The sequence below is a fragment of the Parasteatoda tepidariorum genome, chromosome 9, assembly GCF_982258835.1.
Source record: "Parasteatoda tepidariorum strain Cologne lab strain chromosome 9, Ptep-v5.0, whole genome shotgun sequence".
Classification (NCBI taxonomy): Eukaryota; Metazoa; Arthropoda; class Arachnida; order Araneae; family Theridiidae; genus Parasteatoda; species Parasteatoda tepidariorum.
In genome coordinates, this window is record NC_141763.1 from 7,186,461 (window position 1) to 7,292,846 (window position 106,386).

Consider the following 106,386-nt stretch of genomic DNA (forward strand, 5'->3'; position numbering starts at 1 on the left):
AGTATAAAATATATATATTTTTTAAAATATTAGATTCGAAAACTTTCTGTAATTCTTACTAGAGTGTCGTTAAATTTCAGTGATTGCAGCATTTTCGATTGTAGAATATAAATTCAAGCTTATTCATTAATGCACACTGCGCGGTAATTTAGTATAACAAAAATAAAATTATTGCAACAAACAATGTAAATAAAATTTGTATGAAATATAAGTTTTTTTAAATCTGGTAATTTTTTTTGTTTAAAGTTACATTGTGCTGAATGCAGTTAAAAAAAAATTTTTTTTTTAAATTAAAACCTTGATTTTGCATCTAAGATTTATTTTGAGGACATTTTTTTTTAATGCTTAATTCAGTACTATTATTCATATAGTTTAATTTTTCTGTTAAAGTAAATTTGCTGCCATTGTTTTTATATTTTACCCATATCTGTATTAGAACAAAACTGTTAGTAATCCATAATGTAACAAAATCTGTTAACTGCTATTAGGCTAAAAGTAACAATTCGAACAAAAATTTCATACTAGTTTCTTATCGAAAATTGCAGTTGACAAATTTTGCATCCAGTTCTTTATTGTAAGACCAAAAAGATGTTGCATATTGTTGTATTTTGAAATTACAGCATTAAATGTAATTGTATATTTGGCTTAAACCCAAAAATTAATGTATATTTTATGAATTTAGAATTGAATAAAATTGATTATTAAAGCGTGATGCTGTTTTTAGTGTTTATCACTAAGAAATTTATCCTTCTTTAAATATATTGTTCAGACTCGTCTTCTGCGTACATAGTGATTGCTAGATGGTACCGTGTTACTTTAATGTTTTCAGAGTGAACCTGAAATTTTAGCACTTAACTTTACTTGAGGGAATTTAAGTGCATCTCTCTTAAGCTACATCGATATTTTGACATAAGAGGAGAAATAAATGTTGTAGTCTAATAATTATAGGGTTAAGATAGTGGCATGACTTCTTCAATTCCCAAAGCATAGCATATAAATGAATTTAGAGAAAATTAATTTTAAAAAGAAATTCAATGAACAGTTATTCCGTTAATTAACTTTAAAAAATTGATTCAAAACTGAAATACAATGATATTTAAAACGCAAGTGAGATAAAATTTTTGATTTAAGAAATAATCAAAGAAAATTTATTCATTTGAAAGAAAGTGTGTTAATTCATAGTTAAACAAAGTTACATGAATTACTAACTAAAGAAAAATTAAAATTTGATATCAGATTATAAACTATATTATTGGGAATCATTTGGGTAACATTCTGGAACTTTAAAATTTCAGAACGTAAAGAATTAGAGTAAATTAGGGTACTTGTTAGTCAAAAAATCTTTCATTTATAGGTTTATTACTCCGGTGGTATTCGCTGAACTGAAAGAGATCAATCACGAGACTAAGACTCATCGGAAAATATATTTTGCCTGATAAAGATAGTTTCTTGACAACAATATAAAGTATCAGTATGCGTCGGAAGTAGTACTTGAATACACAAAACTCCTGTACTTTTTGAACTACATTCGCACTTCTATTCCATTTTCCGATTTTTTTTTCCATTCTTCCATTTTGCAATTTTTTTTTTCGAGGAACTAAGAACATATTGGAAATTTTTACGCGAAGTAACTTCCACTTTCCCTATTTCCCAAAATATTTCTGAACATTTCAAACTTGTTAACGCATTTTATGGGGGATATTAATAATTCAAATCCACTTAACTTTTAGAGAACGCACTAAAATCCCTTTTCCTTTTTGTTTGAATTTCAAAAGAAAAACTCAGACAAAATTAGCGGATTCATGAGTAGCAATTAAATTTATGAACGCATGTGGTAATGTATGTTTAAAATTAATTTTAAATTAAATACAGCTATAATTTTACACATAAATTTAGCTTTTTTTTAGTCGAAAATGTATGTCTCTTGATAGTGTAACATTGTATAATGTTTTGCTCTATTCTTGCTTTCCATGCAGATTTCTTTTATGCTTAAGATTTATAAAACAAATAGTAGATACTAGTTTACAAGATAGAGTTGTATCAATTACTATTTTAATTATGTCTAGTGTTGATGAATTTAAAACCAGTTTTGTGTTTAAGTATTTTAAAAGTTGATTTTCTATTTAACGAATTTTCCATACAACGAACTTGTTATCGGATTTAGCGACTTCGTTAAATAGAGGTGAGACAGTGTTTTGTCCATTGACGTGTGTAGTCTCCTTCAATCCATCATAAGAAATTGTACAGAAAAATTGCGTCACTTGTTTAGGCAGGGACCGATCAAGATAAATTCAGGCCCAAGGCCCTCCAGATTTTTTGGGCCCTTTACAGAATGTTTGAAATTAAATTGCTGAAGAGTAGTCCTAGCAATAAAAAAGAATCTATTAAACTGCATGATTCAAGAGAAACATTTTAAAAAATTTTAAAAGTAGACAATTGAAGATTGTTTTTCGAAGAGTAAGTTAACGCATCTATATATTAATACAAAATATGTTATGTCAAAATAAAAATAGTTTGTTGACCACAAGCAATTGATGTTAGTAATTTTTGCTAAAAGTCACTGATTCGCTGAATTATTTTTATTGTAAGCTGTATTTATTTTTTATTTAGTATTTAAACCAACGCAAAGCTAGCCCACCTTTCATTAGATATAAGTACAAGTTCAGCACGCATTCTAAGATATTAAGGCTGTTAATTATAATTTTTATTAAAAAGTACCTTTCAACACATAAAAAATATCCAAAAGAGCCAAAATATAGATAATGCTCATAGATAATTAAAAACTCATTTAAATAATAGTTTATTCAGATGTAACACATTTTAAAAAATTAAAATTCATACTTAATGAAAAAGTTATACTCAAAATATTCATACATTTAAAAGTATTCAATACAATGAATTTCTTTAAAAAAAACTTTTTTTTAAAAAAAAAAACATTTTTTTCAGCAATTAATTTCGAGAATTTCAAAATTCTATTCTATAGTAATATCTGATTCAACTTATAAGATAAAATTTTAAATAAAAATATTTAAAAACATTTAGTGGCCACTAACAAGAACTTTTACTGCGTCATTAAGCTGCAATTATTCATTAGTTAAGCGAACACAAAACTAGCCCATCTTACTTTCGAATCTGATTAATGCAATTTTTACGTGAGTTTCGTCATATCACGATATAAAGAAAATTTGAAATAAAGAAAATCTATTTTTTTTTTTTTTAGAAAAAATGTTTCTTATAGTATTTAAAAGAAATAGTAATGTTGATTACATTTTACTAATTTTCGTGACCCCTTAGAAATTTTGGGACCTAGGCCCATGCCCACTAGGCGATAATAAGGCAATGTGTTTAGGTCAGATTCGTAAATACTTGTATTTAAAACGCTTATAACTTCTGAACTATTAGTATGATAGTTTCGACATTGATTTCATTCTTTTCAGGGAGAAAAATACAATGTGTCACTTGCCGTAGTTTTGTATTTCAGGTCTCGGCTATTCACTGACTATATATAGGAGGTCTGTTACATTGGTCATTTGGGGATGGGATACTGTCAATACAGAACTTTATTTTTCGTGTCCGCGTGATTGAAATAATTATAACGCAATTATCAAATTAGTTAAAACCGTGTAAGAACTTAAAAATCGAATTAAAATGTGTAAAAAAATATTCCTAGTAGAAAGATATTTTTTTCATGTTTACCTCTAGTGCCCTACGCACGTGCTTAGTATGCTTTAATGGTTAATCCGGCCTTGTAGATTCTCGCATTTTGTCGGGAGAAAACACACTAATTGCTTCCTTTTTCTTTCTTTGTAAGTCATCATCAAAAATTAAAAACAAATTAAAAAATAGTGAAATCCATAGCAGTAACTAAATGAAAAAAAAAAAAGAAGATCGCCGGCGAAATCACGCCAAATCGAACTCTTTAAAAGGGGGTTACAAATCCGTGCTTTCATTTCAAGATTCAGTTGTTGTATTAAATAATATCAGATTAAAAATATCGGTCTTTAAAAACTATGTGGAAATCAGTAACAATAATTGCCAAAAAAAAAATAAAAATAGAACGAATATTTCTGCAGAAAAGAAAACCAAACTTTTTACTTCATTATTCTCAATTGAAAATAGAAAAATTACAAGTCTTTTTTTCCACTCCGATGCACTGTGGGTCAGAAGACCATGATCTTTGGCCAAAAGTCAAAAATTAAATTTTCAACTAAAATATGCTTAGGCAGTTTTAATATAGCCCAAATTAAGTATTCATAATCATTCCAAACATTATAATTTACTTTTCGGACTGACAAGAGTAAAAAAATATGTTAATTTTTTTTTTTTTAAATTTAACTTTTAAATTTTTATTTCAGAAATATTTATAAAAAATTTCACCTCTCTGTTACATTTTTATCAGAAAATTAGTCTGAAATTATAGTACAATTTTTCAATGTGTTGGATTAGTTAAAACTCTTGACAAACTTATAGTTTATATCTTATCATTTGACATTTTACAATGTTTGAATGACTTTCGAAACTTGGTTCCAAAAAGTTCCACGAGGTAATTAGCTAAACTTTTTTGATGTTGTCTTCTTTGATGTTTCGTCTTCCGAAAAAACCTGCCCCATTTTGCCCGTATTGCAAAGGTGGACTAATTATACCAGAAAATAAAAATTATGTTTTTTTTCTTCATGTTTTGTTATTTTGTAATATTACTTCGGAAATCTAATTTGCTTTTCATTTTTAATGTGAAATTACGAAAATTATTATATTTTCATTGCTATATTTAATTATTTAAACGTACTATATTATTTTTTTTTTATTTTTGCTCGCCATATTTCAGTAACCATTTTGTTGTTTTGGGTACTTTTAGTGTATTTCAAAATTTCAACTATGAATTCAATTTACTTGCACATAAAAAAACCCAAATTTTGAAACTAATTTTTATCGAAATTGTACTAATTTTGGCCACGAAACTTTGGATGCTGGCCCATGGTGCGATGCTCAAGAATGGCATATAATTTTGAATATAATTCTGAAGAGAAGATAGAAGCTTTCGAAAATTTCTGCAGAAAAGAAAACCAAACTTTTTTTACTATGCAAATTAAAAATCTTTCAGCAAGAACTCAGTAACATTCTGCCACGATGCCTAACATTACGCCGGCAGCCGGGTGATATACTTGTACCCTCCTGGATTTTTTTTTTAAACAATTAAAGAGATACAGAAAAACAATTTTGTTATAAAAATACTTTTAGTCAAAAGCAAATAATGAAGTAATTATTGATACATAACAATTAAAGAATTGTTTAATCAAACAAGAATTGTAATCGTCTTGTTTGCTGTCCAAATCTGCTTATAACTTTTCAATGAATTCTGAGTCATCTTTGATTCTTTTCTTATGCCACAAACTTGGCAGATACATAAAGCTATATTTTTAAATTTCATTCAATAAAATATAAATAATATTATATTTTCTATTAGTTATTTAGTTTAACAAAGATGTGTAACACAAACTGACTTCTCACAACTGTAAAACTTCATCAACACAATAAATACCAATGTTAAGCGTGCACAAACACGTTAGTATACGAAAATACTGTTTCTGGTTATTTGTGTTTCAAAGGGGTCCCCAACACCCCTTTTATATTATTCTGCGGGAGCCCTTGTATATGTATACAGACACAAAAATTGACTCGAAGCAAAAATAGCTATAAAGCCCCTTAAATATCTTAGCAAAATCAACACCTTCCCGAAGAGAATTAAAAAAAAAAAAAAAAAAAAAAAACGAGGTGTGTAAATTTATATTAAACCGGTCCCTTTCGCAAAGAAATACATTCAAAACATGTGCATGCATATTACTTTATCCCAGTGTTCCCCAAAGTGTGGTACGCATACCCCCAGGGGTACGGGAACAGTTTAAGGGGGGTACGCGTTTTATGCGAAATATCTTGCAACAAACGAAAATTTCAAAAATATTTATTTAAAAACAAAGCTAGCCACTAAAATTTACGATTACGTATTGGGTTTTTTTTTTTTTTTTTTGCAGAGTTAACAGTTAATAATGAGCGGTGTCAACAGCCAGTTGTGATTTTTAACTTCTGTGCAATTTTTTTATAGTAAAAAATACATTCGTTTTTTTTTATGAGTGGTACACAGCGTTACGAAAAATTTAGAAAGGGTACACAAAAGTCGTAAGTAAGGGAAACACTGCTTTAGTCCCATGAACATGACAACTGGAACATCATCATTATTCTGCCAATAAAGATGTTTGTGTTTTAAAATACTTAATTATTGTTACCAGTATCATTACAGTTAACAAATAATATTATGATAAAATAAATGTCACAAACAAAATATTCAAGAAAGAAAGAAAAAATGAAGTAGACAACAAATTGATCTTTCTCTTTTTTTTTTCTTTTCCCCTTTGATTTTAAGAGCTGCCAGTACAGATATTCAGATGATAGCCATTTTATTTACGTCGCACTAGAGCTGCACAACGGGCTATTGGCGACAATCTGGGAAATATCCCTGAGGATGATCCGAACACATATGCCATCGCAATTTTGATCCTCCGCAGAGGGGGATGGCTCCCCTGCTTCGGCAGCCCGACAACCTTTGAGCGAAGTCAAGCACTTTACGGTAGAACAGTTTAACGAGGATCGATACCGCACACCCTCGGTCCGTACGTAGGCTGATCAAGGTGGTCACCCATCCACGCTTTGCAGTCAGTGATGCGTGACTTCGGTGATCTGCTGGGACCCGTGTCTTAACAGTCAGTCCACTGCGGGACTTTGGTGAATTATAATTATGTTCTTTAACATTTTAGAATATATTTTCCTCTAAGATAAGATAAAATCCTTTTTAAATAATCAAAAATAATTTGACAGTAATATTTAATATACATTTTAAAATCTCATATAATATTATTATTTTTTTTTTCAATGGCAGGCACTGAATTTGAATCTTTGTCTATACTATGCCAGAATTGTTGCTCATTTCGCGGTACCCAGTGGACACATGTGAACCAAAGTCACGGAGGCGAGCAACATTGCCCACGCCACACTGCCACAAACCCGTTCACACATCATACACACACAACAGAGGACAGCACAAAGAGAGAGAGAGAGAAACATCCATGCCCAAAGCGGGATTCGAACCCGCAGCCTATGGCTTCGCAGTCAGGCACGCTAACCGCTCGGCCACCATCTTATATAATATATTCAAACTGAACTGCAATCATGCTTAATAAATTTATGAAAGAGATTTTAATTTCTAATTGCACACGAAGATTCATAATACGTAATATTCGATTTAAATATTAATCAATTCTTATATTTACTATATAAAAGCTAGCTAATATTTTTATGTTTAATAATTATTATTGTACTAATTTGATGTTTCACCAAGCACATGGTTGTTTACCTTGCATTTAGCTGAAATTCATAACATTAATATTACACTAAAAAGTACAAAAAAAAATCATTTAAACAAATAAAGTGAAATATAAGAATAAATAAAGTGAAATATAAGAATAAAAAAAGGAAAATTAGATTTAAATAAATGCGTTATTATTGTACGACAATTGCTGTTTTATTTTTTGTACAAAACTTTAACATTTGTCTTAAAATTAGTATGAGAAATATACTGGAACTGATTTATGATTGATTTATATTTTATGAACAAACTACGGAGAAATGATATTGGGGAGGAGATACAAAAAGATGTAACAGAAGGCAATGCCGCGAAATCCAATCAGCGCTCTCAAAATATTTCTTTAGTTTCTGTAAATGTAAAGATAGTTTAGATGCTGCCGGGTAAACACTCCTTTATGTTCTCCACCACCATATTTCGATTTCTATAGTGACTTTAAAACTATTGAAAAAGTAATTGCTGTCTCGGAGGTCTTATCGGTTTCTAAATTTAATAATCAAATAATATTACTGGCTTAAGAAGGACATATTTTAATCTTAAGTCAGAAAAAACTTCAGAGAGTAGTGAACACCTTTAGAGAAAATGAAATATGTTCTCAAAGGTTGGATGTCCAATTTGGAGGAGAACATGCTAATTCAGAAATCTAATGCTGAAAACTATTTTAACTAAATTAATATGAAAACTAAGGTAAAAAAATTAGAAATTGCAAATCACAATGATATTTATTTAAAATCATAATTGCAAGATAATTGTAAAAAATAAATAAATAATAAAATAAAAGATTTGTATTACTCACTAAATTTGCTTACAGCAAATGAGCAACGATATTTGTTTTATTACTTTGACTTGAAGACTGAGCATTTTATAGAAGTATAATCAAAATAATATTTTCCTACAAATGACACATTAATTTTCTTAATGTTATAATTAATCTTATTGAAAATTAATTTCTTAAATAAAAACTCATGTGAAAATCCGAGTTGATTATTTAAACAAATATTGTTAAATTTTCTAAAAGTATCTTCTATTAAAAAAACTTATTATTTTTGTATAAAATTTTTTTTTAATTCCTTCACTCAACAAAAAAAAATTTCATTCAGATACATTTTTTAGCATAAATTGATTTACGTTGTTATTGAAACGAAACATATTTGAATATCGGTAACTTAAAACTTAATTTTTATCAGAAATTGAAGCATTAAGGGAAAAAAAACAATGAAAATAAAAATATGGCCACTGAAGCCGACGTCTTCAGAGGGTACCAGCTCCGGAAGCCATAGAACAAAACCTTTTCTATTGAGAGAGTGGACAAATGTCAAAATTAGCTCTCTCAGTACCCCGAAGGTTCTGTAAAAGTCCAGGAAGAAATACATAAAATCAAATCAGAAAAGAAATTTCAAACAAAATCTCGAGAATGTAATACTAAAGTGAAAAAATAAAAACACACAGTAAGCTGGTCAAACAGCAATTTCACAAACTAACTAAATGCATATATTTATATTTCCATTGTTTCTTTCTTTATTGCTTCAATTATTCTTTTTTTTTTTGTTGAAAATTCTGCTGCTTTTAAGCGCGTTTTTCTTGTCAAAAAAAATTTCCATTATTATAGAATTTAATATTTTGTATTTTTTTTTTACTAGAAAGTAACTTTATTTTAAACTAAATCTCTACTTTATTAAAAAAAAAATTCAATTCCAACAAGTCTGGTGAATATGCAGAGCATTGGGCTAACTACGGTTGGTTTTATTCTCCCGTGTAACGCACGTACGCGTTAACTTCACAGAATAAGGGTTTCATAATAGAAAATTTGCTGCTTTATCTAGAAGTTTATTTTCTTTTTTTTATCTTTTGGAGGTTTAAAATTAAAAGGACATTTGTAACATTTAGGACAGCAAAACCGCTTTATGTTCAATATTGGTAATCAGATTAAACCCAGTATCGTTAAGTTTCACAGATAAAGATATTAGTACTACTAACAATTACGCTTATAGCTATATTGCGATTAAACCACAATATTTAAAAGATTTTCCATTTAACTATAGGGGTATTGGGTATTATACCGTCATTTTATTAACTACAGTCGGACCTCTATTCAACGAAGTCGCTTAATCCCGATAATAAGTTCGTCATATGGAAAATTCGCTAAAGAGAAAACCACCTTTTGAAATACTTAAACAATAGAAAACAGATTTTAAATTTATAAGCACTAGACATAAAGAAAATAGCAATGGATACACTTTTATCTTGTAAACTAATATCTACTATTTATTCTATAAATCTTAGCCACAAAAGAAATCTACATGGAAAACAAGAATAGAGCAAAACATTATCCAGTGTTACACTATCATGCTACATACATTTTTAACTAAAAACAGCTAAATTTATGCATAAAATTTTGACTGTATTTATTTGCTGTATAAAATTATTACTGCAAAGTAATTTTAAATAAGGAAAGTGGATCTCAAAGCAAAATTCGTTGAATAGAAAACCGCCTTTTAAAATGCCACAAAACAGGTTTTGAATTCATAAACACTAGATAAAATTCAAATAGCAATTGATATACACCTTTATCTTGTAAACTAGTATCTAATATTTATTCTATAAATCTTAACCATAAAAGAAATCTGCATGGAAAAAAAGAACGGAGTGAAACATTATCCAGTATTACGCTATCATGCTGCACACATTTTCAGCTAAAAAAAAAAAGCTAAATTTATGTATAAAATTATAACTGCAATTATTATAAACGTAACTCTAAGCATACGTTTCCACTTGCGTTCTTAATTGTTAAGTTTAATTGCTACTGATAAAATTCGTTAATTTTGTCTGAGTTCTTCGTTTGAAATGCAAGCAAAAAGGGATTTTATTGCTTTCTTTAAAAGTTAAGTGGCTTCGAAAATCGATTCAAGGTATTTACCCCATAAAATGCGTTAACAAGTTTGAAATGTTCTGAAATTTTTTGGTAAATAGGAATAGTGGATCTGAAAGAAAAGTTTGTTAAATAAAAAATTCACTTCGTTATTTGGAAGTTATTGTATGTAGAAATTAACAAAATGTTCTTGGTTCCTCGAAAAAAATCTCCAGAGTTCGTTAAATAAAAGTTCTACTGTATATCTAAAATATCACACATGTAACAAAAAGGAACAATAACAAATGCTCTTGAAAATTTAAGTGAATTATATTAATTATAAAGTTGATTATTAGCAGAGGTCTCCTTTCAGAGAATAATTATCCTAAATTTCTTTTAGAAATTTAGTTTAAAAAGAATCAACAAATAAGTACAGTGTGCCAAAAAACTCGACCACTCTGAATAACTTTTGATCGAATCATCGGATTTTTACGTTTTAAGACTCAATCTTAATGACTCGAGGGGTGACCTCAAGTAAAAAATTGCTGATTAATAAGTGGACTATATTTTACGTTACGAAATCAGACACAAAAACGTACTTTCTCTGAATAAACATACCATTTTTTTGACGGAATCGGATTATTGCTCCCCAAATATAGGGGGTTACCGCAAGCTGGGAAATAAGGTCCTAATAGTTTGGTCTGGTAAGAGCTCCAAAGTTTGAACCCCGTTATGATAATTTTACATTTTGGGTATTTCACTACATCTCGAGAAGTTTTGAAGCAAATTAAAAAAATTTTGCACACAGTTATAAAATTCGTTAATCCAAAGATAATTCCATGCAAAATATTACTTTTAATAAACATTTATTATTTTATTAAATAACAGTCCAAAAAATTTTGAAATGTAAGGTATGCAATTTTTGCATCATTTTAAAGAAAGAAATTTTACATGGCAAAATACAGAAGTTGAGCAAAATCGATCGAATAGTTCCTGAGAAATAGAATTTCAAAAAAGTCAGATACTTAAAACTCGATTTCTCAGGAACTATTCGATCGATTTTGCTCAACTTCTGTATTTTGCCATGTAAAATTTCTTTCTTTAAAATGATGCAAAAAATGTATACCTCATAATATAAAATTTTTTCAACCACTGTTAAATAAAATAATAAATATTTACTAAAAGCTTTTTTTTTTTTTTTTTTGCATGGAATTATCTTGGGATAAACGGATTTTGTAATTGTTGTTCAGAGTATTTTTTTTGCCACACTGTACATATTTGTATTTATTAATGTAATAGCGCTATTCTTTTCCAAAGAATTATTTATTTTAAAATATTTGTTATGTAGAAAATTATACGATTTAAATATATTTTTTGCACAAATGTTACATTTCCTGGTCAGGTACCCGGAACTAACAAAATTTCTAATAATTTGTTCGCTGTTGATTTTAAAGTTTAATTTTAAATAATATATTTATTCTTAATTTTATTATTAATAATACAATTCATATTACAGGGATGAGAGTAGTCAGAAAGTAAAAAAGAGGAAATCCAAGAATGAGTATCTATATATATAAACAGAAATTAGACAAAAAAAGTGCGATTTTTTTAAACTTGTAAACCATGTGATTATAAATCCCGATATCAGGGTTTTAAAAGCTCGTAAATACAAATCGCGATATTGTTTTCTTAAATCTCGTAAATAAGAATCGCAATGTACAATATTTAAATCGCCTGAATAAGAATAGCAACGTTCAACTTTTAAATCAGGTAAATACGAAAATCGATGTTTGATAAAATCACGATTTTGAAAATGCATAAATACGAAACACAATATTGGATTTTTAAATCTTGTAAATACGAGTCATAATGTACGATATTTAAAAAGCGTAAATAAGAATTGCAATGCGCAACTTTTAAATCAGGTAAATACGAAAAATCGATGATTGATATTAAAATCGCGTGAATAAAAATCGAGATATTTTCAGAGTCTGGACTTGGGATTTTTAAAAGGCTTGTTTGTATTGTTTTTTGTTTAGACATAATAAATAAAAATTTACAAGATCAATTGAATGAGTAAATAAATATTTTCACCACAAATCCACCTCTATTTTTTTCCTATTTTTTTGTTTGCTTTCACTCCAGAATACAAGAAGCAGCGACGTCTCAATTACGAAAATACGAGCTATCCCGCCGACAGATAAAAAATACGGAAAATCTTATTTTCTGTGCGTGAAATCGGAGAAAATAGCTAATATTAGTAAAAATGCGAAAGGGTTAGCAGCTAGGACGTAGTTTGAATTTTCTGTTTTTCTTTGAAAATCGTAAATAAATATAATTATTTTACTTCAATGACTGGATTTTCACTAAAAAGCGGAATATTTATTTAAAAAAAAAACTTTTAGAGAATCGAAGTTTTTGATAAAAAGGCTGAAATTCGAGAGACAAAAGCGAAAAAAATCTCATCCCTGTATGAAGGTCAACCAGTTTTATCCCAAGGAAATGATTTTTAGAGAAACTTCAGAGGGAGGAATGAGGACCTCAATAATCTCGCTCCGCGGAAAATTAAATTCCTCATAAAATATTTTAACTTGTGCAAAAAAATTTTTTTAGCGGAAATTAGCGGGAAAAATGGAAAAATCTGAAAAAAAGCGGAAATCCGCGGAAGAATCTCATCCCTGATAGAATTACTAATAATGATAGGAGTTATAATAATGAATTATACTTATAGTTATTATTAAATTATATACTTTTGTTTCAGATTTTCTTTCCCCCTATTTTCGGTAGATTACACTTTGAAAATTTGTAGGGATAGTTTGAAATTTTTTGTGTATATTTGATATCATAACTTGCTATGTGCTACAATTTAGTATGTAGTTGATTTAAGTTAGGCATCTCAAAGCTACCCCGCTCCAGAAGTAACCAAAGTGCTCAAGGTAATGACTTTTTGGCACAGAAACATTTTTATTTTAAATTTCTCTAAAATTTAAAATAAAGTTTTACTTACCTTAAAAAAATTGTGCATATATATATATATTGTATAAATTTTAAAATATTCAGAGCTCTAAATAGCAGTTTAAAGAAGATATCATTAAAAAAAAAGTGTCCCTAAATAGCTCCACTTGCTGATTATAAAGATGTAATTTCGCAATCGAAATTAACTTTTTTATAACAGCTGAATAATGACTTTATAATTTTCAATTTACTTAAACTCTTATCAGTAAACGTTACGCAGATCTTAAAAAAAAGTGAAAGAAAGTAAAATATTATTCAGTCCTTTCAGTAAATAATGATTGATGACTTCCCATGTGTGATCTTTTTTTTTACCCATTGGCAAAATGGGTCTTAGTTTGGATTTGATGGCGTTCACTCACTTTCTAACTGCGTTCAAGAGTATTAGTAAACAGTGCGTTGCTATGGCAACCGCTGCTTTTATTTTTACTAGCAGACATTAATGTATTTACATAATAATAATTTAAAGTATTTTTATATTATTAACGTACAATTACTAGCTTGACGGTGATTTTATGAATGCTGAAGAAGTATTTTGTGAAACACGTACATAAGCAGGATTTGAAAACCAATCCGACGACAAAGATCGATTCACACAGTTTTTGCAACCCATGATTTGAAGTGTTGTGGCGTTTAAAAGGCGATTTTCTATTCAACGGATTCCACTTAAAATTACTTTGCTGTTGTAATTTTATACAGCAAATAAACACAATCAAAATTTTATGCATAAATTTAGCTGTTTTTAGTTGAAAATGTATGTAGCGTGATAGTGTAACACTGGATGTTTTGCTCTATTCTTGCTTTCCATGCTAATTTCTTTTAGGGTTAAGAATTATAAAATAAACAGTAGATACTAGTTTACAAGATAAAGGTGTATGAATTGCTTTTTTAATTATGTCCAGTGTTTATGAATTTAAAACCTGTATTGTGTTGTTTAAGCATTTCAAAAGGCGATTTTCTATTTAACGAATTTATTATCGGGATTTAGCAACTTCGTTAAATAGAGGTTCGACTGTAAATATAAGTTTCAAAGAGCCTACCAGGATGCAAAAACAAAGGCTTTGCACGTGGAAGAAGCTACGAATTGCTTACAGCTTGAGTCTTTCCAAAGCGCTAAACACGAGATTCTTCTTCAAATGGATGGAATTCACTGGATTTGCGATTTGGACTGTATAGTATTCTCAACCAAGATTTGCAATAGTGTGTGTTTCTCACTGTAAACCAGCTGAGAGAAAGCCTCAAATATCTTTCTTCTATTTCCACAAGGTGTAATAGTACTCTGAGTGCCGCGATGGCTCAGGGGAAAGAGCTTTCCCCTTCCAATGAGGTGAACCGGGGTTCGATCCCGGTGATGGCTGGTCGATACGAATTCAGTACACGGCTTGCACCGACCACAGTGGTAGACGGATCGTGGGTTTAGTCCCTTTGCCGTCAGACTAACCGTAGGGGGCTCTCGTGGTCTTCCTCTCCATGTAACGCAAATGCGGGTTAGTTTCATCAAAAAAGTCCTCCACAAAGGCAAATTTATCCCAATACTGGGTCCAGGAGTTCTCTCGTCTTCTGGATTGGGTTCAAAATGACAAGGCTACGGAGTTGAACATTAGTAGTTATAAGCCCAAAAAATTGGGTCGGCTGTTTAACGACGGTCATAAATTATAAAATAAAATAGTACTCCAAGCATTGATGGTTTTAACCTACAAAAAGTCCAGCGACAAAAATGTGGTACCAGAAAGGGCCTTCAGCACGATCACGCTCGAACTATACTGTCTTTCCCCATTCAACAGGGCTGTTCCATTTCCTGGGAAAGGGGGAATTTATTTTCAGTCTCTCCTCGTACTAAAGTCAAACAATCCAATTTGGCATGAACTGGAAGTTCTGACAGTACAAATAATGACATGACTATAATGTCTTATTAAACAAGAATAATGAACATGTTTTTTTATTCATTCAGTCGATTACATTTATAACACATATTATAAATACAGTGATGTGTACATTTTATGAATATGCATGCATATTTTGTACAGGATGCAATGAACATCTGAGGTGTAACAAACATAAGTTATCATCCATCACTGATTAAATCAGTGGCTTAAAGTTGCCACCAACTGACCCAAAGCAATATTTTGAGTGATGCCATCTCCGATTGCTCGTGAAAGCATAACAACATGCTGGTTAACAACTTTGTAATTATAAGACAAGTTTATACTTTGTTCAGGTCAAATTGTATTATCATGGCTGCTAGCCGCAAAGAAAAAACTGCAATTCAGTAACAATGTTAAAAGTCAGTGTATAATATATATAACAAATCATAGTTGGACTCTTAAAACAGATGCTTAACAAGTTATTATCAACACAATAAGCACCGGCCATTTCTTAAAATACTTTTTCACGTATGCCAACTTTAGAAGCAGCAAAATATATTCTTTTTCCACCATTCATTTTATATGCTAATAAGAGAACTCCTTAAATTGGAGCAAATTTCAACCAGCAAATATATATATATAAAAAAAAAAAGATGAAGCGGATCTGAGTAAAAACAAAGCCAATACAAACAGATTGGCATGAATCTAACAAGGGAACTTCATGAAATCACCAAATTTGATAATTCTTTGCATATCCCTGCCTTTCAATAAAAAACATTTCACATTACACTTTTATATTTTTAATTTTCTTAACAAAAACATGTTAAAAACAAATGTAGTTCAAAAATTTAAGAAGCGAAACCGCTCCACTTGAAATATTGCTTTATATGAAACACATGTTTGTTCCTGTGAGTCAGCAATCAATTAACCCATTCCTTCTCGCTCCCGTGAAAATGACGAGGTGAGGTTTCGCCCTCTATTTCTCACTCCCAAGAAATTTCCGGGCCGGAATGTTCAGTAGTAAAGTGATAATAAAAATAACATTAATTCACTTCTTTTGCCCGGAAAACATTTTATTTCTCATTTTACACACCAGATGGCAGTACCAGGATATTTTTAAGGTAATTGTAGATAGTTTATTTTAAACTAGATGTCAGCACTAATCAAATACGTGTATTTGGTAAAATAGGCACTTTTATGACCATTTTCTTGATAATTCATCGATCGTTAAAGGGTTAATGTAGTACATAACATAAATTAATAGATAAATTGTTTTCATGATGTATAGGAAAAGACGCAATTCGGTTTACATGAAATAATTATGACAGTCCAGCTTTCGTGTTAACGAAGTTCGACTGTATCATTAAAATACAGTAAAAAATTATAAAATTAGTTTTCCCAAGGAAAATCTGAAATCCTGCTATAATTTAATTTTATTAAAGATGACAAAGTTTACAAAACTTCGAATGCTTTTTTTAATTCAAAAATATTATACACTTTATCATAATTTTTTTAAAGACAAATTGATATTGTTTTTATTGCACTACAAAATAATCGAATTTATGTGAAGATTGAAACTCATTGTGTATCATAGTAATTTTTTTTTGTTTTGAGGTTCTCTCAAATTAATAAAATGCATAATTATATAACTAAAAAAGTTAAACATTAGACTACAACTCACTGTGAGGTCTTAAATATGTCGTGCCTCACATAAATCGGAACTAAGAACCTGCTGACACGCTGTTGGCAATTTGCACGAGTAGCAAAAGCATTTTCACACACGTGGCACGTCTCTTTCAGTGTGCAAATGCTGATACTTTATTAAATATCTAATAATAATTTTTTTTACACAATAAAAATTTTACAATGAACCAAAAATTATAAAATTTGGTGAAAACAGTTGGTGAGGTTCCCCTAGTGGGTCAGTTATGGTAATTTATAATTTATCAATTAAATTATCATAAAATCTTGAAGAAAAAAAATCAAACGTAGTACAGCTTTGTTATTTTCTCACACTATCAGAATAGGCAATTTTTAAATGAATGATAAATAAAAACGACAAAATTAATAAATAAATCATTTTTATCTACCGAAATGATCGAATTATTTCAATTTTTGTAACAAACAACATGATATGTAATTACTCCACATAAAATTACTTTTCTAAGGTTTTTCACATTAGAAATTTAAAAAGAAAATTGTCAAAATAAAATAAATGTTTACTATGAAACCTCCTACATAACTTAAATAAGTCACTTGTCTTTCTTGTATTTCAATTTTTTTTAAAAATAAACTAATATTTTTTTGTAATCTTATGTTTCTGTTACTTTTTTAATTTTGAAAATAAACTAACACTGTTTTACATAAATTTTGAAAATTTTCCAATATCGTTATGAATCCTGCATTTTACACAAAAGAATTTTTAGACATAAATATAGATAAAGCTTGGTTGTAAAAAATTCACTTTCTTACAATGAACTATTATTAAATTATTTAAAGATGTACATAAACTATGTGAATTCAAGAACTAAGAATAATTTAGAGATTTAATCATACATACACATGCAACCTGAAAAAATAAATGCTCACTATAACTAGTGCTGTCATTGATTATTAAAATTACAGATTGAAATTACTCCAATTATTTAAGAAATTATCTAATATAGTGTATAAAATTATATTGAATACAATAAACAGTGTGTTTTTTCTTATTCCTTCCCCAAATCAAATTATTCCAATTTCACACAATTACCCCTGTGGCAGAATTTTTTCGAGCTGTCTGCAACAAACCCTCTAGCAACAATATCTTTCTGCAAGATATTTTTAATAATAACAAACATATATGTTATCAATTTAAAAAAAAAGCGCTGAGATTACAGAGAAAAAAAACTTTATAAATTTTTTTTAATTGAACATGGTAATAATTTTGCATTTTGTTGGGGGGAACGCACAAATCACTTCCTTCTTCGCATTTTATAAATAATCATTGCAATGAAAAAAACAAAACATGAAATACGTAGAAATAATTGCCGGAAAAAAGATCGACTACGAACTCACGCGAATTGGGCTCCTCAAATGCATGTTTAGTTTCGAGATTAGGTTGTTGTGATAAATAATGTCGGATTTAAAAACTATAGAGAAATCAATAACAATAACTGCCAAAAATTTGATAGAATTATTGCCTTAAAAAGTAAATATTCAAATTCCCCATATTGTATGAAATATATTGGGATATTTAAAATCCACTTGAAAATCAATATCAATAACTGCCGAAAATAGAATCGAAAGACGACACTATCGGCGTAAATCTAGTCGGTCAAAAAGTGATTTTCTAAATGCATCATTCAAATATTATGTGTAAATTTCTATAGAAAACAGGGGTGATCTCACGTCGAAATTCCAGGAAAATTTCCAGGAAAAAAAGTTTAAATTGAAGAAAATTTAAACAAGGTTTTTTTTCTTTTTTCTCAATATTTCTTAGTTTACTTAAAATATATTTAAAATTTTACACATACTTATGATGACCTAGAGAAGTAATTAAAATTTACAAATATGTCTTTCTGTCTTGAGTTTATGTTTATAACAGCTATTTACTGATAAAAAATGAATATTAATCATGAATATATGCTTATAAAGTATCTCTCTGGCTCTTCCTTACAAACAAATAAAATAAACTGTGTTTTTAAGTTCTACCTTTGAAAATTTGATTTCCGGAAACTTCTGTGATCAATGATTTTTTTTAAACGCCTGGACCTTTGATCTCTGGAAACTTCCAGATTACTGTTAGCAAAAAATCTGGATTTTTTTTCGGAGCACTATCAGCCCTAAGAAAAGAAAAGTACTGTTTCTACAAGAAATGAAGAGTTTTTTGCTTTTCAAAAGAATGCTATGTAACGTTCTGCGACAATGTCGCCGTGATTCTGCCATGGGGACAATTACTACTTCAAGCAATTTAATTTCAGAATAAGATATTTAGAGAGGTTACAATTAAAACTGAATTCTTTATTTTAATTATGGGTGCAGAGAACATGCAGCCTACAATGACAAATGAGCACCCCTATCGAGCAAGCAGAATATCAGGAATATAAATTATCACCATGGCAAAAATGTATATTTCCGATATTCAATAAAAATCATGTGAAGAAGCAAGCACACGTCATTATTAAATAATTTTAAATTAAAGTAATTTGTTATCAGAAAATTCTAATAAGGATGTTATGCTATGTTTCATAACACACAAGAATAACATTCCTTATTTTCTCTATAAATGTTAAACCAGGGTGCATAGCCAGATTTTTTTTATCAAAAAATAAGTACATTTTAAGTACTTTTTAAGCACTCAAAAAATATTTTTAATCACTTTCCAATAAAAAAAAAATTCATAACTAGGACATGTGAAGTAACAAAAATTATTTTTTCTATCCTATTAAAATTCTTAATTTATAAACATAAAATCGATAAAATTCAAAAACATTTTAGATAATCATGATAAAATAACTAGTTTCTGATATATATTGCAGAGAAAATGATAAAAATCATGCATTTTTTTGTAATTTAGAATGACAATCGATACGACAAAGAAAAAAATCTCTTCTTAAAAGATAAAAAATTAAGCACTTTTTACAAAAACCAAATAAAAAAACACCTTTAAGGGCTTTTAAAAAACATTAATCAAAAGTAAGCACCTTTAAGCACTTTTCAAAAATGCTATGCACCCTGTACACACATTTTATAAATATAATTCATAATTTTGTTAATGGCCCTGAGAGATTTAAAAAAGATAAATAATGCATTACAACAATAGGTTTATTTGTTAAGGTAAAAACCCAAAGTCTAGTAAATCCTAATTTTAAGATCCCATTTCGATTTTTTACCGAGTCTTTGAGGTAAAATCTGGGAATTGCCGAAACTCTTTGGTGAATCCTAGGATTTGCCAGATTTTGGGCATTTACAAGTATATATTCAGTCAGTATACTGTAAGATCAAATAAAGAGGTCAAGAGTTACAACAGATCTGGAATTGCTGAGTCACTTTGGTGAATCTTAGGATTTGCCAGATTTTGGGCATATACAAGTATATATTCAGTCAGTATAAGAAAGATCAAATAAAGAGGTCAAGAGTTACAACAGAAATCTGTAAAACAATACAGCAAATAAATTCTAAAACACCTTACAGATGAATTCAGTGTAGGTTGCACAGAGTGAACAATTTTGTGCAGTCACAAAATCATACTTACTCATCTAGAGAATTGTCTAAAGCAGAACGTCTAAGTAAAGACAGCTATATCAGTCATTTACAGCTTAATAAACGCAACGAATGTGTATATTCATACCAATCTTTAATTTCAGGGTAAAACTTCACTTTCTGTCAATGCAAAGTTTATAGTTAGTATACACTATCCGGACACTCGGTTGTAATGGTAAAACTTTACTTTCTGTCAATGTAAAGTTTACGGCAAGTATACACAATCTGGCCAAATGTATCCGGACACCCGGTTGTTATGCTAAAATTTTACTTTCTGTCAATGCAAAGTTTATGGCAAGTATACATTATCTGGCCAAATGTATCCGGACACCCGGTTGTTATGCTAAAATTTTACTTTCTGTCAATGCAAAGTTTATGGCAAGTATACACTATCCGGCCATAAGTATCCGGGCACCCGGTTGTTATGGTAAAACTTTACTTTCTGTCAATGCAAAGTTTATGGCAAGTATACACTATCCGGCCAAAAGTATCCTGAGATACAGTTGTTAGGGTGGAAGAAGCATAATGGTGTGGGGGTGCTTCTCGTGGTTTAGCCCGTGTCCGTTAGTTCCTGTGGTTGAAAATATGAACTCGGAGATGTATGTGGACATTCTGGACAATGCTGCACTCCCAACTCTATAGCAATATTTCGAACAGGAATAGCTTTAGATAATACGTGGGAAGAAAGTAAGTAGTACAACCTTCTATCATGAACAACTGAATAATAGAGCATCCTGGAATTAAAATGAAGTGGAACAGATGTCTGCAACCCTTCAATGTATGGACAGTCCTTAAAAGTGGCTTTCATTTTCTGATGAGGTCAATTTAATAGCACATGTTAAGATGCCTATAATGGTCAAATCAAAGCTTTCCATAACGTGGCAACTATATTAAGGAATAAAGCTTGTTTCCATGAGATTAAAATGAAGTGGAACAGATGTCTGCAACCCTTCAATGCATGGACAGTCCTTAAAAGTGGCTTTCATTTTCTGATGAGCTCAATTTAATAGCACATGTTAAGATGCCTATAATGGTCAAATCAAAGCTTTCCATAACGTGGCAACTATATTAAGGAATAAAGCTTGTTTCCATGAGATTAAAATGAAGTGGAACAGATGTCTGCAACCCTTCAATGCATGGACAGTCCTTAAAAGTGGCTTTCATTTTCTGATGAGGTCAATTTAATAGCACATATTAAGATGCGTATAATGGTCAAAACAAAGCTTTCCATCACGTGGCAACTATATTAAGGAATAAAGCTTGTTTCCACGAGATTAAAATGAAGTGGAACAGATGTCTGCAACCCTTCAATGCATGGACAGTCCTTAAAAGTGGCTTTCATTTTCTGATGAGCTCAATTTAATAGCACATGTTAAGATGCGTATAAGGGTCAAAACAAAGCTTTCCACAACGTGGCAACTATATTAAGGAATAAAGCTTGTTTCCATGAGAATAAAATGAAGTGGAACAGATGTCTGCAACCCTTCAATGCATGGACAGTCCTTAAAAGTGGCTTTCATTTTCTGATGAGCTCAATTTAATAGCACATGTTAAGATGCCTATAATGGTCAAATCAAAGCTTTCCATAACGTGGCAACTATATTAAGGAATAAAGCTTGTTTCCATGAGATTAAAATGAAGTGGAACAGATGTCTGCAACCCTTCAATGCATGGACAGTCCTTAAAAGTGGCTTTCATTTTCTGATGAGGTCAATTTAATAGCACATGTTAAGATGCGTATAATGGTCAAAACAAAGCTTTCCATCACGTGGCAACTATATTAAGGAATAAAGCTTGTTTCCACGAGATTAAAATGAAGTGAAACAGATGTCTGCAACCCTTCAATGCATGGACAGTCCTTAAAAGTGGCTTTCATTTTCTGATGAGCTCAATTTAATAGCACATGTTAAGATGCGTATAAGGGTCAAAACAAAGCTTTCCACAACGTGGCAACTATATTAAGGAATAAAGCTTGTTTCCATGAGAATAAAATGAAGTGGAACAGATGTCTGCAACCCTTCAATGCATGGACAGTCCTTAAAAGTGGCTTTCATTTTCTGATGAGCTCAATTTAATAGCACATGTTAAGATGCCTATAATGGTCAAATCAAAGCTTTCCATAACGTGGCAACTATATTAAGGAATAAAGCTTGTTTCCATGAGATTAAAATGAAGTGGAACAGATTTCTGCAACCCTTCAATGCATGGACAGTCCTTAAAAGTGGCTTTCATTTTCTGATGAGGTCAATTTAATAGCACATGTTAAGATGCGTATAATGGTCAAAACAAAGCTTTCCATGAGATTAAAATGAAGTGGAACAGATGTCTGGAACCTTTTCGCGCATGAAAAATGAAGTCAACTTTACAGATGCATAGTGGTCAAACCAAAGCTTTCCTTATCAGAGTTCTGAGCAAACTTTTACAAAAGTATCATTCATAAATGAAGATTTTGTCTTGAAAGTGTGTGATAGGACCTTCTACGTGAAACAACAAAATAATGAAATTCCTCTGTAACTGCTCTCTGGAAAGCGCATCATGAAGTTAAATTGCAATATAAAATTTTTCTTTAAAGCACACAAGCATTAACAGCAACATGAGATGAAACTGAATTAAGATACCAGCATTTTGGATTCCACATTTGCCAGATAAGAATTACTATTTTTTTAATCTCTTTCTTCGGGCATTGTTCCATACTATATGTGTGAGATGAGTATAAAAGAGAGAAGTGGTTGACATCTTCTGAAAGGATGATTTTTATCTCTCCTTTAATGACTAGTTTGATCACTTGTAATGTGCATTATTCTGAATATTCAAAATATCTTTGAGGAAACTAAATTTATTTATTTAAAAAAAAAAAAATGTTTTAGCTATTACTAATGGACACTAAAAAAAAAAATAATAATATCATAACCCTTATTTTAAACATCCATATACAAAAAAAAAAAAAAAAAAATGCAACACTTCAAAAATTAAAATACACCATCATGTTACTCACTCTGTAAGAACAGCATATCTTGTTGGCACAAGGAAATTTTTTGTATCAAAATTTTTAACCTCCTAAATTATAAAATTAGCTTTTATTTTTAAAAAATAAAATCTCAAAATTTAGTTCAATACAATATTAAAACAATCTATAATCTTTTTTTAATACACATCTTTCTTGATCCAGATATACTAATTTGAATATTTAGAACAAGAATAAACAGAAATTCAAGCTACCTTAAAATTAAAAGTGCATAGGTATGGTAAATGCTTAATTTTCGGCAAGTCAAGGGTGATTGTGAGCCCAGCTTAAAAAACCTGGAAATTTCTTGAGTAAAATCATTAATGTTGCATTTCAAAAAAATAATGTCTTTATAATTTTAATACAAAACAAATGAAATAAAACAAAAATACGACCACCGAAGCCGACGTCTTCAGGGGGTATTTATTTCATTTATTTTGTATTGATACTTTTTTCTGAAATTTCTGCTGCTTTTTAGCGCGTTTTTTTCAAAGAAGTTTTTTCAAAGAAGTTTTTTCCTTTTGATCTTAATTATTTGTGTTTTCTTTCAGTATTTATAATTTTAAATCATTTATATTTTCAAAACATGAAATTCTAAATAAATTATATGCAGTATAATTTAAATGAATAATTATTTATAAGTTTACTTTTACCTCTAATCACATTTATTATTCTACCAGAAAAAAATGTTTACAAATGAAAGAAATGCCAAGTATAAATTCTATTTCCAATGTTTTTAAATAAAATATGCGAGAATTTTAATACATAAATGTGAACGATGATTTCTAGGAACTTCAGGACCTAGATTTTCTGAATAGCAATTAGCTAAATGTCTGGAAATCCGGATTTTTTCTGAGCATGATCATCTCTGGCAAATTCAAAATAGCACATACATAGCTGCCAACTCTACTGGATTTTTCCAGTTTCTCCTGGTTTAATAAAAATTTGCCTGGTTTTTGTACATTTTAGAAAATTCCCTAAAATTGAGTACGTTTTATAAAAATTGCTATTGAAATATAATTTTTATACAGATTATTGCTTGAATATTTAAATAAGTATTGCTAATATATAATGAAGCAATCCTCATTTATAAAAATCAGTTCGAAACGTTTTTTGTTCTAAAATGTTCGGTTTATTTTTATTCAGAACTCCCTTTTTACACATATTAAAAAATCTTAATTATTTCATATGAATTATATGCCTATTCAAAATTACGAGCAAACATAATTCACAACATTTCAAGCATATTTAGTGCCAATTATGACTGGGAAATAGTGCACTTTTTCTATTTTGATGTCGATAAAAATCCCTAAAATTCGCCGTGTCTAAAATATTTAGCACATTTTGCTACAGTTATCATGAAATTTATATTATTTTGTAAAATCTACTTGATTTTTGCCTATGTATGTTGGCAGCTATGCACATAGTTAAAATACAACTCTTAATTTCATAAATAAAAAAAAAGGGCAAATTTGTCTCTACATATTATCTAAATGATTTTATTATTTCTTTACTTTGCCAAGTTTGAACTGATAATAATCCATTAAAATTTTCTTTATTTGTCCCAAGTATTCATTCCAAAATCTAATAATAAGCAGGACACTTACTGTAAAAGTCTTGGGCAAAATTGAAGGATTATGGGATATAAAAGGTGCAAAGAAATTTATAGGTACAGAAAAATGAAGTAAACTGCATATATTATAAGAACTGAAGGAAGTTTATACAGTCAAACCCCGCTATAGTGAACCTTCAAGGGACCGAAATTTTGGTTCACTATAACCGGGAGTTCACTATATCCGTTTCTCAAAAAATTTAACTAGTGGTTTCCAAACTCCTCCCTTTTATTACGCATTATTCATATAAATGACTGAAAAATATTATGTAGCAGCAAAAAATGTGTTATTTTTCATTACTCTTCTACTGAGAACAAAAAGGAGTTGAAATGAGAGCCTTATCAACACATATTAGTGTCCAACCCTTTGACCAATAATGAATAATTTCTCATTCCCTTTGACAGAAAATGCATATTGATCCGACTGACACCTTACAGGTGCATCGTCTGCCTGGGTTGGAAACATCTGCTTGGTTTGTTTAAGGATGGGAAAGTGAGATAAAAGAAGCAAACAAGAAAAAATGCATATCGCTACATTCCCCTCTACAGATGGTTTTGAAAATCGGTATATGCATTTAATTTGAAGTAGAAATTATAAAATTATTACAACAAATTTTTTAAAAAAATCAGTTGAAAACAGAAAAAAGTTCATTATATCCAACTTCCTCACTTTTTTGGTTCACTATATAAACAAAAAATAACATTACACATGTATAGCAAGGCACGGGACCGAACATTTCGTTCACTATATCGGGGTTTGACTGTATTTACATTTTAGCAATAGAATAGATAAAATATTTAATTGAAAACAAGGTTACAGTCCATTTTTGGATAACAAGTTTGTGCTGTCAATTATTTTTGTTTAAACAATTTGATAATAAGCAACACAACCGCCTACAACAGTGATTCTCAACCACTGTGCTGCCAAATATTGGAAATGATACATTAAGTTTGTAATCCTTTTTTTATTACGAGTAAAGTTTAAATTTAAAAAAAAGTGTATATATAAATATCTATACTTTTTATAATTTTTCCACGCTTTTCCTTGTTATTTTAGGTGATTTTTAAATTTCCCGGATTTTTCAGGTTTTCCCTGTTCTCACTGTGGAGTGGCAAACCTGATAAACTACCAGCGATAGTTTATTTAAGAATTGTCTAAAATCAAATAATCAACAAATCACTAAAAAAAAAAAAAAAAAAAAAAAAAAAAAAAAAAAAAAGAGAGAGAGAGAAAAACACTAACATTTTTGGCAAAATTTCAAACTTAAAAAACTGTGCTCGGGGGGGGGGGATATTATGATCAGAGAATTTTTAGCATGAGTGTTGTTTTCATCTGGTTTTAATTTTCAGGACTAAACATTCTAAAAGAGATGCTGTTCCAATAGATGTAACATGGTAATGTACAAAGGATACTCAAAATCAAAAAGAAATCCATAAATATTTAAAATCAAAACAGAACCTATAACAATTTATATTTCTTTTCTACTGGTTGTTAAAAAAATATCATAGTATCCCCCACTTAATAATATCAAATTCATTGTCATACTAAAGGCACAAGAAAATTTCACAGAGCATCTTCATTTTAACGCAATGAACATCAACTATCTTAAAAAAATCTATTTTTTATGACATTGTAGATGGTGCAATGATGATGCCTGACACTGTTAATTAAATTAACAGCTGCAAAAATTTATTCTGATGTCTATAGCACTATACTCAGAACATATCACTGAAAAATGTCTTGAAGCTATTATTAATCCTAAGTAGCAAGTACAGTTTTGTGTGGAACAGGAAAGTGAAATCCTAAGTTCCATTGCTGGTTTTGTTCTCCTTGAGGTCTTTTGTCAAATCAATTGAACACCTTGCTTCCTTTTCAAATTTCTAAGAAGAGTTTTTCTGACTGATTCTGAGAATTTTAAAGGGATCTTAACTTGTTCCTTCTATTTTTATATCAGGTGGATGATAACAAGGCATTGTTAAATTTTTTTTTAATGAAATTCTAATACTTGTGTGGTCTAACAGAATGGACATCAACAATCTTTAAAAAAATCTATTTTTTACGTCATTATAGATGGTGCAATGATGATGTCTGACACTGTAAATTAAATTAACAGCTGTAAAAATTTACTCTGATGTCTATAGAAAACTATTAAACTATTATTAATCCTAAGTAGCAAAGTACAGTTTTGTGTGGAATAGGAAAGTGAAATCCTAAGTTCCATTGCTGGTTTTGTTCTTCTTGAGGTTTTTTTTTCTTGTCAAATCAATTGAACATCTTGCATCCATTTCAAATTTCTAAGAAGAGTTTTTCAGACTGATTCTGAGAATTTTAAAAGGATTTTAACTTGTTCCTTTCATTTTTATATCAGGTGGACGATACAAGGCATTGTTAAAATTTTTTTAAATCAAATTCTAACACTTGCGTGTGGTTCTGAAAACTACTACTTATAAGCCCACATTTTTTTTTTTTACAAAAAAGTTGATCTTTGTACTTTGAAAAATAGATTATCATGTTTCATACAGAATAAAATACACACACTAAAATGTACACTGTAACTACTTATCCAAAATATCTTTCAAGTTTCTGAATTGTTCAACAATACTTCTGTTTAACTATAAACAAGCTCACGGGAATCCCGTTCAAATACTGACCACTGAGATACTTGACCGCTTTCTCAGCTTCCCGCAAACTTAAAAACGTCACTCGAATGTCACCGAGGGGCTCTCCCATGTCACTGTACCTGCGAATCATCCTGTCTTCTGTCACATCAAAGCTGTGAAAAAAATCTAAAAGATCCGGACTTCGAACGAGAGGATGAACGTTACTCATTTCCACAATCACTTCACCAAATATGTCATCATTGATGTACTTGTCTTTGTAGCTTTTCCTGTGCTTTCGAGAAGGCGAACGAGATTGATGACGATACCTTTCAGGTGGATCAGAGTAATCCACATCTACCTCATCCGAAGAATATTTTTCTAGCCTTTTTCGTTCTTCACCTCTTTTAAAACTGTTCTTCTTACCGAAATCCCCCATTTTTTCATATGCAGCAGGGGACTCGCACCTTTCCTCTGAATCTTTCCTCCGAGCTTCTTTGACGGTTTTGTGGGAAATTACTTTCACAATTTCAATTTCTTTTTCTGGAGTCAACTTGGAGAGTTTAAGGGTGGGATTGTTTTTGACAGATCTATCAAAAGCTTCATCCGCCTTTGTGTTTTTTGCTACAGATTGCTTGATTTTTACTTCAAACTTTACTGGCATCCTCAGATCCTCCTTGGATCTTGAATCGAAATATTCCTCGTTTGCTTTACCTCTGAGGTAATCTTCATCGATGTCAGATTGAAATCTCTTCTCTTCGTTGTGGCCTCTATTTGAAGGAGAACTCTGAAATCTCTCCTCTTCATTGTGGCCTCTATTTAAAGGAGACTGAAATCTCTTCTCTTCATTGTGGCCTCTATTTGAAGGAGACTGAAATCTCTCCTCTTCACCATAGCCTCTATTTGAAGGAGGCTGAAATCTCTCCTCTTCATTGCGACCTCTATTTGAAGAAGAATTCTGAAATCTCCTCTCTTCACTGTGTTCTCTATTTGACGAAGATCTCACCTCTTCACCGTGGTCTCTATTTGCAGAATAATCCATGTTACGATCATTTTTTTTAAATGAATGTTGAAAACCAGTGGGACTTCCTGCACCTTTATGAAAGGAATTGTTCTGTACGGAGATCAAATTCGAATTATCACGAAAAGATCGATTGGGAGGGTCCCATACATGAGGAGATTTTGCCGGTAAATTTCCCACCGGGACTAAATTAGAGGATGATTTATCTGCATAATCATGCTTGGCTTTGTGAGTGCTCAGTATTTTGGTCATTTCATCGTACAAAACCTGCTTCACGCAAATCATGTTCTGGCCAATTTTCTGACCATGGCATTTAAGGGCGGCATCAAAGTCTCTGATATTCGTAAATTCCGCAAACCCCCTGCCGGTGGGTTTTCGCTTGTAACTGACCAAAAGGTGTAAGGCATCGGGTTTCACCCCTCCGTGTTCTTCGAAGAATGCAGACATCAAGGAGATTTTTATGAAAAACGGCAATCCAGTGAGCAGAGCGCACAGAGGCCGCTTCGGTCCAGGCGGCTTCTCGAACGCCGCGGGAGTGTGCAGGGGGAGATATAAACTAGGATTAAAAAATCCATTATTTCTTCCCTTGGTGTCCATCATTTCCTGTCTGGTGCAAGGTATCATTTCGATGAATGCGAGGCCGAGTTTCTTTCCGTGCATCAAACGAGCCCTCTCGTAGTCGGCCATGTTGGTGAAACATATGTAACCCTCGCCTGTCATTTTTCCGGACGGCAAACACTCCAAATAGACATCCGCGATTTGAAATCCGTAAAAGAAATGCATTATCTCCTCGTGAGTGATGGTGAAGGGCAAGCCTTTAATTTTGTAGTAGAGCTCAGCGTCTTGAATGATGGCTTGTCCAGGAAGGGGTGGAACGGAAGGAGGCGGGAAATATTTCTCATAGACACTGTTCGGACACTCGCTCACTGTGATGATTTTGTTATTGAAAATATATGTTGCTTGAGCTAAGATCTGATTGAAATCTTCTTTATTCATCAACTTCAGGAACGCTGTCCCAGTCTTGAAGCCGGAATCGTCCACCTCCCACCTGATGTTATCCTGCGGGGCAAATATTCCTTTCAGCATGGCTTGCAAATCACTGTTTGTCCAGAGGGGATCTAAACCCGAGATCGTAATATAATATCCAGTGAAGGGGATGAAAGATTGCTGCACGGAGGAAACAGCAACGAAAGGAGGGGGAGGAAAAGCTTGAAATTCTGGAACACCAGCCAAAGGATTCACACCAGGAATAAAGTTAGACATAGCCGCAACTGACGGCTGATTTCCCATCAAGTCTGGGATGGCGCCGAAAAACCCTTCTCCAAAAGTCTGCACGGGTTTAGGGTATGGTTCCACAGTGAGGGGAGGAATTTGTTTGCTCATCCCGGATTTATCGTCTCCACACGAGCTCATGCCGAAGGCGCTTTCGACGAATCCGGTGTTCAATGCTTTTGCAATCCTTTCTTCTAACTGACGCTGTTCCTCGCTGGTTGCCAGACTGTTCGGTGAATCAGGACCAGTTTTGATATTTCGAGTACGTTCGTCGTATTTGGAATCATGGTAACTTCTTTTATTATCAGATCTAAAGGAATCTGCATAACTGTCACAAGTGCTGCCGAAAGGTGAAATGCCTCTCGAGTTAGGACTACTTTGACGAGGCGGCGAAGATCTTCGATAATTGGAAGAACGTGATCGTTCGTAAGGGGATCTCGACCTCCTAGGTGAATGGCTTCTTCTACTGTAGCGATCTTCACGAGGTGAGTGAGATCCGTAATTTTCACGGTGATTTCTTTGCGAGCTTCGATCACGACCACGAAGAGGACTTTGCCTGGAGTGTCCATAGCTTTTATACTTACTAGAAGGAATCAAAGACTCGTACTTCGTGATTCGTTCAATGGCATGCTGCATTTCCATGTAGCTGCTTAATAAGAGTTTGATTTTGGAGTCTTTAATTTTACCACGATCTTTCCTCATAGCAATGCGAGCATCCTCATCCGAATTGAAAGCAATGAAAGCATCCCCCTTGTCACCACCGACAATGTGCACACCGCCATCTGGAATATGCAAACCCCGAAAGAAGTGACGTATATCAGACGATTTAGCCGAAAGAGGCAGATTTTGAAGTCGGATTATTACAGACATAGCCTTCAAAGAAAATAACAACCTAATGGAAAATAAAAAGGAAAATAATACATTAAATGCCAATAAATTTATGAAAACACATTTGAATATCAAGTCCTTTTATATACAAAAACATAGAAAAGTATTGTTATTGAAAACAAAAATCATTATATTTTCTTATTATTTTTGTTAAATATAAGGCATTGATACAAAACATAATATTCAAGTTTTAGGTTTCGGCAGGGTCTGTTTATTTGTCATCCGAAACATTCATCTTTTATAAAGCTACTTACAGAATTTCACTCTTTTTCAAGGTAACTTATTTCTTGAAACTCTTTTTCAAGGTAACTTATTCTTATTTACCCAGCTACGTCACAGTACATACAATTGAACAAAACACGCCCAGTTTTTGCAATTCACAATGAAAACTTTCAAATAAAATATTGAAAACTGTCAATCAAAACAGAATATTTTCATTTATCAAGTTAAAACAAATCACACAAAATCTTTCTGCTACACCCCAAGTTTTCTCAGGATTGTAACCTGATGTTCAAAATTAAGGTGGCAAAATTTTTTTTTCAAAATAATTCTAAATTGCTACCAATAAAATTGAAAGAATTTGCTTATTATATATTTTGTAGAATGGGTACAGCAACAACAACAGTGAAAAAGTAGTTGTTTATTGGTAGTTTTTGCTGCACAACTGTAATAAAGTAAGTTATAGCATCTGGAATTTCTGCCTACAGTTTAGTGATTATTGTATTAAAAAAAATAATAAAACCAGATTATCCTGTTTGCAGTAAGAAAGAGTCCCATAATTGCATAAGACATGTTAAGATACGGTTCCCAGTAGATCACCGAAGTCAAGCATAACTGGCTGCGGTCAGTGCGCAGGTGGGTGACCACTTTGATCAGTCTGTGTAGGGACAGTGTGGTATGGGCCCTTGTTAAACTGTTCAACCGTAAAGTGCTCGACTTCACACGCAGGTCATTGGGCTACCAAACCCCTCTGCAGAGGATCAAAATCATGATGGCATGTCTTCAGATCATCCTCAGGGATGTATCCCAGAGTGACACCAATAGCCCATTGAGCAGCTTTAGTGCGACGTAAATGAACTACAACAACAACAAGATGATTCCTTGAGATGGAGAGCTATTTGAACCTGATCAGCCTGAAGCGGAGTTGGTTTCATTGCTACGAGTGGCATTGAAACTGGTATCCAGCTAGTGGAACCAATTTCAAACAAATGGTAGATCCTCTTCAGAAGATCAAAATCGCAATGGCATGTCTTCAGATCATCTTCAGGGATTTTTCCCAAACCAACACCAATAGCCCATTGTGCAGCTCTAGTGCGACATAAAAGTGATGGCATGATTCAGGTCAAACTACAACAACAGCAAGATGATTCCTTGACCTATTTGAACCTGATCAGACTGAAGCGGAGTTGGTTTGATGGCTACAAGTGGCACTGAAAGTGGTATCCAGGTAGTGGAACCAATTTTAAACAAATGGTATTGTCATCACTACTAGGCAATTTGGGTGTAGTGTGGCAGGCATCCTCGTGGTGCACCCTGGGTAACACTAAATCTGCTACAGCCTTCGTCTATGACTGGGGAGCATCTATCTGATTGCCCCTCTCTTCTTGACATTCGTCCCTGTGACGACTTTTGTGCCCTCTCACTTTCTTGACGCCTTATATCTGAGAAGACAATGGTGGTCGTAATTTCATATTAAAAAAAAAACTACTAGGCAATTAAGCTCACATTGACATAAGCTTAAAAGGGCTTCTAAGCTTATTTGTGGCCTTGCCTCTGTGTCTGAAATAAGAATTTGTAGGCAAACAGATATAGACCTCTAGCAAAAGGGGGCTTTTTTGATCAGCCATCGGCCGCGTCTTTTTGACTGAATCTAAGGATAGCCTGGATGTTGCTGACACGCATCAGAACAAGACACAAGAATGCGGGTGCGTTCTTTTCAGTGACAAAATCTGCCAATTCGCAAAAGTCCTTCATGTTCCCATAACAAATCAAAACGTCTAGGGCTACTGGATTGGAGATCGGGTTTTCTCTGATTCAGGTCAGAATTACGATCTGTGGATGATTGAATGGGTTCGCCGTATAAATGGGTGTGACATATGAGTGTGGCAGAAGTCAAATACTTGGCCATAGATGGCACCACTGAAAAACAAGAAACGCACACTCTGCCTTAAATTTGCTCGGTTTCACCAAACAGGCTTGCCGTGTGGCAAGTGGTATTAGAAACAACAATATAAAATAAATTCACAGATTTGATGGTAAAGGAATCCTTGTCAACATAATGTTGGGCTTTTGTGCCACCACACATCGCTAGAGTGATGAGTTCCTTGAAGCCTATGTTCAGGGGTGGTACTACTGGCCCAGACATCTTTTACAAAGGTGAAAATGAGCGGACATATAGAACTCAAATTGTGTATGATTTTCTTTAAGAGGACTTTTGATGTATGAGTTAGCCCTTCTTAAAAGTCTCCTGATCTCGATCCTACTGAACATGTTTGGGATGGTCCTGGAATAGCCGCTGAACAACGGAACTCCCTCCTAAGGCAGTTCAGGAGTTAAAAGCTAATGATGTGAGTTAACGTACTTTGTTGCCACAAGAACTTCTGGACACCCCCATGAACAGTATGAGGCTTGTATAGCAGTGCTACACTCCATACCAAACAGATTTTTCCGGAGACAAAGTAGGGTACGTAGTTAAATGTTTCAACAAAATAAGCACCTTTTAAGTACTTCTTAAGCACTCAAAAAATATTTTTAAGCACTATGTACACTAACAAAATGCAAAATAATTTTCAAAAACTTTACATGATAAAATAACTAGTTTCTGACAAAGAACTCCTTTCTTGATTATATTAGCCATTATAAAATGATCAAGAGATTTTTCGGTTCAATATCAGAAAGTGGAAAATGAAGCCTGACATTGAGAATATCTTGCAAAATGCAACAGAGTTGCACATGAGAGTGCAAGAATCTCACGAAACCCAGCTCAGCATATGCACAAGCGGACTCCCACGTATTACATTAAACATGCAAAATAAGTGACATGGTAGCAAACAGTTTTCTACCGCGGGCCGAGCATTAAGGGTTGGCGGGCCGCAGGTTGTGTACCCCTAATGTAAACTAAAAATAATAAGTACATACTTATATTTATGAAAACAAGGGACAATCCATTTAAAAATAAAACATTACAATAGGTTTCGATATTTCGTATAAAAGTAAAATCAGGAAGCAATATTTTTTTAAAAGAGTAAATATAAAGGGAAAGTAAATATAAAGGGAATTTTTTTGTACTACATTAAATTTTATATATTTAAATTTAAACTAATATTTACTGCTAAAAAATAGTACTGATCATTTTTTGAGTTAATCATTAAATGTTCAACAATAAAATAATTAACTATTCAGAAATTTGAGGTGCATCCAGAAAGTAAGTTTCCCTAATTTATTAAAAAAAAGAACTCACACTTTCAGGAAAATACTTATTGGCAACTAGTACAGCAATGTTTCAGCTATTTTTCAACATAGCCACACCAGAATTGAGACACTTGTTACATCGTGGGATCAACTTTTGTATCCCTCTGTCGTAGAACTCTGCCGCCTGTGAACGGAACCAGCACATGTGGCAGACGTCTACCGTTACTGTGAAAACACTGTGGAAATTGTGACGTGCCATTCAAAACAAGAGTCGTGGAATGCTTACTGCAAGTGTTGAGCTCCTCCATGACAATACTTCTCCACATACGACATGACGCCCAGCAGCTGTTTTGACGGAATTTGGCTTGGAGTTGTTTGATCATCCACCCTACAGCCCTCCTAGCCAACTTTCCAGTTTTCTTGCACCTCAAAGAAATTCCTGTCCTCCTCTGAGCGTTTTGGCAACGACGAAAATCTGAAGACGTCTGTCACATGCTGGTTCCGTTCACAGGCACTTACTTCAAATAGAAAAAAAAATACCTCAAGTTTTTTTTAAAATGGATATCAATCATTGATTGTTTTTAAAGTTATCTCATTTTTAAGTAGATTATTTTAGGAATCTAAATTAAGAATTGGGCATGAGAAATATCCTTTTAAAGTATTTTAATAATTTCTAGTAACAAGTTAGTTGGAACAGACACTACAGTAAAGAAATCAATGATCATTATGTAGTTGAATTGAATTGATCTAAGAAGTCCTGAAGCAGAACTTTTTCCTGCTTTTTGTGAAACTTCCCAAGCACTAATATTTTGGTTTAAGATACTTTCAATTATAATAATTACTAATTTAAAGTAACAGAAACATTGTGTTTACAGAAGAAAGCATAGAACAAAAATGTATAAAAAATTGTAATTGAGAAAACAAATTTTTTTTAAAATTTTAATATTATAGGCGATATTCTCGCATTTTGTAGGTGGAAAAATGCACTAATTATTTCCTTTTTTGAATTCTGCAAATTATTAAAAAAATTAAAATTCGTAAAAAAATTAAACGATAATAAATTCAAATTCGTACATTAACTCCCAAAATTAATATCACGAATCACGCGAATAAGACTCCTTAAAAAAAGAGATACTCAAATAAGTATTTATAAAATATGGTGTTCATTAAAGAAAGAAAGAGCATCATTTCTAGAGTGAACTATCTTTTAAACTTTCGCAATTATTTTATTCTATATTATTAATTTGAAATTCTAGCTGAAGCCAGTCATTGCCGATTTTTTAAAAAAATCTCAAATGAGAATAGAAAAAATGATTATTATTTCTTTCTTCTCTGACACTCAAGAAGACATATAGGGTGACCCGGGGAAATTCACGATCACTCTGTTTCTGGGGTAAATAATGATCACCTAAGTTTTATTTTAAAAGAATTATTATTTTTTAAATTTGAGACATGGACAAGAATGCTTGTACCCTTTACTAAAGTATAACTACATTTACTTAATAATAGTTTTTGTTTAATCTAACAAAATAAGTATCCTTTAAACTGCTTTCTGTATTTTCCATATCAAAGATGGGTTTCAAATAATGCACATTTCTGCAAAGATCCCTCTCCTTCTCTTAATAATAAATATTTTGAGTTACTTTATTTTTCTTTGATAAAAAAAATAGTGTAAGCTTTTGTTTAATTGTTTCACATCTACTGTAAACATTATTATTGATTGTAGGAAAATATATCAAATGTTGCCCCCTACAGATGGGGTAATTATTGATCACTGGGGTAATTCCTGATCATTGTCATTTCTTCTTATAAACAGTATGAAAAAATAGCTAATTGTCTTTTCTTAAGTAACAATTCATATTTATTAAGTGGAACAACTATAAAACATATTTTAACTGTAATCACAAAATTTGTTTTTAACTCTATACAAGACAAATGTGTTCTGATTTGCACCATTTCTGGTTTGTCTTACCTTCCTTCTTTCTTAATTTTATGTGTGTACATTGTTAGAATAATTTTTAAGTTTATAAATTAACCTAATATAAATATGGTGAGAAATTATAAGCCTGAAAAGGATACTAAGTTTCTAGAAAGCAAAATCAGTGAATTTCTTTTAATGATTGAAAATGAAAATTTCAGTGCGAAAGCTGCTGCCAGAGCTGTTGAGTTGACATACCTTACCTAACTTTACACTCTCACTTAATGAAGTTAAAAAGTCCAGCAAAAGTAATCTCTCTTATATTCCAGCAGAACTTGAGAATGAGTTGGCTGCTTGCCTAAAATGCATGGCACAATGCTAAGATTTTTTGAAAATTTAAAGCGTTAATCTTTATTCTTGCTTTTACATAAATCGTTTCATTAGCTGCTTAAACATGTATTTTTGGTTTCTTTGTTTGATCTTGATGTCTTATTTGTAAATTATCAATGTATAATTATTTTTAAACAGCCCCTTTACTATAAAAACTGGTGATCAGTAATTACCCCAGAAGTGATCAGGAATTACCTCAGAAATGATCAAGAGAAGGGGTAATTCCTGATCACTTAAAATCTTTAAATTCTAAATAGATTTTCAAACAAAAGAAGGTAGCATAGGACTCATCTCATAAACCCTCAAACTTCCAGTAAATATTAAAATTCTATCTAGAATATTTTTTTCACAAAATACATGTTTGCATTTTTTGATCAGAAATTACCCCAGATCACCCTACTAAAAAAAATTCTTCAGAAAAAAAAAACATTTTTCGAAAAATTATGCAGAAAGGAAAACCAAAAATTTTCCCTCCTAAACAAAAATCTTTCTACAAAAATTCTGTAACGTTCTGCGACAATGTCACAGTAATTCTACCTAAGAAGCAAAAATACCATTAATATGTTCTCCACTTTTAACTTGATGACCAGATTTTACTTTATAAAAAAATCAAGGTGAACAAGATTTTGGAATATATAACATTTGGAAGTTTGGTGGAAATGAACTACACACGAATTAATTATGTTCAATCATTTTAATTCGGACATTGAATAAAACTGTAAATTCAAGCTATGATCAAACTACAACAAGCAATAGTAATAGCACGAGTAAACAATATTTTCAATAAGTATTACATTTAAAAATGATTAAGTAAAAAACTGAGTATGAAATATTAATAAGATAATATCTTTTTAATCTGAGGCACAGGAAAAAAACAGATAAAAAAATAAACACTGGATATGCATGTTTGAGAAATAGATATTAACTAGAATATGAATTATAATAAAAACCACAATCTTTTGAATAAAATCATACAGGAATCGTTGGAGTTTACTATTTTTATAACATCATCAGCGAAAATAAAATCTTTTCACGTCTTCTTAACTGATCCGGAATAATAGATAAACCATGGACGTCTTTGGCTGCCTGTCTTTGATCATGATCAAGCAATTGTACGTCACTAACAATCCAATTTGATTGCCAACAAAGCAAGAAGCTTATTCTGATAGTTACTTTGGTAGGGGTTAGTAAGTGAGGTCTAAATTTCAAAACGGGTAGAAATAGTCAAGCAAAAGTATTTTGAAAATGAGCGTAGATGGTCTTTAGTCTAAATTCACTTTATTAGTTCTGCCAATATAAGTTAAAGTTATATACAAATTCGTTTTTGTTTATTAATTTTGATCAATTTTAAAGAGCAAACATGGCAAGCACATCAACGTCAAAGCCTCAGAAAATACCTAAAGTTGCAAAGGTAAGATGGATAGTTGATTATGCATGTGTTAAAAAATAATGGAAAATAAAGTCCATTATTTGAAAAATGTTTTATTATTTTATCGGGAATATTTTTGTATCAGGGTCTACGTCTAATTATATGCAATAGCCATTTATGTTGCTTCAGCTGCGTCGAAAATATATGTGAAAATATTTTAAGCTCCAACGAGTAACAAAATAAAAGAAAAAACCCCATCTTAGAATGTTAGATAGAGGGGATATTTCCGAATCGTAATCTGCCACTCTAACTACATTCGCCAAGGTGCCAAATTGATTTCAAACGGGAGAATTTTTTAAAGAAAAACATGTAGAGTAGCTATGAGTTATACCCTTCAAGCTGGTACCTTTCTATGATGTTTTATTCAGTTTCTCACTGGCCATTGTCAAGACGGGACGATTATTCTGCCTCAGATCACGATATGGAAATAATCTTTACAGAGTAACCGCGCACCTAGAAAGTCATGAATATTTGTATTGATCAAAATTTGTCATGATTTTAACTATTTTGTTTAAAAATGTCATGGATTTAGGTCACCGAAAAATTTTATTTTTAAAATGGAATCTCCCCTCCCCCATTTTGTGGTGTTCCAAATAGCTGAATTTGTAACAATATCTCCACTCAGAATCATATTTATTAAAATATGGAATGTTTTTACCATCATTTCTAGAGCAAAGTGTCTTTTAAACTTCTGCGATTTCTGAATTATTATTTATTTATTTTTATTTTATCAATTTAAAATTCTAGCTGAAGCAAACCAGTAATTGGCAAATTTTTTTTAATTCCGAAATAAGAACAGAAAAATCAGGAGTATTTCTTTCCTTTCTGATGAACAAGAAAAGTATCTTTAGAATATTATTCTGTAGAAAAAAAAGAAGAAAAATTATTTGCTCAGCTGTATTTTTTTCAGCTATTTTACTCCGTTTTTTAAGTTTAAAATCAATAAATATGAAATTGCAGAGTGTAACAGTTTTGGTTATACCTATCACTTCAATTAATGTTATAATGCTTTTTTTAATTTATTATTCTGTTTTTGTTAGAGAAAATAGTAACTTCGTTAAGTCATGAAAAGTTGTTGGAATTAATCCTGGAAAGTCATGAATATCTAAAGTATAGCAGGTACCCTGCCTTTAGATAGGTACATTATTTACCTTGTACTGGAGCTGCACAGCGAGCTATTGGCAACGCTTGAGAAGCATTCCTGAGGATGAGCTGCAGACTTATCATCACAGTTTTGATTCTTGGTTTTGGTAGTCCGACAATCTACACAAAGTTGAGCACTTTACGGTAGAACAGTTTTACATGGACTGATACCCTGCTCCTTAGGTTGGTGGATCTAAGCTAGGTGATCACATACTGATTGTAGCCAGTAATGCTTGACTTTGGTGTTCTACTGGACCAGTCCACTGTGGGACCATCCCAGAAGATCAGGGTAAAACTTGCCCCCACCCCTGGACAAAACTGCAACATATTTTTGAATAGATACTTATACAGAAATATTTTGAATGAATAGGTTACAGAGTTCAAAAATCATAAAAATATTGTAAAGTACTAAAATATTTTAAAAAATTGGCACTTCAAATAAAATCTATTATTACGAAGTTTAAAAGTTACTATTTCCTCCTAAAAAAGGGCATTGTTCACAAATATTTGCCAGGGGTCTATCTAGGTATTTTTTAGAGGTACATGTTTTGTGAAAATTTAGACATAATTTGTGAAAATTTAAAATTTTGTTGAAAAATCACAAAAATATGATTAAGAAAGAAAAAATATTTTTAAAAATTGGCACTTCAAATTAAAATCATTTATGATAGGTAAATTTCTGTAAATTTTTCCCTATATAAAGAAAGATAATTTCGCTATTGTAAAATTGTGGGCTTAAAATTGCATAAAAATCATTGTCCATAGTTAAATTTCAACTTGAATTTAATAAAAACATTCATTTAGCAATACTAGCACTAAAAGCTATTTTCATTATGATAACATTTTTGACTAGCTCATAACAGAAAAAAAGTTTCACAGAGAAAAAAATTTTTTCATAAAAAATAAAGCACTGTTAGAATAAATTTACAATAGTGTTTAAGATAATGTTTGAAAGTTTAAAATAATGTTTGAATTTTGATTTTCTATGAAGTTTACAAAGGGAGACCCTTGCTGTTTCATTTTAAAAAATCAGCTAAAAAAAAGCTCAACTTTGATATGGCGTTAGTGAGCGGTTAGGTTCACCATATTGCTGTATCTGACCAAACATGTGCTACCTTTTCGTAAAAGACATCTGGCAAAACAGCTCCTCTTTTCCCTAGATTGTATGAGGACTTGCTTTATTAAAAGTATTTTGTGAAACTACCATTTTTCTACTAAGTTGAATTTGTGAACATACCGCTAAACGGTAGTAAATATACCCGGACAGACCCCTGATATTAAAATAGGAAATATCGTGAGACTGGTACACACTGACCGCGAGAAGAATTCAAGGTTCCATCTGGTGAAGGCCGATGATAACTTTATTTAAATTAGAGCTTCACAGTTGCATATGATGATCAGGGATCTGTTTAGAAGAAATTTGGGTCCACTAATGGACCCCCTTCGTAAAATATCTTTTCATCGAAACGGATCCTTCACAAAATATTTTAACTTAAAAACTGACCCTTCGCAAAATAATTTATCTTTTAATCGGACCCTTCACAAATTTGTTTATCTTCATTATTGGTTTGTTAAAACTTCTGTCAATTTTTTTGAAAAAAATATTATATATTTAAGAATTGTTTAAGTGTACTTAATGCGTTACACATTAAAAGTGATACATTACTAGGTTGTGTTATTTAAAATATATCAATTGAAATTATTAAAAATGTGAGTGTTTCCATTATTCATCCGAAATGAGTATTCTGCGTTCAGCAGTATAGGATAAATACCAAATATTTGTTTGTTGCATCTCTAATTCAGTTGCAGCATTTGCTGTTTATTTTTCAAAATTTAATTTTTTTAAAATTTAATTTTTTTAAAATTATAATTTTACAGTATTGAGCATAATCTTATATCTATTTACAATTTAAAAACTTCTTGTAAAGGATTTTTGCAATAACCGTACCTTATTTGCACAAATTCTCAAAAACAGGACCCTGGTTGAAAGAATCTGACTTAACGCTTATTTTATATTCAGAAATTACGAGTAATTTTTTCACAATTTTACAAAGACCGGACCTTTCACAAAATGTCTGGACAGACCCCTGGTGATGATTTACACATATTTAACATTGAAAAAATCGTTTGATATCATTGATCGACAAAAAGCTACGCTGCTCAATGTTGTATATAATTTTTGTTTTTTATCTTAGAAACCAAACCATTCCCTTCGTTTTGTTTTCATTTTTTAATTTCTTTGCAATTACTTAGAAGAATTTAGTTTACTTAGTATTTAGTTATTCTGTAAAAAAAAAATTTGCATTTAAATTTCATTTATTTTAAGAAGCTAAAACTAAGTGTATTTTTCCTTTTTATTTAGTTTAAGGCAGTTAAAAATAGAATTGATAAAACCAACTATTTTTTATTTCAGTTTTTTATTGATATTAAATAATAAAAATACATATTTTTTTATATATTATTTTAAACTCTGCAGGGGTCTGTCTCGGTTTTAAGACATAATTTGTGAAAATTAAAAATTATCAAGAAAATATGGATTTATCATTTCGTATGGGATACAAAAATAAAATTCAAGGAAAAGGTATTTTGTGAAACTACCATTTTTCCTAAAGTTGAATTTATGAAAGTACTGCTAAATGGTATTAAATTTGGCCTGGACAGACCCCTGCTCTAGCATGATAGCATGATTGATCTAATATGATTTACAAGAATAGTAATTTTAATTACTGTTGTTGTAAATCATATTACTTATTGTATTTATAAGGGTCTTTGAAGGATTTTCTTATTAATTATTTTGGTTTTGTTATAGGTTAAAAACAAGACACCAGCAGAAATACAAATAACTGCCGAACAACTATTGAGGGAAGCAAAAGAGAGAGACTTGGAAATTTTGCCACCAGTACGTTTATTTTTGCTAAATAATTTAGCATTGTGTATATTTTAAGTTTTTTTTTTCTTCGTACAAATGATTATATTTTATAACATCTGGTTTTTTTACGCAATGTGTTTTTTGATTGTCTCAATTGTTTAAAACTAATTCTAGCAGCTTTTTTAGATCATGGTGCTTAGCGTTTTTGAAAAGTGCTTAAAGGTGCTTATTTTCCATTTTCATTATTTAAAAGTCCTTAAAGGTGCTTTTTTTCATTGGATGTTTTTAAAAAGTGCTTGATTTTTGTAGATTTTCGCCGCTAATTATGCAAAAGCGTGCTTTTTACATTGTTCTATTCAACGTTTTCACAATTCATTTAACCACAATCCATTTCGACGATAATATGGATTTGGCGTACCATGAATCCATAGCATATGAAAGTGAAAGCGCCAATCATTTTAGAAAAAGTTGCGAGTTTGTATATACGTATACTGAGCTGGGTTCGGTAAGATTATTGCCTTCTCATGTGCAACTTTGCTGCATTTTGCAAGATATTCTCAATTTCAGACTTCATTTTCCACCCTCTGATATCGAACCGAAAAATCTCTCGATCGTTTTATAACAGCTAATATAATCAGGAAAAGAGATCTTTGTCAGAAATTAGTTACTTTCAGTCTTTGAAAATTGATTAACAATTTGTTAATGTATATAGTGCTTAAAAATATTTTTGAGTGCTTAAAAAGTACTTAAGAGGTGCTATTTTTATGTCGAAAGATTTGACTATGCACCTTGTAGATGAGGGTAGTATAGCCATTAAAAACTTGAGTTTTGTTCAATAGATATTTATGTAGGATAAAAACATCAGCAAGTTAATGTAAGATGAAGGAAATACATGTAGACGTAATGGATAATGATGAATCCCTAATTCTCTTTTGCAAGTATCTAAGAACTTAATCTTGTACTTTGTAAGATTGATGATGATGTGAAGTATTCGGTTGCATAAAATGAAGTATTAGCGGAATAATTGTTAATGAATTAAATACTATGTTTGTTGTTAAGTAGCGGTTATTTGGAGTTATTCTATTGTTATTTTGTTGAAGTTTTAAGTTTTGTGGAATTTGGATTTTTACATTTATGTTTTCCTTGCCTCTGACTATTCAACTCTCAAGCATCAAAGTTTTAAATGGTACAAAAATCTGCACACCTGGAAAGCCATGAGGAATCATGGAAAGTCATGAATTTCAGAATTGAGCAAAATTTTTCTTGCTTTTAATTATTTTTTTTAAAAAAATCATGGAAAGTCATGGATTTTGGTTGCCGAAAAATCTAATTTTTAAAATGGAATTTACCCCCCCCCCCCATTTTCTGAGTTTGAAACAAAATTAAAACTCACAGTCATATTTTATTAAAGTATAAAATATTTTTATCATGTTCTTTAAAAATTATTTTGTTCTTTCAAAAATTGAAAGAAAAAAACATTTCTAGAGCGAATTATCTTTTAAACTTTTGTGATTTTAGAATTTTTGTTATTTAATATTTTCAGCTATTTTATTGCTTCAACTCTTTTTTTACTCTGTTTTTTAAATTTAAAATAAATATGAAGAGTCAGAGTTTCAGTTTTGGTTATACCTGTCATTATAATTAATGCTATTGTAATGCTTTTTAAAAATTTATTGTTGTGTTTTTGTCGGAAAAAATAGTAATTTTGTTAAGTCATGGAAAATTTTGGAATTAGTCATGAATTTGAAAATCTAAAATGTAGCAGATACATTGAATATATATAAAACTTGTACAAATAAGATAAGGAGAAAAAAAAAGAAAGGGACATTTCCAAAATAACAAAAGAATAAATAATTTTAACTGTCCGAACAAAATGTTATATTAATCTGATACTGTATATTAGGAATATTATTTCTGATTAGAAATTAAAGTTAATTTTGAATTAATTAATTTTTAGGATTTTTCTCTCTTTTACATAATGCCTATCACAATTAATTTATTTGTAAGCATGTATCATTTGCATTTTTAAGCATGTATCTACATTTGTTTAAATATTTTTTTTTCTTCAATTATTTATTTTCACATTCATGATGTATGCCTGATCAGTGAAATTAGTCATACAACATTTCTTGATTTATGTAATTTAATTTATGTTACTTATAAGTAAGAAATGTTGCATCTTTCATTTTTATGATTCAAGCATTATGTTCAATCCCAACTTGCTGTTATTATTATCACTATTACAGTCAACTTCACAGAACTGGAACTTCACTATATCCGTACTGCAAACAATTTTAACTAATGGTTTCAAACTCCCCCTTTTCATTACAGATTATTTAAATAAATGACCAATAAAATGAATTACAAAAATGACTGAAAAATAATACGTAGCAACAAAAATGTGTTAACTTTTTTTTTTTTTCTATTCGTCACACATACAAAAAAAAAAGAAAAGGAAAGAAGTAATCTTTAGCTGATGCGCAATACTCCACATCAGATATGGAAACACTTCCCGACACTCCGATAATTTTTCCTGAATTTATATTATTCCGCTTTTTAAACCTGTCTACCCAGGCATTCGAGCACATGAAAGTAGTAAAATCAAATAGCTCAAAAAATTTATCTGCTTTGACTTGAATCATTTGTCCAGATACTAGAAGATTGCGGCTTCTTTGAATGCTGAACCAATTCAATAATAAAGCAAACAGGAAAAAAATGCTTGTTGCTACATTCCATGCTATAGATGGTTTTAAAAATCGGTATATGTATTTATTTTGAAGTAGAATTTTTAAATTATTAGAAAAAAATGAAGAAAATAAATCAGTCAAAGACAGAAAAAAGTTCTTCATATCCAACTTCCTCTCTTTTTTTTTGTTTCACTATATCCACAAAAAATAACACTATACATGTGTAGCAAGGCGAACATTTCGTTCACTATAAACCGTGTTCACTATATTGGGGTTTGGCTGTATTATATATTTGGCCTATTATTGAAAAAGAGGCTGTGTATCTCTAAGATGAAATTTTATTTTTCATTAACTTTGAAAAATTTGTTTTTTTTGGATAATGTTGCAGCTATTTTAAAATCTTTATTTTCATGGAATCCTAAATTTTATAGTTTTATATTGTCTTTTGTTTATTAAAACACACAATTTTTTTAAATTTATTTATTTATTAAATAATTTTGATTTCTATAGCCTCCTAAGCAAAAGATATCTGATCCTGAAGAGCTTGCTGAATATCAACTTAGAAAACGAAAGGTAAAATAAAATATATCCTTCTTTAAAAAATATCACATTGTTATGTTATATTTGTAGTGGATTATTAACTTGTTGGAACAGTACTTGTTGGAGAAGGTTGTCATTGCATGTTTTCGACCTCGGGAGCTATTTGTATATAACGTGTCTTATATACAAGCAGCTCCCGACTGGTAGCTTTAAGCCTGTGGGTATCTACAATGTCAACCTTCATCTATGAAAAGGTACCCCGACATAGAATCAAGTTAACATGTCTTATATACTAGTGAACTGGAATTATAATTTTGTAGTGGTAGACACACTACAAGCTCACCTAGCTCCAGCTCAATCGGTACCAGCTTGTCTAGAGGGCCTGTGCATAATTCAAACCACATTACTACAATCATGCCATTGATTACAAAATTGTGGAGCCTTATCCTTCTGGCCCACAACAGCGTGTTGTGAGATCTAATCTTTTCAACTCCATGATAATGATTAACTTCAGTTTTATCCATGGAATGCCATGTGTATCACACTTTAACAGCAGTTTTGTAGGGTTGCAGAATATATCTGATGGTGTAAACGAGGTTCAGAGAAAATTGAGCAGCCCCGGAATTTTTTTTTTGTCCAATTAAAAAAAAAGAAAAGAATGCTGTAAAAAAAATTTTCTTAAAAAAATTTCTACAAAATTTTAGATTAAAAGCACATACTTTTATTGATATATTTTTGTACAAAGTTTATTTTAACTCCTTAGACACATCAGTTTACTGTCTAAAAAGAATATTTACTCTTTTGTTAAATATAACACAAATAATTTTATAGCTTAATTTGTTAGATTACTTGTTTTAATTCCTTAAATTTATGAGTAGGACTTTAAATTAACTAACATTTGTTAAAAACCAATTCCTATCTGTTTAAAGCCAAACATAAAACTAATAAAGAAAATTTTTTATAGAAATAATTTTCCTGTATATTTAGACATAAGCTTTTAATACGAATAAATATATATTAGTAAATTTTTAAATTATTAAAATTTTGCTAGTTTTCGACAGTTTGTAAAACACAGGGGTTTCGTCTAAACAGTAGCCTCCCTCAAATAAGAATATGTTTGGTAATTTATTTATATTGATTAGTTTTGTACCAATTATTGTTTTTAATTTGACAGTTTTATTAACTTAGTAACACACATTCTTAAAATCAGCTAAATGTTACTACTGGACTGAGCAGGCAGACAGTAGTAATATTATATAGTAGTTTGAAATATTTTATTGAAATTGCTTTTATAATTTTAATATAGTAAAAAAAATGATTTTTAAAATTTTTTTCCCGACCCTTTGAATCGAACTTGGCACTTTTGTATCTGTTATGAAAACAAAACATCGAAATCCAACCAGTGACCATCGTACTTCAAACCAACAACAGGTTTTAAAAGTTATACTGAACAGTATTACCGTAGAATGTGATAAATATTACTACTGTTACAGAATATTTATAAATAAAATAACCAGGGTTGGCAAGCTTTTGCCGCAGGTGGAAAAAACCATGGTAAATACCGGTAAAAACTGTCCTGGCAAAAACAGGTTTTTGCCAAGCAAATTGTCAAAAAGTGGCAAAAACCTATATTTTCCAAGATGAGAGGACGAAAACACATTTTTGGTACAAAATTATTCCTAAAATTTAAATATATACTATAAATATGAATAATTACAAAAAAATTAACGAAATTATTATTCCATAATTAAATCATAATGTAATAATATATCATTTTAGTAGTTTAAAACTTTATTGATTGGAAAATTTGCAGTTATTCTCTTTTTTCCAGTGAAATGAACTTATTTTAAATTAATATAACTATAATTTAAAGCACAAAATCTATCAAGATGTGTAGTTAATTATTGTACAAATAATAATTTTTTATAATATAATAATAATAATATTATACAAATAATAATATTTATTTATTTGTAAAAAAACATTTAAGGATTCTAAAATGAAAAGAAGTCAAAAACTTTTATGTTTTAAAAATTATTGCCTTTATATTAATTTTTAATATGTTAAAAATAATTTTTTCATGTAATGTATCAAATTTATTATTCCTTATGATTGATTTAAATTTATTTAAAGTATTTTGTAATAATATTTACTAATCAACAATTTAGATCAGGGATGGCGAACCAACGGCACGCGACACAATATTTTGGGCACGCCACCGATCACAATTGTTATTGCACTATGAATTGTTATTACGCAAATGTCACACACCATGAAGCATATGTAACAATTAAATTAAAATTCACAAAAAAAAAACAAAATAATAAACAATTATTAATAGAAAAATTAACAATTAATGCTAATAAAAACAATTAATAACCATAAAAAACAAGCTTGCAATAAATAACTAGCAAAAAAATCAACAGTCCTGCTTAAACTAATATCTTATAACCTAATATAAGTTATTTGTCATTTAATCTAATAGTTGATAGTATTTAGTATTATTATTTTCCCAATAATCATGAAGTCAAAATTATATGACGGCACGTCTGTGATTTTATTAAACAATTGTTTAGAAAAAATGGCACTTTGGTGTATAAAGGTTCACCACCCCTGATTTAGATAATTTGGTTTTTGCCGGTTTTTACCATGTTTTGCCGGTTTTTACCAGGTTTTTGCCACTGTCCTAGCAAAAACCCCTTTTTGGCGGAAAAAACTCCAACCCTGAAAATAAGTATAATATAGTTGTGCCATGTACTGATTTCTGATTGGACAAGCTTTATATTTTTTTTTAGCTTTACATTTACATTTTGAATTTTTCCCTTTATCTTTGAATTGCACTTACAAAAAATTTAAATAACTTTTGAAATTCTTATTTTAAGTTTTTTCTTTTGTAGGCATTTGAAGATAATATAAGAAAGAATCGTTCAAATATCAGCAATTGGATAAAGTATGCCAACTGGGAAGAAAGTCAAAAAGAAATCAACAGGTATCTTTGATTTTTTATTCTTTCTAAACAGTTCTTTTGATTTAACAATTCATTCGTTATGAAATTTACCAATGACTCAATAAAATAAAAAGAAATTAAGTCACTATTCGTTTCCAGTCTACAGATCAAGTAAACCAATCTAATTTGTTGATATTCTGATTTTTGAACAAAACTTAAACTTTTAAAAGATTAAGTTGCTTAGACTGTCACATTAAAGATAGTTTTCATATTGAGGTATTTCAAATTAAATGGTATACGTAAAAAAAAAGGAAATCTAGGTCAATTGTCATATTGCTGTCTTCTATGTTGAAATGAAAATAAGTATATCATATTGAAGATAAATAGATACAATATATTAAGAAAAATAAAGAAACAAGCTCCCCTTTTATTGAATCTGGGTACTAATTAAATCTAGTTGAGCGAGTAATCGAGTAACTAATTTGTTGATATTCTGATTTTTGAACAAAACTTTTAGAAGATTAAGTTGCTTAGACTGTCACATTAAAGATAGTTTTCATATTGAGGCATTTCAAATTAAATGGTATACATAAAAAAAAGGAAATCTAAGTCAATTGTCATATTATTGCTGTCTTCTATGCGAAAATGAAAATAAGTATATCATATTGAAGATAAATAGATACAATATATTAAGAAAAATAAAGAAACAAGCTCCCCTTTTATTGAATCTGGGTACTAATTAAATCTAGTTGAGCGAGTAATCGAGTAACTAATTTGTTGATATTCTGATTTTTGAACAAAACTTTTAGAAGATTAAGTTGCTTAGACTGTCACATTAAAGATAGTTTTCATATTGAGGCATTTCAAATTAAATGGTATACATAAAAAAAAGGAAATCTAAGTCAATTGTCATATTATTGCTGTCTTCTATGCGAAAATGAAAATAATTATGTCAATGATCATATTGAAGATAAAGATATTTAGAAAAATAAAGAAACCAGTTCCCTCTTTATTGAATCTGGGTAGTAATTAAATCTAGTTGAGCTCTAGTTGAAACAGAATAATGAAATTGGGGAATATGATTTTATTTTAGTGTTTGTGGAATTGCGAGTATAGTTTTCATATTGAGGCATTTCAAATTAAATGGTATACAAAAAAAAAAGGAAATCTAGGTCAATTGTCATATTATTGCTGTCTTCTATGCTAAAATGAAACTAATTATGTCGATGATCATATTGAAGATAAATATATGTAGAAAAATAAAGAAAGCAGTTCCCTGTTTATTGAATCTGGGTAGTAAATAAATCTAGTTGAGCTCTAGTTGAAACATAATGATGAAATTGGGGAATATGATTTTATTTTAGTGTTTGTGCAATTGCGAGTATAGTTTTCATATTGAGGCATTTCAAATTAAGTGGTATAGGTAAAAAAAGGAAATATAGGTCAGTTTTCATATTATTGCAGATTATATCTTGAATTATCAAAATGGATAATAATTACAAGCATTAGGCATGCAATTAAATATAAAGAGTATACTATATAATAAATGGTAAGAACAGTGCACGAAATAAAAAAGATATCTTCCGGAATAGCTTCCGTTCTAATGATTGCAGTGTTTTCATCATAGAAAAAAAATGGGTGAGAATTTCTCACCCTTTCTCAAAAACAGGGTGAGATTTCAAAAAGTTAAGTGAGATTTCTAAAAACTAAAAAAACACAAAAACTCTTGGAAAAAAAATTTCTTTAATTATAATACATTTTTAACGTCTTCTATTTTTTAAAGCATTGAATATTTTTGGTGCATCATCACAGAAGATTTTGCCTTTACAAGGTATTTCTCCATCTTACATAAGTGCATAAAAAATTTGAATGTCTTACATGAAGAAACCTTACCTACGGTAAACACGTGGTTACAGAGAAATCTGTTCTGAAAGGGGTTCGGTGGTTCAGAGGGGTTGTGTTCTGTTGTTCGAAAAGGTTTTAAACAATACTGGTAAATAGTGAAGCTAGATAATGGGGCAGATGTTGAAAATAATGAAAGATTCAGGTAGAAAAGCGAAACGGATTTTATTCTAAATGGCGTAATTCGAAACTTCTTCCCAAATGCGAGAAGTTCGCGAATTTTCAAATTGATTTATAAAATGCGCGAATTTCTCGCGGTAATCATTTTTTAATGCGGGAAAAGAAAAAATATGCGAGATTCTCGTGTTGTAGTGAAAACACTGGATTGGGTTTTCACAAACTGTGGTGTCACCAAGGGTGCCACTCTTCAGTCCTGGGGACTGAAATCAGTCTTGAAAGAAAATCAGTAGATGAAGTTTCATAAATTAATATCTCTTTTAAATTTGTTTTTAATATTAAAATTTATGTATTTCCTTAAAAATGTAAAAAATTTTTGCTGTTAATTAAAAATAAAAATTGCGTTTTAATGTAAACATTGGTAATCTTTATAATTACTGTGAAATGATCAAGTAATGATGTAGCTCATTAATGAAAAAATGAGATTGAACTTCAACGGTTGCTTGCTTAAACAAAATTTGTACCATTGTTGTATCTAAATTTTCTTGTATTTATTTTTCCGAAGCATCTTTTAATGCTGACCCAAGTTAAATTGAGATTATTATTTTTTAACAAAAGTAAAAATTATAGAGATTGGACAAAAATTAAATAATGATGAAGTGAAAAAATAAATAGAGATATGTATAGCTTAGAAAAAATTAGTTGTTTGTTATTCAGTAGTTGATGTAAAAAGATGTACGAGGTTAGCTGTTATTTTTATCTAGTTTGCTTTGAAAAATAAATTAATGAAATGGAAGGAAAAAAACTTGATAATTATAATATATAAGTTCTTATTATAGAAAGATGCATTCTTTAGTCGCTGAACTGTAAATGTCTGAAAATTCTAGTAAATAATTCCAGATTGTGTTCATTTATCAAAAAAATAAGTTCCGTCTTGAAATATTTTTAGAGTGACGCCCATGGGTGTCACCAATGTGGGGCTAGTAATCATCTACAATGTCAACTTTCATCTATGAAAAGATATACCACTATAGAATCGAGTTAACATGTTTTATATACTAGGGAATCGGAATTGAATTTTTGTAGTGGTAGATACACTTCAGTTCTATTATATTTTTAGCTCTATGCCTTAATTTTATAATTTTATTTTCAGGGCTCGTTCTGTTTACGAAAGAGCTTTGGCAGTTGAACACAGAAATGTTACCTTATGGCTGAAATATGCTGAAATGGAAATGAAGTAAGTTATAATTTTAAAATAAAAAAATTTTATCACATATTTTATCCTAAAAAGTTTGGAAAAAGGACATTTTAGAGTACTTTTTAAAAAAATGGAAGGAAGCTTTTAAAAAATACAGGGTGGCCACCCACCTGGAAAACCTGAAATTATCAGGGAATTTTTTTATACTGGAAAAATCAGGGATTTTTTAAAGAAAAGCTGGAATTTTTTCATTGATTTGTCTTAATTTTACGAATTTAAATTATTTACTAATTTTCTTAATTAAAATTATTTTACCAACCGTTATACCCACTTTTAGAGGAAAATTTATTGCCAAAACAGTTGAAAAACCATCTGCTTTGGCAATAAATTTTGGCCTAAATTTTTTATTTTGAAGCAAGCAAAATATTGCTTGCTTCAAAATTTGATTCATTGATGGTCTCCCATGGTTTCTTAAAAAATAGAGAACCTTTCCAAGTCACCTCATTCCCGTAAGATGACCTGTGACCACTCTATCCTGTGAGCAGGGCTGATTGTGTTCCGGAAAAATCCGGATTTCCGGAATTTTCGCTAACAGTGTTCTGGAAGTTTCCGAAGATCGAAGGTCCAGACGTTTAAAAAAATCATTGATCACAGAAGTTTCTGGAAATCAAATTTTCAAAGTTGGAACTTAAAAACACAATTTATTTTATTTGTTCGTAAGGAAGAGACAGAGGGATACTTCATAAGCTTATATTCGTGATTAATATTAATTTTTTATGAGTAAACAGTTGTTATAATCATAAACTCAAGAAAGAAAGATTTCCGTAGTTGCTACGGAAATTGGAGGTAAACTACGGAGCTACGGGTGAATAGTAAAATACTATGGATTAAACGAAAGTGCCTGTCGAATCTATCCGCTTCCGCTGTTGTCGTCTTTCAAGCATGGTGACGTCACTGATTGCGTATCGCCGAAAATGACGTCATGAGTTGTTAGCCTTGGTTGGGAGAAACCACGTGATTATGAAGGGTTACTCATCGGCGATGCCATTGTTATCTGCCTGAATGCAGCTGTTCTTTGAGAAATTGCGTTAGTTTTTTGCTTTACACCGTGTGAAGTGAAGTGACTTCAATAAAAAATTTTGAAAACAACTTTGAATTTTGCTGCTCCGATGTTAAAAGAATGATACGTTTTTGTTTGAAATTTTAGATTATTTTTCATCCAGCTTTTATCGCGTTAGTTTTTGAGTTGTGTATTTATTATTAAATTTTATTGTGATGGATCGTTATTTGAAAAGATCTAATCAGGATCGGGAAGTTTCTAATGACGATGGATTACGAAAGAAGAGGAAGAATAATCAAAAGTTTAGAGAGGAATATACTAAAAAGTTTCCTTGTTTAGTATCGGGAAAAGAAGGCTTTGCGAAATCCACTATTTGTGGTTCGGAATTCTCAATTGTCCACGGTGGACTGGATGATTGGGTATAATATGAAAAAAACACAACTACTTGCACTTCAAAAATTTTACTAGGAATAGCATTTACCTTTTAGTTTAATTAATAAGCCGAGTTTTAAATATGTTTACTAAATTCATAAAACTAGATAAAACAACAAAATAATTTATTTAAAAAAGAACTAGACTAACCTGGTGAGTAGCAACTTATAACAACACACTTCGTTTAATGTTTACTTATTGCTAGAAATCAGGTTCGCAGAAAATGCTGTTTACTAGTTAAATTTAATAGGAATAACACGACCTGTGACGTAGGCTATAGTATACCCAATTGTCGCCGACACGTGATCAGTCCCAAACATTGTGCTACTGCAAAAGAACAGGTGCATCAGCAACCTATTAACAATTTTTATTCTTCAAAATTAGAAGAAAATGGAGTGATTAAAGCTGAAGTATTGTTCGTACGGTTTTTAATTAAGCACAATATTTCTCTATCTGCTTCCGATCATTCTGGCGCCTTATTTAAAAAAATGTTCCCAGATTCCGACATTGCAAAAGAGTATGGGTGTGGATATACCAAGACCCAGGCAATAACTGTTTCCACTGCTGAGGGGATAAGAGAGAGTACTCTAAGTAAGCTCAGAACCTCATTATTTTCTCTTTCCACTGACGGAAGCAATGGCATATTAGATAAAAAGCTATATCCTTTAATTTTTATTTATTATGATGAAGAAAAAGGACAAATCGTATCATCACTGGTTTCTTTATCTGAATCAACTAACAACACTGGTGAGGGAATTTCTCAACTTCTTGATGGAGAGTTTAAAAAATATCTGCTGAAGTGGGAGAGTTGCATAGCATTCAGTTCTGATAATGCTAACACAATAGCTGGATGTAATAAAGGTGTTTTGAGCTATATAAAACAGAAGCAACCAAATATAAAATTCATTGGATGTCCTTGTCATTTGGTTCATCTAGCAGCTCAAAAAGCTACAGCATCATTGCCGTTGATGTGGAGAATTTGGTGATAAAAGTTATTTACTACCTTGAAAAGAGTAGTATAAGAGAAGTATGAATTTAAAAACAGTCAGATAGAATGTGATGTGAAACTTCACAAGATTTTAAAACATGTTTCAACTCGGTGGTTAAGTTTAGAAAATTCTCTAAAGAGACTTGTTGAGCAGTGGGACCCATTGCTAATTTTTTTTCACAGTCTAATGTTAAAGAGAATGCTAGCTCAGAAAAAATAAAAGAGTTACTTAAATCAAACAAAACAAAGATATATTGTGTTTTTGTTACATCGATATTGTCTGTATTCACCAAGGTAAATGTTGCCCTGCAAAAAGAGCAACCTTCTATCCATACTTTGTATGATGATTTAATGAGCTTATATTATGAACTTCTTGTAAATCCAAGTCTTCTCTGTTACAAGTGAAATTTCAGAAACCTAAGTATCAAAAACCTGATGAGTCTCTTATAATAGGATCAAGTGCTAGATCTATTTTGAGTGATCTGACGCCAGAAGATACAACTGAGTTCTTTTTGGCAGTGCGAAAGTTTTAAGTCACTGCGTGTGAATATATTCTCAAAAAGTTTCCTTTAGAGGATGATTTTCTTAAGCATGCTTCTATGGCAAACATTTTGAAGAGACAAAATGCAAATTTTGCATCTCTTAAGTATTTTTATGATTTGTTTAATTGTGGTATTGACATTGATCAACTTGAGTTAGAATTAGCCTTTTATCAGGCAGACAATTTTCCTTCTGAAATTTTAAATCATACCAGAGTAGATGAGGCATGGCATAAAATTAGCCAGTTAAAGGATAACAATGGAATAAAGAGATATGTGGCTTTGCCAAAAATAATGCTTTCAATTCTGTCAATTCCCCATAGTAATGCTGGATCTGAGAGAATTTTTAGCATGATTCGTAAATATCAAACTGACAATCGCTCGAGTCTCAGTACCAAACATAATACATAAAGAAGCAATCCACGTTAATAGTAATCAGTTCAAAACTTTTTTTATTCTAAAATGTTCAGTTTATTTTTATTCAGATTAAATTGATTAAAAAATCTTTTAACCATCTTCTATGAATTAAATGCCTATTAATATTCAAAATTATGAGTAAACATTATACATAACATTTCAATCATGTTTTGTTTAATGTCAATCATAAGTGGAAAATATTGCAGTTTTTCTATTTTGATGACTACAGGGTGCGTTCTGAAAGTTATGTGCATTTTCTGGGAAAAATAGATTTATTGATCCTATTTGTACAAATGGTTAAAATTCTTCAAAATAGTTCCCTTATGCATCAATACACTTGCGGAGACGATTCTGCCACTCTGGAACTCCTCGACAGGAATGCTTCTCTGGAACATTGTAACATGAGCTTGGATGTTCTTAACCGACTCCCAGTGCGTTTCTTCAGCTCTCATTTCAGTCAGGGGAGCAAGAAGAAGTCACACGGTGCCTAGTCAGGGCTATAGGGAGGCTGGGGCACCAACTCATCAATTCCAGCAATTCTTCACTGCGCAAAACTCGTAACTTCTTTTTGCTCCTCCGTCAACACCTTCGGCACAAGCTTTGCAGAGACCTTTCGCATTTGCAAATCCTCCGTCACAATCCCATGTACCACACATTTTGACAAGTTTAGGGTGTAAGCGATTACCTGAATGTTTAACCGACTGTCTGATTTCGAAACTTCATGCACATGCTGGACATCTTCATCGGGTTGGGCTGTTGTTGGGTGTCCAGAACAAGGCTCGTCGATGACCTTCTCCTGACCCTTCTTGGAGGCCTTTTGCCACCTTCCACACTGAGATCTCGAAATGCATTCCTCCTTAAAGTCGTCTTGAAGTATGTGACGAGTTTCCGTCGCATTCTTCCCAAGCTGCACACAAAACTGTATCGTGTACCACGGTTCCAGCAAACGAACACTCTATCACGCCGTGACTCAATCGAAAAAAGACTTTGCGCAAAGACACGTCCTACCTCTCCTACTGCTCGGAGCGATTTGAGACTAGGCTTGTTTGGAAGGACAAAAACCCCACCACATTTTTTGACCAATCTGAGTGCGCTGTGATCAATAGTCGCGTCACAATAAAATCATGTGCATTACTTTCAGAACGCACCCTGTATAAATTTCCCTGTGTATAAAATATTTAGTATATTATGCAACAATTATCGTGCAATTTATATTATTCCATGAAATCTACTTGAGTTTTTCTTATCCGTGTTGGCAGCTATGGTAACACTAAATATTAATGATTAAAATTGCAAAAAATTTTGTTTGCTCTTCCTCCTTTTTTGTAATCTTGCTTTTCCTGCTTTGTAATTGTTAGTTACTGTTTCTAGGCATCGCCAAGTAAATCATGCTCGCAATATTTTTGACCGTGCGGTCACTATTCTTCCCCGAGTGAGCCAGTTCTGGTACAAATACATCTACATGGAACAAATGCTGGACAAAGTTGCAAGTGCCAGGCAAGTGTTTGAGAGATGGATGGAGTGGCAGCCAGACGAGCAAGCCTGGCTCACCTACATCAAGTTTGAGTTGAGGTTCAAAGAAATTGAACGTGCTCGAGAGATTTACGAACGTTATATCCTTTTATTTTATTTAATCAGACATCTACAAAGAATTTTTTGTTTTTAATTTTGAACCTTTTTTTCCAGCAAAACAATGAAATTCTTTTAATTGCTCAACATGCTAACTATAAAACTTAAGTTTTTTAAAAAAAAGAAACATTTTCTTTTTGATAGGTGTACTTATTGACCAGCATCACCAGGGCCTTCTTCATTATTCTGTGTTTGGATACTGAAGAGGGTCCAAACAATTTTACATCTGTTTATTTTATTTTATTTTTCGCGTTGTTTAGCTTTATTTATTAAATTGTTGATTTCAATATTGTTGAAGTGAGCTGGATAGTTTAATTTGTCGTATTTCTTAACTGATTTTTCGGACACTTCATATGATACATCAGTATTTTAAATATGGCACTCAAGCTGTTTTCAGCATTGATGCTCAAAACTAATCACTATTAATCTAAGAGCCATAAGTAAAAAGCGAAATTTCAAGAAAATAATTATAATAAATTTCTAATTTGATTCTCAGTAATTTGAAACTGTACAAATAGGCATGACTTGACAAATAACAATATATAAAATAATCTTTATTGTATATAACTTAGATTTTTAATAAGAAAAAATAAATTTAACTTTTGTTCTGAGAAGATTTCTTTTATATTTATATTTCTGTTCTGTTATATTTCTGTTCTGTTATATTTCTGTTCTGTTATATTTCTGTTCTGTTATATTTCTGTTCTGTTATATTTCTGTTTTGTTACTTCTGTTTAATAATGATTGAAAAGTTAAGTGATATTATAATAAATTTGATAGCTCTAAAACACTGTGGATGAAGGGCTTGAGACCAGAATGACAGGGAAATGGTTAAGGGGAAAAATTAGACTTATAAGTGAAATGTAGTTTTAGATGGAAAACGCCACAATTTCTTTGGGGGCAATAAGATGTACTGTTATAACTTGCACACTTGTATTGAAACTTTAAAACCTATGTGGAAACAAAACTAAAGGTTAGTTCACTTTTAAAAAAGGGTTGCCACTTTTCAGGGAAAACCTGGAAAATACAATTAATTTTGTTTCTTATTTTTGTCTTTTAAAAAATTGTGACCACTCAAAGTGTAACCTGTAGGATATTTAAGGATGATATTTCAGTTATACTCAGGGGTCTGACTAGGTTTTTTTAAGAGCTGTCTATTTTGTGAAAATTGAGACATAATTTGTGAAAATTGAAAATTATGTTAAAAAAAACAACACAAAAATATGGTAAAGTAAGAAAATATTTTCAAATATTGTCACTACAAATAAAAACCATTTATAACTGCTAAAATTTTATATATTTTTCCCCATATATTATGAAACTCTATAATATTATATATAAAACTATATAATATTATATATGAAACTATTTTGCTATTGTAAAATTTTGAGCTTAAAAATTGTATCCAAATTTAAAAATCATTGTCTATAGTTAAATTTCAATTTGAATAAAATATAATCATGCGTTTAACATTACTAGCACTAAAAGTTATTTTCATTATGAGAAAATTTTTGACTAGGTTATACAGAAAAAAGTTTCAAAGAGAAAAAAAAAACATTTCATTGAAAAGGTCTTTTAGAATTAATTTAGAATAATGTTTGAGATAATAATTCGAATTTCGACATCCTGTGAAGTTCACAGAAGGAGAGCATCGTCGTTTCATTTTTGAAAAATCATGGGGAAAGAAAAGTGTTGTTACAAACAGGGTGGGAAGTGAATTCTTTTATTACGTCATAATAGCAATCGGCCAGAGGGCAGGCCTGAAAGCGAGACGGAAAAGAGAAAATACTGGTAGAACTATTTCAATATTAGATAATATTCGAGAGAATTTTATCTAGTCTTAACAATAAACAATCACTGTAATTAATATTTTCTGGGCGAAGAAGCAATTCAATATAAAAATTGTATCCGTTAAAAACCATTGGTAGTTATAGATTTTTATGATTCCCGAAAAAAAATTAAAAAATTACATTTATTTGTTACTAGTTTTTACTCTTTTCCGTCTTGGTATATATGGGCTTTATAGCCCTGCCAGAGGGTTCCACTGCCAGTCGAAATGCATAATTAACCCGGGATTTATCGTTTTTTTAGGGGGACACAAAAACAATATTTTAAGAGGCACAGAAGAGAATCTTAAAACTTGCTTTTTTAAAAGTATCTTGTGAAATTACCATTGCATTTGTGAAAGTACCGCGAAACAGTAGTAAATATACCCTAGACAGATCCCTGATGTAAGTATGTTCAGCTGTTCCCTTTTTCCTCTAAGTTTTTCCCTCCATTAAATTTACTATAGTTATCCCCAATTATAGCTAATGCAAGAACACAGTAACAGGGTTGCCACAGGCGACTGAAATGCAACTATTTACAACTATTTTCAGCATGAGGCGACTATGACAACATTTTTTGCCTGAAAAGGCTAAAAAAGCAATTATTTTCAGGAAAAGGAGACTTTCCTGTACTCGTAGCGATGATTTTTTAGCATAAAGTGGAATGTTTTTTTAGAATAAATTGGGTTGAAAACTTGCAGCTCGCGAAATCTTCTGAACACACTGAATTTCTTTTCTTAAAAGATAAAAAATGTAAAGTAAAATTAAATTTGAAAATATTAAATAAATAATTAAAACAATAAAAAATGAAAAATTTTAGATTGCAAATTTGAGTCATCACTTTTTAATGCATTCAATTTGCACAAATTTCGTCGCAAGTTTATTTCGTTTCTCGATCTCCTTTTCAACGGTTATTGCTACGAAATTCTGCAAGATTTTAAAAACCCCAATTTTTAATACAATATTAAGATGCATGATTTTTTAATTTGAGTAATCACTTTTCACACTATATATATATGCCAAATCAATTATTGATAAAAGGGAAAATTTCTTGAATAAGTGTTTTTTTTTTTAATGAAAAAGTATTTTTTGAATGAATTCTAGTAATTAAAAGTATTTAATTTTCTACAAATATACAATTTTTTTTTATATAAAATTTTATTGCTAGAATACTACCGTTTATATAAAAATTATCATATTTGCCACCAGCTTGACTAAATGGATCATGGTATATGAAAATTGAGTCATTTAATAAAATTTTTCTCTTATTTTTGCTGAATTTTTGTTCTTATTTAGGCAACTATTTTCATGCTCTAGGCTACTAAAAGCAACTATTTTATTCATTTTTTTTCTGTGGCAACCCTGCAGTAATAGCTCTGTTTCTTCATAATATATTGTGTATAACATGTACGGGGAAAACACAGGAAATTTTATTTTCTTCCTGATTTGAGTGGCAACTCTGAAAAATGACATATTTTTACAAAAAGTTTGACTTATCACCTCAAGTCTTTCATCTGTTCATGTAATGAATTCTTTGATAACTGTGCAAAATTTATGCCGTTTAAATAATTTTAACTTTAAAATTAATGATTTGGTGAAGAAAAAAAAGCATTGTAATAAATTTAAAAAGCAGTACAGTTTATTAATATCTTCTGGATCAGCCTTCAAAATATTAAAAATTGTCGGATCTTTTTTTTAAAAAAAATACTCTTTTTTTAAAAAAAGAGTAAGACTATAATACAAGTGTTATTATAAGAATTTATTTTAAAAACAGGATTGTTCTGTTTATTAGTCTGTCAGTAGTTGCCACTAATTGCTACAAACTAATGTTTCTTTATATCACATTACTCGCTATTCTACTTTTTTTAACAGGGTTCGTAGTGTTTTTAAAAAGTGCCTAAAGGTGCTTATTTTTGATTTTCGTTTTTTAAAAGCCCTTAAAGGTGCTTTTTTTATTGGGAGTTTTTGAAAAGTTCTTAATTCTCCCTCTTTCAGAATAATATTTTTCGTTTACTATGTTGATTTTCACTTCGAATTATGCGAAAAGACACAGTTTCCGTTGTTCTATTCAGCATTTTCACAATTAATTCAACCTTAATTTATTTCGGCGTATTGCCTGTCCGTAGCGTAAGAAAACGCTATTCGTTTTACATGATTTGAAATTTCATGATTTTTTTGACAATTGTCAAAAACAATGCCAAAAAGTTCTTTGACATGACAGTTAAAACAAGATAAAACAGTCAATTGTCAAAAACTTTCCCACTCTGCGGAATTATCTTTTTTTAAAGTGCTTAAAAATATTTTTTGTTGAATAATTTGGCTACGCACCCTGTTTAAAAAGTAAGCGGCGAACCTTTATGCACCAACCTGCCATTTTTAAAAAATTTTTTTTTTTAATGTGGTCATAGACGTGCTGTCAAATAATTTTGTCTTCTCAATTATTGAAAAAATAATAATACAAAATAGTATCAACTCAAACTATTTATAATGAAAAAAAAAACAACACATTTTGCAATGTCTCAGTTATACTTGTTCAACTTAAAGTAACAACTTAGAGTGTGACTTCTGTTGTTGCAGATTAGATGACAAATAACTTACATTTGGTTGTAAAATGTTAGTTTAAGCAGGACTGTTATTTTATTATTATTATTTTTTTGCTAGTTATTTATTGTTAGCTTGTTTTTTATTATTATTTTTCTTTTGGCATTAATTGTTAATTTTTTTGTTAATAATTGTTTTTTTCTTGTTTGCTTTTTGCGAATTCTAATTTAATTGTCAATATGCATCATAGTGAATTTTATGATCGGTGGCGTGCTCAAAATATTGTGTCTCGTGCCATTGGTTCGCCATCCCTGTACTAAACAAATCTACTAACCACGAAAAAAAGTTGCAGGTTAGCTCCGACCACTGGTTTTCAGAATATCTCTTTCTAAAATATTTGATGCTATATGTCAGTCCTTAACTTTATTTTCACTTGTAATTTGTCATCCTGATGTGAAGAATTGGATAAGGTTTGCCAAATTTGAAGAGACGAACGGATTTATCCTCAGAGCGAGAACTGTTTATGAACGATCTGTGGACTTTTATGGAGAAGAATTCATGGATGAGAAACTCTTTGTTGCTTTTGCTAAATTTGAAGAAAACCAAAGGGAGGTAAAGGCATAATTTTTTATTTAAGATATTTAAAAAAATTATTCGCATTTTAAAAGGCAAAGGTGATTGTGCTCTCAGGGTATCTGCATGCCTGGAAAGTCATGAATTTAGGTATTGAACAAAATTTGTCATGAAATGTCATGATTTTAACTATTTTTTAAAAAAAATCATGAAAAGTCATGGATTTAGGTCGCCGAAAAATCTAATTTTTAAAATGGAATCCTCCCCTCCTTCCCCAATTTCATGATGTTCCGAATATCTGAATGTGTAACAAAATCCCCACTCACAGTCATATTTGATTAAAATGTAAAATGTTTTTATCATGTTCTTTAAAAATTTATGGTGTTCTTTCAAAAAATGAAAGAAAAAAACATAATTTCTAGAGCGAATTATCTTTTAAACTTCTGTGATTTCAGAATTTTTGTAATTATTTTTTATTTTATCAATTTAAAATTTTAGCTGAAGGCAAGCCTGTCATTGGCAAATTTTTTTATTCCGAAATGAGAGCAGAAAAATCTGGAGTATTATTTTCCTTTCCGATGAACAAGAAAAGTATCTTTAGAATGTAATTCTGCAGAAAAAAAGGAGAAAAAAATTATTCGCTTTTGTATTTTTTTCAGCTATTTTATTGCTCCAATTCTTTCTTTGCTCTGTTTTTTTTTGTATTTAAAATCTATAAATATGAAGATGCAGAGTATAAGTTTTGATTATACCTATCATTTCAATGAATTTTTTTGTAATGCTTTTTTAAATTTGTTGTTGTGTTTTTGTTGGAGAAAATAGTAACTTCATTAAGTCATGAAAAATTCTTGGAATGAGTCATGAAATGTCATGAATTTGAAAATCTAAAATGTAGCAGATACCCTGGCTCTGAAAAAATTCGGGATTTTACCCTAACCGCGTTCCGGAAATTTCCGCAAATCCTAGGTCCAGAAGTTTCAAGAAATCATCAATCACATTTATGTATAAAAATTCTTGTATATTTTATTTAAAAATATTAGAATTGGAATTTATACTTCACATCTTTCATTTGTAAATATTTTTTTCTGGTAGAATAATAAATGTGATTAGAGATAAAAGTAAACTTATACATTTTCTTATACATTTTCATTTAAATTATGCTGCATGTAATTTATTTAGAATTTCATGTTTTAAAAGTATCAATGCTCTAAATTTATAAAGACAATAATTTTTTTTTTAAATGCGTCATTAATGATTTTACTCAAGAAATTTTCAGGATTTTTGAGTTGGATTCACAATCACCCCTAAAGCAGTTAAATAGATACTATGTGATTTTTCAAAATGTTTACTTGCTTCAGTAATTTTGGATGAAAGTAGTTAAAAAAAAAGAAGAAAAAAAAGATTAGTAATAAAAAAAAAAATAGTTGTTGCGAAAAAAAAAGTAATAAAGAAGAAAGATTTTAGTAAAAAAAAAGTGAACCTGTGTTCAAACTTATTAATATTTTAAAACATGCTGACAGATCTGCATCGTCATGACTTGCCTGGTTAAAGTACATTAAAAACTCTTTGTCTGGAGTAAGAACTCTCCATGCCATTTTGCCCCGTGGCAGAAACACGGCGACACAGCGACATTGTCGCAGAAAGGGACTGAGTTCTTGCAGAAAGATTTTCTTATTTGGGAAATAAAATTTTTGGGTTTGGCAAAAACAAAAGTTCTCAAAAAAGATTCTGCAGAAACAGAAACTGTTTTACAAAAAAATAATTTCGACAGAAACAGAAAATTTCTGCAGAAGCAATAATGGTTCTGCAAAATTATTTTCTTACAGAATTGTTTTTAAATAATTGTTTTTCTAGCGTACCGTAGAAGGGGAAAGCACTCATGATCCTCCGTTAATCTCCCTAGTCCGTGTCCAACACAAACAGTAACTGGATATAAAAGGGGAGAAATTTTTTCCCCTTTATTAAGCTATTTTTGGGACATTTGCCAACTTCGGCCTTTATCGCTAGCGCAGTAATTTGCTTTTTGTGTTTTCTTGCGAGAATAGAGCGTTTTTTATTTTTTGCACTTATGTGGAAAATTTCATGCATAAGATTTTTTCTTTTTTAAAAAAATAATGTCTAGCGAAAAGGTTATTTGTTGCTCTTGTGTTGCAACAATAATTATAAAAAAAAAAATTTGAACTTATTTTTCAAGGCCCATTACGAAGAAGAAATAAGATGGAAAATGACAATATCTAGCGATGTCAGAGATTTTTTTTTTCTGCAAAGCGACAGGAAAAGAGGAAAGAAGCTTTCCACGCTACTAATATTGAAAAAAAACCGTTCTAGATTCAAACCAAATATTCTTACTAGTAGCGATGTTGATAGCAAGGATGAAACGGATGATAAAATGCCTATATCTTTTGAATTAAGCCGTCGATATAAAAAAAAAACACTTGCAGTATAACGATAAATGAAATAAAGCCTAAGATATCTACGATTTTTTGGCATGCGAATGAAAACCAGATTGGTGGAAAATATTTACTGGCGAAACACTTTCAATAGGTTTCCATACGCATGTGAAAAAAATTGCATCCAATGAGTATGGCTCTAATACCAATGTTTCAGCACTGATGAAGACGATTTCGTTTCGAGATGTTGAATAGTCTTGAGCGTATCGAGTCGGAAACCGCGTCTGCGTACTTCGTGTGGAATCAATGCTATATATTTACAAAATACAGTGAGACTTCTGATACAAATCGCAAGCGCTGTGTATTTTTTTCTTTCTGAACTTAATCTGATCACGAAAAAAGTTTTATTTACCTTCTTTTTTTTTTTTTTTATAAAATTTTTTCAATAAGTCAGCACAAAATTAATCGAATCTAATTGTTTTCATATAGAAATAGATTGCTTTAATTTTTTTGCTTTTAGAATTCGGTTATAGTCAATATTATTTTATTATTTTGATTTTGATTACTCAACCTCAATATTAATTTTTTCACCTGATTTGTTTCTGATACTTCAAATTCAGTTATGTTGTTTTATAAATTTAATCTTTTTGTCCATTCTTAGCTATTTTTATAAGTTCTATCTTATTACAGGTTCTGGGTTATCTTTATTTATGCTCTAGTAAGCATTTTTGTCTGCAGATCTATACATTTACAATTTTTCTTTATTATCGAAGATTATGCACATTTAAACTTATTAAGAAATTTAAACTTATATTATGACATGAAGAAAAAAAAATCTACATAGTTTTATTCTATGCATGTAGGCTTTTTTATAAACATGAAGTGCATCTATTATTATAAATTCATTACACATATATTTATAACGATAAAAATATCTTGCAGAAAGATATTGGTTCTAGTTAGGTTTGTCGCAGAAAGCCAGAAAAAATTCTGCCACAGGGCCATTTTGTTTTATAACCGTCACCACTCATGTTCAACGCCGTAGCCTTGTAATTTTGAACCCTATCCGGAAGACAAGGGAACTCCTGGATCAAGTATTGGGAGAAATTTGCCTTCATTGAGGACTTTTTGATGGAACTAACCCTCATTTGCGTTACATGGAGAGGAAAACCACGAGAACCTCCCACGGTTAGCCTGACGGCAAAGGGACTCTAACCCATGATCCATCTACCACTGAGGATATTTCATGTCAGCACTGTGGTCGTGGTCGGTGCAAGCCGGATGCGGGATTAGTATCGAGTGGGGTTTGAACCCGGTTCGCTGCGTTGGATGGCAATCGCTCTATCCCCTCAGCCATCACGGTGCTCCCCATGCCATTTGTCTGGATCCATGGTGTAACTATTTCAAGTGGGGGTGTGGGGTCACTGTTTAGGAGAGGTTTTGGCTTGGGTCGGTAAGAGAAAGGGAATATTTTTCTTCGGGTCTACTATGTTAGTTCTTGAGGGAAAAGTAGCTACCTTCCTTGAAATGCGCTTTTCTTGTTTCCATAGCAGCAGATGGCCTCAGACTTTGTGGCAGGGGGAGTTCTTACCGTAGACAAACTATAATAAGGAAAATATATAAATGAGAAACTTCTTCTCCCTTGGATTTCAGTTAGTCATCTGGCACAGATTCAACACATACATGCAGTCAAACCCCGCTATAGTGAACACGGTTTATAGTGAACTCCCAGATATAGTGAACAAAATGTTAGGTCCCGTGCCTTGCTATATGCGTATAATGTTATTTTTTGTGGATATAGTGAACCAAAAAAGTGAGGAAGTTGGATATAATGAACTTTTTTCTGTCTTCAACTGATTTTTTTCTTCATTTTTTTGTAAAAATTTTGAAATTTTTACTTTCAAATAAATACATATACCGATTTTTAAAACCATCTATAGAGTGGAATTTAGCGATAAGCTTCTTTTATCTCACTTTCCCATCTCTAAACAAACCAAGCAGATATTTCCAACCCTGGAAGATAGTGCACCTGTAAGGTGTCAGTGGGATCAATATGAATTTTCTGTCAGGATTGCTCATCAGCTAAAGATTACTAATTTTTATTTTTTTTGTAAGCAAGACGAAGAGTAATAAAAAATAACACATTTTTTATTACTAAATAATATTTTTCAGTCATTTATTTAAATAATGTGTAAAGGGAGGAGTTTGGGAGCCATTAGTTAAATTGCCTATTTAGTTGCTTATGAATGTGATATGAATAAATTCTAATGAGATTATGATTTATTACAAACTTAATGGTCTTCCTATATCATTTAAAAGTGTAAAAACTCTTATATGAGTTATTTTTTAAAAATTTATTTCTAGTCTTGATTCTCATTATTTTAATTATGACTATTAGTTTTAAGTTTTTACACTAGTGGAAGTGAAGTTAAAAACTTATCTTGCTACTCCATCGGGGTTCGTCTGGGATGAACAGGGGTGATTGTACTCCGGAAAAAATCTTGATTTTTCGCTAACCGCGATCCGAAAGTTTCAGGGAATCCTAAGTCCAGAAGTTTCAAGAAATCATCGATCACATTTATATATAAAATTCTGGTATATTTTATTTAAAAGTATTCGAACTAGCATTTATACTTGGCATCTCTTTCATTTGTAAATATTTTTTCTGGTAGAATAATAAATGTGATTAGAGATAAAAGTTAACTTACACATAATTATTCATTTTTAATTATAATTCATTAATAATGTCATGTTTTGAAAATTTCAATGTTTTAAATTTATAAGGATATTAATTTTTTGAATGATTTTACTCAAGAAATGTTCAAGATTTTTAAGTTGGGCCCACAATCACCCCTGGATGAACGGCTTTCTAGAAAACAAATTATATTAAAGCATCCAAAAATCGAATGATTAAAAATTGAAAACTATTTTAATTCAACATTAATGGACAAATCTATAACTACACATTAAAGAAATAAGGGCAAAAACAAGAGACAGGACTATAGAGCCATAGATCATACTAAAAGAGAAAATGTGAATATTAATATACATAAAGCATGATAAAGTTTCAAATGTTCATTTGTTTTTGACAACTGAAATAATGCAAATGAATAATTAAAATAAATAAAAATTAAAAAATTTTTTATAGTTGAATTCATATAGAATCATAGCTGCCAACTCTACTGGATTTTGTCAGTTTCTCCTGGTCTACTGGTTTAATTAAAATTCTCCTGGTTTTTGTAGATTTTAGAAAATTCCCTAAAATTTGGTAAATTGCCTAAGAAAATCCCTATTGAAATAGAATTTTTGTACTGATTATTGCTTGAATATTTTAATAAGCTTAACTAATACATAATGAAGCGAACCTCAATTGTAGAAATCAGTTCAAAACTTTTTTTTATTCAGAACTCTCTTTTTAAATTAATTTAAAAAAAATCTTCTAGCTTGGATGAATTACATGCCTGTTAATATTCGAAATTATGATTAAACACAATACATAACATTTCAAGTATGTTTAATGTCAATCATAACTTTCTATTTCGATAACAATAAAAATCACTTAAATACCCTATGTGTAAAGTTTTTAGTACATTATGCAGCAATTATCATGAAATTTATATTGTTTCGTAAAATCTACTGGATGTTTTTCTGGCAGCTATGTAGAATTATAAATAAGAAAAATGTATAAAATAATTAAATGGTAATGAGGAACTTTTATGAAGCAAATTCTGTTATTTACTGATTATATTGTACTGAAGCATTTTCTTGTTAGACATGAAAAATTTGAATGTTTTTTAATCACTTATATAGAATTATACTACATAGTTTATAATTTATTTCTTTTATTTTGTACAGCATGATCGTGTTAGGGTTATTTACAAGTATGCACTTGATAACATACCAAAGGAGAAAGCCCAAGAACTGTTTAAGAACTACACCATCCATGAGAAGAAATATGGTGACCGGGCTGGCATTGAAAATGTCATTGTCAGTAGAAGGAAATATCAATATGAGGAGGTAATTAATTTGTTTTGCAGGATGCTTAGAGTTTTTAAAAGGTGCTTATTTTCAATTTTCGTTTTCTAAAAGCCATTAATAGAGATAGAAAATTTTATTTTTCTTGTTAATTTCGTCGTTGGTGACGTATTGTCACTGTCAAGCAAATAAAACCATCAATTGTCACAAACTTGCCAGCCCTATCTGATTATGATATTTTTTTAAAGTGCTTAAAAATATTTTTTGAGTGCTTGAAAAGTGCTTATTTTTTGTTTGAAAATTTCGCTACATACTCTGTTTTAAATATTTACGTTATAATAAAGGTAATAAAATGCCAATTTTATTCATAATAGCAATGAATTTGATTTTTTCCTCATATATTGGCTGAAAAGGAATTTTTTTTTTAATAAACAGAAATCTATGTGTATAATATATATATATATATATATATATATATATATATATATATATATATATATATATATATATATATATATACAGTGGAACCTGTAAAAGTGACCACCTGGGTAAAGTGAAAATCTGAGTAAGGTGACCATTTTCTGCAAGTTTTATTTAAAAAGTCCTTTTTAAAGACTCTTCATAAAGTGACTACCTCTATATAGTGACCATTTGACTTGGTCCCAAGGGTGGTCAATTTAGACAGGTTTCACTGTATATACATATATTATCACACACACACAGTCAAACCTCGATATCTCGAACTTGAAGGGAAAGGAGAAAAATTCGAGATATCGACATCGCATGTTATCAATGGAAGAATAAAGAAAAATGCTCTTTACATACCTTATTTACTATTCCATATTTATTCTAAAAACACTTTTTACACTTTCATTAAAAAAAGATCCAATTGTTGTTTGCTTTAGAGATGTGTCAGAAAGTTAGTCTATAACACTTTCTAAGTGGACTATAGCTTTAAATGTTTCCTCTGACATATTCGGCTGTCTCTCAATAAATCTCCTTACGGTGTCCACTGCAGAAAGTGCTTGTTTGTTAGTAACATTGGGCAGTAAATCTTCGATTTCCTCATCCTCTTCTTCTGATAGTTCACAAGAAGCTTTCGCTTGAGAGATAATATCATTATCATCCCACTGACCACACACTGTTACTGCACAATCTACGTTTACAAAGTCATGAAATTCCATGTCATCAAGCTTCATGAGTCCGGTCAATCTATCCCCAATCATTTTCGTTGTAGTTTTCAGTAGAATTAATGATATTGATTGTTTGACTACTTTTGTGATCTTTAATGAATCCAGACTTCTTGAAGCCATTCATTATTGTAGAGGAAGACACATCATTCCATGCCTTGTCAGCCATTCTTAAATTTTTTTTTGAATATTTTTATAATTTTAGAAAAAAAATCTGCACTTTTTATGGGGGAAAAAAAATTCAAGTTATCGAGGGATTAGAAAAAAAAATCTGTGAAATCGAGGTTCGACTATATATATATATATATATATATATATATATATATATATATATATATATATATAAAACATGTTAAATAATAGCTAAGTAGAATTAAAGGGATCTTAACACGAAACCTAAAAAGACTTATATTTTAACTGTAGACTAGCCCTTCTAACAGATGAGAACATTGAATAATCTCTTACGCACGATAAACTAAGCACTTAGCTTATATATTATCGTTAATTAGTTAGAAATGTAATCTCTTATTTATAAAATGAATCCAGACTGTACAGTGAAATGTCTGTATGAAGACGAAACCTTATTCAAATGAATAAATTTTTCGATATATCGTCATTCGGTCTTATGATTACTTTTTGTGGTGTCAATCCTAACAAAGGAGTCTGCTTATTATGGATCACATCGCATGGCAACTACGCTGTGTGTGGAAAAAGTGTGCGCTTGTTTTTTGAAAATAAATCTTCTTACAATTGTAAGTAGTAAGACTTGTCTTTTTTCATAATAAATGCCCAATAAAAATTGTTACTCAATCATCATTACAGAAAATGCATTGAAATTAACTGCAAATAAAAATCTGATGGATTGAAATAGAAATTGAATAATTTCCGATATTAAGATTCTTAACAATAAACTTGCCACGAAAGTGTAGCATACATATACGTAGCGTTTTTAAAACATGCTTAAAAGTATTATTTTGATTAACGTTTTTTTTTTTAAGCCTTTAAAGGTGCTTTTTTTTTAAATGAAAAAATGTATGCTTTTTTGCAATTTTCTCTGTAATATTTATCAGAAACTAGTTATTCTATCGTGATTATGTCATAGCTGCCAACTGTACAGATTTTATGGGAACTGTTCCGATTTTTATGCCTTGTTCCGATAATACGATTTTGGGACAAAATGTTCCGATTCTTCATCATAGCGTAATTTTTTCTTTTACTCTCTAAAGCGATCTATGTCCGATTGGCGAAATCCAATCATGTCGCATTATCACTTAGCTCCGCCTCTAGCTCCATTCGTATATTTGATGACGTATGTACGAGTCTCTTCACAGACACCAAGAGGAAATTTTAGCTTCCTGACTCCTTGTCTTTTACTTGCAAACGTACCATTATTGAATGTTTCTCGGATGGCATCTCTTCGATTTGAGTTAAGCTTTGAATGTTTTTCCACGTGGTAATCTGAAAAAATGTCATAAATTCGGCAAAGTCAGTGTTTTCGCGACAATTATAGTGAAGAATTTTATTTCATCAAAAAATCAAGAAAGGGAACATCGTACACATTATGTATTGCTTGCAATACAGGCATTAGTATAGCACATGGCGGAAAGTATGATATCATTTCACACGGGAAAACAGCCAAGCATGCTACCGCATATACAAATATGAAAAAGTTGGTAAAAATTTCCGATTTGGTGTCGTCCACTATTGATCTACAATCAATTAGAACCGAACTATTGTTCACAGGATTTCTCCTTGAACAAAATATGCCGTTAGCTGCTGCGGACCATGCATCAAAGTTGTTTTGGGCGATGCGATGTTTCCAATTTCTCCGGAGGTAAAAAAATACTCGTGTGGGAGAACGGAAACTAGTTATTTGGTTCAAGAAATCGCAAATAACACTTCCGAGCAAATTATAAAAAAGCTGAAGACTAATGTGTTTAACAGAGCGACAGATGGAAGCAATAACTCGTCGGACAATCAAATGTATCCAATTGTGGTCACATTTTTCGATGATGTGTTGGAGTTATTGAGCTGCACTCTTATATCTTTGCCAGTTTTAAATGATTCGAGTACAGGTCAAAATATTGCCAATCTAATTTGTGCCTTTTTTTCTGAACACAGCATACCATGGGAAAATTTTTTTATCGTTTTCCTGTGATAATGCAAGGAATATGATGGGGAAAAACAAAGGAGTTGGTGCATATCTCAAGGAAAATCATTCTAATCTGTTCGTTTTTGGCTGCCTTTGTCATTTGATCAACCTGGTGGCTGAAAAAGGAGCAAAGATTTTGCCCATTTCATTTGATGACCTACTTATAGATATTTATTATTATTTTCATAGAAGTGGGAAACGAAAATTAGAATTTAAAAAATTTAAAATGTTTGACAAAGAAGGTGGTAAAAAAATTCTAAAACATTGTGCGACAAGATGGTTATCCCTTGGTAAATGTATCACTCGCTTACTTGAACAATGGAGAAGTCTTCTTTTGTATTTCAAAGAAGTGTGTTCTGAGAGCAAAGTAACTACAGATTTCTCACCAAAAATCTCGACGTATGTAATACCAAAATTACAGAAGCAACAAACAAATGAAGATGTTCAAACAGAAGGTGAGGGGTCTAAAATAAAAAATACTAAGCGCAAGGTTTCCGATACTGCCCCAGTCTGTTGCCCAGATGAAATCTAAACAGAAAATGAAGTCAAATGATGGGTTTAAGCAAGGTTTAAAAACAAAAGTTTCTCAAGAGAACTTAAAGAAATTTTTAGGTAGAGATGAAAGAATTTTCTCGTCCTTAGTTCTAATTTGCATCATTCTTTAGCTTTCTTTCTAAAAAATGTCATTATCGTTTTTGAAAAATTCAGCATATTGTTTCAATATGAAGAACCTCAGGTTCACAAAACAAAACATGAACTTGCAAATTTTTTCACTGAATTATTAAGTAGATTTGTAAAGGTAAGTATTATTAGCAGTTCAAACTCTGTATTTGATGTTAGGTATAACATATTTGAGAACCAAAAAAAAGATGATGAGTTAGTTGTTGGCTCTGAATGCAAGGACTGCATTGAAGAACTCTCTAACAAAGAGAGAACCGAGTTTTTTTCTCATGTGAGAAAATAATTCTGTTCATCTTGTGATTATATAATTGCTGATTTCCCTCATAATTTGCCATTATTAGAACATGCTGGAGTTGCTGATATGTCTAAAAAAACTGAGAAGACATTTTCATCTGTGAAATATTTTATTGACTTATATCCCTCTATGCTACTTAAAGAAAATTATGAATCGTATTTTGATGCAATTGATACTCTCGAGCCAGAACTTTTGTCTTATCAGCTTGAAAAATGTCCTGAATCTACTATAAATAATGCAAGAGCTGATAAGCAGTGGGCAGAACTCTCTAAAGAGAAAGGTCCTCTAGGAAAACCAAAATATGCGAGATTATCACGGGTAATGTTAGGAATTTTAACATTTCCTCACAGTAATGCAGACTGTTAAAGACTTTTTAGTCCAGTGCGAAAAAATAAGACTGAGTTTAGGGGTTGCATGAATGCATCTACTTTGCAGGCAATTTTGATTGCCAAGTCCTAAATGATTCAGCCTTGTTATAGACAAGTGTTTGATGAAAAGTTTTTAAAATTAGCCAAATCTACTACAACTGTAGCACTTAACAAGAATAATTGATTATTTTTTTATATGTGTTTATTGTCACATATGTTTGAGTAATAATAAAATATTTTGTTTTTAAATATGTTTTAAATTACTAAAATCAGCTATCATTTCTGTTTAATTAGTTTGTTGAATAAGAATAATAATCAGAAATCTTGTCAGTTGATATGTATTATAATCAATAATAATTGTTACATTAAATCTTATACAGTTACAATTATACAAACATTTAGTGCAAAGAAGTAAACTTTAATGTCGCGACCGCGTGACATGTTCCTATTTTTTTCCCTGGCAGGTATGTTATGTAAAAATTTTGAATTTTATTGATTTTATGTTTATTAAATTAAGAACTTAAAACGATAGAAAAGAATAGTTTTTATTACTGTACAGATCCTAATTATGATTTTTTGTTTTTGGAAAGTGATTCGAATTACTTTTTGAGTGCTTAAAAAGGTCTTAAAAGGTATTTATTTTTTGTTGAAAAATCTGACTAAGCACCTTGACATATATATATATATATATATAGGGGAGAGTTGGACAAAACGGGATACCATTATTGTTTTTATTTACTACGGAATATCTGTTAAGGAAAACCATACATTATTTTTTTTGTAGCTACAACATTTATTGAAGCACACAAAAAGCATATTTTAAACTAATTTTAATGACTGTGACATTAATGACTGTGTTTTACATATAAAACGGGATAGGGTTTACAATGTTTAATTTTTTGCATAAAACTAAGTGAAAAACATAATTAACTGACAGAGAACTGCAAAGCAAAGTTTCTATAAATTATATTCATGGGATTTTACTGTTCTAACACTTTTATATAGTTTGTTGTTTTATAAGTAAGTACACAAAAAAGTAAGATGTTACATTTGTTTTTAAAGACTGAGTTTTCAAACATGAAGGCTTATTTCTGCAATTTTCGTTGTCGAGATGTGCCTTGTGCTCTTAAGAGAGATTTCTTAGAAGCCTTTTCTTCAATTCTCTTAGTTCTTTTTTGTAGTTTAATCATTCTTTCCTTCTCTTCCATTTCTAATTCACTTTTATATGGAGATAATGTTATTACTACAGTTTTTTTCATTCTTTTATCAGCCATTTTTCTGGGCGAGGTCCTTTTACTTGAGGTACAGGTAGAACACACTTTGGAGTAATTGAAAAGGGTAGCTTAGGGGGATAACAGGAGGGTTCTAATTCTTTCTCCCCTGAAAATGTTGCAGATTGGTCTTCTCCTACGATGTCCCTCGAAGATGTTGAAGGTTGCTCTTGGTCTTTTCCCACATCAGTCTGGTGCCCAACATCAGGAAGATCTTGCTGCTGGTTTGACGTTGGGGGATCAGTGGTGACAGAAGGTGCAAACAAGTAATCTGGGAAGACGTCAGGATTGTAAGGACTTATTCCAGTTTTGCTGAACCCTTTAATGGCAGTTTCTGCAACAGCTGCCCGTGAGTAGGCTGCGTTGAACAGTTTTGCAACTTCATAAATTGTCACGCACCTACCTGGATGGTTGAACAGCCACTTTCTAACTTCTTGCTCATAATACGTCATCAGTGGAGCCATGAAACTGACATCCAGGGGCTGAAGACGATGGGTTGTATGTGGGGGGAAAGTTAGGATGATTATATTATTTTCTCTTGCCAAATTTACGAGTTCCAAGCTTTTGGTGTGACTGTTGTGTCCATCAAGCAGCAACAGCACTGGTTTCGTATGGGAAGGGTTGGAAAATTCTACGAACTTTTTAAACCAAACAACGAAGGTCTCCTTAGTGATCCAGCCGGTCTTTTGATACACTGCAAATGATCCTGGAAAAGCATCATCCATGAGTCTTGGGTTTTCCTTCACTCGAGGAAATACAAACATAGGAGGTACGAACACCCCAGCTGCACTAATGCACGTTTCAACAGTAACCAAAACTCCTCGTTCTGCTGAAGACAAGCTACCCACTTGCTTTTTTCCTCGTAGACTCAATACTTTTGAAGGCTTGTTTGGCACTGTAAGAATTCCTGTTTCATCAACATTGTAAATATCATTTGGAGTAATCTTATGTTTACTTAATAGAGAATTCAAAAGTTCAAAAAACTGCTTAACTGCAGTTCGATTGAACCCTTTTGCTCGGGCCATACTCGTGGGCTCTGGATTTCGGAGGCTAAGTTCTTTATGTCTTCCAAGAAATGAATACAACCAACACTTTCCGGCCATTTTTGTCCCTGTGTTAAAATTATGCTTAATATTGTTTCTCTCGGCTAACTCAAACGCTAGCATTCGCAGGTCCGTTAAAGTTATACCAAATAGTCTCTCTTCTAGAGCCAAAACATGCTCAACAAGCGTTTTTTCTTGCTCAGCATTGAATACAGTCTCATATCTGCCCAACTTTTTCACTGCTGCCAATTCAGGAATCAATGTATTTGTGCGAGCCTTTTTCACCTTTCTTTCAAGTGTAGATTTTGGAACTCCATGTGAGTCGGCTGCTCTTTTGAAACCCATAGTTCCATCTAGCACTGCGCGAACAGCTTCAGTCATGCTTGTCTCATTCCAGCTGTTTCTAGTTGAAGTTCTTTGATATTTGGGTGACATTTTATTTTCTGTAACAATACAAATTTTTCTAGATGAAAACTATCAAGTATCGATATTTGTTTTAGAACTTACAAAAATAAATTTGTCACACTATTTAATAATTTTAATGTGCAATTATATTTAAAAGTTAGTTTCAGAAGGGTTTTTACAAATAAAATGCATAGGGCAAAACATTCTTACCTAATGTTCTTGAAATATCGCTGTATATTTTAAAATCTTCGAGAAAGAATCATGCTAAACTCTTAAACAATTAATGAATAACTTAATTGTTCTATCGTCGTTTTATAATAAAAATGTTTCTTGTTAGCTTTTACAGCGATCGTTTTCTTTTATTTCCACTGACATATGCAGACGATATACAAAACATTTTTATAACAAGAAAAAGTCGTCAACAAAGACGATATATAAAACATTTAATAACAAGAAAAAGTCGTTTGGTTTCCTAGCAAATAGCTAGAGTTAGAATATTACAATTACAAGAGTTGCCAGCCGTGTTAAAACAATTATCAAAACTAACTCTCCATTGATGTCGCAACATCCCTGTAGGACTCTTTAATAATCAAGTATTTAAATTCTTCAGTAAACAAAGAGAAGAAATTCTTTGTAGAATTGAATGTAGATTAAATTGAGCAATCCAGAAAATTAAGAAGTTTATATATAAAAACGCTCAAGTCTTCATCAGAAAAATACATTACAATTAGTTCTAAAGAAAGATGTGAAATCCTAGATTCGAAAATAAAATGCTTAATAATGAACGTTAATAAACAAATTTTGCATTACTATATAGAGAGGCTAAATTTTTCAAAAATATATATAGCTAATATAAATAAGTTGTTCAAAAAGCCTAGGCCTACATTAATATATGGCTATTTTAAAATGTAATAATCCAACAAATAAATAGGTGGATAAAACGGGACATAAAAACTCTATCCCGTTTTATCCAACTCATAAGTGTCCCGTTTTGTCCGACTCCGACACTTTTTGAAACAAACATGGCTGCTGCCTAAATGTAAAAAGAAAATTAGATAGACTGCACATAAAAATACTGGTAAATAAATGCTTCATCAAATGTAATACTCACCGGAATTGTAATCCCATATATATAGGTAGTACAGTGTGACAAACAACGCACGTAAATGTAGAAAATGGCAAAAAAATGGAGTAAAAAAGTTCTAAGATCTACAACTTTCTATCAAATAGTGATGTCGAGACGGGACGCACTGAAAATGACATAATAACAGTCAAATAACAGATTTCTGTCGTCGTCCGCTAGATAGCGGCAATAGTCTGGTCCCTAGGCCACGTATCCCGTTTTGTCTGACTATCCCGTTTTATCCAACTCTCCCCTATATATATATATATATATATATATATATATATATATATATATATATATATATATATATATATATATATATATATATATATATATATATGTATGTATGTATGTATGTATACATATGCATACATACATATATGTATGTATGTATACATATGCATACATACATATATATGTATGTATACATATATATGTATGTATGTATACATATGTTAATGTGTAAAAATTAACATTTGAAAGTTCTTAGGTATTAAAATAGGTTACTAAGCTCTCACATGGTTTAACATAGCAAAAATAAATAAACACTGATTTTTTTCCCCTCCTGTACAGCTTTGTGTGTTATTTTTGTTCTTTATGTGAGATTTTTTCTGTTCTAGGAAGTGAAAGCCAATTCTTTAAATTATGATAGCTGGTTTGATTATCTGCGCCTGATGGAGAGTGAAGGAAATATTGAAGCAACAAGAGAGCTTTATGAACGAGCCATTGCTAATGTACCCCTGAAAAAGGTCTCTTTTATTTTGCACAAAAATTATTCAGTTTTCATGTCTAACATGCTGTTTCTTTTCTATTCAAAAGAGAGTTTGCCTAATTTTAGGTCTTTTGTGTGTATTGTTGTTACTTATTCAGGGTGCGTACAGACTCCTTATACTCCTTAGAAACTCCATAGATTATTGCGTTGCATAAATGAACTTACTAAGTACGCTGATGAATTTGCTGTCCCAGCAGGGAAATTAAATTATATGACTTAGCTGTCAAAATCTAACAGTTTAAGAAAACTTTTAAGAAAAAATAAAACTGAATTGCGAGAGATAGAAGAAAAGAATAACAGCAGATAATTTTAATTTGACATGTTACAAGCAAACTTAATTAATAATTTACTGGGATTTTCTTAATTTTTTTATTTGAAATGCGCTAGATTTTCTTATGTATTTAAATTTAAAAAAAATAGGATTGGCAGGTTTTTATGTTAATCTTTAACATCTGTACATTAACAAGATTTATTGAAATATTTGAAACTGGAAAATGTATTTATGTGTAAAAGTGATAACTTTATTTATTTTTCTTGGTGAAGTTTGACAAAGTCAAAATTTATTTCAAAAAGGCTAGAAAAAAATATGCAAATTATACATTTTTGCGAGTTTCTTATAATAACTGCTTTTTAAGTAAAAAGAAACTGTCTAGTTATCTTCTACACAAAGTTTTTTAATTTTTGATAAGTCCTTAAAATTTTGTACTCCTTGGATACTCCTTGAATTTCTTCTTCTGATCCTGTGACTTATTCCTCTTGGCCCAGAACAAGGCTAGACCAAGTCCAGAAGACAGTTCACCAACAGAAAATCATATACCATCTCCGGACCCTCCAAGATAAGATTCTTTTCTAGCCCCATACAGGACAGCAAATGATCAGGTGTAGCCTGGTGCACATTACATTTTAGGCATACAGGGAATGACCCTCAACAAATGTTAGTCCGCTAATTAGTCTTGTGATAGCTGTCTGCAGTTTCCTATCACCTTTTAGCTCCGGGGCAGCCCCAGGACTATTTTGTTGATACCAATCATGACTTGCTGGAATCCTCCAAGTCCTGTTATTGTCGGCCTTTACTTTTGTATAGATTTCATTATACAGGGCCCGCCGCTAATAAAATCAGACGCTTTATAAAATCAAATCGGCAAGAACCGAATCGTTACAATATTAATGCATGTTAAAAACATTCTTTAATAAAATCAAAGTCGCCGCTTTTTAAAATCAAAATTTTGACTACATAATAAATCAAAAGTGCAATATTTAAGCGTTTTTTGTTCTTATTTATAAATTTTTATTTTTTCGAAGTTTGAAGATTTTTTTAGAAGAAGCAACAGTTACTCACAAACCTGTGAAACAGGTGTGGTTACCACTTTCCTGCGATATACATAGTGTAAGAGTTAAGAAAAAATGTGGGTGGTAGGCGGCGAGTTCATAGAAATCAATTTATCAATGTTAATTCCTTGACTTGAATGAAGTTTGGAGAAACCTATCTTACTCAACAGGGGGTCTTATCTTACTTTTTATTGAATGAACCATGGAAGGGAGAGAAGTTTCTTTTGTTATCTATCTTAACAGAGAACATGAATAGATTTCCAAAAACTGTCTGTGCGCCTGTTCCATATTATTTAAGCCATTTGAGTAAATTATAGTTAGAGCACATATCATTTTTAAGTTCATTTGGTGTTAAATTTTATCAGCATGCCAAAAAGGAAGGATTTGAGTCTTAAAGATAAATTCGAAGTGTTGCAAAACTATTATAAACTTCCTAAATGTAGTCAACATGAAGCTTCAATGGAGATGGGGCTGATAACTGTTTCGAAGAAATGCTCAGCAATGAAGAAAATGAAATGGGTGAGAATTTTTCATGTTACCTAGCTATTGATGATAACCTGCAAACATCAGGAGAAAAATCTGATTCTGAAATTGTTACAGACATCAAAAATTGCGAAGTTATTTCCAATCAAGAAATGGAGGAATCAGACTCAGAAGATGAAATAAACTCATCAATGCCATCTTCAATGGAAGTCAGAAAAGGATTTCCATTGAATTGCGGCAAGCTTTAGAACAAAGAGGAGGAATATCGAAAACTATAAAAACTTCTATAAACTCTCAAATGATGTTGAAAAGTTAATTTTAAATACTGCAACTCAAGCAACCATAGATCAGTTTTTTGCAAAAAGTTTGTAAATTTAATCTTATGTAGAGTTTTACTTTATTAAAATAATTAAATTAGTTAAAATAAAGCATTAATGTTGTCATTATTTCAGCTTTTAAAGTGTGTGCATTTAGAATACATCGTAAAAATTAGATTTTTTTTTTCCTTTCAAATGTTGAATCGCCTCTTAATAAAATCAGCCGCTTAATAAAATCAAAAGAGCATAAAATGAAAGTGATTTTAATAAACGGTGGGCACTGTATGTTAAAAGGCCACTACTATCTATAGGATCATTAGCGCCCTCCTTGGCCAGATCATTAAAGTAAAGGTTTACGTGGGAGGGGATCCACTGTAGATGCATGTCATTGTGAGAAGAGTAAGTCTTCAAATTGTTAATGATATTCAGGCCAATTATGTCACTGATGTTTCGCCAATCGCTCAGATGTTGTATTGACCTCTTACTATCCGTGAAAACCCAGATATTCTCTGTTCTCTCAATGGAAATTTTTCGTTTGTTTTTTATACCCTCTCAAAATCCCTCCTCGAAAAAAAAGAAGCAGGTAGGCATAGTTGCCAAGCCTACTAGATTTTCCAATAGACTACTGGGTTTTTCCAGTTTCTCCTGGTCTACGGGTTTAGTTAAAATTCTCCTGGTTTTTGTGAATTTTAGAAAATTCCCTAAAGAAAAAACATATAAATACAATTTTTATACAGATTGTTGCTTGCTTACTTAAATGAGCATTACTAATACATAATAAACCGAGCCTCGTTTATCGAAATCAGTTAAAAACTTTCTTGTTATAAAATGTTCAGTTTATTTTTATTCAGAACTCTATTTTTTAATTAATTAACAGAAATCTTTTAACAATTTTAGCTGAATTAAGTGCTTATTAATATTCAAAATTATGATTAAACACAATACATAACATTTCAAGTATGTTTAATGTCAATCATAACTGGAAGAAATTGCAGTCTTTCCATTTTGATTACTGTAAAAAATCACTAAAATTCCCTGTGTGTAAAGTATTTAGTACGTTATGCAACAATTATCATGAAATTTATGTTGTTTCGTAAAATCTACTGGATTTTTTCCTATCCATGTTGGCAGCTATGGGTAGGCCTTTTTATTTAATTTTTTTTTTTTTTTTTGTATAAATTTACCTTAAAAAACATATAATAGATGTTTTGATAATTTCACATTGAGTATTTAATAACATAGTGCGTAGCGTTTTTAAAAAGTGCTTAAAGGTGCTTATTTTCGATTTTCTTTCTTTAAAGGCCCTTAAAGATGCTTTTTTTCAGTGGGTTTTTTTTAAAAAGTGCTTGATAATCCCTTTTCGACAATTAGAATTTTTTTCTTTACCTTGTTTATTTTCACCACGTATTATGCAAAGCAAACTTTTTATTCAACATTTTCCCAATTCATTCAATCAAAATCTACTTCGGCGTATTGTTGGCATATGAAAGCGTCAATCGTTTTACATGTTTGATGAAATTTTTGCGGGTTCGCATGCGTGTCTACTGAGTTGGCTTCGGTGAGATTCTTGCACTCTCATTTGCAACTCTGCTGTATTTTGCAAGATATTCTCAATTTCAGGCTTCATTTTTACCTTTGAAATCTAACCGAAAATCTCTCGATCTTTTTAGGGTCGCCAATGTAATTAAGAAAAAGATTTTGTTGTCAGAAACTAGTTATTTTACCATAATCATGTAAAGTCTTTGAAATTTATTTTCCATTTTCTTAAGGTATATAATGCTTAAAAAGTACTTAAATGGTGCTCATTTTTTGTCGAAAGATTTGGCTACTCACCCTGAATAACCATTTTGAAAATAGGAGTAATAACTCTCCAAAAACTAATCCAAACGCCTATGTGAAATAACTTCCAATTCAGAAATCCTGAATTTATAATTTGATTACATCTGTAGAACACCTGTTTTGTTATAAATATCGAGATTTTAAAATTAGTGTAGAAATAGATAATTGTAATTACTGCTGAAAAGAAATTATAAAATGACATTGATTTATAATGGGATAGTAGCAATTATAATTTAAAATGATTATTCAAAATCTAAAATTCTTGTGTAGTGTTATCTTATTAATAATATTGTTATTTGAAAAACCGTTTATAAAAGACCGTAAAAACAAAAAATAACAGAGTCAAAATAAATCTGGCTAAAAAGTGATAAGTACAATAGTAATTTGCGTTTCCCGATAACCTCGTAATTAAAACTCTAATAACACGGAACTTTGAAATCTCCATAGAAATATCCCATAAAAGCGATAAAAAACTACTGATAAAATTATTGTAAAACACCCAAAATTAGGATGGAATCGTGAAACAAATGCTTCATAAACTCCCTAAAGTTATCACAATCGATAACTCTTATTAAAAAATTGCATGTTTCATTATCGTTGTATCAAAAATGCCGGAGATTGTTAAACCTAAATCTGTATAATAAATTGTGAAAATTTATTCTGCTAATAATATTTTTTTAAAGATTAAACTCATTTTCCTAATAAAAACAAATCAACCTTGAATATTATGAATGTATTAAGAGCAATGCCCTTTCTCATTGGTTGGAGCTATAGGACAAAACTGTCACCATTGACACAAGGCGACAAAACGTAAAAAATAGCATTTAGAAAATTGTTTGTCAGTCACCACTTTTTTCACGATTACAGACATAATCAAAATTATGGATGTTTGTAATCATGATTACAAGTAATTGAGTATTGTAATCATGATTACAGTTGGAATCAAAATGTATAATCAAGATTACAAGTAATTGATTCCATAGCAGTAATTATCTGTAATCAATCACAGTTGTAATCGATTACTGTAGTCGACTGCCAACTCTGCCATGTGCATTTTATTGGTAATATATTTTTAAATGAATATGAAGTTATTAAGAATATTTTATGATAATCTAAAAATTATTTTATTTCAGGCTTGTTTCTATACTTTTTTTTTTTCATTTTTGAAATGAACCTTGTAATGTTTATCATATTTTGAAAAAAGTCCTAAAAAATGCATAACATTATTAATATGAAGTTGTTTTTGTTTTTTTTCCAATTGTTTGAAATTTAAAAGAAACAAAAAATTCTTGAATATTTCAGGAGAAGAGATTCTGGAGACGTTACATTTATTTGTGGATCAACTATGCCCTTTATGAGGAATTGGAAGTGAATGAAGAAGAAAGCAGAACGAGAGAAGTGTATCAGGCTTGCCTCAAACTCATCCCCCACAAAACATTCACATTTGCTAAAATATGGCTCTTAGCTGCACACTATGAGATAAGACAGAAGAATCTAATGGCTGCAAGGAAACTTTTGGTAAAAAATTTATTTATTTATTTTGTACAAAAATACAGTATGACCTCGCTACAACACTATTTTTTAACATTTAAATTTATACACATATCCGGACATCCCTTTCCTGGAAGGGTCGATTTCCCGGATGCTTTTTAACAATCAAAATAAACAAACATTTCTTCATCATCCCCTCTCTTTAAAAAAACAACAACAACAAAGAAACAGAAGTCTTTTGACATGTTTTTTTCCTTTTCTAGTTTCTAATGATTTTTGCATTGAACCCATAAATGGAGAAAGGGGAGAAAAGATCTATCAAGACCATGGAGTGACTGTTATTGACGCTCCTCCTATGGAATGCAGGAAAGGAGGGAGATTTGTTTTCAAAAGAGCACAACTGAGTCCCCTCCCCCTTTCTTTCCTATGCAGGTGGCTACCTAGCAAAAGAGGCATTTCCTGGAACCTTTTTATTATAGTGATGGGGAAAGAAGAAATACTGTGAAAAAGGGTAAATGCAGCAAATGTTTACATGGAGGGAGAGTCACTTTCAGTCAAACAAAAAATTGAGAACTCAATCAGCATGCCATGCCTTTTTGCTAGATTGATAGCCAATGATAAGGGAGAAAACTAGAATTTATCACTTTCCTGCCTTCAACTGGAATGACAAATAAGGAGGAAATGAATTTTTCTCCTCCACCTAACCACCTAAATAAACCTTGCTTGAATCGTTCTAGTTCAAAATTGCGGAGAGAGCAATTAATGTTTTCATAGCTGTCAGAATTTTTTTCGTTTTCTATATTTTAAGTAATAATTATTTTTTTTCTAAAAGTTTGTTTTTGATTGATTAGATATCATTCTAATAGTAAAACATTATTGCCCAAAAAAGTAATGTTTCTTTATTTTTTGCTTTTTAGATTAAGCTTTAAGCTTTGTTTACCTTGGGGGTCTATTGTACGGAAAAATCTAATAACCGGACTTGAGGAAGTCCCACTGATTCCGGGTACGCGACTTTCCACTGTATATAAAAATTTAATTTGCAGAGGGGTTATTATGGTTAAATATGAAATCAGTTACGAATTCTTAAGAGCAAGAATCTGAGAAACTGTCACACTTGACATTATGGGATGATTCATGCAGGGTGGCCACCCACCTGGAAAACCTGGAGTTATCAGGGAATTTCTTTTATACTGGAAAAAACCTGGAAAAATCAGGGAAATTTGGATAAAAACCTGGAAATTTTAAAGAAAAGCTGGAAATTTTTTCTTATATATTTTTTTTAATTTCACTAATTTAAATTATTTGCTAATTTTCTTAATTTAAATTGTTTCATCCATTATACCCACATTTTTTAGACGGAAATGTATCTCCAAGCAGTTAAAATATTATCAACTTACTTTGCTTTCATCAAAATTTGCTCCATTATAACCGTGTTAAACTAGAATACAACATAAAATTCTCCCATGGTTGCTAAGCAAATGTCTTTGATCTCTATGCGGACTATGGGACTGTGCAATTTAGGAAAGGCAAAGATTATGGTGGATGTGGAAGATGGGGTTAGGATTCGGTTTTTAAATTCTGTCCGTGTTCACACAATGATATATATTATCAATATTCAAGTTTGTTCTCAATTATGAGTGGTAATTTTTTTCTATTTTGACAAAATGTTTTTGTATTTTTAACTTTATTAAATTCTCTAAAAATTAGTTGGTTATAATTTAATAATAATAGATTTTATATTGCACTCTTTTTCTGAAAGCTTTTGAACTCCCATTCAAAGAAATCTGTAAATTATTTTTTCTCTGCAAACCAACCAATCACGCATTTCCCCCCATCACTAACAGCAATGTTTGTCGATATATTGTTACAATTCTTGCATTAATGCTAATTTTTTCTATTTCATTTTAACCTTTAATAGTATATTTTTATTTTGAAAAAAGTTTTTTTTTAGAACTAACTATATATTAATATCAAATTTTAATTTTGTTGGTAAATATTAGTTTTTTGATTCAAAATTCGAATTGTATAGTTATCACAATATCGAAAGTTTGTAAATGTTGCTTGCATTCCAGATATGATATTTCAAAACTATTCCTCTTTTTACCTAAAAAAGCTGACAATGACTAAGGAATTTATAGGAAACATATTAAATGATGTATATACATAAAATATAATTTTTTTTATTCATATGTGTTTAGTCAGGAGAAGGAAAATGAAACTTAGTGTTTTACTTCTGCACTGAACAAGATTCCAGTTGTTCAAACAAAAACAATTAACCATGCTAAACTAAAAAACTGTGTGTTTAGATTGGAATTCTTTAAATGTTTTAATTTCAAATAAGAAAAAAAATCAAAAAAGTATAAATTTTAAGGAATTTTATCTATTTTTTTTCTTCTTTTATAGAGTATGGAACTAAAAATGTGACAATTTTACATTTCTGACATTTATTTTTTTATACTGAATCTCTTAAAATAAAAATGCTATTTCAAAATACCATTATTTAAAAATTTGACTTGAGATATTGGTTTAAGGAAAATATGATCTGTGAATTTTATAAAAAGCACTGGTAAGATGAAATACAGTATAATGCAGTATACAGTACAGCTTTATATTGAAATGTTGATACACTTATGACCTTCAATGAAATATGACTATCCATTACATAAAATGAATGTTTCAGAATGTATATTTAATGATAAAAAATGTGTTCTAATCTTCACAAAACTGAAATATTTTAAATGGCAATATGAAATATTTTAAAAACAAAGGAAAAGTTTATTTTTATGGAATCAATCATCAAAAAGTGACAAAAACTTTATGCCACTAAAGTCATCATACACTTTTAAAGAAAAAACTCAGTCTATTAGTAAATCCAATTTTTCGTTAAATTAACATTTAGTGGAGTTTCATTTAGCATCTACAATAGCTTTTAAAGGTTGAAAATACGTGTAACTAGTTTTTTTTTTTTTTTGTCAGGTGAAATTTGTGCAGAATATTTTTTTAAAATTTTTACAGAAGCTTTTACAACACTCAATTGCAAATTTATGATTTTTTCCACAAAATTTATAATTTTAATCTCTGATATGAAGTCCTTCTTTTAAGCATTTTATCACATATTGCACAGTTCAATTGAATACAGTAAACTAATTTATCATATTCATTACTGATTTACCTCTTATGAAGACAAATAATCAAATTTGGTCTATTTTATTACGACCACAAGTCATTTTTAAATGATAAAATAAAATATTAAGGAGTTAGCAAGTAAAAATTAAAATATAATTTTGCTATTATAGGTTTGATACTAAATTGCTAATAAAGAAATAAAAAATTAAATGAGAAATAATTAAATGAAAAAAGCAATTGACGATAATTTTAATTTTGAGATCAAAAACATTTAAATGTACAATGACTTTCGTGGGGTAACATTTTTGTTACTATTTGATTAAAAATTAACTTTTGCTTTGTTTTTAAAATATTCCATGCAGTTTTGCTAAGAATAGATTATACATCTTATTATCAAATGCCCATTGTGAAATATTCATTTTAATTATTGAATTTTTATTTCCTATTTCAATATAAGTTATAAATGAGTGAGCACTTTTGGGAGCCACTGTAATTATTAAAAATTATTGATATTTAATCACCTGAAACGGTTTTCTTTTCCTTAATGAAAATATATTAAACAGTACTTATCCAAGGTTTTATTGGTTATTCTGATTTTGTCATTTTGTAGGTATACTTTGAGCAAATACTACTTAATGTAACACATTAAATTCAATGAAAGCAATTAAAATTATTCAATAAAAACAATATATTCTGCAAGCAAAACATATTATTTTCACCACGTCTTAATTTTTTAAAAATTAAGGTTGTACCAGAACATTAAAAAATAATAAAAAAAAACATCTTGTAAAAAAATTAAAAAAATTTCAAATTTATGTTTTAAAAAATTACATTTTGAATAAGATATTTTATAATACAGACACTTTTCTTGTACACATCCTACACTTTATAAAAGAAAAGGAAAAAAACACAAACCTGGAAATTTTAAGATTTTTACCTGGAAAACCTGGAAAAATCAGGGAAATTTGAAATCTGTTTTGAGTGGCCACCCTGTTCATGCCATCTCAGAATTTCTTCAAAAAATTACTAAATGTTACACATCTTGTCAAAAAACGAAATCTAAAATTTTTTGCCCCAAAGTTCAGTTGTTCATTATTTATAACCCCCCAAATTTCAGTTCCAAAGTTGCAGGAAAATTTCAGCATTTTTGCACTACATGGAAATTACAGTGAACCACAGCTCTTAGCGCAAACAAAGTGCCTCCAAGTAATTTAAATATCTGAAAAGTAAGGATGTTAAACTTTATAAAATGGGTGAAAAGTTTGTGGCAAGTTGTTGCCCCATAGTCACTGAAGATCGTAAAAAGACGCATTTTTGCCGGTTTTTGCAATTTTTAATGATTGACTATAGCTTGCGCCTTCTAGTTGCCTCGGTAAATGATGTGTCATTTAAAAGATATACAAAAAAACTTTAAAAAATTATTTATATAATTGAGGCATATTTAATACGCTCTTAATTATCTGAATTTGAAACTTGAAAATTTTCAAATTTTAGAGGGAGGGATAAGATATGGGTGGCAATTTTAAGAACGGAAGGTCTTGGAGTGGTCTATGTACATCAAGGATGGGGTATTAAAATCTGAATACAAAAGCCATTCACTGTGTGTAAAGAAATAAGTACATAATCAGCAGTGAGACTTTTCTTGTCAGAAAAGACCAAAATAATAAATGACAAAATATGATGAAATAAGATTTTTTACATTATTTGAAAACCAATAATAAGTGGAGAAAATGGGGTTGAAATTTGGAGAAAAAAATCGTTTTACAGGGGTTTATTGCTTCAGAGAATATCGCAATATTGAGAGATAGATAACATTAATTCATATGCAAGTTCGTCAGGACCACAAAACATTATTGTAATAGACGAAGTTATTGTTGTATTGGATATCATAGTAGCGAGAGTTCGCTGTGTTATTCGGGAAACTTTAAGAATCTAACTAATGAAACATTTAATTCAGAAATTCTCGATTTGTATGTGTTGCAACTGGTTTTCCATTTGGATACATAAAACTCATCTGGAAGAATCTAAATGTAACTTTTTTAATAATATTTAAAAAGAAAAAAAAGCAACATGTGTTTTTTTCTTAAGTAATAACTTGATTCGTCAATTTTTTAGCTTGCAATGATCAAAATGTGTATGAAAGAATATAAAGAATAAGTTATTAAAAATGGATATTGATAATTTTTTTAACTAATAGATATTTAAAAAAAATGTTTAAAGCAATAACCTGATTAATTACTTTTTGAGACAAAAAAATTAAATAAACTTCATGCAATATTAAAAATATGTTCATTAAATTTCTCGAATGTTTTTTTACTTGCAGATTACAGTCATATTTAGGTTTCCTAAAAATTTTTTATAGATACCCTGTTTTTTTTCTTGAAAAATTGAGGGGTTGAATGACACAAAAAAACATGACTTTTGTTTAAATAATCTATATATTTTCTATTTCGTTAGGGTGCAGCTATTGGTATGTGTCCAAAAGATAAACTTTTTCGGGGTTATATTGATTTAGAAATTCAATTGAGAGAATTCGATAGATGTCGCATCCTCTACCAAAAGTTTTTGGAGTTTGAACCTGAGAATTGCACTACATGGATGAAAGTATGCTATATTACTATATAATATTATCTACTCATGCATTTTTTTTTTTTTTTAAATATTTATTTTTCTTATTTTGTGTATAGAAATTTTGAAAATGGTAAACAAAAAATGAACTTTTGTTTATTGATGTGTCTATAAATTTTGTTTATATGCATTTTTAAATTATTTAGATTTTTTTTTTTCAATTTAAAATAGAATTTTTATATTTAACAAATTGTGTTGATCTTGTACATGTCACTCTTCAGTCCTGGGAACTGAAATCAGTCTTAAGAAAAATCTGGACTAATAAATTCTATCAATTTAATTAAATTTTCTTTCTTTTTTCATTAGGAATTTAAAAATAATTTTGATCAGAATAAAAAATATTATATCTTAATGAAAACATATGATATGGTAATGATGTCAGGACTTATATTTATCTTATTTTTGTCAGCTTCACTAAATCTTATTCTTAAAGTAGTGACAAATGGGATTGATTGAACTTCATCTACTTGTGTAATTAAATTTGTACTATTACTGAATCTAAATCTGCTCGAGTTTGCTTCCCCTACCCTAACAGATTGTCATGTTGGCCAAAGTTAAATCGAGATTATTTTTTTAAAAAAGAAAGAAATTATAGTGCTAGAACAAAATATAAGTAACAATGAAGTGAAAAATAGAGATATGAATGGTTTCAGGTTGTTCAGTAATAGCTATAAAAAAACTATGCAAGGTTAGCTGTTATTTTCATTTTGTTTGCTAATATAACATAAAATAAAGAAAAACCTTTTTTAGAAAAAATAATCAAATGATTGATTTAATATGTTGGCTATTATCAAAGAAAGATAAATTTTGGTATCAGTGAGCTATAAATTTCTAAAAGTTTGGTAAACAATGCTAGACAGTATTATTTGGTCAAAAGTCTTGAAATTTTTTTAGAGTGGCTCCCTTGATCATGTACTAACCAAATATTATTTGGTGAGTTCCATTGGCACTCCAAATCATTAAAGCAGTAACATCTGCTCGTTTGAACAAACTTTTGCTTGTTGTGGAATATATTTTCTGGTTTCCTATCAACTGAATTATTATTTATTTATTTATTTTTTTTGTAGCTTTTCCATTTACATGAAAATTTGTATAGAATATGCATTAGAAATAAAGAATTCGATTGATGTAATTTAAACCAAACTGTCAGAATGTTTCCTATTTTTTCAACAACAAAAAATATCTGGAGTCAAATATAGTCGGATCTCTATTTAACGAAGTCGCTAAATCCCGATTATAAGTTCGTTATATGGAAAATTCGTCAAATAGAAAATCACCTTTTAAAATACTTAAGCGACACAAAGCAGGTTTTAAATTCATAAACACCGGGTATAATTTAAATAACAGTTCATGCACTTTTATCTTGTAAACTAGTATCTACTATTTATTTTATAAATCTTAACCATAAAAAGAATTTGCATGGAAAGCAAGAATAGAGCAAAACATTATCCAGTGTTACACCATTATGCTACATAAATTTTTTACTTTAAAAAAAAGCTAAACTTATGTGTAAAATTATAGCTGTATTTATTACAAAAGTAATTTTAAACGTACCACCTGTGTTCTTAAGTTTAATTGCTACTGATAAAATCCGTCAACTTGGACTGAGTTTTTTGTTTGAAATGCAAACAAAAATGGAAAAGGATTTTACTGCTTTCTATAAAATAGCTTTTAGAGAAAGCAGTAAATCATTACATAAAGCAGTGGCTTTGAAAATCGATTCAAGGTCATTTCCCCCCATAGAATGCGTTAACAAGTTTGAAATGTTCTGAAGTATTTTGAGGAATAGGGAAAGTGGATCACAATGAAAAGTTCGTTGATTATAATATTCACTCGCGATTTGGAAGTTATTTTACGAAGAAATTTCTCAAATGTTCTTGGTTCCTCGAAAAAAATCGAAAATTAGAGAAATTCGCAAAATGGAAGTTCATTAAATATGAGTCCGACTGTATCATTATTTACTCTGGGAATCATGTTTTTTTTCTCAATCTTTCATGCCATAACCTTTTTTCCCGCATAGAATTACTTAAAATATCGATAAAATTAATATTGTTATTAATTATTACTATTGGGAAAACTATGGACTGAATTGTTAGAAAAATAGATAGTTCTTTACATTTTAAAAGCTATTCGAAGCGTCATTTGTTGTCTCCGTATCTCACATCAATCAACCAACATTTGAAACCCCATATCAGAGTTACCAGTAGATTTTTCTGTGCCCTGGAGATGATTTTTTCAGCATAAATTGGGCTGCTTTCTACAAGAGCTTCTGAACACACTGAATTTTTTTTACCTTAGAAATAAAAAAATTTTGGAAATTTTGAATTGCAAATTTTAGTCAGGACTTATTAATTCATTTAATTCCATTGTAATTCTATTTTGTTCTTCAATCGCCCTTTCAATGGTTATTGCTATGAAATTCCTCAGGAAATTTTAATACGATATGATGTGTGAATTTCGAATTTGGGTGAACTTTTTCACTATATATATTTGCTAAATCAATTATTGATAAAAGGGAAAATTTTGTAGAAATTTTTATTTTTATGAAAAAGTTTTATTTTTGACTGAATTCTGGTAATTAAAAGTATTTAATTTTCTGCAAATATACAAAAAAAATTTTACGGGAAAATTTAGTGCTGGAACACTAACGTTTATAAAAAAAAAATTATTGTACTTGCCACCAACTTGGCTAATTGGAGCGTGGTTATATGACAATTAAGTAGTTTAATAAATTTGTAGTCATATTTTTGATGAATTTTTGTTCTTATTTAGGCAACTATATTCGTAGTTTTCATTAAATATTTCCATGCTTTAGGCTACTAAAAGCAACTATTTTTTTTTTCTGTGGTAACTTTGCATATTAATGATATAAATCTTTTCTTTAATTGAAGTTTGCTGAACTGGAGACAATACTGGGAGATTATGAGAGGGCGAGAGCAATATTTGAGATAGCCATCAATCAACCAAGGCTAGATATGCCAGAGGTCATCTGGAAAGCATATATTGATTTCGAGATAGAGCAAGAGCAGTTCCAACTGGCAAGGCAGCTCTATGAAAGGCTGTTGGAAAGAACACAACACGTTAAGGTAAATCCTTTTTACATTCTTGATAAGTGAGTCTCCTTTCTTTTTTTTACATAGTTTAGTAGAGTTTACTATTAGCATGGGTGTTTGTATACTCCTGGGGTATCCCAAAATTCCTGGTTTTTCGTATTGCAGGTTTGCCACAGACGACTAAAATGTGACTATTTTCGACCTGAGGCAACTATGGCAACTTTTTTTGCCTGAAAAGTCTGAAAAAGCAACTATTTTCAAGAAAAGGAGACTTCTGTGCTTCTATCGATGTTTTTTTTTAGAACAAATTGGGTTGACAACCTACGGCCCCAGGTAGCTTCTAAACATAATGAAAAAAAAATTTTCTTAAAAAATAAAAAAAGTTTGAATTGCAAATTTGAGTCATCACTTTTTAATGAGCTCAATTTGCACAATCTCCATTGTGGATCTATTTTGTTTCTCAATAGCGTTTTCAACAATTATTGCTATGAAATTCTGCATGATTTTAAAGAACCCTATGTTTAATACGATATTATGATGCATAAATTTTGAATATTAGTAATAACTTTTCAGTATATATATATTTGCTAAATCAATTATTGATAAAAGGGAAAAATTTTTAGAAAGAGTATGTTGTTGTTTTTAAAACGAATTTTTTTTTTCTGAATTAATTTTAGTATTTAAAAGTATTCAATTTTCTGCAAATATACTAATGTTTTTATGTAAAAATTTAGTGCTAGAACATTAACCTTTATTTAAAAATTATCATATTGACCATCAACTTGACTAAATGGATCATGGTATATTACAATGAAGCCATTTAATAACATTTCAGTAATATTATTGAAAATTTTTTGTTCTTATTTAGGTAACTATTTTCATGCTCTAGGTTAACTGGAGCAACTATTTTGTTAATTTTTTTCCGTGGCAACCTGGTACTGTTCTTCCGTGTTCACAAACTAGAAGCAGTGCATGCTAGTTTTGCGAGAATATGAAAATTCGCCATATCTCAAGGCCATTGGTTCGTGGACTTCGCGATTCAAAAACTTATAGTCCGACAGAATTTTGAAGATTTTGCTAAATCTTGTTAACGAGACGTTCATATGCCACCAATTACGTAAAGAATTGCGTACTTGGTAATTGTTTTGGTTTTGATGGTTTTTGCAATTTTGATTATTTGGAACTGTGCCGGAATCTATGCTAATGTCACAAATCTAATCCCCTCGATATTGATATCAAACATTAATTTCGTATTTACCTGTATTATTCGTATTACAAATTGTGATTTCTATTCTCATGATTTGGAAATCAAATATCGTGACTTGAAAAGGCTCGTGGCTCACTTTTTTTAAAACCCAGTATCGCGATTCATACTCATGCAAAATTAAAAAATAATGCTGCAACTCATATTCAGACATTTGTAAAATGAAACATCTATTTTTGAATTTTTATACGTGATTTAAAAACTATGCATTGCAATTCATATTCACATATCTAAAAATTAAGCACATTTGACTCTTATTTCAACAATTCAAAAATTCAATATCAAAATTTGTTGAAGTGCACTATTGCAATTCTTGTAAAAAGTAAATTTTCACTTGAATTAGTTACTCTAAAGTTATTAGTAAAAGAATACACAATATTAAATTCTAAATTTATAAAACTATCTTTGAAAGAAACGCGCTTAAAAGCAGCAGAATTTTCAAAAGAAAGAATAATTGAAGCAATAAAGAAATCAATGGAAATAAAAATATGACCACTGAAGCAGTCGGGGGTACCGGCCTCGGTAGCCATAAAACAAAACCTTTTCTATTGAGCGAAGACAAATGCCAAAATTAACTCTCTCAGTACCCCGAAGGTTTTGTAGAAGTCCAAGAAAAAACACTTGAAATGCATAAAACCAAATCAGAAAAGAAATTTCAACAAAATCTTGAGAAAATAAACACTCACATTAAACCGGTCAAACAGCGATTCCACAAACAAACTAAATGCCGAGGAAACTCTAAAACAAAAGAAAACAATGCCCTCTATTAAAATGCGTAGAATGAAAAAAAAGAATAGTAAAAACCGTTGCGTAACAAATTAGTATAATGCTTAACTGGTTGTTAAGATTTGATTTTCGCCCTGTTTTTTTAAAAGATAACTTCAACAAAATAAAATTCTAAATCAAAAGAGAATGCAGCTGATTTTTTTTTCTCTTGTCAATAAAAATTTCTTTAAAAAAAAAAAAAAAAAAAAAAAAAGATTGGTTGGATTAAGTTCCGGATTTCAAGATGCTGGATTAGGAGTCCCATACTGTAATCAACTAAGTGAAATTCCTTGAGTTTTCTAATATTGTAATCAACTAAGTGAAATTTCTTGAATTTTCCCATACTGTAATCAACTAAGTGAAATTTCTTGAGTTTTCCCATACTGTATTCAACTAAGTGAAATTTCTTGAGTTTTCTCATACTGTAATCAACTAAGTGAAATTTCTTGAGTTTTCCCTTACTGTAATCAACTAAGTGGAATTTCTTGAGTTTTTCCATACTGTAATCAGCTAAGTGAAATTTCTTGAATTTTCAGAAAATTCCCAATGACTAATCAAACATTCCTTGCTCTGCTTTTGATAAATGAGCTAGAGATATGTCTGATATAGAACTGATAAGAAAGTTGTTAAAAATTTTGTTTTTGCAGGTGTGGATTAGTTTTGCAAGGTTTGAGCTGGGCTGCAATGAGGGGGATATGGCCCTGTCCCAGTGTCGTAATGTATACGAAAGAGCCAATAAAAACTTGAGAACTTCAAATGAAAAAGAAGAGCGTATGATGCTTCTTGAAGCTTGGAAGGACTTTGAGGTAATCAATGAAAGAATATTTTTTAAAGAAAAGTGACTTTTATTCAGGGTTGCCATTGAACAATTAAAAGTCAATCTATCAGGGTTTGCCACTCCACAGGAAAAACCTGGATAAATACAGGGAATTTTAAAAATCACCTAAAATAACAGGGAATTTTTATTTTTTCTTTACAAACTGGGAATTTTGTTTCTTATTTTTGTCTTTTAAAAAATGTTGTCCACTCAAAGCGTGAGATGCCTACTTGCTCCGCTTTTTAAAACAGTATTTTCTAGTGGTAGCGAAATGTAATCAGGGGTCTGTCTAGGAATTTCTGAGAGGTACCTATTTTGTGAAAATTTAGACATAATTTGTGAAAAATTATATTAAAAAATCAACACGAAAATATGGATTTATCTTCTGTTAAGGGATGCAAAAATAAAATTTTAAGAAAAAGTATTTTGTGAAACTACCATTTTTCCTAAAGTTGAATTTGTGAAGGTACCGCTATACGGTAGTAAATTCGGCCTGGGCACCCCTGGTAAGTTACATTAAGTTTAGTATTTTTCATTTTAAGTAATTTTTTTCACCAGTAAATAACAAAAATTATATAAAACGCAATGTTAACGCATCCATCTACTGATTACTCTTTTAAAAAGTAGGTATAACTATCCTTCTTTAACAAATTTTACTATATAATTTGCTACCACTTTATTAAAACTATTCCAGAAAGCGGAGTGGTTGGCATCCCTGTGATCTATGGGATATTTAACTATGATATTTAATATCTATAATATTATATATAACTATCTTATTTAATATATATAACTATTTAATTTAGTATAGCATTATTTAAGTATGTAAAGCTGTTTTTCCAGCAATTAAAACTAATAAATATAGTTACCCCAATATAGCTCACACAAAAGCACAGTAATTGTTATGTTCCTTTTAATATAGTGTGTATAATATGTACTGGCCATTTCTTTTCCAGATTTGAGTGGCAACCCTGTCTATAAATATCAAGGATTTTAATTAACAATGATTTTTGTTACAATGATTTTAATTAAAATTATCATTGTTGTATTTAAACTTATAGTCAACTATCGTGACATACATATTTATTAGTAGTTATTCTTATGTTTCATGACTCTTAATTTTTAGAGTCATATTTTAGAATATATTCAGGGTATCCACACACCTGGAAAGTCATGACAAATCATGATTTTCGTTATTGAACAAAATTTGTCATGAAATGTCATGATTTTAACTATTTTTTTAAAAAAATTCATGAAAAGTTATGAATTTAGAAATCAAAAAATCTAATTTTTAAAATGAAATTTACTCTCCCCCGTAATTTCATGGTGTTTTGAATATCTGAATTTGTAACAAAATCCCCACTCACAGTCATATTTTATTAAAATATAAAATATTTTTATCATTTTCTTTAAACTTTAAAAATTATGGTGTTCTTTAAAAAAAAATGAAAGAAAAGGCATTATTTTTAGAGCGAATTATCTTTTAAACTTCTGTGATTTCAGAATTTGTGTTATTATTAATTTTTTTATTTTACCAATTTAAAATTCTAGCTGAAGCAAGCCAGTTATTGGCAAATTATTTTATAATCCGAAATGAGAACAGAAAAATCAGGAGTATTTCTTTCCTTTCCGAAAAACAAGAAAAGTATCTTTGGGATGTAATTCTTCTGAAGAAAAGAAAAGAAAAATATTTGCTTATGCATTTTATTCGGCTATTTTATTGCATCAACTCTTTCTTGACTCTGTTTTTTAAATTTAAAATCAATAAATATGAAGATGCCGAGTGTAACAATTTTGGTTATACCTATCATTCCAATGAATGTTATGATGATTTTTTAAATTTATTGTTGTGTTTTTTGTCAGAGAAAATAGTAACTTCGTTAAGTCATTAAAAATTCTGGAAATTAGTCATGAAAATTCATGAATTTGAAAATCTAAAATGTAGCTGGTACCCTGTATATTTTTCTAATTTTTAGAATTAATTTGATTGAATTAATTTATTATTTATTTTTAAATCATGAAGGAGGAATATGGAGACGAGAGGTCCAAACAAACTGTAGAAAAGCAAATGCCGAAAAGAGTCAAGAAGCGAAGAAAAGTTCAAACAGATGATGGGGTATGATGCTTCATTTTTTTTTCTTTTTTACGCAATTAATTAAAAACATTCTGTGATTATTTTCTAAAAATGATTAAAAATTAGTGGAAGTACTCTCTTCTTGAAACAGGAAATAAACAAAATGTTTGGAGAATTTTTAAAAAGAATGCTGGAGTTATCGCAGGGTTGCCACAGGCAACTAATTTCGGCCTGAGGCGACTTTGGCAACTTTTCTTGCATAGAAAGGCTAAAAAAGCAACTACTTTCTAGAAAAGGAGACTTTTTTGCACTCATAGCAATGTTTTTTATTATTATTGGGGTTGAGAAACTGCAGCCCGCAAGAGCTTCTGAGCACATTGAATTTTTTCTTGAAAAATAAAAAATTTTAAATCATTGAACTGTTGAATTTCAAGTTTGAGTCATCACTTTTTAATTCGCTCAATTTGAAACAGTTATTACTGCGAAGCTCTGCTTGATTTAAAAAAATTAAAAAATAAATAAATTTTATACGATATTACGATACATGAATTTCGAAATTGAATAATCACTTTTCACATTATATATATATATATTTGCTAAATCATTGATAAAATGGAAAATTTTTTAGAAAAAGTATATTTTGAATGAATTCTAGTAATTAAAAGTATTTAATTTTCTGCAAATAAATATTTTTTTATCTAAAAATTCAGTGCTAGAACACTAACGTTTATATAAAACTTATCATATTTGCCTCCAACTTTACTAAATTGATCATCGTATATGATTATTAAGTAATTTATAAAATTTTAGTCTTATTAATGAAAATGTTTTGTTCTTATTTAGGCAACTATTTTCATGCTTTAGGCTACTAAAAGCTATTATTTTGTTAATTTTTTCTGTGGCAACCCTGTATCAGGGTAACTCACAATTAACATGTTGTTGATTGGCGACTCGTCTTTTCATGCCCAAATGTTAATCACTGATGAGTGAACTGGTTATTCTAACGGCACTTGCGGTGTAGAGTTTTCAACATTGATCAACGACGTTTGGCATGAAATCAATAATTAGAATGTTTTACTTTACTTCGATATTCTTACAAAATAGAATCGGGTCATGTGACATAAAATTGGAGTGTTTACTCCAATTTTATTTACCATATGCATAGCTGCCAACTGTACTGGATTTTCCAGTAGACTACTGGATATTTCCAGTTTCTCCTGGTCTACTGGTTTAAATAAAATTCTCCTAGTTTTTGTACATTTTAAAAAAACTCCCTAAAATTGAGTAAGTTTCCTAAAAAAAAAAATTCTTATTGAAATAGAATTTTTGTACAGATTATTACTTGCTTGCTTATATATTTAAATAAGTATTACTAATACATAAGCAAAAAATCATTGATGGAAATCAGTTCATAACTTTTTTTGTTATCAAATGTGCAGTTTATTTTTTATTCGAAACTCCCTTTTTAAATTAATTTAAAAAAAATCTTTTAACAGGGTGCATAGCGTTTTTTTAAAAGCCCTTAAAGGTGGTTTTTTCATTAGGTGTTTTTAAAAAGTGCTTAATTTTCCATTTTTCAAAATGAGATTTTTCTTTACCGTGTTGATTTTTGCTACGAATTATGCAAAAAGACACAGTTCACATTGTTCTATTCAACGTTTTCACAATTCATTCAACCCCAATCTGTTTCGGCATATTGTCGTAGCGTATGAAAACGCCATTCATTTTGCATGATTCAAAATTTCATGATTTTTGACAATTGTCATAAACAATGCGAAAAGTTTTTTTTTTTTTTTTTTTTTTTTTTTTTTTTTTTTTTTTTTTTAACATGACGGTTAAAACAAGATTAAACTGTCAATTGTCACAAACTTTCCAATCCTGCCTAATTATATTTTTTTAAAGTGCTTAAAATTATTTTATGAGTGCTTGAAAAGTGCTTAAAAGCTGCTTATTCTTTGTTGTATAATTTGGCTATGCACCCTGTTTAACTATCTTTGATGAATTGAATGCCTTCTAATTTTTGAAATTATGAATATACATATAATGCCTAACATTTCAAGTATGTTTAATGTCAATCATAACTGGAAAATATTGCAATTTTTCTATTTTGATGACTTTATAAATCCCTAAAATTCCCTATGTGTTAAATATTTAGTTCATTATGCAACAATTATCATGAAATTTATATTATTTTGTAAATTCTATTGGATTCTTTCATATCCATGTTGGCAGCTGCGCATATAGCTAAAACTGAGCAATGTGTATAGCCTTTTCATCTTTTATGTATACTTAGGTAGTGGCATTTCTCATTAGGACTGTTTTAATGATAAATTTTTGATACTAAATTTTACATTTTTTTTTATTTGCATGAAATTTATCAAAGCATTTAATAAAAACTATTTAATTTTTTAAAGAATTAATTCGTATTATTAAGATTAGAACTTAATTAATTTATTTAAATTTATGTCACCTGTTGTTTATTGTAAAATTGTTTTTACAATTAATATAAATGTGTTGTACACCTTAATAAAACTCATAGAATAACTTTGAAATTTAGTAAAAATTTCTTCAAAATCTTGACTTCAAAATCTGTCCACAGATTTATCATGTCTGTAGACACATTCACTGCCTGAAAAATATTAATAACATTGAATTATCTTTCAATAATGCATTTGCTAGGAAATGTATTGAAAAAACTTGACTGATAAAAGAAAATTATATTTATTAAATGCCTAAACCCATCATGTTTGGCAATGAATTATTCCAAATTTCATTTTTTACAGTTCTCTTATGAAGGAGCCATTTTGTTAACTAAGATGTTTTGTGTTTCACTCAGCAAAAATCGTGATTTTTGATTTAAATCGGATTTCTTTTATAACATATACCAACAAAAGCAACTGATAAAATGTATTCGTCATACTGATTATTTTTTTTAAAAATTTTATTGCTAAAATAATTCATATTTCTTACTTGAATAGTCGAATTATTATTTATAAATCAATCACTGTAATTAAAATCAAAACTAATTATTTTTGTTGGGACAATTTTTCAATTCCGAAAAAGAATAAATTAGCATATCACTGCAGGAAAAAAAAACTATTATTTTATGTTACGTTAGGTAGAACAAGTCTTTCTCCATTCTTGAAACACTAACTGTATTTAATAAATTTTTAAATCGTTTTTATTTAAATGAATATAAATTTAAATGGGTATAATTGAGATTTGTTCATTACAAAGATACTACCACAAATGCAACTTTCAAATTATAGTGAACAGTTATTATTTAAAACCTTTTAACTGTGAAGTTACTTTAATGATTTGTGTACATAAATTGTCAGTTTTTTTTATTGCAAAAATCAAATATTAAGTACAAAATAAAATATAGTTGCTAGTTAAAATTGATATTTTGAATTATGTGCGTAAAAATTTTAAGGTTTTGTAGGCGCTGCATATTCGCTAAAGGCAGTTGCCACTCAGCATGGCAGTAGTAAATTTTGTTTCTAGTGGAGCATTATTTTCTAAAAATTAAAAAAAAAAATTATTTAGTTATCTTCTAAAAAACGAAATCGTCTATGTAACGTTTCAAAGAACTGGATGCCATTTTGCATATTGTTCTAAATTGCATTTAAATTAACTTATTCCGAGATAGATTTGGGTCTGACATAGAGATGAAGCTGCAATAAGTTTCTCCTGATATATATTCTGCTATAATAATATATACAATGCACTAAAATAAAAATAATTCTCAGAGTAATACTCGGGCGTGACATTTTGGATCACCAGTGCTGCGCCCGAAATTATTTCGGACATGACAGTTAAAAGTTGCCTCTCTTAGTTTCTGTAGTGTATTTACCACTACAAAAATATAATTCCAATTTTCTAGTATATAAGAAGTGTTAATTTGATTCTATGTTGGGGTTTCTTAACACGAATGAAGTTTGACATTGTCGATATCTACTCTCCCCACACTAGTGACCTTCGGGCGTGATGTGAACACGCCTAGTTTGACAGAAACTTCCACTACAAAATCAACACGCCTATCTTAACATTAACGTCCACTTCAATCTGAACAGGCTTACTTCAATTCTACAATGAACAATTGACTTGTGACTCCAACATTATCCTCCTCACGCTGTTGCTTCTCAACCTCTATCACACACAACGTATACACTCGACTACTAAAGGCAACACGGGAGCGACCATGACCGTGAATTTAATACAGCTCTCCTGGTTTTTCACAAAACAGCAATGAATCAACTAGTGGTTTCCCATTCATCGAATTCTATCACAGATAAAATTCTGGTGGGGGTACTGTAGTGTATCTACCACTACAAAAATACAACTCCAATTCACTAGTATATTGTTGTTGTTTCTAATGCTACTTGCCACACGTGCAAGCCTGCTTCGTGAAACTGAGCAAATTTAATGCAAAGTGTGTGTTTCTTGTTTTTCAGTGACGCCATCTATGGCCAAGAATTTGATGATCACACACAGCGTATATAAAACATGTTATCTCGATTCTATGTCGAGGTATCTTTTCATAGATGAATGTTGACATTGTCAATATCTACTCTCCCCACTGTTTTTCTCCTCTTTTTTTTAGTCTTTTGTTGAAATATAATAATTTACATACATTCCTCTTTCATTATTTCTTCTTATAAAACCTTCATTATTAATAAAATCAAGACTTAAAAAAAAATCTAAAAATATATTTATTATCTTTTATAAAAAGTATTTGAGACTTAAATTAATAATTATTTAAAGAAAATTTAGTTGGTTTTAATTAACAATTTGTGAAGAAAAAAAAATTGCAGTTGATATAAATCAATAAATGTAATCATGCCAACTCTAGTTTAAATACTTTGAAACTTTTGGTATTTATTTGTTATATGTTGAGACATGCTAGTTGACTTTATAAAATTCAAGTTTCATTCATTTACAAATAAAAAACTGTGATGAAAATTAGTTTGTTTTATAAATATTTGTTTATCAGGAAAATTTTGTTGGTTTTAATTAAAAATTTTTATTAAAAAAAAATGCAGTTGATTTAAATCAATAAATTTAATCATGCCAATTCTAGTTTAAATATTTCGAAACTTTTGGCATTTATTTGTTATATGTTGAGACATGCTAGTTGACTTTATAAAATTCAAGTTTCATTCATTTACACAAAAAAAAAAAAAAAATAAATTATGAGGAATATTAGTTTGTTTTATAAATGTGTGTTTATCAAGAAAATTTAGTTGGTTTTTGTAGGGTTCTTTTTAATTTAATCTGAAGAAATGATGGCGAATATAAAACAAAATGAATTTTATTAAGAATGAAACAACATAAAGCACATACACTAAAAACTAAAGCATTTATTTTCGTCCGCTCTCATCCGTATCTAACGTTCAACTAACTGAGGATGGGGCAATGCACAGGCACGGGGAGGAGGGGGGTTGCTATAGTTACCTGGCAGTTTTAATTAACAATTTTTGTTGAAAAAAAATTGCAGTTGATTTAAATCAATAAATTTAATCATGCCAACTCTAGTTTAAATACTCTGATACTTTTGGCATTTATTTGTTACATGTTGAGACATGCTGTGGACTTTATAAAATTCATTCATTTACAAATTATGAAGAAGGTTTGTTTGTTTTATAAATTATGCAATAATTGATTTCATTTTATTTATTTATTTATAGTCTGAAAGTTATGAAGAATATTACGACTATATATTTCCATCTGATGAAGTTGCTCAGCCTCATCTTAAACTTCTTGAAATAGCCAAAAAATGGAAAAAAACTCAAGCAGCTGAAGACACATCAGAAGAGATGATTCTATGATCTAAAGAGACAGATGAATGATTGTGCCTAATTTTTCATTGTAAATATCACTTGTTGTATAAATCATATTCATATATAGAATAATGTTTTGTTAATAAAGCATTTGTTTCTAATTTTTCTGTAGATATTTCAAAAAGGAAACCACATTTTACAACACACAACCGCAGTTTTTAACACTAAACATACCAAAGCTTAATATATACCTATTTCTACCATAACTGGTCAAATGACCGGACTTTATCCCAGAGAGCAAAATAAGGTTTATTTTCACTGAACAAAAACCTTTTAATGTAAACCTAAAACGGTTTGTAATACACTTTACGTGTAAACCTTCTAACCCATGGGTGCAAGTCTTCCGTCCCCAGAACGGATTTCCGTCTTTCGAAAATGTCTGCGGACGGGAACAAGACTGACTCGAAGACGGAAATCGGAAGAAAAAATTTCTGTCCTTAAAAATATTTTTTAGGTCTACGTTATTGGTCTACTTTCTTATGTCCTGTTGTTATTCTATCAAAAGACAGATGAATAAATATTTTTTGTACAGTATTTAAACTTGATGTATTATGGTAAAGCTTTCTTAGATAGTTTGCATATGTCGAGGGGGTATTGTGTATCTTAGGTATTTCAGTCAAAAAAATTTCAGTCCTAACCTTTTTTCCAACTTGCACCAGGACTTCAGTCCTGGGGACTGAAATCAGTCTTGAGAGAAAAGCAGTACATTAAGTTTCACTAAATTAATATCTCTTTTCTATTTGTATTTAATATAAAAATTTCTGTTTTTTTTTCCTAAAAATGTAAAAAAAAATTTTGTTAAATAAAAATGAAAGTTTTATTTTAATGTAAACATTGTTAATTTTCATAATTATTGCGGAATGATCAAGTAATGGTGTAGTTCATTAATGAAAGAATGAGATTGAACTTCAACGCCTGCTTGCTTAATAAAAATTTGTACCATTGTCGTATCTAAATTTTCTTGTTTTGAAATGCTCTCCAAAATTAAATTAAGATTATTATTATTTTATTTAAAAAATTATAGAGATAGGACAAAGTACAAATAATAAAGTGAAAAATATGCATAGCTTCATGAAAAAATTAGTTGTTTATTATTCAGTGATTGTTGTAAAAAGATGTACAAGGTTAGCTGTTATTTTTATCTCGTTTGCTGTAAAAAATAAATTAATAACATAAAGAGGAAAAAAACTACAATTATTGATTTAATAAATAAGTCCTTGTCATAGAAGGGTACATTTTGGAGTCAGCGAGTAATAAGTTTCTGAAAATTATAGTAAACAACTGCTAGATTGTGCTAATTGATCAAAATAATAAGTTCGATCTTGAAATATTTTTAGAGTGGCACCCATGCTTAAGACGAGATCTGTGACAATCTGCCCTATTCTATGCACATTACCCAAAACCTTGGAAAATAACCTTCTGTCTAAAAACCTTAAATCGAAGTTGACTTAGGGTTTTGCAAGCTTGAAAAATCCTTTACTAAAACTAGTCTCAAGATGAAAATAGTCGTAAATCTAGGTAATTATAAGGTTTATTTTTGCAGAGTCTCAGCTAAAATCCACCTTGTCACGAAATTTTAATGGACAATGCAATTTGATCCTATCGCTAGCGTGACGTCAGGTAAAACGTCATTAAGGACCTAAATGACAACACTTTTTAATCCTTTTAGGATGAAAGGTTTTAAGCTGCAATATTTTTGCTTCACTGAAAAAAGGTTTTTAGTCAGTGGCGTAAGCAGAATTTTTTCAAGGGGGGTGTTCATAATTTTCTGAAACTACTAAAAGAAATTCGAATCTGTTATAAAGCACTAATATTTCCCTAATTTAGACAGCTAGACAATTTTGACTTTTTATTTAGACAACATTGTTTAGTTAAATTTTGATTTGATTTTTTAAGTTTATGAACATAATGTAATATTTTCTGAAAGAAGTTTAATGTCATATGGATGGAAAGTAACACTTTGAGGGCCACTTCCACATTCATCAGATTTTGTTATGCTAGAAACAGTTTCTTCAACGGAAGTATCACATTTCTGTACAACAGAAAAACTTACATTGGTACTAGATGCTGTCACCTCACTAATTTCAGATCGTGATTTTTTCTCAAAATAATTAAATGTTAAATTCTTGTGTTAAAAATTGTTAAATCCTAAAGATCCAAGAACAGCAAATATATGTATATATTGGCACAGAAATATCCGCTATGCTACGATCTCAAAGTTTCGAGCTGGAATGAATAACTTCAACGAGCACAGTATCTCTGGTATTGTTACTGATTTCTTCACTAGTCGAAATACTGGCGACGACGGGTTCGGCGATTGAATGAACTTTTTGTTAAGACAAAACAGATTTAGCGACAAGTTCCGAAAGAAAAGCGGCAGAGATAAGTCTGACTAACTAACTCCACTTGACTTGACTTGATATACTCCGTTCCCCCTTTTATATAATTTTTCACCGCGTCTCCACAATTCTCGAATTATCTCAAAGACGACAGAACGTCTAGGATTCCAGAATCATCGCGTAAAGACCTCGCGAATGACAGCCAGTCTCGAAAACTATACTGGCAGGACAGAAAGTAACCAGTTCATAACAGTATCACGTGAATTTGGTTTCAAAAGTACAACCCTATTATAGTAAATGAGAAAAAAAAAGTAGGCATATGGTTAATAAAAATATATAGTCTTAAAAAATAATAGCTCGCATAATTTCTACTAAAATTTTTATTTTTGCCATTTTGTCTGAGCTCCAGGGGGGTGTTTAAACCCCTCCCTTGCGTACGCCACTGTTTTTAGTACAAACATTTTCGTGACACTAAAAAAAGGTTGCAAACACAAAAAATTACAATTTTTAATTCATTGATCAAAGCATTTTGTACATATACAGGGTGTTTCCATTCTACATTTTCCGCAAACATATTTCTTCAAATTACTTATTATTTCTATAATTCTTATAATTATAAGAGTTATAATTGTCACTTTTTCTTACACAAAAATGTCAATCTAAAATTTTAGGTACTTTCTTGAAATTTGAATTCAAAGTTATTCTAATTGAACTAACTACGCAACAGTATTTGCAGGAATGTGCAACTCATCGAATGCAATACGTTGAACATCCTAATTTCTGATCCGATAACCTTATAAAGTAATAAATTGTTCTCCCGTTCAAATGACCAGTTATGGTAGAAATAGGTATATGACAAGTATTATTTGAAACAAAATACAAAAAAAAAATAGAATATAAACTGTATGTAATTGTTAGGAAAAGTCAAAGGTGCAAAAATGATAAGCGCATTTTCGATGCAAAAGTTCTTAAACGGTCATTTGAGTGTTAATGACAGAACTAGAGAACATGTCTTTATACATAACATTGCCAGGTTTATCTAGGTTTCATCATTCAATGTGCCCAAAAATGGCATTAAAAAAATTCTGCTCAAAACTATTCTGATAAATTAGGTCTAAAATGAACATGTCATATGGTGAACATATTTTGAAATTAGTATATTTTTTGCACCGAAAAATTTATTTGAAACTGGCTACATATGAAACAATGACATTTTCCAAAAATAATCTCAATATATAAATATATTTATAAAATAGTTTTAAAGATATTTATTATTTTTCAAACCACACTGTATTAACTTTCAGTGAAGAATATCACAATTTTATGCTCAGCTGGATTTTTTTCTTCAAATTTGCATGTAAATGCTTAAAAATAAATATTGAAATTTTTTTTAAACATTTATTGTTCTAAACTCATTATATAAAGGATTTTTAGGTCAGTTTTAAAGAATGTTGAAATTTTATTTAAATACCATTTTTCCTTGGTCATTCTCCAGGATGTCCTAGTGCAGTGTTTCCTAAACTTTTGAGTACCCTTTTGTGTACCTTTCTAAATTTTTCGTAACGCTGTGTACCACTAATTAAAAAATGAATGTATTTTTTACTGTACAAAAGTTAAAAATCATAACTGGCTGTTGACTTTTGTGTACCCTTTCAAAATTTTTCGTAACGCTGTGTACCACTAATTAAAAAATGAATGTATTTTTTACTGTAAAAAAATTGTACAAAAGTTAAAAATCATAACTGGCTGTTGACTATTATTAACTGTTGATAATTATTAACTGTTAACTCTGGAAAAAGTACCCAATAGAAAAATATGTAATCGTAAATTTTCATGGCTAGCTTTTTTTTTTAAGTAAAAAATTTTGAAATTATCGTTTTCTGTAGGATATTTCGCACACGAACGTATACCCCCACTAAACTATTCCCGTACCCCTGGAGGTACGCGTACCATACTTTGGGAAACACTGTCCTAGTGTGAAAACAGTTTTCATTATACTTCACTTTAAATTGAGATTTC

At 30.3% G+C, this 106,386-nt stretch overlaps 2 protein-coding genes across 5 annotated transcripts; one reads left to right on the forward strand and one right to left on the reverse strand.

Annotated features, from left to right (window-relative positions):
- Window positions 1-27,244: 27,244 nt before the first annotated feature.
- Window positions 27,245-37,581, reverse strand: LOC107457124 (RNA-binding protein 12). 2 transcript variants are annotated; one of them, XM_016075201.4, is made up of 2 exons: window positions 37,473-37,581; window positions 27,245-30,782 (listed from the first exon to the last, which is right to left on the reverse strand). In XM_016075201.4, exon 2 carries the CDS (start codon window positions 30,758-30,760, stop codon window positions 27,593-27,595), a length of 3,168 nt encoding a protein of 1,055 aa, XP_015930687.3. In that variant the 5' UTR covers window positions 30,761-30,782; window positions 37,473-37,581; the 3' UTR covers window positions 27,245-27,592. The 2 variants fall into 2 exon arrangements, with proteins under 2 accessions (XP_015930687.3, XP_087006882.1); XM_087150756.1 differs by lacking the exon at window positions 37,473-37,581 and adding an exon at window positions 34,239-34,369 and having other exon boundaries at window positions 27,251-30,782.
- On the forward strand, window positions 37,566-102,129 carry LOC107448709 (crooked neck-like protein 1). Of its 3 annotated transcripts, XM_087150757.1 has the most exons (15): window positions 37,662-37,908; window positions 41,879-41,968; window positions 45,136-45,198; window positions 48,063-48,154; window positions 51,285-51,368; window positions 56,137-56,378; window positions 61,195-61,373; window positions 67,580-67,741; window positions 76,851-76,979; window positions 82,273-82,488; window positions 88,045-88,191; window positions 91,107-91,301; window positions 93,945-94,103; window positions 96,138-96,230; window positions 101,876-102,129. In XM_087150757.1, exons 1-15 carry the CDS (start codon window positions 37,858-37,860, stop codon window positions 102,014-102,016), a joined length of 2,043 nt encoding a protein of 680 aa, XP_087006883.1. In that variant the 5' UTR covers window positions 37,662-37,857; the 3' UTR covers window positions 102,017-102,129. The 3 variants fall into 3 exon arrangements, with proteins under 3 accessions (XP_087006885.1, XP_087006883.1, XP_087006884.1); XM_087150758.1 differs by lacking the exon at window positions 67,580-67,741 and having other exon boundaries at window positions 37,710-37,908; XM_087150759.1 differs by lacking the exons at window positions 91,107-91,301; window positions 93,945-94,103 and having other exon boundaries at window positions 37,566-37,908.
- The last annotated feature ends 4,257 nt before the right edge of the window (window positions 102,130-106,386 follow it).

Excerpts from the sequence above, each read along its gene's own strand:
- LOC107457124 (XM_016075201.4), bottom strand. The coding sequence starts at position 30,760 with ATGTCTGTAATAATCCGACTTCAAAATCTGCCTCTTTCGGCTAAATCG.
- LOC107448709 (XM_087150757.1), top strand. The coding sequence starts at position 37,858 with ATGGCAAGCACATCAACGTCAAAGCCTCAGAAAATACCTAAAGTTGCA. Across the intron at positions 76,980-82,272 it reads CTAATGTACCCCTGAAAAAG|GAGAAGAGATTCTGGAGACG; the intron begins GTCTCTTTTATT and ends TGAATATTTCAG. Across the intron at positions 94,104-96,137 it reads AAGCTTGGAAGGACTTTGAG|GAGGAATATGGAGACGAGAG; the intron begins GTAATCAATGAA and ends TAAATCATGAAG.